This window comes from Stomoxys calcitrans, chromosome 4 (assembly GCF_963082655.1).
Source record: "Stomoxys calcitrans chromosome 4, idStoCalc2.1, whole genome shotgun sequence".
NCBI classification, from domain to species: Eukaryota; Metazoa; Arthropoda; class Insecta; order Diptera; family Muscidae; genus Stomoxys; species Stomoxys calcitrans.
Genome location: NC_081555.1, coordinates 178,843,840 through 178,988,018, shown reverse-complemented (window position 1 = coordinate 178,988,018; position 144,179 = coordinate 178,843,840). Strand labels below are relative to the sequence as shown.

The 144,179-nt window shown below is 37.5% G+C and overlaps 4 protein-coding genes across 7 annotated transcripts; 2 read left to right on the top strand and 2 right to left on the bottom strand.

Moving 5' to 3' along the window:
- Positions 1-54,728: 54,728 nt before the first annotated feature.
- On the top strand, positions 54,729-108,609 carry LOC106092906 (irregular chiasm C-roughest protein). Of its 3 annotated transcripts, none has more exons than XM_013259858.2 (5): positions 54,729-55,568; positions 103,267-104,357; positions 106,651-106,778; positions 107,148-107,568; positions 107,791-108,609. In XM_013259858.2, exons 2-5 carry the CDS (start codon positions 103,361-103,363, stop codon positions 108,468-108,470), a joined length of 2,226 nt encoding a protein of 741 aa, XP_013115312.1. In that variant the 5' UTR covers positions 54,729-55,568; positions 103,267-103,360; the 3' UTR covers positions 108,471-108,609. The 3 variants fall into 3 exon arrangements, with proteins under 3 accessions (XP_013115312.1, XP_059222966.1, XP_013115313.1); XM_059366983.1 differs by lacking the exon at positions 54,729-55,568 and adding an exon at positions 55,690-56,042; XM_013259859.2 differs by lacking the exon at positions 54,729-55,568 and adding an exon at positions 102,429-102,486.
- Positions 108,610-119,658: 11,049 nt separating this feature from the next.
- LOC106092905 (estradiol 17-beta-dehydrogenase 8) lies at positions 119,659-121,252 on the top strand. Of its 2 annotated transcripts, none has more exons than XM_013259856.2 (3): positions 119,659-119,774; positions 119,857-119,991; positions 120,364-121,252. In XM_013259856.2, the coding sequence occupies exons 1-3, from the start codon at positions 119,735-119,737 to the stop codon at positions 120,945-120,947; spliced, it is 759 nt and encodes a 252-aa protein (XP_013115310.2). In that variant the 5' UTR covers positions 119,659-119,734; the 3' UTR covers positions 120,948-121,252. The 2 variants fall into 2 exon arrangements, with proteins under 2 accessions (XP_013115310.2, XP_013115311.2); XM_013259857.2 differs by having other exon boundaries at positions 119,660-119,774; positions 119,857-119,979.
- A 3,587-nt stretch (positions 121,253-124,839) lies between these two features.
- Positions 124,840-125,801, bottom strand: LOC106092901 (protein CLEC16A homolog). The gene is made up of 2 exons (XM_059367391.1): positions 125,700-125,801; positions 124,840-125,649 (listed from the first exon to the last, which is right to left on the bottom strand). Exons 1-2 carry the CDS (start codon positions 125,799-125,801, stop codon positions 124,840-124,842), a joined length of 912 nt encoding a protein of 303 aa, XP_059223374.1.
- Positions 125,802-130,588: 4,787 nt separating this feature from the next.
- LOC106092902 (DNA ligase 1-like) lies at positions 130,589-131,446 on the bottom strand. Its single transcript, XM_013259853.2, has one exon. The coding sequence runs from the start codon at positions 131,444-131,446 to the stop codon at positions 130,589-130,591; it is 858 nt and encodes a 285-aa protein (XP_013115307.2).
- Between the last annotated feature and the right edge of the window lie 12,733 nt (positions 131,447-144,179).

The following is a 144,179-nucleotide window of genomic DNA, read 5'->3' as shown; positions in this document are numbered from 1 at the left end:
AGTTAGAACTCTATTAAACTACCATTTAAGATAATAAATTTTAATATGAAATAAAAAATCATTGACCCAAGGATATGTTTACTTAAAAAGTCGGAACATTTAAATTAAGTTCGTGATTTTTGGCTCAAATCTTTAAAATAAGAAAAAAAGATGATGAATATAAATATTTCTCTAGTTGTAGAGTACTACATGAATTTTTAAGGGGGTGTGGCGGATTTCCCTAAACTTAAACGCAAATATCGATGTCAGATTCATACTGGATTTCATATTCTATTGATTTAAGTTCCTTATTGTACTGATCTTTTCAAACTTCCTTAGGGGTAGGTTTCCCCTCTTCGGGGGCACCAAAACGGTTCGAGTGTAAAGCACTTCCGAGACTTGTTAAATATAATATATGTTTGCGGGCTTGTTAAATTAAAAAAACTGCAACATTTAACAGCTTAAAACCTTTGTTTGTATAATCCGAATTGCATTCCACTGTGTATGGTTTCGTGCAATTCGCAAAATAATTATTTTTAATAATTCATCATTAATAAATTAATGTGGCCTGTCAATGTTTCATTTTTCATTGCCTTCTCTTGCATGTTGCCAGTTGCGAGTTGTGAGCTGAGAGATTGTGGTCGTTAATTGTTTGATTGCGCTGATGCGGTTGTTTTACTGTTACTGTTACTTATGTGAGTATCCCGCCATAATTATGCCACACCATGTTGTATTGTGGCACTTGGACAATATAAATGGTCTCGGCGCGCATCCATAATCAACGCGTTGCCTAGGACAACTCGAATCGCTGCAGCAGAGTCCTGAATGTGGTTAGCACATGGTAAATATACCCATGTGGACACTCACATTCATATGCTGCAACCTGTGCTAATCAACCATTTCACACGCATATGGACATTCCCGTACGTTTAATCATAATGGCAATCGAGCAAGAATGTGTAGCCGAGATTGGGGTATAGAAATTTGCGAAACTTAAACATCAAATCTTTCACTAATTGTGGACATTTCTATAATTTTTCTTAGCTATGAATCCTAATCATAATTGGAACAATACTTGAAAACCCTGAGTTTATCTAAAAGTGATAAATATTTACTAATATTTCTGATTTTCTTTTTCAAATTAAGAGACAATTTAAAAAAAAAATTGAAACAATGTTTCAAATTAGTGAGGATTTTGGTAGAGATCACCTCAATGCCTTGCAATTAAAAGATTTTTACTAAAAGTTAAAGCACAATCTTGCCCATTGTAATGCACTAGAAATAAAACAACTAAGACCGTGCTAAGTTCGGGCGGGCCGAATCTTATATACCCTCCATCATGGATCGCATTTGTCGAGTTCTTTGCGCAGTATCTCTTTTTAGGCAAACAAAGAATAATGAATAAGGACTGTTATACTATTAGAGCTATATCAAGTTATAGGCCGATTCGAACCAGAAATGAATTGAATATATCACTTCATTCTTTTGTATAAAATTTGTGCTAAATCGGATGAGAATTGTTCTCTCTAGAGGCTCAAGAAGTCAAGATCCCAGTTCGGTTTATATGGCAGCTATAACAGGTTATGTACCGATTTGCGCCATACTGATCGCAGTTTTTGGAAGTTATACCAAAACACCTCACGCAAAATTTTAGCCAAATCTGATGATAATTGCGCCCTCTAGCTGCTAAAGAAGTTAAGATCCAAGATGGGTTTATATGGCACCTATACCACCAGGTTATGGCTCAAGAAGTCAAGATCGAAGATCGGTTTATATGGCACCTACACCAGGTTGTAAACCGATTTGGACCATACTTCGCACAAATGTTGGAAGTGATACCAAAATACCACGTGCAAAAAAGAATTGCGCCCCCTAAAAGCTGAAGAAGTCAAGACCCAAGACCGGCTTATATGGCGGCTTTATCGGGTTATGAACCGATTTTGACCATACTCAGCAAGGTTGTTGGAAGTCATAACAAAATACCTCATGCAAAATTTCAGCCAAATCGAATAAGAATTGCGCCCTCTAGAGGCTCTAGAAGTCAAGATCCAAGATCGGTTTATATGGCACCTATACTAGGTTGTGGACCAATTTGGACCATACTACAAATACAAATCGGATAAGAATTGCGCCTTCTAATAGCTCAAGAAGTCAAGACCCTAGGTTTTTATGACAACTATATAAGGTTATGGACCGATTTCAAGCATACTCAGCACAGTGGTTGGAAGTCATAATAAAACACCTCATGCAAAATTTCAGCAAAATCAGACAAGAATTGGCTCGTAGTCCACCGTAGCTCAGAGGTTAGCATGTCCGCCTATGACGCTGAACGCCTGGATTCGAAATTTCAGCGGTGGTTTTCCCCCCCTAATTCTGGTAACATTTGTGAGGTACTATGCCATGTAAAACTTCTCTCCAAAGAGGTGTCGCACTGCGGCACGCCGTCCTAACTCGGCTTTAAAAAGGACGCCCCGTATCATGGAGCTTAAACTTGAATCGGACTGCCCATGGAATGTTCATGGGCAAATTTGCATTTATTTTTTTGCTCGTAGTCCAATGTGTCTTGGTATGATATCGAAAGCTATACTGACCTACTTACCTTCTTTCAGTAATAGCCTCGTCTTCTCACAATCTGGATCTCCCCATAAGATTTTGTTGTGCTACCGACCGTTTCGCTGTTCCACAGTGTTACATGAGTTCATAGCCTACGTCCATAACTCAGACAGCGTCGACACGAAAGCCTTCGTCATAACCAAGTTTATTGGCCTTCACTGCCAATTCGTCGGCTTTTTTACTCCACCTTACTGCGCCAAGGCCCGGTACGCTCGTTGCGGATCGTGCTATCCCCAGAGAAGTCGAAAATCTCCTTCTTACACTCTAAGACATTTCGTGACCTTACCTTCCTGCTTTTTATTGCCCTGATGGCCAGTTTAATGTCCGTATAGATGTTCACACTTGACGTCCTCGCGTTAACACCATACCACCTCACGCATTTCGAGATCGCCCGGATCTCCGCCTGCAGGACCGTTTTATGGTCAGGCAGTCTAATACAAAACTCAGTCCCTAGGATCATAAGAAAGACCCCTTAGCCCACTCTATCCTCTAGCTTTGATCCATCCGATTAACATGATCTTCCAGTTGACGACACTAGGCGTCCGCTTACCCAAGAGTGTGCCGATGGGGCAGCAGTGTCTCTCACTCCACCTCAAATGTTGTCTCAGGTATCCGATCGGAAACCTTTCCCATTCCTTCCAGGTTTCCTATCGTCGCTTCGTTTATACAGCAATGGTATGACCTGCTCATATCCTCTATCCATTCTCCCATCGCATTAAGTCTCATGGCCACATTGGTTGTCTCACATTTAATCCGTATGTCTATGGGTCGGTTTTGTAGAATAGTCTCCAGTGGGCGTGGTCCTCATCGCTTCGTCTCTGCCATGACAACTTGTTTTCTGAACCTGTTGTATTATCCTTACGTTCCACTTTTTCCCCATTGCAGTTCACCAAACTACTGAGGCGTAAGTTAGTATTGGTCTTATCATGCTTCTGTAGAGTCTGTGCACTATCCACGGATTCAGGACCCATTTAGAAACTACGGCCCGTCTACATAGTGCCCAATACCTGTGAGCCCTCTCAGTACGCTCCTGAATGGGACACTTCCAATTCAGTTTCTTGTCCATGATCACTCCTAAGTATTTGAGTTTGGAATCATTCGAAATCGTTCTATTGAGAAAACGTGGTGCGTCAAAATGGCATTTCTTCATCTTCCTCGTAAACAGGCAGATTTCAGTCTTCTCTGGAAAACAGAGAATAGTCAGCAACACCGTCCTCCTTAAGTCGACGAGCAAAACCGTCCTCCTTAGGTCGAGGTCACAGAGTCCTGGAAGACCGGGATTATTGAACAGATTCCCATCTCCACACCGGAACAGCAGTGGTCATCCCTTCTACATACTACTTTCAGTAACTTAATAGTCGCAAGACCAGCGACTGCATCGGAGTAGACACCTTATCCCGCCCCTGACTACATCTTGGAACCATCAGTGAAGAAAGAGGTCTCAGCGTCCTCAAACGCAGCATTCGCCCTATCAGAAAACTGAATCCAGAAGATCCAATCTCCAATCGCTCTCGGCTCCTTTTAATTTTAGATCCTCCCCAACCTACCATTCATGCACAAAATGTCCAAAATTAAACTGTGACTGTACCCATCCTCCTACAGTATGCTGAGCTTCCACTGGCCAATATGAAATCTTGGCAGCACCGTTCCGAATATTCCTTCAGTATCGCTTTCAAACGTTTTCAAACTTCTTAGTGCGAATCCTATTATCCACAGCTTATCACCATACGAGTATTTATCACTGGTCTACTACTCAAATCTGGACTTGAATAAGTGACTTTACTAGAACCCATACAGCTCAGAGGTTAGGTTAGGTTAGGTAAGAGTGGCAGTCCTTTACAGACAATTTTAAGTCCATTGGATACCACAGTAGCGACAGACCAAGGCTTCTGGCGGGAATCGAACCCACAACCCCTGCACTGGAATCCAAGCACGCTACCAATTCGGCTACCGGTGCGCCCAAGCTCAGAGTTTAGCTTGTCCGCCTTTGATGTTAAACGCTTAGGTTCATTAACAATTTCAGCGTGTAAACTTCTCAACTAAAGTGGTGACTCTCAGAGGCAAGCCTTTCGTGATTTGCTGGAAAACGTGCCATGTATCGTGGCGGTGCTTATATCGAAGCGAGGAGCAGTCCTCCAAAGAAGGCCCTAAATGCTTGGCTTGGCTCAAACTCGGCTATCGGGGCGCCTATGCCCTTAGGGAGTCAGGAATATGGCGATCGTCGGATTTTAGACATTCATCTGTTCTGTTAAAGGCCATGGCACAGGCACGCAATGGACTGGAATTTGTGTCGAGCTGATCTTTCTTCGATGCTGACCTGGAGGTTGTCCTACGGTAAAGGGATCTTTAGGCTGAAGGCGTCCCGCCCTTTTCGGGTCCCTCTACTTACACAGATGTGTGTGAAAAGGGGCATAGGGGCAGGGGTTCTTGAAGAGTTCCTAGCAGTTAGGGTGTCACATAGACTTCTGGACATGGGCAATTTCTTTCAGGCTGAGGTTTTTACGATTCTTAGGGTCTTAAATGTGATCTTAGGTCAGGAGCGATTGCCCTGTCACATGATGGCGAAGGCTTTGTGCCTGATATTCTCGCGGACGAGGACAAAGCACGACCTCAGGCTGTTGGTGAGAGTTCTGACCAGCCACTGCGTTCTCAGGTAGCTGATATCACGATAGGCTCGAGACGAGCAGGACTTCTTCAAGATATTTGGGGTGGAGGAGGAGTTAAAGACGGGGAGGAGTTAAAGACGGTAGAACATCTACCAATGCCTCGCTGTTGTGGGGAGAAGGGGTAGGATTATAGTTGAACACCTCCTAGCAGTTAGGGTGTCACATAGACTTCTGAACATGTGAAATTTCTTTCAGGCTGAGGTTTTTCTCTACAGAAATTCGACCCTCTTGCCATCCAGGCCTTCTGTAAAGGCTTTGGGTGGCTGGGAGGCGGAACTAAATCGTTGTGGATTTTCATTTTTTTGTGCTGTGTACGCAGACGTTTCGACAAGATATTCATATTAGCTCAAGCAAGTGTCGAAAGTATTATGAGATGACTGAAGTCTACAACTGGATCTATGGTTTTAATCTCCAATTTTCAGATTTGACTTCTTGGGCTCTTCGAACGCTTGTGTTTCATTTTTTGTAATCGATGAACTACACTTTTTGATTTCCTATGAATAAATTCAGGAGGTGCTGCCTAATGAAACCACTCACCCAAGGATCGGTGTGTGAATGGGTGTGCGAGTATTAAATGTTGTGTCAAACGAGCATCAACATTCATACACTGCGAAATAATCATGCAATTGTTGTGTGTGTGTGTGTGTGTGTGCGAGCATGGTTTTTGCGCTTATTGTCGCATTATTTTTTTATGGTCGACTTTTTACCGACATTTTATCCGCGTGAACGTGTTTTTTTTCTTGGCTCGCACATTTGTTGCAACTTAATTCCGATGTGTGATAATTTGCAAGTGGAATAAAACAAAGGCAACAGCAAAAATGATGATAAACAAAGAAGGCAACAGCCAAAAAAAAACTCACATCAAGGCACAACAAATTGTTTAATGAAAACGAAGTTGTCATTCATGGCAAACGTTGTATTTTTCGTTTTCGCTGCTTTTTTATTTAATTTTTATTGCGTTTTTTTTTCATTTTCATTTGTTTTTTTTATTTTTGGGAAATTATGGGAGTTTAAGGCGAGTGACAACATGTGACCATGTGACACACACACACACACTCACTCACTGACTCAAACTCATAAAAGTCACAGCCCAAGTCCGGAAAAAAATCGCCCCTAACAGCAGCATTAAAATTTACATCGCAACATGCCACGAAATGCGGTTGTCGGTGATGGGCGATAAAAAGCCTAGACACTACAAGTCGCTTTGGCGGAAGGCGCAGCATTTGATGGTGGCTGTCAGACGACTAGTGCTGATGATGTTGAAAGCGACAATGAGACAAATGGCTTAAATTTTACAAGGAAATTAAAATGTTAAATGCGAGTTAAATTAATTAAACAAAAAGCTTTTTTTTTATTTTGTTTCTTGTTGCTATTTTTTATTTCGCTTGTCTTTTTTGTTAATTTGTGTTGTTTTTGATGTTTGTTTCTCTCCAATAATTTTATGTGGTGTTCCTGCGAGAATTATAGTTGCCCGAAACGGAAAATATAGTCGCTAATAGCATTATGACTCTTAAACTCTTGTGTTGAATGTAATTAATCAAAATAACAAAAACCATATAATAAAAAAGTGCATGAGCAAGTGTGCGTGTGTATGCGAATGAGCATACATAAGTACTTGTATACACGCATGCAGATTGGTATAGAGATACACGTGTATCTCTACACTCAAAAAATGTTTGTACTAATTTTAAAGATTCGAGCCAAAGAATAGCAAATTTAATTTAAAGATGATCAACTTTCCAACTCTTAAAGGGAACATACCCTTTGGAGAAAGTTGAAACAAGTAAAAAGGCGTTAAGTTCGGCCGAGCCGAACTTTGGATACCCACCACCTCGGGTATATATGTAAACCACCTTTCGTCAAAATCCGGTGAAAAATGCATACCTTATGCCCCAAAGCAGTTATATCGAAATATGTTCCGATTTGGACCAAATACTAATAAGTACAAGTCATTGTTAAATTGTGTATAACAAAATATTGGTCTTTTTAGTAGCTTTATCGAAAAATAAATCGTTCTGAACCATATACGACACGGATGTCGAAAAGCCTAACATCAGTCACTGTGTCAAATTTCAGTGAAATCGGATTATAAATGCGCCTTTTTTGAGGCCAAGATCTTAAATCGAGATATCGGTCTATATGGCAGCTATATCCAAATCTGGACCGATTTTGCCAAGTTACAGAAAAATGTCAATGCGACTTTTATGGCCCCAAAATCTTAAATCGAGAGATCGGTATGGACCGATCTGAGTCAAATTGAAGTAGAATATCAAAGAGCCTAACACAACTCACTGTCTCAAATTTCAACGACATCGGACAATAAAAACGCCTTTTATGGGCCCAAAACCTTAAATCGAGAGATCGGTCAATATGAAAGCTATATCCAAATCTGAACCGATCTGTTCCATATTCCAGAAGTATGTCGAGGAGCCTAACTTAAATCACTGTCCCAAATTTCGGCAACATCGGACAATAAATGCGCCTTTTATGGGGCCAAAACCTTATATCGAGAGACCGGTCAATATGAAAGCTATATCCAACTCTGAACCGATCTGTGCCAAATTGACAACGGATATGGAAGGGCCTAACCCAACTCACTGTCTCAGATTTCAGCAAATTCGGATAATAAATGTGGCTTTTATGGGTCTAAGACCCTAAATTGGAGGATCGGTCTATATAGCAGCTATATCCAAATCTGGACCGATCTGAGCCAAACTAACGAAGAATGTCGAAGGGTCTAATACAACTCACTGTCCCAAATTTCAGCAAAATCGGCTAATTAGTGTGGCTTTTATGAGCCTAAGACCCTAAATCGGAGGATCGGTCTATATGGCAGCTATATCCAAATCTGGACCGATCTGAGCCAAATTGACGAAGGATGTCGAAGGACCTAACACATCTCATTGACCCAAATTTCAGCAAAATCGGATAATAAATGCGGTTTTATGGGCCTAGGACCCTAATTCGGTGGATCGTTCTATATGGGGGCTATATCAAGATATAGTCCGATTTAGCCCATTTTCGAATTTAACATGCTTATGAAAAAAAAAAGAATCTGTGCATAGTTTCAACTCAATATCTCTATTTTTAAAGACTGTAGCGTGATTTCAACAGACAGACGGTCGGACAGACGGACGGTCGGACAGACGGACGGTCGGACAGACGGACGGTCGGACAGACGGACATGGCTAGATCGTCTTAGATTTTTACGCTGATCAAGAATATATATCTTTATAAGGTCGGAAATGGATATTTCGATGTGTTGCAAACCGAATGACAAAATGAATATACCCCCATCCTTCGGTGGTGGGTGTAAAAATGTTTGGATGAAAGTAAAATTTCAGAATTCATTCTCGATATGCCTTGACTATTGACGATTTCAAACTGCACGAATGTAATCTCCGGGTATTTTAGCCCATACCCGTATAAAGACTTTCTTCAGGGCATTCATTTGCAAATTTGCCTTTGGGAACTTGTTAGGCTTTACCTTGAGCTCGTTTGTCAATACATGTATGTTGCATCTTTTAACGCGATATTTTTAGATCTTCCGCCATTTTTCAAAACGGCGTGGAGTTTTTGGCCCAAGTATTTGTCCGATACCCAAGCATTTGGTTCATTTTGAGATGTTTGAGTTCGGTTGTGGCCCCATTTTTCCGTCACAAGTATATATATGCGTTTGGAGGTGGGGTTGGCCTCAAAACTGCCATAACCAAATTTGGTGTCTTACTTACATCATAAAAGCGTTTTTTTTTCAATTAATTCGATATAATTACAACCAACCAGTGTGCCAGTGTATAAAGGTAACTTATAACTGCCTTCCGTATTAAAAAGGTCGAAACTGGCCTTTGCAAAAATTCTACGATCATTAAGCTCGTCTCGGGAGAGAAATGGAATTGAGACTACCAAATAAGATGATCTTTTCCTTAACAGGCAAAAACAAATTGACACTCGTAGCAACTGGGAGAGCCGTTGCCGATGCAAAGAGTTCTTGGCTATTAACAAAACTTCCGATGCACCGAAAAATGTGTATCAGAGAACTGCATGAGACTTTAAATTAGGCACTCGATAGCCACTTTGGCCAAAGCAATTGTCTGTATCGCATGCTACATAAAAACAAAGTTTGAAAGAAACACACGCACAAATACAATAGAATGAGAGATGATAGAACGTTTTAGTGGATGTAATTTTCAATTTGGTAGACGGACGTGTGTGTGTGTGTGTTGTTTGCAACTGAACACCACTTAGATGAGTCCATATGAAGCCAAAGCAAGCAGAGGAATAAGACATGAGAATTTTGAGTGGCATAGATATACTCAGTTTTTTTATGTTTAGATCACTTGTTTTTTATGTTTAGATCAGAATTGCTTCTATCAGTGAAGTACGCCCTGCCGGTCTCCGTTTGCTCCAAATTGACAGATTTACTTCCATTTTTTTCTTAACCCAAACCATTACAAAGGCATGTCCGGCTTTGACGCTGAATGCCTGGGTTCGAATCCTGGCGAGACCAACAGAAAAAATTTTCATCGGTGGTTATCCTCTCCTAATGCTGGCAACATTTGTGAGGTTATGTGGTATGTAAAACTTCTCTCCAAAGAGGTGTCGCACTGCGGCACGCCATTCCGACTCGGCTATAAAAAGGAAGCCCCCTATCAGTGAGCTTAAAAACTTGAATCGGACTGCAATCATTGATATGTGAGAAGTTTGTCCCTGTTCATTAGTGGAATATTCATGGGCAATATTTGCATTTGCATAAGAACATTAGCCGATGGGCTTGGAAAATAGGGTGTTTTCTAAGCTAATATCCACTGTGGTAAACAGCTCACGCACATTTGTTGTTTGCTTTCACTGTCATACACTTTCAGTTTGGTCTATATTTTAAACATGGATCGTCTTACAAACGAACAGCGCTTGCAAATTATTGAATTTTATTATCAACATGCGTGCTCTGTTAAGAAAGTTCATTGCGCGCTTCTTCCATTGAGCGACGAAGCTCATTTTTGACTCAATGGGTACATAAATAAGCATAATTGTCAATTTTGGAGTGAAGAAAAGCTAGAAGCATTGCAAGAGCTACCAATGCATCCAGAAAAAGTTCCAGTTTGTTGCGGTTTATGGGCTGGTGGCATCATTGGACTGCACTTCTTCAAAGATGATGCGAATCGTAATTTAACTGTGAATGGTCTGCGCTACCGTGCAAAAATGCAAGAGCTTGACTTGCATGACATGTGGTTTTCTTGACATTCAAGGCGTTTTAGCCATGTTTTATTCCTTTCGAAGGAACATTCTTATTGGTGAAGATCGATTGGAATTGTATATGGGCAAAATCAGTCTCTGTTTTGATATCGCTGCCGTATTAACCGATGACGCGATTTGACTTTTTGAGCCTCTAGAGGACGCAAATATTATCCCAATTAGATTAAATTTTACAGATGGCGTTTTATTTCGACTTCCAATAACTGTGCCAATTATGGTGTAAATCGGTCTATAATCTAATTTAACTCTCATGTAAGCAGATCTTCCAATTGGAATTGGATTTGGGGGACTATAAAGATTAATTTCGAAAAGCACAGTTTTCACATTCGTTTTAGTTATTTAAATCCCTCTCAAACTTTTGCCGAACAAAAAATCCAGTACCATTTCACTCCCTCACTCACTCGCAAGAAATTTAAATAAAAAATTTTAAATACTCCAGCCAGCAATGCTGAAGTTCTCTTCTTTTAAATCACATGCAATTATTGCAATACTTTGATTTAATTCGAATTCCACCCAATTAGATGCACAACAAAGGATCGGAAATCGTTAATCTCCTCCGCCCTCTGACGGCGGGAAATTTGCAAATGTTTGCAGGCCATGCCATACTTATGGCAGACATTCGCAGCAATGCAACACCCGATTATGGTGAGTAATTAAAACATGGCCCAGCCACTTGAGAATCGTTTCAATGATTTCATATTTTCCGCTTGATATTGATGTTGCAATGAACTTGACACGACACTTGCTGCTACAAAGGCAACAATGGATAGAAGGATGCAGTCAGCCTAACAGCCAGCCAATGCAAATGGAACGGAAGCATTTCATTTGAAATTATTGATGGGCCAGAAGAGGCATCAATTAAACGAGAAACACGTTCCACACGTTGTTACAATGCCAATAAGGCCAACACCATCACAGCCATCCACCCCCTCCCAACCACCCTATGCCCAACCATACAACAGCACTCCGACTGTTAGGATGTGTGTTGGGTAGGTACTCCAACTCTTTGAGCCATTTCGCTTAAATGAAGAAGAAAGAAAAAATTATGGATGAATTCTTGCCATCAACTCTAACCTCGTCTCCTTCGATCTTCTCCGTTTACACATGGAAATGTGCCACGAGTTGTATTGGTGCGTCCGTTTGTCTGTCTGTATATTTGCCAATGATTCTTGATGCTTCTTGGGAAAACATTTGGTTAGAACAATAAACGTGCCATGAGCCCGTCTGCCTAATGTTTTGGAATAATAGGAACAATTATTGTCGACACTTACTTGAGAAGAATTGCTTGCAAGGAGAGAAAAAAAGGCATTCAACCCCCCCACACGTACACACTTTGACTCTCATATAGCCTCTCCCTCTCCCAACGCTTAACCACACAGCTGTGTATTCATTGCCAGCAAATACAGCAACAGTGCCCTCCTCGCCTAGAACGACAAGGAAATAAGAAACCAGGAGTCCAAGGATCCCTTCAAAGCCATGCATCAGCATGAGAGTTGGATGCAAGCATCTCTGATTTGTGCTGGCTGCACTTTTTGTCTTGTTCGCCTCGACAGTTCATCTTGAAATTGTTTATCTTTGAAATGTGTGCTGCGGGAACCACTGCTTTCGCTGGCAGACGAAAGTAAGAGCAGTCTTAAATATTTCCAAGAATCATTGAGAGACGATGATAGAACAGACAGTTGAAATACATAAATTTCACGCTTTGCTAAATGACTCCAATGTTGATTAGTTTTCTCAATGGTTTATTTATTTTTAAAATCGTTCTTTCTTTCTTTCATTCCCCAAATTCCATTCAAGTCCTAAATGGAAATGAGTGAATTACTGTGTGTGTGTGGGGTTTTTCTTTTTGCTTCTTCGACTTCGAAATGGATCTTAAGGACAAACGAAGCCGACTCTTCGAATACCCTTCAAAGCAATTGTAATTTGGTATGGCTGTCATTTGAAACGATGCTCAAAAGGAAATCCACATTGCAAGGGTTTCAGGAATTCCACCTAATGATAACAAGGTTTCATGAATGAAAATCTTCTGAAGATTTTAAAGAAATTGAGTTCTTAGAATTACCGAAATAAGACCAAAGGATAGTTTGGCAACTAATCATAAATATATCTGTCAAAGACAAAAATATGAATGTGATTGTGTCTACATTGACCACACAAATAAAATAAGATAAAATATTCACATATGTGTAAAAAGGAGGAAGCAAAAATCGCCTAAGAGACATACCTTAGAGATATAACAAATGAATGAAGAATTTCTGCAGAGTTGACACCTTGAGTAGGCGATCAATTAGCTCCTTTTGCGCTAACAAGGGCCAATGATCCTTGTGGACCATGTTTGCTAAAAGAATTTAAAAATAGAGAAAGAGGAACGCTATGTGGTTTTGTGGTTAATGGAAGAATTAACAAGTAAAAGCGCGCTAAGTTCGGCCGAATCTTATATACCTTCCACCATGGATCGCTTTTGTCGAGTTCAATGCGCGGTATCTCTTTCTAGGCAAATAAAGAATAATGAATGAGAACTGTTATGCTATTGGAGCTATATCAAGTTATAGTCCGAAGCAGTTGTACAAAATTTCTGCCAAATCGAATGACAATTGCGCCCTCTAGAGGCTCTAGAAGTCAAGACCCAAGATCGGTTTATATGGGAGCTATATGGGGTTATGTACCGACTTGCGCCAAACTAAGCACAGTTATTGGAAGTCATAATAAAACACCTCATGCAAAATTTCAGCCAAAAGGGATGAGAATTGCGCGCTCTATTGGCTCAAGAAGTCAAGATCCAAGATCGGTTTATATGACAGCTATACCAGATTATAAACCGATTTGTATCATACTAAACACAGCTTTTGGAAGTGATATCAAAACGCCACGTGCAAAATTGCAGTCAAATCGGATAAGAATTGCGTCCTCTAGATGCTCAAGAAGTCAAGACCCAAAATCGGTTCATATGGCAGCTATATCAAAACATGGACCGATTTGGCCCATTTACAATCCCAACCGACCTACACTACTAAAGAGTATTTGTGCAAAATTTCAAGCGCCTAGTTTACTCTTTCGAAAGTTAGCGCGCTTTCGACAGACAGACGGACGGACATGGCTAGATCGACTTAGCATGACATAACGATCAAGAAAATATATATATTGTGGAGTTTAAGACGTATATTTCAAGGTGTTACAAATAGAATGACGAAATTAGTATACCCCCATCCTATGGTGGAAGCTATAAAAAAATAGTGTTTAGTTTCATCATTGGTTCTAGGGGCGAACCTCGACTTAGATCAAAACCTTGTTACAGCAGAGGTTGACACCCATGCAAGTGCAATGAGAATTATATGATCATGTGATGATAGCTGGACGCTGGAGACATGCAAACGCAACACATGACATACTAAATACTTTCGACTGAACCAATTGCTTGAAGGAAGCACTGCTTATTCCGATGCTTTAGCGGCGCATTATCAAACTTTTGGGGAGGCCATCCAAGGAAAATGTCTTTAAATCGGTTCTTAAATACCATATCCTTCTCTAAGGAAACCATGGTATATGTAGAGTCTGCCGATATTAGCTACTCGTCTAGTTTTTACATCCATCAGTGAACCCAGAAAAAATTTGATTCAGATCAGTTGGCGCAGAACATTGAACATTAACATGGATCATGATGTGTACTGAAGCAACATTGTATGACAGAATGGCTTACTTTGGCTTAGAAAGCAATATTAGAGGGTTTCATTACCTGAAAAAAAAGAAGTGGAAGCCACACTGGTGATCTATAGTTCTGGATTTTGGGTACGAACTTCACTTAAACCTAGGATGTCTTGATTTTAGTTTGTCATTTCGTTCTGGACTTAGTAGGGTCTCGATGCTTTTGCTTTAGAGTATTTACGTTCCATGTTGCAATCATAAGTATGTATCTAGTATTGGGGCTACCAAGACTCTCTAGGCAGTGCTATTTGATGATAAATTTAATCAAGGTTTTCGAGAGGCACCAGGTCATTTCTGGTATTGCCTTTTTATTCGTGCATGTTTTATTTTTGCTGCACCCATTATATCTGATGAGTTTTCCACGATGCACAGTGGGCCAAATGGCAAAAAAATTGGAAATAAGTCTACAACTTTTTATCTGTTGATTTTAGCCATACAAAATGTTCTAGACATTTGTAGAGGAGGACATAGGCTTTCAGAAAGTGCTGTTGTTGGTCCATATCTTTAATACAGGGTGAGCTACAGGGTGTCAAAGTTGACCACTTTTGACTTCTCCAAGCTTCTGGGGGCCATAACTTTTGATCTACTCAACCGATTTACATGATTTAGGACTCTAGAGAAAGAGCTTGACAAGATCTAAAAAACTTATGCATAAAGTACCATGCCATCGTGTACTGTTAAGGAGTTATGAATTGTTTAATTTTAAAATATGAAAATTTGGCCTTGGTTTTTTTCAGTGTTTTTTAAATAACTCCGTCAATTTTAAAGCTATAAACTTCATACTTCACACAAATTATGCCAGCATATGTGTGCATAAAATACAAAAGGAATCACGTGAATATCTTTGGCGGTTTAAAAATGGCATCGTTTTCAATATGAAAAATATTTTTTTTGTCAAAAAATTGCAAAATTTTTCAAAAAAGATACTCCCATTTCCTTTAAGTTTTCGCAAACTTTGGCCGTCAAAGCATTATCATTTCTTTCCATTTTCACAAAGTCGAGGTATTAAGAAAAGTTTTAAGTGCTAATTTGGCTAATTTCGATATCAAACAACACCGTTATCTTAAGACCAAAATGGCCAATTTTTTTACTAAACTTCAAAAGTTTCTCACTGGAAAAAAAGTTCCACGGGGATTTTTTCGCTTTTTTTGAACTTAAATGAAAGCTTAAAATGTTCCCAACATTTTAAGGTATGTCTCGCCATATCCTAGCCATAAATGAGATCGTAGCGATCAAAATACTGAAAAAAGTCAATTTTCAAGTAGTGCTATATTCATTGCTAAAAAACAAGTATTACGTCACATTTTATTGCAAAGATGTTAAATAAACTTTTATTTGGTAACACTTCTTCTACAAAACACAAAAAGAATCATGGAAATATCTCTATTCTATTCCATTTTATGGAACCGGCAATAAAAAAGTCAATTTTTCAAAAAAGTCGAATTTCCCAAATTTTGTTTTTGTTGTCCTAATTGCACATGACACACTATAGCCATATTTACGCAACATACCTTATCGTAAAGGAAATTTTCATACCTTTCCAACGATGTATAAAACATTTCTCAACTCGGATTCTATCTACTCTAAAATTCATTTACACTTCATTAAACTCTATATAAAAATGTCTATTTGTGAAATGGAACCTTATATGGGGCCTACACTAAAACATTGATAGATTTGCCCAGGGTTTACAATACAAATGTGTTAGAATAAAAAAAGGTCTCCTGCCAAAGTTTAAAAAAATTGGAATAAAAATATGTGTTTTAGAGCGAAAACACTTCGCATCGGCGTGCGTTTATATGTATATTAGCTACTCCCAAAATAAAAAAGCATTTTAGTTTTGTATTATTTGATTTTATTCTCTACCAAATAATCTAAGGTATCAAAATTTAAAAGCTCTTTAATTTGAATGGCATCGGGATCGTCCTTATCTATATCGTCACATATTTTTGGTAGCCATTTAGTTCTGATGCTGTATAGTACCGGATCAGACGATAACAATAAATATTGAAGTAAATCATAATTTTGGTTAAATTTGGTGCTCTTTCGGGTATTGAAAAGCCGGAACTGTTTAACATCTCTATTACGGGATTCCTGAGCTTCTTCTGTAAGTTCTCCTAACGGAAGTATGTTGTATTCCACAATTTCCTTGCCATGATGTAAGACTTTATGTACTGTCGGTGTTAAAGCTTTCCACGAATATAAATCAGATAAAATGTTTTTTGTGTCATTACTATAAGCTTCAAATTTGGTTGAATTTATCATCTTTTTGCTATTGATTACAGCCAAAATCACTTTGAATCGTCTTAGCAAGTGTTCATCAAGACCGGTTATTTTAGATGTCGATACGGGGTCCTCAAAAAACCGCCTTGCCGAGTTGCCATCATTTGTGCTTCCGTATCCGTAAAGAGGTTTATCTATTATAAGTCCCTTTTGTTTAAACTCCAACTGGATTCGATTCTTCTCTTCCTGCCTCATTTTGTGAAGATCTTGGTTGTTTCTAGCAGAGACATCGCGGTTTCCAGGGCTAGTCCGATATTTAAGGTCATACGATAAATGCAAACAATACTCCATGAATCGAATTCTACAGTGCAGGGGCGAAATACCGAAATTGAGCGCATTTTCGTTTACTAAATTTTCATCAGACTTGTCCTCGAATTGCCCATTCTTCTTGCCACAAATATTGCATCTCCAATTGGACATAACGCCAGTTAATGCGTTTGCCACCTTTCCATCGATCATAGTGAGTTGTAGTTGAAACGAAACTTTTATATTTCTTCCCAATTGGTTTATAACAATCATGGGTAATGCAGCAATTTCTTCCTTTATTTCGTTCACCAAAGATCGTGTTGTGTTCCGGTCTTCCTTTGTATACTCAAACCGAATTGGGCGACATAAATATTTTGACCCAGGTGTTCTATTTATCCATATATCTTGAAATGCATTTTCTTTCGATGATGAAGATTGGTCCTTGTACAATCTCATTCTCAATGGTACTAATGATGCCATGAAAATTGATGCGAAGTTGGTATCTATTTCTGTTTGTTGCTTATATTCGGAAAATCCAGATGATCCATCACAACCCCATTTGCTGATCAAAACCACTTCGGAATTATTACATGTGTTCAACTGTTCTTCAGTAAAATTAGAAATAATTCTAACAGCTGTATTTTCAACAAGATCAGCAAGTTTCACTCTTGCTTTTAATTCGTCCACGTATATATTTGATGGCACCATTTTCGTCCTGGTGTTGTACAATTTATGTTTTGAGGGTAAACAACCCCATCCTTTTTCACGAAGAGCCTTCCTCATTGTTGAGTATTTGTTTCTTGAGAGGCCTAGGTTCAAAATCAGGGCCAGTGCATCTTCCTCCGTGAATTCTGTAGTCGATTTTGGAGTTGGAATACTTTCTACCATTCTCTTTACCCTTTTCGGAGATGCTAATGGTAAAACATCGACAATTCGTCCAACATTTTTTGGTTGTGTTTTTAACAATGCTGTTTTGAACGTATCTTTTATTAAATTTGGCGGATGTGCCGCCAATAGTTCCTCTTGTTTTTTCTTTTTGGTTTTCTCCGTAACTTCGTCGTATGCTTTGCTAGGCCGGCCGGGAATCAGCGGTTTAATTTCAATAAGTAGATCCGATTTCAGCCACTTCTCATACATTTTGAAAAACTTGATTTTTGCGAATGAACATTCTGGCAACCTTCTCTCAAATGATTTGTAGAATTTTTCAAGTTTGTCTAAAGCGTCTTTATTTAGCCTTATTCCATATATGTGGTCCAAAGTGTAAACAAGTTCCTTAAATGACTCCGTGTATGATTTGGAATCATTTTTGATGTCCCATACAATTTTCGAAAGAGTGGAATACTTCAGTATGACTTCCATAACTTATAAATGTCCTTTACGCCTCTACAAAATATAATGAAGAAAATTTGGATTTTGTTCAAATATTTATGCAATATATTCACAATTAATGACCCATTTCAGGTATCAGACGCAATCGTAAAAAGGGGTCCAAAGTGCCTCTTTTTACTTACTCTTCTATAATTATTTACCTGGACTCGAATTTGGTTAAAAAAAATGACAATGAATTTTTTATGGGTAGGTTTTTTCACATTCATTGATACGGTGGATTTCCTGGGAATTCGACATAGCGAAACAGGTAACATTTGTCTGCATCAAATCTTAACACAAATATATATATATATGCAGGTATATTTCTAGGTTACTTTTTATTCAAAAATCATCAGCTTACATTAAAAATAGATGTAGGTACTATACAAACGCACGCCGATGCGAAGTGTTTTCGCTCTAAAACACATATTTTTATTCCAATTTTTTTAAACTTTGGCAGGAGACCTTTTTTTATTCTAACACATTTGTATTGTAAACCCTGGGCAAATCTATCAATGTTTTAGTGTAGGCCCCATATAAGGTTCCATTTCACAAATAGACATTTTTATATAGAGTTTAATGAAGTGTAAATGAATTTTAGAGTAGATAGAATCCGAGTTGAGAAATGTTTTATACATCGTTGGAAAGGTATGAAAATTTCCTTTACGATAAGGTATGTTGCGTAAATATGGCTATAGTGTGTCATGTGCAATTAGGACAACAAAAACAAAATTTGGGAAATTCGACTTTTTTGAAAAATTGACTTTTTTATTGCCGGTTCCATAAAATGGAATAGAATAGAGATATTTCCATGATTCTTTTTGTGTTTTGTAGAAGAAGTGTTACCAAATAAAAGTTTATTTAACATCTTTGCAATAAAATGTGACGTAATACTTGTTTTTTAGCAATGAATATAGCACTACTTGAAAATTGACTTTTTTCAGTATTTTGATCGCTACGATCTCATTTATGGCTAGGATATGGCGAGACATACCTTAAAATGTTGGGAACATTTTAAGCTTTCATTTAAGTTCAAAAAAAGCGAAAAAATCCCCGTGGAACTTTTTTTCCAGTGAGAAACTTTTGAAGTTTAGTAAAAAAATTGGCCATTTTGGTCTTAAGATAACGGTGTTGTTTGATATCGAAATTAGCCAAATTAGCACTTAAAACTTTTCTTAATACCTCGACTTTGTGAAAATGGAAAGAAATGATAATGCTTTGACGGCCAAAGTTTGCGAAAACTTAAAGGAAATGGGAGTATCTTTTTTGAAAAATTTTGCAATTTTTTGACAAAAAAAATATTTTTCATATTGAAAACGATGCCATTTTTAAACCGCCAAAGATATTCACGTGATTCCTTTTGTATTTTATGCACACATATGCTGGCATAATTTGTGTGAAGTATGAAGTTTATAGCTTTAAAATTGACGGAGTTATTTAAAAAACACTGAAAAAAACCAAGGCCAAATTTTCATATTTTAAAATTAAACAATTCATAACTCCTTAACAGTACACGATGGCATGGTACTTTATGCATAAGTTTTTTAGATCTTGTCAAGCTCTTTCTCTAGAGTCCTAAATCATGTAAATCGGTTGAGTAGATCAAAAGTTATGGCCCCCAGAAGCTTGGAGAAGTCAAAAGTGGTCAACTTTGACACCCTGTAGCTCACCCTGTATTAAAGATATGGACCAACAACAGCACTTTTCTGAAAGCCTATGTCCTCCTCTACAAATGTCTAGAACATTTTGTATGGCTAAAATCAACAGATAAAAAGTTGTAGACTTATTTCCAATTTTTTTGCCATTTGGCCCACTGTGCGATGGGATAAAGAAGTAGCAAGCAAACTCCGCACGGAGACCATCCGTTAAGTCCAATTTTGTTTTAATTCGCTGACTACGACAAATGCTTTAAATTTTCTGGTGCTCAGTGTCGAAATTCTACTGAAGCCATGAATGCGGCCTACAGAGCTATACTGCAACCAGTAGCTACGCGCCAAGTTAACGGGACATGATCCTGCAAAGATAGATATTGAAATGTGGTTACAGTTACAGATAGCGAGCTTATGATATGAAGAGAAAATATTTCCCCGCTGCTAGTATCCGATAGTGGCGGTGACGAGGATGCGACAGAACTAATGTAGGTATAGAATGTATTCCATCAAAATGAGGTCAGAGACAATAAGGCAGCAGCCTCCTATGGGTTACCAGCAAAACTAATGCAACAGTATCTATGCTTAATGTTTAAAGAAGTTCCCAACGATTGGAACCTTAGCATACTATGTGCCATATACAAGATACAAGCCAATCACAGAGAATTAAATTTCCTTCCCATTGAGCATACTGAGTGAGAATTTAAATTCTACAGTCAATGAGATAATTAAGACTTAACAATGCTGCTTTAGGCCTGGTAAATCCAACAAAGAGCAGATATTTACATTTCGCCAAATTCTGGAAAAGATGGTGCTATGTGGCACACGTTCCTCTGTTAAAATAAGATAGTAACTATCCGAAACGTTCAGTAAAAACAGAGGTTTCAGACAGTTTCACTATTCCAAATTTCACTGAAATTGGTTTAAAAAATCGGTCTATGTTGGGGTTTTTTGTAGAATATAATCCAACAAAGCACATCTTCAAACTATGATAACTCTTTATCTAAGCAGACTCACGTGGCTTAATCGTCTTAGAACTTTAAAATGATTAATAATATATGCAAATATTACTTGCTTAATCCGGCACGCTTCGATGCGCCTTCATTTACAATACTACAAACAAACTTTACATTGCAGTACACTTCATCTTATTTCGCTCAAGTATCATATTGCATACAAATGTAAGTGAACAATTTTATAGGATTCAAGTGAAATTCTTGGGTATTTATTACAGAGCAGTTATTTATTCTCCTAAACCCATGGCTGTAGAAGGTTGAATAAAAGATGGGTTTGAATATCCAAAGGGTCCATTCCTGAGCTTTATATCGATCTAAATAGAATGACTTGCACGAAAATATAGATACTTACATAGTTCTAAAGTCCTACTCTACTCTTACACAAATTTCATATCGTATAACATGATGAAGTGGAATAGCAACCCCTCAACAGGCTGTCCTGAACCCATCGATGCAAATCATGATGACAAATCTATAGAAAACTTTATACCCACCACCGAAGGATGGGGGTATATTCATTTCGTCATTCCGTTTGCAACACATCGAAATATCCATTCCCGACCCTATAAAGTATATATATTCTTGATCAGCGTAAAAATCTAAGACGATCTAGCCATGTCCGTCCGTCTCTCCGCCTGTCTGTTGAAATCACGCTACAGTCTTCAAAAATAGAGATATTGAGCTGAAACCTTGCACAGATTCTTTTTTTGTTCATAAGCAGGTTAAGTTCGAAGATGGGCTATATCGGACTATATCTTGATATAGCTCCCATATTGAACGATCCTCCGATTTAGGGTCTTAAGCCCAAAAAAACCACATTTATTATCCGATTTTGCTAAAATTTATGACAGTGAGTTGTCTTAGGCCCTTCAACATCTTTCTTCAATTAGGTCTTAATAGGGCCAGGTTTCGATATAGCTGCCATATAGACCGATCCCTCGATTTAAGGTTTTGGGCCCATAAAAGGCGCATTTATTGTCCGATGTCGCCGAAATTTGAGACAGTGAGTTAAGTTAAGCCCCTTGACATACTTCTGCATTATGGCACAGATCGGTTAAGATTTGGATATAGCTGACATATAGACCGATCTCTCGATTTTAGGTTTTGGGGCCATACAAGGCGCATTTATTGTTCGATGTCGCCGAAATTTGAGGCAGTGAGTTGTGTTAGGCCCTTCGACATCGTTCTTCAATTTGGCTCAGATCGGTCCAGATTTGGATATAGCTGCCATATAGACCGATCTCTCGGTTTTAGGTTTTGGGGCCATACAAGGCGCATTGATTGTCCGATGTTGCCGAAATTTGGGACAGACAGTTAAGTTAAGCCCCTCCACATATTAATGCTATTTGGTCTAAATCGATCAAGATTTGCATATAGCTGCCATTTAGACCGTTATCTCGTTTTAAAGTTTTGGCTCCAAAAAATGGCGCATTTATAATCCGATTTAACTGAAATTTATACAGTGTCTTATGTTAGGCTTTTCGACATCCATGTTGTATATGGTTCAGATCGGTTTATTTTTGGATATAGCTACTAAAAAGACCAATATTTTGTTATACATAATTGAACAATGACTTGTACTTATTTGTATTTGGTCCAAATCGGAACATATTTCGTTATACCTGCTATGGGACAAAAGGTATGCAATTTTCACCGGGTTTTGATGAAAGGTGGATTACATATATACCCGAGGTAGTGGGTATCCAAAGTTCGGCCCGGCCGAACTTAACGCCTTTTTGCTTGCTTCCATTACGATCGTGATTGAAATGTAGGAAATTTTCAATCAAGAAATTAATTGATTCAATCATGTTTTTTAATTGAACCTAAACTTTTTTCAACTACGGTCGTGATTGAAATTTTTGTCTTTTTCAATTAAAAGATTAATTGACTCAATCATTTTTTATCTAAATCTGAACCTTTTTATACCCTCCACAATGGGATGGGGGTATACTATTTTCGTCATTCTGTTTGTAACACCTCGAAATATGCGTCTGCGACCCCATAAAGTATATATTCTTGATCGTCATGTCGTTTTAGGTCGATCTAGCCATATCCGTCCGTCCGTCTGTCTGTCCGTCCTAACACTAACATCCGAAGGAGTAAGGCTAGCCGCTTAAAATTTTATACAAATACTTTTTATTTGTATAGGTCGGTTGGGATTGTAAATGGGCCAAATCGGTCAATGTTTTGATATAGCTGCCATATAAACCGATCTTGGGTATTGACTTCTTGGGTCTCTAGAGGGCGTCCAATCACCTCGTCCGATTTGACTGAAATTTTGCACGTAGTGTTTTGGTATCATTTCCAACAACTGTGTAAAGTAAAGTTCAAATCGGTTCATCATCTGGTATAGCTGTCATATAAACCGATCTAGGATCTTGACTTCTTGAGCCCATAGAGCACGCAATTTTCATCCGATTGACTGAAAATTTTGTTATGATTTCCAATAACTGTGCTAAGTATGGCGTAAATTGTACATAACCTGATATAGCTGCCATATGAATCGATCTTGGGTCTTGACTTCTTGAGCCTCTAGACGGCGCAATTCTCATCCGATTTGTAAAAATTTTGTACGACGGCTTATCTCATGACCTTCAACATTCGTGTCCAATATGGTCTGAATCGATCAATAGCTTGATACAGCGCCCATATAAACCTATCTCCCTAATTTTGCTTCTTGAGCCCCTACAAGATCCAATTCTTATCTGAATGAACTGAAATATTACACAAAGACTTTTACAATGTTCAGCAATCAATTCATTTATGGTCCGAATCAGACTATATCTTGATATAGCTCAAATAGCATAAACTTCTTATTTATTATTCTTTGCTTGTCTGGAGATACCGCGCAAAGAACTCGACAAATGCGATCCATGGTGGAGGGTATATAAGAGTCGTTTGAATTGACCTACATGTCCGCTTGGGCGGTTTTTGGGTTAAAGCGTTCCGTTCAAGCGTTCAAACAAAATTTTGCTTAAATCGTTACAACCATCACCGACATCTGGAGTTTTTGAAGATAAGGATAAAGTGTAAGATCTATATCCTACTTATAAACCGATCCTTCAATTTGATCTCTTTGACCAAAATTTTTTTTTTTTTATAATTTTTAGTGATGGAATCTTCTTAAGTTTGCTAAGGCTGAGCCTTGTATTGATAAAACGCAATTAAAAGTGAAAAGAGTTGAGCCCAATTGTCTCAATGTAGGGCATACAGATAAATATTTAACAAAGATCCTCTCTTTTCTCTCCTATCTCAAGAGCGTTGAGGCGTTGACAATAAGTGTTGAAATACGAAATATAGCTTCAATACCAACTGAAAAACCTCAACTCTTGTTTGTACTATGGCATACATATGGGAGTAAACACACACACACGACACCATCTACCATATGTAAATATAAAGAATGTCGAATGAATGAGCCATAGTGCGTCCAAGTGTACGATGAGGGGGTGGTTGCTGGCAATGCCTCAACTTGGTTAAATAAACTCAGACAGGAGGTACAATGCTATTCATGAAGAAGGCAGCATCTTAAAAGTAAGCGGTGGCGAAAAATCCCCCATTCGTGGGTAATAAATTAAATAACAATTGTCTAATTTTTCTATGGTTGAGCTGTTGCTTCAATGATTGCAGCATCAGCGGCGACTGTTGCACCCCTCGCAACCCCCAGTGTTTACATGCCCCCGAATGACAACAACAACCAAGCCGCAACATCGTAAAAGATGATACAACATCAAACGACACATAGGGAAGGTGGCCACGCAGCAGCAGCGATGGCAGTGGCGGCGTCCTATGGATGCGTTTCACTTTTGGTTGCGGATAAGTTTCCTCTTTTGTTGTCTTATTGTATGATTCTTAGTGTTGTTGTTAACTTTGTTAGATTTTCTTTTTTACTCTGGATGGTAACAGTATTTTGTTTATTTTTAGTTAGTACAACAGACTGACAAAACAAAAAAAAAACAAACTCAAGAGAAAACAAACAGGTAATACCCTGTACCACAGTGGTGGTGTAGGGTATAAAAATGCCACAAGAATTTCAAATAATAACCCCTCTTAATTTTGTGCCATTGCTGCGCTGCGTCTTCTTCAACTTCTATTTCTTGCCCTTAGGCTTGAGGTGAATCTTCTCGTTGTTTGTTCACCTTCAAAGAGAATTCAACGCACAATGCTTAATTCCGAACACAGGCCATCTTATTCCCCCCTCCCCTCCCCCTTTTTTATTGAAAGACTCGTATTCGTATGTCTAAAATAACGCCCTATGGGACAATGGCCGTCGTCTGCTCCATTTTGTTGTAGCATTGCTCAGCCACAATGGGAGATTGGAAATTCCTTTTATGCTTCATTTTTATTTTTATTTCGTATAGTTCTCCGGGGGCTTGGGCATCAATTCAATTAAGGACAGTTTTTGTTTTCTATGAACACATAAAGAGGGGCTAATTTCTGGATCCTTTTTGTGTGGCGGCAAGTCACTAACCAACGCCACACAGCACAGTCACGGAAGAACATTAGCATTAACATGCTCAGTTTGGACATATGTCGAAGGTATTCCCCAATGATGCGGCATGTGCCTTCTTTTTCTTATGGAACAAATGAGTTACTATTTTACCCATGAAAGGTTCGACAGACCAGATTCTAAGAATCGTTATCACAATGTTAAGTTCATTGGCAGTTGATTCTAAATATCCACGACACCTGCATATTAGAGTGTCCCAAACAACCAAAGGTTCTCTTCTGAACCATCAATTCATCTACTGTGTCTGTTATGGTATCTTTATACTTGAACTAAAGGGGAGCTATATCAGGTTACGAACCGATTTGAACCGCACTTGTCACAGTTGTTGGAAGTCATAACAGAACACTACGTGCAAAATGTCAACAACATCAGACAAAAATTTCGGCTTGTATGGGCTCAAGAAGTCAAATTTGGAGGTCGGTCTATATGGGAGCCATATCCAAATCTGAACCAATATGGCCCATTTGCAATTCTCAACTACCTACATCAATGTTAAGTATCAGGGCAAAATTTCAAGTGGCTAGCATTACGCGTTCGACCGCTATCGTGATTTCGATAGACGATAGGACGGACGGATCGACAAGGCTATATCGACTCATAGTGTCCAGACAATCAAGAATATATACAATTTAAGGGGTCGAGGTGTTACAAATGGAATGCCTAGATTAGTATACCCCATCCTATGGTGGTTGGTATAAACACATAAGATTTTGCATTTCATAACCAATCGTAAGATCGGTATATATGGCAGCTATATCCAAATAAGATTCGATATTCAGCATATTTGGTTCAGATATTGGGAAGCCTAGTACAACGCACTGTTCCAAATTTCAGTTCAATGAGATATTAAACGCGGCTCTTATAGGCTTAAGATATGGGGAGGCTCTTTTCAGTTTAGATATGGGGAGGCCTAGTACAACTCACTGTCCCCAATTTGGGCAAAATGGCTTTAATGGACTCAAGACCCTTAATCGGCAAATAGATATGGGGGGTCCTAGTACAACTCACTTTCCCCAATTTGGGCGAAATGGCTTCAATGGACTAAAGACACTTAATTGACAGGTCGACTTATATGGTCTATATGACAGCTATATTCAAATATATCCCATTCAAGTGATTAACCAGCATATTGAAGAAATATGGTTCTATGCTTAACTACAAATTAGGGAAGGCCCGACGGACAGACACACGGAAATGGTTAAATCACCATAGAAGTTCGGACCATTTATTGTTAAAACTACGTGTAGCCCGTACAAAATCACTCCTTAAAAAGTTCATCGTAATCGGAGGAAAAATGATATTTCAATGGACCAAGTCCTAGAGCTGGCAAACTATCGATAATCGCTGTATTCCGATTCAGACCATATTTGACACGTATGCTGCATGTCATGTTGTACAAATTTCACCAAAAGACTTGCGTCTTATAGAGGCTTAAGAAGTCAAGATCCCAGATAGGCTTATATGGCAGCTATATCAGGTTATGAATTGATTTGAACCATGCATTGCATAGTTGTTGAAAGTCACAACGAAACACTTCAGGCAAAATTTCAACAAAATCGAATAGGATTTGCACCCTCAAAAGGCTTAAGAAATCAGGACGCCAGATCGGATAATATGACAGCTATGTCAAGTTTTGCACTGATTTCAGCCATACTTAGCTCAATTGTTGAAAATTACAACAAAACATCTCATGCAAAATTTTAGCCAAATCGGATAAGAATTGTCCTCTAGTGGCTCAGGAAGTCAAGATTCAAAATCGGTTTATATGACAGCTATAGTAGGTTATGGACCGATTTGAACTACACTTGGCACAGTTGTTGGAAGTTGTGACGACACACGTCATGCCAAATTTCAGCCAAATCGGATAGGAATGGCGCCCTCTAGAGGCTCAAGAAGTCAAGACCCCAGATCGGTTTATATGACAATTGTATTAGGTAATAGACCGATTTGAATCATACTTAGCATAGTTGTTGAAAGTGATACCAAAACACCACGTGCTCAAGAAGTCAAGACCCAAGATCGGTTTATATAGTAGCTATATCAAAACATGGAGCGATATGACCCATTTACAATTCCAACCGACTTACACTAATAAGAAGTATTTGAGCGGCTAGCTTTTATTCCTTCGAAAGTTAGCATGCTTTCGACAGACAGACGGACGGACAGATTGACATAAAATGTCATGACGATCAAGAATATACATACTTTATGGGGTCGATGACGGATATTTCGTGGAGTTACAAACAGAATAACGAAATAAATATACTCCTATCCTATGGTGGAGGGTATAAAAATCAGATGATCTATTTGTACAGAAGCATTCATGATAGTCATGAGAGAAATCATTGAAGAAAATTTTAGCCCAATCGGATGAAACTTGCGCCCTCTTTAGGCGCAATCAATCTTATAGGATACATTCAGTGTCGGAGCTCCTATTTTTGTTCAATTTTGCCAAAAATTTATCGATAAAAAAAAATATCAATCGATAATCAGACAAAAAACAAGTAATAAGGCGTTAAGTTCGGCCGGGCCGAACTTTGAATACCCACCACCTAGGGTATATATGTAAACCAAATTTCGTCATAATCAGGTGAAAAATGCCTAATTTATGCCCCCATAGATCCTTTTTCGAAATGTAGTCCGATTTGAACCAAATTCGGCACGAACATGCAGTGGTCTAATAAGTACAAGTCATTGCTCAATTTTGAAGCACAAAATATTGGTCTTATACAACACGGATGTCGAAAAGCCTAACGTAAGTCACTGTGTCAAATTTCAGCAAAGTCGGATTATAAATGCGCCCTTTATGGGGCCAAGACTTTAATTCGAGAGATCGTTCTATATGGCAGCTAAATCCAAATCTGAACCGATCTGGGCCAAATTGAAGAAAGATGTCGAAGGACCTAACAAAACTCACTGTTCCAAATTTCAGCAAAATCGGGCAATAAATGCGCCTTTTACGGGCCCAAAACCTTAAATCGAGAGATCGATCGCCATATCGAGCTATATCCAAATCTGGACCGATCTGGGCCAAATTAACGAAGAATGTCGAGTGGCCTAACACAACTGATCGTCCCAAATTTCAGCAAAATTTTATAATAAATGTGGCTTTTATTGGCCTAAGACTTTAAATCGGCGGATCGGTCTATATGGGGGCTATATCAAGATATAGTCCGATATAGCCCATCTTGGGGGTTTTTGTGGGGTGGGGTGACCCCCTATACTTCGACATGAATTTGTATGCCAGATAAGTTATCTACTCCCGCATACTTTTCATTTGATGCCGATATTGTCCTTATCGGTCCATTTTTGATTTCGCGTGGTGTTTTTGGGGTAACGGTGGAGGGTCCGCCCCTCCCGTTATCAATAATTATAAAGCCTATTCCTACTTCCTGACCATATTCGTAATCTACTGCCGAATACCTTTCATTTGAGTCCCATATTGTTATGATCGTCAAATAAACCTATTTGAAGGGGTTTTGGGGCTGGTGCAGCCCCCCTGGTACTTGAACCCAAATTTTTTTTATGAAATTCGTACTCTACTCTTGAATACCTTTCATTTGAATGCCATATTGTTCAGGTCCACTTTTATTTTTTGGTAGTACTTTTGGGTTAAGGGGGAGGGTCCGCCCACCTCCCGATATCAAAAAAATAATGTAGCCTATGTTTCCTTCCAGACGAACCTGCACTATCTAAACAAACACAAATTGAACTTTATATATGAGAAAGAATAGGGTCGGAAATGGATATTTCGATGTGTTGCAAACGGAATGGCAAATTCAATATACCCCCATCCTTTGGTGGTGGGTAAAATAAAATATCGGTAGTATCGATATTGCCATAGATTGTGACTTTGAAATTTGGTCAGCTCTACTAAGACCCGGAATCGGATAATTGATCTGTATGGCAGCTATATCCACATAAAGTCCAATCTCTATAATACTCCGTGGGAACGGTCGGTGCATAGGACAGAAAGAAAAACGATCAGACAGACAGACATAAGGACATCGTTAAAAAGTCTTAGGATATACATATGCATACACTTTGAATGGTCGGAAATCGATATTTCGACTAAACTAATAAAGCAGTGGGTTTGAAAAACGATCTGTAAAGTATATACAAATATTGTCGAAGAGGAATATCCTATCAACTTATTACTAAACCAAATATTGATTATGTTAGAACCTATGGGATTTCTAACTACTCGGTAAAGTTCTGCAACACTCTACATCAGTGGAGGTCAAAGTATTGGGTTGCCCAAAAAGTAATTGTGGATAATATAGTAGTAATATAGTCGGCGTTGACAAATTTTTTCAACGGCTTGTGACTCTGTAATTGCATTCTTTCTTCTGTCAGTTATCAGCTGTTACTTTTAGCTTGCTTTAGAAAAAAAGTGCGCGAAATTTTGTTTACATTTGTTTGTTTGGCGTCAATTTTAATATGGGTACCTCATGTATTGAAAGAAATTCATTTAACAAACCGAATCAACCAACGCTTGTGATATGCACCTTAATGGCAATGAATTCGATCCGTTTTTAAAACGAATCATAACTGGAGATGAAAAATAGATTGTTTACAACAACGTTAGTCGAAAACGATCATGGTCCAAGCATGGTGAACCAGCTCAAACCACTTCAAAGGCTGATATCCACCAAAAGAAGGTTATGCTGTCTATTTGGTGGGATTGGAAGGGTGTGGTATATTTTGAGCTGCTTCCAAGGAACCAAACGATTAATTCGGATGTTTACTGTCACCAATTGGACAAATTGAATACAGCCATCAAGGAGAAGCGACCAGATTTGGTCAATCGTAAAGGTGTCATATTCCACCAGGACAACGCTAGACCGCACACATCTTTGATCACTCGCCAAAAACTGAGTGACCATATAGCCCTGACCTTGCACCATCAGACTACCATTTATTTCGATCTTTGCAGAACTCCTTAAATGGTAAAACTTTCGGCAATGATGAGGCTATAAAATCGCACTTGGTTCAGTTTTTTGCAGATAAAGGCCAGAAGTTCTATGAGCGTGGAATACTAAATTTGCCAGGAAGATGGCAAAAGGTTATCGAACAAAATGGCAATTATATATTTGATTAAAGTCCATTCTAAGCTTTATTAAAAACGCATTTAATTTTTTTTTTAAAAATCCGCAATTACTTTTTGGGCAACCCAATAATACATTTGCGCACATTTTCAAAGCCCATGGACTGATGTTCTTGTGGACTTACACAACAATATGCAATAGTCTGTATGCTGTTGCCCACCACTGTTTAGCTATCAATAAATTAGTTTGTTTCTCTTTGTTACTTTCATGGACAATAGCATTGCCCCAGAGAAATCCTATGGAGAAACTCTGCTTACATCATTGAGGTTATTCCGATTAAAATGTTGGCTTGATGATAGAGGGCTTCCTTAATTCATTGGGCTCTGAAAGACATGTTATAAAACTATTTCATTTGTTTTCTTGATCAGCGTTAATATCACCAACTGCCTGTTAAATTTTGTGGCAAAAGTTTTACATCAGAAATTTTTAAGGCATTTAAAATTGGCATTAACGTATGTTTGTATCAATTAGTTTGGCCCATAAAAAAACGATCCATTCACTTTATCTCCCGTAAATGTTTAGCTACTCTCAAAAATTCTTATCAATTTAGTAGCTCTCTATTTGTGTAGATTCAAGACCAATTAGTATATTTTGTAAATGAACGTCTGTTGTTGTTTTTTTTTTGTTTGAGTTTCAAAAATTTATTTAAATAAATTCAAAAAAAGTTCTCTAGTCGAGCGTTAGGATAAAAATGCCGGCCTCATTGATGTCAACAACTTGGTGTGGTACTTGGTTATCATTCGTTATCAGTTTAACCGCCCCAAACAAACAGTAAACGTTTCCAGCTCGCCAAGTTTCGAATCTGTATGGCATCCACCAGGTGGCGAGCAAATGAGGTAGATAGGGGGGAAAATTGCGGCCACCTCAAATGGAAATGAAGAAAGTGGAATTAAAAGTATGCCGAGGCTGGGCCAGAGTCTATGGGTATTTGTCGGTGTTTTGACAACCAAAAACAGCCGCAAATTAATTTACACAAAATTTAATTTTATTTTTCTATTAAATCTGTAAATCTTAAATCTGCTTGGTACTATTTTCTGCCTTTGGTGGTGGTGGTGGTGTTGTTGGTGAGTTGGTTGGGCGACTCCATCGTCCCTTCGAAGGGTGTTGAATATTGTTTGTCTTTTCGTTGGGGGGGGGGGGAACAAGTCGTCTTGGCCCAACCCAACACAACCCTGCCCTCTGCAGAGTCATGGCCCTCTTAGTGTTTGGTGTAAGGGAGTTTGGTTGGTGTTGCTAAGGCGAAAGATTTCTTTGGGTTTTTTTTTCCAAAATGCTCATCTTAAGTAAATTTGCTTTGAAAGGAAATTTATGTGTGTTTTATTTTTATTTTACACATTTACCAACGGCATCTCACCGACATGGCTGAGGCCATCGCGTTTAAAGTCTCCCTTTCTCTATACTCTCTGCTCTAGAGTTCTGCAATGTTTTCAACGCCTTCTTCACAGCCATTCCCTTTAGGATGTTCCAAAAATAAACATTTTAAATGCGTTCTATTACAGAAATGTAAACGAATAGGAAAGAGACTATTGTGGAGATAGGGGAGAGTCGGGTGGTGAGAGGAAAAAATGCCTTCTTTTCTGCATCTTTTTTTCGGAATCTTGGTGGACTGCAGCCACATTTAAAACAAAAATCAAGGTCTGTCTATTTAAGCACAATTTAATACCATTCAAAGTCTGCTCCTTAAAAGGAAAGTGTCATCCATGTGGATTTGAAACTATTCCAGGAATGTTGATTTTTAAAAACACCTTCAGCGTAGTAAACCGCCCAAAAATTGAATGCAGCAGCAGAAGATATATCAGTCATTTGAATTGATGTCACAGGTAAAGTGGGCTTTTACTGTCAAATTGTTTAGAAAACTATACAAAAGAGGAGCAACTCCCAATAAGAACCTCATTTGTGGTGAGGAGATCAAAATCTAATCTTATCATGCAATTTTAAAGAAAATATTTTTCTCCAGAATTTTCTTTGGGGTTACATTGTAAACACATACCTCTACAGTCAAAACCAGAAAAGTGAAATGCTTAAATTGCTACCGTTTGTATCACATATCCGTTATTTTCAGTTAAGCGTGGTTCGGATAAGTGGAAATTCTTTGCAATTAAGCGGTAAGACAAAAATGGAAGGGAATTTTCACGTCACCGCATTAAATATGTATGAAAAAATTGGAATAGAAAGAAGTAGACGAGTGCTAAGTTCGGCCGGCCCGAATCTTATATACCCTCCACCATGTATCGCATTTGTCGAGTTCTTTTCCCGCCATCTATTCTTAGGCAAAAAAAGAATAAAAGAAAAGATTTGATCTGCTATTAAAGCGATATCAAGATATGGTCCGGTTCGGAACACAATTAAATTATATGTTGGAGACCTGTGTAAATGGTCAGCCCATTCGAATAAGAATTGCGCCCTCTAGAGGCTCAAGAAGTCAAGACCCAAGACCGGTTTATATGACCGGTTTATATAGCTGCTATGAGTCATAAGGGATGCATTTTTTCACCGGATTTTGACGAAATATGCTTTACATATATAGCCGTTTGCAACACATCGAAATATCAATTTCCGACACTACAAAGTAAATATATTTCGGATCGTCGTAAAATTCTAAGACAATTTTATGATGTCCGTGTGTCTGTCCGTCCCTCTGTTGTAATCACTCTAGAGCCTTCAAAAATTGAGATATTTAGCTATAATTTGGCACAGATACGATTTTTTGATGCACGCTGGTTAAGTTCTTGAACGGGTCTAATCGGACCATATTTGGATATAGCTGCTATATAGACCGATTTTCCGATAAAGGGTCTAACGCCTATAAAAATATTTTTCATCCGATGTTGCTGAAATTTGAAACAGTGAGTAGTTTAAGGCTTCCCGACCCAAATATGGTTCAGATTGGACTATATTTAGATGTATCTACCATATAGACCGATCTCCCGATAAAGGGTCTGAAGATCATAAAAGCTTTATTTAGAACGTGATTTCGCTGAAATGCGCAACAGTGGGTTATTTTAAACTTCCCGACATCTGACCCAAATATGGATTAGATCGGTCTATATATAGATGTAACTGCCATATATACCGATCTCCCGATAGAGGGTCTGAAGCCCATAAAAGCTTTATTTATTACCCAATTTCGCTGCAATTTAAAACAGTGGGTTATTTTAAGCCTTCCGACATCTGACCTAAATATGGATTAGATCGGTCCATATTTAGATATAGCTGCCATATAGATCGATCTCCAGATAAAGGGTCTGAAGCCCATAAAAGCTTAATTTTTTAACCGATTTTGCTGAAATTTGAAACATTGAGTAGTTTTACGCCTCCTAACATAGGACCCAAATGTGGTTCAGATCGGACAATATTTAGATATAGCTGCAATATAGACCGATCTGTCGGTAAAGGGTCTGAAGCCCATAAACGCTCTATTTATTACCCGATTTCGCTGAAACTTGAAACAGTGGGTAGTCTTAGTTTGACCGGGATCCGGATCGGACTATATTTAGGTATAGCTGCCATATAGATCGATATCCCGATAGAGGGTCTGAAGCTAATAAAAGCTTTATTTTTTAATCCGATTTCGCTGAAATTTGAAATTCAAAATTCAACATTGACTTCAATTCATACCCGTATCGAATTTGGATGCACAAACTAACGAATTTTCACCGGATTGTGCCGAAAGGGGGTTTTCATATATACCCGAGATGGCGGGTATCCAAAGTTCGGCCCGGCCGAACTTAAAGCCTTTTTACTTGTTTTTTTTTTTTTTTTGAAAATGTTATGAAGACAATTTTTTTTTAATTCTTTGAAGAATGTTATTTTGATGATTCTTGTTTTTAAAATTGAAATATTTTCAATATTTTCTTTGATAATTAAAAATTCAATGTTTTGTTGTAATCCATATTCCATATGCATCCTCAAACTGTGATTGCTTACTGCAGCACCACATGAAACTTTCCAATACGTCAATTCTTATCAAATTCGAAAACAAGCATAGAACTAATGGAAGTCTTCATTTGATCTTTTATCTCTGTATTACTTTCAATAACAAAAGATTTAAGCCCGGCTTGATTTTGTGTGGCTGCGCTAATTGAAAGTAGTTTTCGATTAAGTGTGAAATACCTTTGAGACCCTTCTAATCTCAATCGAATTGACATTATGCATTTATTATTACTCGGCAGCGCTTCATGAAATCAGAGACTTCATAAATAAACCGTCTCAATCAGGGGAAAATTCAAATGTTAGCCGCAGAAAGTTGAAAAGCTTTTTGAAGGGCCTTGCTTGCATTGGATTGTGGTGAGCAATCAAATGTGGTTTGACAGTTACTGCCGAAATCAAATTAATAAATTTTGAATTATACATGGAGGCACACACACTTTGCTAGATTCCCATATATTTTAATATGCTGGGGACCTGGCCCCAAGTCACTCAGTTAGTCAGTCACTCACTCATTCACTCGGGCAGCTAGCCAACGCACTCATACATAAATCTACTTAATTAGAACCCGGTTGGGGTCCACAATATATTTATGCATCTTAATGATCTTCATCTGCATAAATCTGATAATCATTTTAATTCAGAGACGACGTTCGTTTGTTATTAATTTACATAGCCCCGATGTTGATGCTCCAGACCCAGCCAAGCATTTGACCATCTCCCACTTTGTTTTGTTTAACTCACATCACATTGGACGATGATGATGCTGATGATGATGATTGGCGATAGTGTCTGGCGGCTGCTGGTGTTGCCCATTGCTGCCGGTGTTTGCTTCTAACTTTTCGATTGTCTCAGTTGTTGTCGTAGCTATTGCTGCTGCTGCTGCTGTTGTTGGCCAACAAGAAAGATATCACAAACGGAAATTTAATTTGAAAACAGTTCCCTCTACGCGCCGCAGACTACGAAGACGATATGCGTCAGTTGTAGTTCGCCGACAAACATAACCGCAATCCCTAACAGCCTTCATAATGACAGAAAATAAAGTTTGTCCCAAAGCCGGACCCACAGAGACAACGTCTGCTCTCAAAGGCCCCAATGCCAAATGCGAAATGGGATTAAACCAAACAAGTGTTGCCATTATTTGATATAAATAAATATGCAAAATAATGTACCAAGAAATTAATTCCCAATGGTAAAATTCGTGTGGAACACCATTTTCAAAGAAGAATTGAAAATAGCACCACTTAATACTTAAATTCAATGTGGGAGCATATGGGAACTGCTTTAAAACTTAAGGACATTTTTTTCACTCATTGGTTCCATAATTAAGGTTCAATTCTGCCCTCTTTCCAAAATAATTTTTTGCACTTAAAAATGAGAAATTGAAGTAAACATAGTTCAAAAATTGAGAATAAAAATTCTTAATATTAAGGAAAAATTCTTCACCAAAGATTTTTTTACTTAAACCAAAAAAAATATATAGAAAACTGTAAACTTTTCATCTTCGAGCTCAGTTTAATGAATCTCATGAAAGGAGACTCAAAAACTTAGTAATCACAATTCTAAAATTGAGAATAAAAATTCTTACTATTAAGGAAAAAATCCTTCACCAAAGATTTTTTTACTAAAACAAAAAAAAATTTACATAACTGGAAACTCTTCATCTTCAAGCTCAGTTTAATGAATTTCATGAAATGAGACTCAAAAACTTAGTAATCATAATTCTAAAATTGAGAATAAAAATTCTTACTATTAAGGAAAAAATCCTTCACCAAAGATTTTTTTACCAAAACAAAAAAAAAATTATAGAAAACTGGAAACTTTTCATCTTCAAGCTCAGTTTAAGGAATCTTTGAAGTTAGTACTGAATAGTACTATTAATATTATTAAAAAATCTACGCAACTCTAAACTTAATCTTCTAACAAAAGTGGCCTCCTTCAGCCAATGCCAAACAAACAGGCAAAAATGAGAGTCCATATTTGCAAGATAATGTTAACTATATAAAACAGTTTTTAGCTCGATTTTCACAACTTTGTGCGTGTATGTGTGAGAGTTTTTTATTCAGTAATATGATTCAGTTTTTTGCCTATGTTTCTACAAGAAACATCCTTTCAGTCCTGTCATAATGAAATTCTCGTTTAAAAGATGGTGTAGTTGTTGTCATAGCTGCTGCTGATGCTGCTTTCCTTGTCTCACAAACAAGCCATAGAAACAAACACACACACTATCTTTCAAAAGAATCAACGCACAGAACGACCCTGCATTATCCAAGTAACTTTGTCTGATGTAAATAAAGGGGGTCTCTTTTATTAACATTTTCAAAGTCATTTTCAAAGACAAGAAAAAAACAAACCATCGAAAAATAAGCGAAAACGAAAACTATCAAACAAAAACCGAACCATGGCAGATAGACCAAAATCCACAAAGACAAGGCTGAAGTAAGCCAAAAGCCATATTGTCTGCTATACAAACACTGTGACACTTTCACACACCGACAGTCTCAACAACAGACACATACATACACAGAGTAACAGCCCAGCGAAAAATTCACACATCCACCAGCTCGATTATAGCGAATGTACTTAACATTTTGCCCAGAATGACAGACAAGACAGCCATCCAGTCCGCTAAAACAACCAACGGAGCAAGCAACCCAACAATCACCCAACATAGATTCCTTTGCACCAACCAATCCAACAAACAAAGCACCCAGCCCGACACTATGAAGGAAGCTATGACAGCATAGTCTTCTGCATTCATTTTTTTCTCCCAACTCATACTGCAGCCTAACGCAACACAGCTTGCTAACAACCCAGGCTAAGTGCACATCATGGCTGAATGTAGAAAGGCAATGCCGGAGCAGCAGCAGCACTTGTCGCTAAAAATAACGATGCAAATTCCCGTTAGCGAAATTTCTTGCAATACCTCGAGGGGGGTATGAGAATTGCTTTGGTGCGAAAATATTGGGTAACTGCAAAATATGAGCTGGTAATTGTGTCATAATTGGAATATTCACTGTATGCTGAGGGAGTAGTGTAACATTTGCAGCATAAAGCGGGAAACCAAAATTGGGTTCGATATTTGCAAGGGCGATTTTTACGCACTTTACGAAAATGTGGCTACAAACTTCGAAGTACCTAAAATAGGGCGCTACTTTTCAAAGGGGGCCATAACGAAACATGGACCGATGTTGACAATTTTTTTGACAAGCAATAAAATAAAACGTTTGGGACATTTTTACAACAAACCAAATACTTTTACTACGAATTTTTATCTTTATTGTAACTGTATAACGTTTCGCTTCAACAACTCAAACGATTGCCATAAACGTATCATTATTGGTAGTAACTAACTATGCTTATTATAAATACTTTAGCAGCCTCACCTATGGTCAAAGGACCTTTCTTTTGTTGTAAAACCAAAAACTCGTTAATGGTCTAATAATTACTATCTTGTGTCTCTCCTTCTTGATAGAAGGAGAGAGCGTAAGAACTGTATTAAACAAAAACAAGTAAAAGCATACAAAGTTTGCCGGGCCGAATCTTGGAAACCCACCACCATGGATTTTGCTAAAAATTTAACTAAAAAAAATTTATTTGAAGGGCATAATTTTTTCTATTGGGTTGCCCAAAAAGTAATTGCGGATTTTTCATATAGTCGGCGTTGACAAATTTTTTCACAGCTTGTGACTCTGTAATTGCATTCTTTCTTCTGTCAGTTATCAGCTGTTACTTTTAGCTTGCTTTAGAAAAAAGTGTAAAAAAAGTATATTTGATTAAAGTTCATTCTAAGTTTTATTAAAAATGCATTTACTTTCTTCAAAAAAATCCGCAATTACTTTTTGGGCAACCCAATGCATTTCAAACTTCTGTCAAACCAACAAAAATTAAAGCCTCTTGGAACCGAACAAGCATGATCGAGAGACCGGTTTATATGGGAGCTATACCAGGTTTTGGGAGTCGTAACAGAACACTTTGTGCGAAATTTCAGCCAAATCGGATAAAAATTGCGGCTTCCAGAGGCTTAAGAAGTCAAATCGGGAGATCAGTTTATATTGGAGCAAAGTTTGGTTCTTGACCGATTTGGACCGTACTTAGCATAGATAACAAAACAATATGGGCAAAATTTCAGCTAAATCGGACAAAAATTGCGGCTTCCAGGGGCTTAAGGATTCATATCGCGAGATCAGTTTATATTGGATCGATGTCAGGTTCTTGACCGATTATATAAACACAAGTAGGCCCAAGAGCTTGCAAATAATTGCAATAGACACATTCACACATAACACGTTTTCTTTTTTATGCCCTCCACCATCGGATGGGGTATACTGATTTCGTCATTCCGTTTGTAAAACATAGAAATATTGATATTAGACCGAACGAGATATAAAACAGCTTAGTCGATTTAGCCGTGTTCGGAATAAAGTTCGCTGCTTGAAATTTTGCTAGAATACTTCTCATTAGTGTAGGTCGGTTGGGATTGTAAATGGGCTATATCGGTCCATATAGCCGATGGGTTAGGGGGTTAGGGTTAAGAAAGAGTGGCAGTCCTTTACAGACTCACTTAGACAATTCTAGGTCCATTGTGATACCACAGTAGTGACAGACCAAGGCTTCTGGCGGGAATCGAACCCACGACCCCTGCACTGGTAATCCACGCACGCTACCAATTCGGCTACCGGGGCGCCCATGGTTGCCAGTTGAACTATATAAAACCGGTGGTGACATGATGATAAGGCGTATGCTTCAGCTCGTCTGCGCGATCTGGTTAGAAGAACACATACCTAATGATTGGAACCTTAGCATAATATGTCCCGTATACGACAAAAAAGACAAGACCGAATGTACGAACTACAGGGGTATAAATCTGCTCCCCATCAATTAAACCTAGTAAATTAGATAATTTGGTCCTATCAATGCGGCTTCGGGCCTGATATTCAAACCATACAGCAGATATTCACACTGAGCCAAATTCTGGAAAAGACCCGAGAAGACCCTAGAAGGCGCAATTCTTATACGATATGGCTGAAATTGTGTTTTTATACCCACCACCGAAGGATGGGGTTATATTCATTTTTTCATTCCGTTTGCAACACATCGAAATATTCATTTCCGACCCTATAAAGTATATATATATTCATGATCAGCGTAAAAATCTAAGACGATCTAGACATGTCCGTCTATCTGTTGAAATCACGCTACAGTCCTTAAAAATAGAGATATTGAGCTGAAACTATGCACAGATTCTTTTTTTGTCCATAAGCAGGTTAAGTTCGAAGATAGGCTATATCGGACTATATCTTGATATAGCCCCCATGTAGACCGATCCGCCGATTTAAGGTCTTAGGCCCATAAAAGCTACATTTATTTTCCGATTTTGCTGAAATTTGCGACAGTAGGTTGTGTTAGGCCCTTCGATATCCTTCGTCAATTTGGCTCGGATCGGTTCAGATTTGGATATAGGTGCCATATAGACCGATCCTCCGATTTAGAGTCTTAGGCCCATAAAAGCCACATTTATTATCCGATTTTGCCGAAATTTGAGACAGTGAGTTGCGTTACTCTCTTCGAAGTGCTTCCTTAATTTGGCCCAGATCAGTGCAGATTTGAATATAGCTGCCATATAGACCGATCCCTCGATTTAAGGTTTTGGGCCCATAAAAGGCGCATTTGTTGTCCGATTTCGCCGAGATTTGGGACAGTTCGTTGTGTTAGGCTTTTCGACATCCGTGTCGCATATGGTTCAGATCGGTTTAGTTTTAGTTTTAGTTATAGCTTCTAAAAATACCAATATTTTGTTATACACAATTGAACAATGACTTGTACCGATTAGTATTTGATCCAAATCGGAACATATTTCGACATAGCTGCTATGGGACATAAGGTATGCAATTTACACCGGAGTTTGATGAAAGGTGGTTTACATATATACCCGAGGTGGTGGGTATCCAAAGTTCGGCCTGGCCTTTTTACTTCTTTTTCTTGAGCCACTACCTACAGGGAACATTTCTCATCCGATATGGCTGGAATTTTCCGGCCCGGTATATATGCAAACAAAGGTCAATTGATATGAATTACAATGCCATTGGAGCTATAACAAATTACGGAAGTAGAAGTCATTATGAAAAATCCGAATTAAACCATACTTGGCACACTTGTTTGAAGTCATAAGAAAACAGCTCGTTCAAAATCTCTGCCAAATCGGATGAAAATAGCGCTCAAGAATCAAGATCCAAGATTAGTATATAGGGCAGCTATATCAAAACGTGAACATATAGGGCAGCTATTGAAAAACATGAACACGATTAAATCGATTTAAAATGTTAAGACGGTCAAGAATATATATGCTTTGTTGGATCTCTGATCCACATTTCGATGTGTTACAAACGGAATGACGAAATATACTCCCATCCTATCCCGAAAAGACAGCTGTCTTTTCCATTAAAATGGAGTGATACTTCAGCATTCCTATACAGCTCCCTAATGAGCGTCACGATCTATTCTGGGATGCTCTTATTCAACAGCTTCCTCAACATAGAGCTTCTCGAATAAAAGGTACAGTTGCGTATTAAGTTCTGCAGACTATTCATTGATTGTACGCAAGGTGTTTATGTGGTCGGCTCAAGAACGTCCTGGCCCACCTGTTCCTTCCGCAAAATGCAGTCAAGTGCAGGCGATATACGCTTTAGCAGAAGGCTTGCCATTACCTTATTTATTGCGTTTAGCAATGCGGTCACCTTTTTTTTGGATCGTGGCCATGATTAGTTTCTTCCATTCTGAGGAAATCTATCCCAGGCCTCACTGATGATTGGGGTGGTTGATTGCGGGAGGAGGCCACCGTAGCGCAGAGGTTAGCATGTCCGCCTACGACGCTGAACGCCCAGGGTTCGAATCCTAGCGAGAACATCAAAAAACAATTTTTCAGCGGTGGTTTTCCCCTCCTTATGCTGGCAACATTTGTGAGGTACTATGCCATGTAAAACTTCTCTCCAAAGAGGTGTCGCACTGCGACACGCCTTTCGGAATCGTCTATTAAAAGGAGGCCCCTTATCATTGAGCTTCGATATGAATCGGACTGCACTCATTGATATGTGAGTAGTTTGCCCCTGATCCTTAGTGAAATTCTTCATGGGCAAAATTTGAATTTGATTGCGCAATTGAGTGTGCTGCATACCGCAACAGTTCGGCAGGTACGTCGTTAGGACCGGCTGAATTGCCTTTTTTTTAGACCAAAACTGCCCCAATTTCTTCGCAGGTTGGTGGGGCTATAGAATATACAGGGATATATCTTCAGTGGGGATACATCGTCGTCGGTTTCGGCGGGCGCACTGGAGGAATAAGAGGATCGGAGCTTACTTTGGTTCTTCGGAGTTGAAAAATCTGCTCCATCGCTCTAATTGCTGTCGGGGCGTAGTTAATTCCCATCCGTCCTCATATTTTATTATTGGCGATGGCCTTATATCATTGACGCTCATTTGTATTATTGACTCATAAACGTAACCCATGTTCCCAATATTAGCTGCATATTCGTCTTGCTCTGCTAGCATATTAAAATATATTTGCTTAAGTCTGCGTACTAGATGTTTGGCCACCTAGGCAGAGGCGCGATTTTGGCTGCGGTTGTTGTTACACTTGATTTTGCCCATAGCAGAGCATTGCGTAGACGTTTTTGGTGTCTTAGTTCCTCCATAGTTTCATTGCTTATCCATTATTTTTGGGATCATCTACCAGGGCCACTAATAGAATTGACTGTCTCCGTACAAGCTGTTCTTATGACCTGGTGATACTTTCTAGCTTCTTCTTTCTAGTTAATGCTGTCTTGTATTTGGGCGCGATTTCGGGGTTTTTTAGGTAAAAGAGGTTGAACTTTGTACTTTTTCTTTGAGTCCTTTTCACTACGGCTGGGCGTAAACATAGAGTGGAGCATGTCCATCAGCGAACCCAGGAAGAGTTGGCTGACTTGATTACCGGTGTTCCTTTCATCGGGTGATTCCCAAGTATATTTTGTGTATATTTTTATTGGGGAGTTTTGTGTCTCCAATAAACAGCTGGTTTCTTGGCCATTGTCATTCCTGAAATCGCCAAGTCCTTGCATTCCCATGACTGATTGTATATTTTTGTTGTTATTACCCTCCTTAGCATTGAAATCCCCCATAACAAGTTTAAAGTCTCCGTGTCACTGAATCGAATGGAGGATAGATTTGATCTTTTGTTTCGTCGTCATCAGGTTCGGTAGGCACGTAGTATTTTATAACAGATATTTTGAGGAAATATGAATTCATTCTTGACGTCATGATGAACCACCGTAGCTCAGAGGTTAGCATGTCCACCTATGACCTTGAATGCCTGGATTCGGAATCCTGGGGAGGACAGAGAGGTGGAGAATGTTCGAACTCAGCTGTAAAAAGGAGGCCCCTTATCTTAGAGCCTTAACTTAAACCGGACAGCACTCATTGATGTGAGAAGTTTCCCCCTGGTCCTTAATGGAATGTTCGTGGGCAAAGCAAATTCTCATTCTGCATGGTGAGCTCAGATATAAACTTGTATGATAGAAGAGCTTGTTTTGCTTTCGGCGACAAGAAGAGATCGAACCCATTTGTTCGGACCCTTGAAGATCCATTATTCCGGATTTCGGTCATAGTTCTTCACAAAACTGAGGATGTCTAAGTTGTAGTTTGACCTCCCATTCCCGAATTGGGTAAAGTCTCGATGATTTTGAGATAGTTCTGACGTGTTGCAATCATAAATCGTCATCATCGGGGGGATGTCAGTTACAAAACTCCTTGCTGATGTTTCTGTAATCGTGTTTCTAGGTGGATGGCGAGTTGGGCCATCGCATCGCCTTTATAAATGGTAAAATTTTCCAAAAGTTGAAAGATATAATCGGCGCCACTCAAGGTAACACGTAACCTTGAGATATCACAATAGACCTTGTTCCAGACCCAAAAACAACAAAATTTTAAACTTGCCCGATAAGCAACATAGTCCTTATCTTCCCAAATCCGACTTAACCCCACCTCGTTGCTCAAAATGTGTCTTTACTGTATGTTTGTTTATACAGCAGTTGATGTTGTTGTTTTTAGCCAACAATAATTACATGGCGTCTTAATAAACCAATAGACGACGGGCTCATGGACCTGTAGCCGGTTGCCAGCACACAGGGCTCCTAGAAATCAAAAAGGGATGGGCGCTACTGGATAACAAGTAGAGCTGGAGGCTGTCAACCCAAATGCATTAAGAATTAATAAAAAATGAAAAAAAAAACAAAAACAAAAATCTCCGGGAAGGCAAAGTCCATGTTGCACAGTCAAGCAAACAACCGTTTTAAATTTAGAATAGCATGAGGGCGACAATGGCAAACACAATGATGATGATGATGACGGAGGCAATGTGGTGTTAGCAACATAGCATGGCAACAACTAGCAACAGTTGCAACTGCATCGCCAACTAACCCCACAATATTCTCCATATTGTCGAGTTTATAATTTTTTCATTGCAGGGCGCTTTATTGTTGTTGCTGCTGTTGCGGCAGTTTCATATGCAAAATGTCGTTGCCTTGAACTCCAAATGTATGCACTGAGACGGCTGGCGGCAAAGGGCTTACGGAAAAGCAAAGAATTGCAAGAAAACGGGGAGGTTGCTTGTTGGCCATCATTGCCACCTCCATTGCATGCTGCAGTTCAGAGGGTACTCGTGCGTTCATGACTCCCAGTTGAAGACCCTAGCAGCAGACAGTTTAAGTTCTTACTTCCATCCTTCGAATTGCAAACATCCGCTTTTGAATGCACAAAACAGCATTACAAGCTCAACAGCACACAAAAAATATTGTTGTTGTTGTTGTTGTCTATTTTGCCTGTTTCGTTTTTTTTTCTTGCTTTCTCCTTAAAGAAAAGTGAATTTGAAAAGTTTTTAATTTGTTTTTTGGTGGAAATGACTGAACGAAAACCATAATGACTTCTGCGGCTGGCTCTGGGATGTGGTAGAATCTGTCAATGATCAGAGACATGACCGCATCCTCAAAAGCCTCAGTGTCATCAACAGCGTCAAAATCAACAACACCAATAGCATTCCCTCACCATCACCATCATCGTCGTAGATGATGTTGCCAGCGCCATAGATGCCTGTGTAGCCAGAATCGGTTTTGATGGCCTTTTTTGCTGTAACCCTTTGTTGACTCACTTGGTGTTGTTAAATGTCTTCTGATGAAATAAATGTTGGGGAAAATATTTTTTGAGTCAATATTATTTTTACATAATGTTACAAATCAAAGAAGAGAACAAGCCATAACCGCAAATGTCAATTTGTGACTTCAAAAATTGGTATATTTTTGGGCTGAGGCCAAGGATGGGACAAAAAAGGGTCGGAGAAGGTTTGAGTAGAGCAGGCGTTTTACAAAAATTAAGTTTAAAATTTATTTAATGGGTTGCTTCAAGCGATCTGGGTGGTTCAATGACAGGTATTAAAAGAAGCCGTTCTTGTGGAATCACAAGGAATGGAAACGTCTAAGTGATTTTAATGACAGACTGCCAGTTAAATCAAACCTAAACTACCTGAAAATATATTAACTGCGACCAGGTTGTATTTATGGATACTCACTATCTAGGATACATATAACCAAAGTTTAGGTTAGTTTAGGATGATGCCAAGACTTTAGTCGTCTAGACATCCACGTTGGTCAGATTAAGGCCCATTGTGCCACCTTCCGATGAATTCACTTCACAAAGCAATCCGCCCTGTAGCGTACTTTATGGAGCCTCCCATATGAAAAACAAACGCTTTGATTCTGCACGGATTTAGGCCTCTCAGTTCTTCTAGGACCTAAAAGAAAAAATAACCCAGGATCTTGTTTCTACTTTGAAATAAAGCAGGGCATTGACAAAGAAAGTGGAAAATTCTTCAAAATCTGGTGAAAAAATCTTCATTTATGAACCCCTAGCAGCTATATCGAATTGTAGACCTAATATGGTATGGACGTCGAGGAGTCTAAGACAACGCATGGTTGGAAAGTTTACCCTACTCAGTTTTTAAAAGAGCCTTACTTGGGTTCAAGTCCGAAAATTCGAAGATCGGTTTATTCTTAATCGTTCTCCATTCTAAACCTCTGTTGGTTCAAGTCTGGTATCAGATCCGCTTCTTAATGTCGAAGTCTGTTAGTCACGAAAGCTGGGCATTGTCATAGGAAATATTCCAAATGTCTCATCATGTCCTCACATAGCCTACACACTTGTCATTCTGTTCTGCAAAAGTGCGCCGTTAGTCCTATGTGTCCCGCAATGATACCCAAACAATACTGAGCTCCTTCCTACTTCCTCTCAGTACTAACCTTGTCTTTTCCCGATCCGGTTCGTCCCTTACGTTTTTCGTCGTTCTGCCAACCGTTTCACTGTTCAATAGTTCTGTAGGCGCGCTCGCCGCCAAGCCCTTAACTAAGACTTCGTCACCCTAAAGGGCTTCGGAATCATAAAGTTTATTTATGGCCGTCCTCTGTCCTTTACAGCCAAGCTGTCTGGCCTCACTCCGTTATGGCCCCGCACTCAAACGTGGTGGATGATGCCATCTTCAGAGAAGAAGTAAATCTCCTTCTTAAACTTCAAGTCCATTCGTGATCTTACCGCCCTGATTTTAACAGCTCTAATAGCTGAATTTTATCCGTAAAAAAATCCACACTAGAAGTCCTCACATTAGACCGTACCACCTCGCGCATTCTGTTATGGACCCGAGATCCGAACTCGGTCTTTGGGTCCTCAATGAAGCCGCCCGGGCCGATTCCGCCTTCTAGCTTTGATCCTTTTGATCCAATCAGCATAAACTACGACATGTCATCACGGTGGTCATCGTGGCGCACAAGTTAGCATGTACGACTTGGACGCCGAATGTTTGGGTTCAAATCTCGACTTGGACATCAAAAAATTCTTCAGCGGTGATTATCCCTGCCTTATACCTAATCTGTATGTCTATGGGTAGGACATGTGGAACTGCCTCCAGGGCCTTAGTAAGCGTGATTTTCATCGCTGCACCTATGCCAAAACAACATATTCTCTGAACCTGTTATAATGTCCTAAAGTTACACTTGCTCAGTATACTGGCCATCAGGGCAATAACAACCAAGACGATAAGGTCACGATCAGTCTTGGAGTGTAAGAAAAAGATTAACCCTTCTCTAAGGATGGCACGATCCGCATCGTTTGGGTGCCGGGCCATAGTGGAATAAGAGGAAATGAAAAAGCAGATTATTTGACAGGGAAGACCAGAGAACTGCCGTCAATGAACTTGATTAGGTTAGGTTAGATTAGGTTTAAATGGCTATCTACCATCAGACTCACTTTGGCAAATTCATCCATTTTGATACCACAGGAACAATGAAGGAAGATGCCATCTAGTTCCTACCGTTGAAACATCCAGATCACTTTAAAAAGCCCAACAACATGCGAATTTTCATATCCGCTTAATCAGACAGGTTCTCAAAGAAATGAGAACCTAAAGTGGAACTCCTTGGAACTTGTCTAATCCAAAGCCTTACGGGGCGATGCAGTCCGAGTAAAGGGCGAGGGCGACGAACGTTCATATAACACTGTTGACAACGAAACGACCGGTAGGGCGGCGAGAATCCTATGGGAAGATCCGCATCGTGAGAAGTTGAGGTTATACCTGAAAGGAAGTAAGAAGGAGGTCAGAATAGCTTTCGGTATCACAACGAGACACATAGGACTATGAGCTCACTTAAGATTGCATGTGTAGGGTATGTGGGGAAGATGATAAGAGGTTGGAAAATTCCCTATGTCATTGCCCGGCATTCGCGACTAACAGAGTTGGGACACAATACCAACTTGGGGCGTGGTATATATGTTCTTGATCGTCTCGACATTCTGAGTCGATTTAGCCATGTCCGTCCGTCCGTCTGGGGAAATCACGATAGTGATCCAAAGGCGTACAGCTAGCCGCTTGAAACTTTGCACATATACTTAATTTTAATGTAGGTCGTTGATGGTTGCAAATGGTCCATATAGGTTCAGATTTGGATATAGCTCCCATATAAACCGATCTCCCGATTTGACTTCTTGAGCCCCTGGAAGCCTAAATTTTTGTCCAATTTGGCTGAAATTTTGCATTTAGTTTTCTGTTACGACTTCTAACAACTGTGCCAAGTACGCTCCAAATAGGTGTAGAACCTGATATAGCTCCCATATAAACCGATCTCCCCATTTGATTTCTTGAGCCCCTGGAAGCTTCAATTTTTGTCCGATTTGGCTGAAATTTTACGCATAGTGTTCCTCTATGACTTTCAACAACTGTGCCAAGTACGCTCCAAATCGATCAAGAACCTGATATAGCTCCCATATAACCCGATCTCCCTATTTGAGTTCTTGGGCCCCTGGAAGCTGCAATTATTGTCAGATTTGGCTGAAATTTTGCGCATAGTGTTCCTCTATGACTTTCAACAACTGTGCCAAGTACGCTCCAAATCGGTCAAGAACGTGATATAGCTCCCATATAACCCGATCTCCCTATTTGACTTCTTGGGCCCCTGGAAGCCTCAGTTTCCATCCGATTTGGCTGAAATTTTGCACATAGTGTTCTGTTATGACTTCCAACAACGGTGCTCCCATATAATCCCATCTCCCAATTTGACTTCTAGAGCTCCTGGAAGCCGCAATTTTTGTCCGATTTGCCTGAAATTGTTCATGTAGTGTTCTGTAACGACTACAAGAATTGTACCACATACGCTCCAAATCGATCAACAACCTGATATAGCTCCCATGTAAGCCCGTCTCTCGATCATGCTTGTTCGGTTCCTAGATCTTTTATTTTTGCTAGTTTGACAGAATTTTGGTATGTAGAATAAGATTATGCCCTTCAACTAAATTTATTTTGTTTAAATTTTTAGCAGCATCCTTGGTGGTGGGTTCCCAAGATTCGGCCGGCCGAACTTAACACGCTTTTATTTGTAAGTATTTAGAATGCATAACAAGCCGATTACTAGCTTAGCTGTATGTCACCCTCTTTCCAACCTAACCTAAGTTGCACTTCTTATCCTTTACCGTCGATCAAACCACAGAGGAGTAAGTTAGTATTGGATCCTACTGCCTCTTCACATAGTGTGCAACATCTGTAAGCCTTCTCAGTACACTTCTGAATGTGTCACTTCCTGTTCAGTTCCTTGTCGAAGATCACCCCCAAATACTTGACTTTCGAGGATATCGAAATTGTTCTGTTGAGGAAAAGTGTAGCCTCAAAATTTCCTACATTCGTTTTCTTCGTAAACAGGCAATTACCTGTTTACTCTGGGTTAACATTCAAAGCCCTAGGTCTAGCCCTGTCTTATGCCATCTTCAATAACCTTTCGTCCTTATTCGGACTTCTACCATTCATTCTTCGCTTCTCAGTCGTGATCTGTAATAGGTTACTTATCATGTAAAGTCGACACGGTAATTCTGAATTAAGTTTCATCCAAATCGGATGAAAAATGTTCCAAATCGAGAGATCGGTCTATATATCCAAATATGGTCCGATCTGGACGATGTTCGACGCAAATGTGTAAAGGTCTATCAAAACGCACTGTTTCAAATTTCATCAAAATCGAATGAAAAATGGTCTCAATACTCTATATCGGGAGATCGGTCTATATTGCAGCTATATCCAAATATGGTTCGATCTGGACCATATTTGATAGAAATTTGTAGAGGTCAACCAGAACACACTATGCCAAATTTCTTCGAAATCGGGTAATAAATGGTCTCTTATGGCCTCAATGCCCTATATCGAGAGATCGGGCGATCGGTCTATAGGGTAGCTATATCCAAATATAGTCCGATCTGAACCACACTTCACAGGAATGGGTAGGGGTCTACCAGAACTCACTGTGCTAAGTTTCCAATGAACAATTTATTGGCTCAAGACTTTAAGTCTGAAGATCGCTCTATATAGCGGCTATATATAACTAAATTCCGATTATATGCGATCAGAAGATCAGGTTTATATATCAAAAATACAAAATCATCAAAAATTGTTTCCAGAATGTTTTATACTTAAGATACCTGTAAAAATATAAATACCCAGTTTTTGGGTAAATACCCGGGTATTTATCCAATGTACCGGGAAAATACATTTTGGGTATTTACCCATCGCCCATCTCTTCTCATGGCCCACCCGGTATTGGTCTAAACATTGAATCAGTATATAGGTCCTCACATTGTTAAAAAAATCAACTCTTCGATGTCAATACTTTTTGCCAAAATTCACATTTTGGCATTAAAAGATTGTTCTATTCTACACAAAACGTGGTGCAGGGCGGCCTCCTCCGATCTATTGGACACCTGCATGATGCTTGCATCTGAGCAATTTGCTGAGTTTCGTAGTCTTTGTCATGGTAGCCACTTACAAGTCTCTTTCGATATGAAGAGTAATGCAAAATTTTGTTCAATTATCACTCACCCATGAGATATGGCATGTGCCCCAAATCCACCAAACTTCACACTTAATCTTAATTTAAAAGTCGAATTAGGAACACAATACAATACAAATTTTATTTACATACATAAAAGTTTTTCACTGTTCAAATAAAAATGATTATTTAATTCTACCCCGTCGGGAAAAAATAAACCCCAACTCCCGTTTTATTTCTATCTCTCTCACACCCATTAATTAACGCAACCGAATAGTGAGCATCGCTGTTAAGAACTTTGCTGTTGGCATTCATGGCGAAGGCCAACGCACTGTGGTAACTGTCGTTGTTCATATGAAATTTCGTTGCCACCTCCCTCTCTCCGGTACGTGAGTGCAGTGGAGCAGAGTGTGTAAAAGCATTTATGGCGTAGGGTCTAATCAACGCAATCGTGATTGAGAAGAATTCAATTGCACTTGTTTCGGTAGTTGCGTCGGCTGTGGGTAGGTAACAACTGTTAACAGGTAGGTGCGTACGTACATCGACTACCATAATCAAATGCTTGAATGGAAAACCCAACCGCATGCAACACAGTAAAGGGCAAAAGTGAAGCGAAATGAAATTTTCTCTAAAACTAAATTTCATGGAAGTTGTTTTTTTGAAAACATTAAGAAATATTTTAGTTTCAAATATCGTTACGATTGTTTCTATTTTTCAACATTGCTAGGTTGACTTCTTTCAAGTACAGATATTATTACGATTATATTTCTTTCCATTAATTGTCAATCGCATATCACTTGTTTGTTTATTTTTTGGTCTATTTCACCAAGCCCACTTCAAAGTAAGTAATTTGAGTGTGTATTATTATCGTCGAAAATATTCTACAAGGATATCCAATGGCATGCAACCAAAAAATGCAAACAATTAATATTTATTTTTTGTTTTTTAGTTACATTTTTAAGTGATCCAAAGAAATCTTACAAAGTGTAACAAGAGTGCCATGAAATCAGAGACCATATGTAACAAAAGGATCTCTCATATCCTGATATTGTCAATGAGATGTCAAGTCGTTTACAGCACCTCATTGAGACACCCAAGACGACATTTATCTCACAATCAGTCAATTGAATGTTTTGATGCAAAAGAAGAAAAAAATATTCTTGTCGAAGCTGGTGTTTGAAGAACTTCAAAGGATTACAGTTTTGGTTTTGGAGAAGGATTTTTCTCCAAAATATGAAACTATACGATATTGTTTTTTTTTTTTTTTATTTCCTGTACAGACATTTGAAACTTAAAACCTAAAGTAATAAAAACATTTTCTTATTTGCTTGAGCTTATATATTAAATTTCTAAAACCAATGAAAGTCTAACAGAAAATATGAAAACGCTTTAGACAAAACATCTGTTTGAGTTGGCAATAAAATATATTCAATATTCCCTATTAATTCTTCAATTTTTCATCGCTATGTTTTATTGTCACGTTGCCACGTATAAGGAGGCCACCGTAGCGCAGAGGTTAGCATGTCCGCCTATGACGCTGAACGCCTGGGTTCGAATCGTGGCAGGAACATTAGAAAAGTTTTCAGCGGTGGTTATATCCTCCTAATTCTGGCGACATTTGTGAGATACTTTGCCATGTGAAAACTTCTCCCCAAAGAAGTGTCACTCTGCGGCACGCCATTCGGACTCGGCTACAAAAAGAAGTTCCCTTATTATTGAGCTTAAAGTTGAATCAGACAACACTCATTGATTTGTGAGAAGTTTGCTTCAGTTCCTTAATGGAATGTTCATGGGCAAATTTGCAGTTTACTGGACATTGCTTGTAATTCAACTGGTGATACATCATTAGAGTCTGACGACTTAAAGGAGTCGAAACTTTTTATCTCCTAAAGAATTTTTGACTCAGACACGATTTGCCCAACAACCTCCTACGAATGAATAACTGTGACAATCTCTTCTGACCCCATATTGTCCGTTCGAGGATTAAGGATTCGACTTAAAGGATTCCAAACTTTTTATCTCCTAAAGAATTTTTGACTCAGACACGATTTCCCCAACAACCTCCTACGAATGAATAACTGTGACAATCTCTTCTGACCCCATATTGTCCTTTCGGGAGTTTCCTTTGAAATATGTGTCAACGAGAAGTGTTTTCTCACTAGACACTATCCATATTTTCTCTGATTTCTGAATGTATCCTACCGTAATAGGTTTTTAGGATAGGATCGTTCTTAGCCTAGAAGTCTCAGATGTATCCCTTCAGCTCACTCTTGTATTTTCTTAGCTTTGCCCTATAGATTAGTAGTGTGGTGCCCTTGTGGCTTTAGCTCTGTCGGAGAGTTTTATTCAATTTCTCCTTAGAGCAACCAGTTCTGGAGTCCATCATTGCGATCGCAGTTTGCCCCTGGGTTTTGCTCTATGACAAGCTGGCATATGTGAGTTCTCCGCTGTCTTCACCTCCTTTTCTGGTCTAGAGAGGATAATCGTGCAGAATGTGTGCCAATACCAATCCGCCTTTCTTCTGTTTACACAAGGGCCCACTTCTGCAGTATTTTCTGCAAGGCTTAAACTATTGTAACATAACGATTATCAGAGAAGCGGGGTTAACCAACATTTCTCAATCACATTTCCGCCCGCTCATATGCTTATACGCTCTGCGTCCCCCATTCCCCGTGCCATTGAGTTGGTTAAATTCAGGAATACTTAGTTCACCAACCACACACACATAGTTGCTGGATAAAAATCACTTCAAATCCTCCTGCCATCAGAAGGACCTTTAGTGTCGCCGAAACGGCCTTACAATGGTGGAGATTTATTCGCAGAAAGCCGACCTTTAACAGGATTCCGAATTTTCACCACTGTCTTCTGAGTCCGCCAGGAGTTTCTCACAAGATTCGGTCGATCTTGTCATGAAGATTTCCCTTGTGCATCCAGGAGTAGTTGAGAAAGCGGTGGAACCACTCTTCCTCAGGACACTGGACACTTGCTGTGCGGACGATTCCTCCATAGATGCTTTACTAGCTGCTACTGTCAAAGTACCTTTTGAGTTGCGTCCTTCTTCGCTGGCGCACACCTTGAGCCTAATCCAACCCCATGACTCACACTCAAACAGGCCTTATATCGCCAAAATCCCGTAAAAAATTGACTATTTGCAAGGCCATAGTGATTTGGATCAAACTCGGCATGGAAGACGTTAAATGGTATAATCGGAAAGAATGTTAAGAGGTCTGATATAACTGATTGTAAAAAAATTCGACAAAATCGGCCCCTAGACTCCAAATTGGGACATCTGGCCCAAATATGTATCAGATCGGACTATAGCTGTCATATATACTGATCTCCCGATAAAAGGTCTGAAGCCCAAAAAACTTTATTTATTACTAGAATTCGCTGAAATTTGAAATAGAGGGTTATCTAAGGTCTCCTGATATCTGACCTAAACGTGGATCAAATCGGACTATATTTAGGTATAGCTGCCATATAGACCGATCTCCAGATAAAGGGTCTCAAGACCATAAAAGCTTTATCTTTTAATCGATTTCGCCGAAATTTAAAACAGTGGGTAGTCTTAGTTCTCCCGACATCCGTCCCAAATATTTAGCAATGTAAAACTTATGTACAGGAGATGTCGCATAGCGGTTCGACATTTGAACTCCTCTGTAAAAGGAAGCTATAAGCGGACTGCACTCATTGAAATGAGTACGTTTCCTAATTAAAAGCTCGATTTCTTTTTCCAACATGAGTTACACCCCCTGGGCCAGTTGAAATGGTGTTTAAGAAAAAAAAATCGATTGATGTTTACCCAGTTTCTCAAATTAAAAATGAAAAGATGAGCCAATATAACCCTTTTCTCCTTGTCCCCATACCCAAAAGCAATGCTTTAAGTGTCCCCATAACAAAAATGTTGAAACAATTTCATTAAAGAGCTTGTGCATCTCTTAATCGATTGTTTGTAATGGATTGAAAAACAAAATAAAATTCAACCGTTTCCATAAATAATTGCACATTGTCATGATTTCAAAATCTGTTCTCCACTGCCGGCCAATAATTCAACACAAAGCCATATGTTTCACAGATCAATTATGGAGGGGGCTGCCTCAAAATAAGAGGCAGTTGGTCTGGTGATTTTTCACAGATTTCGTGATGTTATTTAACAGCCAACACTGGTGGTCTGGTCATTATTAACATTTTCATTTGAGTCCATCCAAAAATTCAAATCAAACGAAAATGCTGCTGATGGGAGCATGGAGGCACGCCAACTGGCATGAAGATAAATGAAGAGGAAAAATTTAAAAGCAAAAAAAATCAAACAGAAAACAAAAACTCTCGAAACAGCTGTAAAGAAAATCATTAAAATAAACTCCAACTTGACCCATTCACATAGACAATTTATTTTGAATGAATATCATCGGAAAAGCAAAAATTAAAGAACTTAACAAAGGAAAAACTGAAGAATCATTTACGGAAGACAGCAATGAACGCCAATATTTGAAGTAAATTTAAAACACACAGCACAAAACCTAGAGAAAATGATTTAGTTGCTCTTTAAACTTGAAAGAGTATTAACTTTCTTATGAGAATATGGTGGTTAGTGCTCTTTCTCTTCTCCCTACACCTATGCAAAGAATAACTCTTTGGCAAAGAGAAAATCACGGCACTGTTATTCTGTAAATTCTCTTAAATTTACAGCCTTTAATTAACCACCATGGCGGCTTTTATTGCCTTGTGCAGCACAAGCACAAGCAAGCACCGTTAGGTTAAGTCTGCAATGTTTACAGATTTATTGTTTATGCGCTCTCTCTCTCTCTTTCGGCTCTCTTCCTTTAGTTGGGCTACTTCAAAGAGAGTTTGTTTATGCTACTTGTCTTTGGTTGTATTCTGCTTGCTGTTGTTTGGTGGTGTACTTGTGAGTTGGTGGGCTGCTTTACCACAATCGAGTGAGAGCCAAAACACCCAACAAAACACAACAGGCCTTCACCAGCCCATGGTTTGGGAATGAGCATTCATAACGTTTCGAACTGTCAAACTGAACTGTGTTGTGGGTATCGAAAGTTGGAAGAAAAAACGAAATAACCGTCGTGTGCCCTGGCAATACTCCTAACATTTGAACAGCCCCAAAAAAAAACGAGTTTTTAAAGCCTTAGTTTTGTTTCTTTCGGATTTTATGTCAACAAACTAAACAACAACGGCCTAAGATTTGTGCGATATCTGGCGTTATTAATAAATATAAAACGCTTTAATTTGCATAATAAAATAAAATTTGTGAATAAATGAATTTGAAATAAGTTTTGTTTTGAAAGAAAAAAACCAAATCCAATATTGAGAAAAATCAAACAAAACAAAACAAAAAGAAGAGGAATATTAAGTGTAACAAAATTAAAGCAAAACATAAATAAAAATTAGGAAAAATTTAATTGGTGACAGTTGTGGGATTATAAAAAATTCATAAGAAAAAAATTTGAAAAAAGGCCAAGTTGCCAAGTTTAAAAACTGAAAAAGAAAAAAGCTAATAAAAAAGAATAATAACGTAAATCATCTTACCTATGACATATTGAAAACGCATGAAATAACGAATAAAACAACCTATGAAATTCGTTATATTACAAAAACAACATACAGTGATAAGTGTTGAAATGTGTATGTGTTAGTGCATTTACCTTCAACATTCTATACATGGATTATCTCTTACTCTAACGGATACTTGACATTCATTTATCATCGCTATCAGCTGTCATATTAACTGCCAGCAGTTATTCTAGCTCCAGTTGCCTACAAGCTGCCCCTTTTCCACATAAATTTCCACTTAACTTTTGGGATCAACACAAAATGTTGCAGATTTACGGATAACAAATAATTCAATCAAAAGGTAAGTTTTGTTTTTGCAAAAAAAAAAAAAAAACGAACAAAAAACGCCGGTAGGTAAAAGGCGAAGGCAAACGTGGCGCGAAGGAAGCATGTCCACCTACAACACTGAACGCCTGAGTCGAATGCCGGCGTAAACATCAGAAAATTTTTCAACTGTGGTATAGCCTTTCTAACGCTGGCTACCTTTGATAGGCATTCAGCCATGTTAAAACTTCTCTACCAAGTGATGTCGCTGTTCGAACTCGGCATAAAAAAGGAGGCCACTTATCATTGAGCTTAAACTTCAATTGCACTGCATTCATTGATATGAGAGAAGTATCCCCTCTTCCTTGGAATGTTCATGGAAAATTTAGTAGTAGTTGGCTTATTTGAGTTTTTGCTGGAAAGTTTGGAAATTATCACTTGTCTTTTGTATAGAAAAAGAACAAAAAAAAACTAACAAAACTTTTAGGAAATTATCAACGAAACAATATGGGTGAGTTTCCCAGACAAAATACATATGAATTCACTACTTTCTACACGTGCTAGTATTTCTCCTTTGTCCCAATACTATAATGTGCCTTGTCATTTCTGTGTTTCAATTGGATAATTGATAGAATTAAACTTAAATATAAAAAAAAAACTTATTCCTCTTAGCTGTCATTAGAATTTGGTGAACTTTTGTATGCTTATCGCCTCAAATTAAGCCAGAAATTATTAATACTCTCCATTACAAAGGATACCAAAAAAAAACAAAAGGAACCACTGTAAACAATAGAAAACTGTACAATTACCTGTGATTATTCTATGTGAGTGTGTGTGTGTGTGTTTGCGTGTGGCACCATTGTTATTGGCTAGGCGCCTATGACGTTATCAATTTGTAATTGTCCAGTGATTAACTTACGATTAGTGCTACAATTATCGAATATTTCTACGCAGCATTCAATTTGCTAGTGTTGTCAGATTATTACTATTTTTTTTTTTTTTTTTTTGATATCAATCAGCTTAAAGAATTAAGAATTAAGGTTTAAAGATAAATAACTGGTTTAAATTATTTTTTCTTTAGATTTTTTCATTTGATTATCTCTTATTTCCGTTTGACTATGACATCCGGTAATTAATTTTGTTACAGTTTTCCTTTTTTTGTTCCTAGAGATTCAGGAATGCTATCGATAATGTTGAGACTTGTTGTTGTTGATCAATGAAAAGAAAATATCGTACCATTAACAGACAATCTTATATAGACATAATATCGCACATTGGTCCAAAAGGCGAAATGGAAATGTATTAAAATCTGTAAAATGACATCCACCAATCGAATTAGTTAAATTTTGTGAACAATTTAATGATAGCCAAATTAGACGGTTCACAAGGGAGTTTTATGAGGTTTTAGACTGGTTTGAACAATGCTTATGATAGATGTTGAAATTCGTAACAAAACATTACGAGCAGTTCTGTCAAATCAAATAATAATTTCGACAGCTATTTACTCAAGAGTCAAATCAAGGATCGGTTTATTTTGAATGTGGTAGAACGATGCCTGGTTATAAATTCATCGGTTTGGACCAAACTTGGCATTTTATTGGAAGTCATAACAGAAGTTATTGTGCAAAAGTTCAGTTTAATTGAATAAGAATTGCGTTTTCTAGGGGTTCAAGGAATAAAATCCAAAGATTGGTTTATATATGCGAGCTGTATCAGATTAGACATTGATTTTGATCATACCTTGCATAATTGTTGAAATTACGCAAACTTGACTTAATGTATCGTCCTCTACGTTCCCAAGAAGTAAAATTGTAAGATCAAATTAAATTGGATCTATATCTAAATACGGGATAACTTAGCCCATTTACAATTCGGAAAAAAATAAGAAAAAAAAAAACAAGTAAGAGCGTGCCGGGCCGAATCTTATATACCTTCCACCATGGATGTCATTTGTAGAGTTCTTTTCCCGGTGTCTATTTTTAGGCAAACAAAGGAAAGGGAAGGATAAAAGAAAAGAATTGCTATGCTATTGGAGCTATATCAAGTTCTGGACCGATTCGGACCATAACCGAATAAATGTTGGAGGCGATAATAGAAGTCATTGTGCAAAATTTCAGCCAATTCGAATAAAAACTGCGCCCTCTAGAGGCTCAAGAAGTAAAATAGGGAGATCGGTTTATAGAGGAGCTGTATTAGGCTATAAACCGATTCATGCCATATTCGACACGTATTTGAAAAGTCATGAGAGAAGTCGTTGTACAAAATTGCAGACAAATCGGATAATAATTGCACCTTATAGAGGCCCTAGAAGTCAAGATCTTAGATCGGTTTATATGGCAGCTATATCAGGTTATGGACCGATTTACACGATACTTAGCACAGTTATTGGAAGTCATAACAAAACATCTCATAAAAATTTCTGCCAAATCGGATGAGAATTGAGCGCTCTATGGGCTCAAGAAATCAAGATCCAACATCGGTTTATATGACAGCTATAACAAATTATGAACCGATTTAAATTATACTTAACACAGTTGTTGGAAGTGGTACAGAAACTCCACGTGCAAAATATCAGTCAAATCGGACCACCTTTGCGCCCTCTAGCGGCTCAAGAAATCAAGATCCCAGATCGGTTTTGTACGGCAACTATATAAAAACATGAACCGATTTGAACCATACTCAGGGCAGTTGTTGGAAGTGACACCAAAACACCACGTGCAAAATGTAAGTCAAATCGGACGAGAATTGCGCTCTCTAAAGGCTCAAGAAGTCAGGATCCCAGATCGGGTTATATGGCAGCTATATCAAAACATGGACCGATTTGGCCCATTTATAGTCCCAACCGACCTACACCAATATGAACTATTTGTGCAAAATTTCAAGCGGATAGCTGTACTTCTTCGAAAGTTAGCGTGCTTTTGATAGACAAATAGACGGACATGTCTAGATCGTCTTAGATTTTTACGCTGATCAAGAATATATATACTTTATAGGGTCAGAAATGGATATTTCGATGTGTTGCAAACGGAATGACAAAATGAATATACCCTCATCCTTCGGTGGTGTGTATAAAAATGTCCTTCATGGTAAAATTATGCCCTTAAACTCAGCTCAGTTTGTGAACATTTTTGGGTCGAATCTGGAACCACCATGGAATATGTTCCATGGTGGTTCCAGATTCGACCCAGCCCAATTTGGCACGTTTTACTTGTTTTTAATTTATTTAAGTCAATTTAACTTTATTTTATGTGATTTTATGTTTAATTCCTCGTAGCTAAAAAACAGAATTTTTTAAACATTTTTTTTTTTGATTTTTATGTATGTGTTAATATGGAATTCCCGGATAACTGTTTCTTAATTGTGTTAAATTTAAACGTTTTAATAATAAAATAATGTTTTAAATTGGAAAATCTTAAAATCTAAATATAAAACATTTTTGCCATTTTTTCCCTAGATCTTTAGAATGCTGCCTCACCAAACTTCAAAGTAAAATTTTAAATTCAATTAATTTTCTTCAATTAAATTCAATGTCTGCAAATTGACTTTAGATTTACAACTTACTCTGGATTTTTAAAGCGATCATAAAATATGATGTTCATACTCTACAGGCTGAAGGGCAAACAAACACAACTTTGAATTTCAAGAAACATGCAAAATTGCAAATAAATTCTTCAGAAATAAGATGGGAAATATTTTCTCTTTTCAATAAAAAAAATGCTTTCAGACAATCTTTGATTCATTGAAAGACATTTGTAAAAGCATTTGCTATAGACCTTTTTGGCTTCAAATTCCGTTTTTATATTTTAAGTCTTTTTGCATTCCTCCTGAGCTTTTTTTCACTTGAGGCAATTGTGGTAAATTTGATTATTGTAAAAATGTTTAAAAATTTTTCTGAGATTTAATTCATTTGCATGCGCTGCTTTAAAGCGCAATGTTAGGCAATTTTCATAGGAGTTCGCATATATTTTGCCATACATTCGTTATAAATTGAATTATGCGCAGTGCATCCATGGCAATTCAAATGCAAAAGAATTTTAACTCGTAGCCCTGGCTTGTTATGGCAATTTGTATATTGCTCTTCAAGCTTTGTCAATTTTATTGATTTCGAAATGGGGCCTAGTCACACAGCAGTCAGTATAAGGCCGAATGAATTTAAAGTGCTTGTGGTGAGCAACGAATAGATTTCAAAGGAAGAGAAATCCTTTGGGTCCCAACACAAATTGATGTGGCTGCCAAGTTTGCCAATAGCCTCGCCCCCACCCCATTACAATAAAATAAAATAAAAAAAAAAAACAATTTCTGTAGCTGGGAAATTAGCCGAACATTGATAAATGAACAGCAACATTTTTAAACCTAACGACCGATTTCAAACTGGCAACCAAATCCCAGGAGCATGTCCACCCTCCTCTGGCATAGCATAAGCACCTTTATTTTATGGTTGTTCAAAGGGAAAACTGATGAAAAGGGAAACAAAAACAAAAAAACAACAACAAACATTAAATAATAGTCGGAAATGTAGAAGTCTAAAAAAAAAGGGAATCATGCATATTCGGCAAAAAGAAGTCAAGAGCATTCACATGAAAATTGAAAGGAATATCGCTAAATTTATTCCTAAATACTCTGGAGATACATTTTGCCTTTGCCCCAGATATGGGTTGAAGCTTCGTTATCGCAATGCCAAAATGAAGCCACAGATGCACACACACACACACACATACAAAGTTACATACACGTGCACATACATAAGCAATCAATTTATGATTTACGTATGGCCTGAAGCTACATATACTGAAAGCTTAAACTTTGGGGATTTACCAAAGGGCCATAATGGAGTAATCTCCTAATAGTTGGGGAATATCCAATGTAAATAATAGATGTTAAGTAAAAAATTTAAGAAATTTCTTAATGCTGTGCTTACAAAAATCACAAAAGACTCGAATAACGAATTCAATGGGAAGGGCATTTGAAGACAAATGCGGTAAATTAGTTTAAAGAATAAAAGCCTATAGCGAATGTTAACAAAAAAAAAAAACAAGTAAAAAGGCATTAAGTTCGGCCCGGCCGACCCACTACTTCGGGTATATATGAAAACGCCCTTTCGTCATAATCCGGTGAAAATTGGATAGCTTAAGCACCCAAATTCGGCATGGACATTGAGTGGTCTAATATATATGTCACAATTCAATTTTGTAGAACAAAGTATTGGTCTTTTTGGCAGATATATCCAATTATAGACCGATCTGAACCATATTAAGGTGGGATATCTTGAGTCTCAGAAAAATTACTGTTTCAAATTTCAGCGAAATCTGCTAATAAATAAAGCTTTTATGGGCTTCAGTCCCCATATGGGCAGCTCGGTCTATATGGCAGCTATATCTAAATAGTCCGATCTGAAGCATATTTAGATCGAGTATCAGGAGGCTAAAAATGACACACATTTTCAAATTTAAACGATATCGATTAAAAAATAAAGCTTTAATGGGCTTCAGACCCTTTATCTGCAGATCGGTCTATATGGCAGCTATTTATATTTAAATATAGTCGGATCTGTACCATATTTGGATCGGATGTTGGGAGGCTCAAAACTGTGCGCTGTTCTAAATTTCAGCGAAATTGGATAAAAAATAAAGATTTCATGGCCTTCAGACCCTTTATCGGTAGATCGGTCTTATGTCTAAAGGACATAAGAAAAGATTTGCTCTGCTATTAGAGCGATATCAAGATATGGCCCGGTTTGGACCACAATTAAATTATATGTTGGAGACCTGTGTGAAATGTCAGCCAATTCGAATGAGAATTGCGCCCTTTGGGGGCTCAAGAAGTAAAATAGAGAGATCGATTTATATGGGAGATGTATCGGGATATAGACCGATTCAGACCATAATAAACACGTATGTTGATGGTCATGAGAGAATCCGTCGTACAAAATTTCATTCCAATCGGATAATAATTGCGACTTCTAGAGGCTCAAGAAGTCACGTCGCCAGATCTGTTTATATGATAGCTATATCAGGTTATGAACCGATTTGAACCTTATTTGGCACAGTTGTTGAAAGTAAGAATAAAATACGTTATGCAAAATTTCATTCCAATCGGATAAGAATTGCGCCCTCTAGAGGCTCAAGAAGTCAAGACATCAAGATCGGTTTATATGGCAGCTATATCAAAACATGGACCGATATGGCCCATTTACAATACCAGACCGTAATACAAAATTTCCGTCGGATCCGTCGTACAAAATTTCAGCCAAATCGGATAACAATTGCGCCCTCTAAAGGCTCAAGAAGTCAAGACCCAAGATCGGTTCACATGACAGCTAAATCAGGTTATGGACCGATTTGAAACATATTTGGCACAGTTGTTGGATATCATAACAAAACATGTCGTGTAAAATTTCATTCCAATCAGATAAGAATTGCTCACTCTAGAGGCTCAATAAGTCAAGACCCAAGATCGGTTTATATGGCAGCTATATCAGGCTATGGACCGATTTGTACCATATTTAGCACAGTTTTTGGTCGGTTTATTTGGCAGCTATATCAAAACATGGACCGATATGGCCTATTTACAATACCTACCGACCTACACTAATAAGAAGTATTTACTCCTTCGGAAGTTAGCGTGCTTTCGACAGACAGACAGACGGACGGACAGACATGGCTAGATCGACATAAAATGTGGCGACGATCAAGAATATATATACTTTATGGGATCTCAGACGAATATTTCGAGTAGTTACAAACAGAATGACGAAATAAGTATACCCCCTTATTTCGTCCATTCTCCATCCTATAGTGGAGGATATAATAAAGCATTTATGGGCATTAGACCCTTTATCGAAAAATCGGTCTATATAGCAGCTATATCCAAATATCGTACGATTTGGCCCAGTCAAGAACCTTATCAGCGTGCATCAATAAGACGTATCTGTGCCAAATTTCAGCTCAATATCTCAATTTTTGAAGGCTATAGAGTGATTGCAACAGACAGACGGGCAGTCGGACAGACACACGGACATCGTTAAATCGAAATATATGTACTTTGTAGGGTCGGGAATTGATATTTCGATGTGTTGCGAACGGAATGACTAAATGAATATACAGGGGGTACGGTGGTGGGTATAAAAAGCCTAGAGCGAATGTTAACAAGAAAAAATTTTAAATTTTGAGCGACTTGGATAACAAAAAACAAAAGCACAACACAATACTGGGGGTATCATTCTCTTTCACCCGTAATAAACACCATGACGATATATGACATTTAAGTTTTATTCGATTGTTAGTTGTTCTCCACTAACAGCCTTTAATTCCCACATAATATATGGGAATTAAAAGTGTTTACAAAGCGCTTTGTGCGCTTAAAGTCAAAGCAGTTTAGTAAAATATTTATTTAATTTTCATTTAATACATTTAAATATCAACAATCTGCTCATGCCTCTGTCTGGCTGTCTGTCTGTCCGGCCGCATGTCTGGCAACTCGAGTGGACTTCATTAATGTTCTACAACATTCAAAGTACTTTCTCATGTCAGGAGTGGAGTCTGAGAGTGGAAAAGGATGATTTAAATGTAAACATGAAACATATGTTTGTGTAAATATATGGCAATGATTTTAAAATATGTTGACAAAAGTCATCATAAGTCAGTAATTTGAGACATCATAACCAGAGGAGAGGAAATGAAAAAGTCACTTTAAACCTCACTTAGTGGCAGTTAAAAAACACATGGCCAGCATTTGGTTTTTCAAGCATCGTATTCTCTTTTTTCCCTCCGGAGAAATTAATTTCATTCCCAGCATGGCTACTATTTCCAAAAACAAAATAGTTATTTATTTTAGATTTACATAACAAAAAAATAAACCACCAAGTTTTCCCTTGTTATTACATTTAATTATGATAAACGCTTTCCAATTACATGTTAAAGCCCTCCTCAACAGCGCTTTACAAATCAGTCTCAAGTGACACTACTGACCTGGAAAATAGGAAACTAGTCAAAAAGGAAAAAAAACCTCCCAAAAAAACACAACAACACTAAACGTTTTGCCAACAAAGTGAATACTTAAAATAACCGACATCAATCAGAGCCAGAATAAAGAAGAAAAAAAACTTTTGCTTGTTTTTCTGTCAAAATGTTTAAGTAAATGCCTTCACAAAAAATGAATGAATGTCTGTCTGTCTGTATAGAATATGATCGAATACAATTTTTTTTCTCAACATTTCCATTTACATGTGTATAGCGTGGTCCTCGTAGGAGCTTTGTATGAATGTTACATGTTTACATCACCATACAACCATACAACCATAGTACGGATGAGAAGAAGAATGAGACTTGGAGAATGTGTGATAAATGATACCAGGTACTATAAATGGTACTTTTTAATATAAGTAGAGTAAAGATTAAGTGAGCTTTTATTTTTTGCGATATTGAATGGAAAAAAGACATTTTTATAAAATGTTGCATTTTTGTTACATTTGGAAATTGAATACATCAACTAGTCCCTCACATCATAAAATTTGTGTTTACAGAATAGAGGTTTAACAATTTTATGCTAAAAAATATATTACAGAACGCTTAAGACAAAGTCCTGGTAAAAAATCATAAAAAAAACCTTTCTGCGGCGCTCATATCGTCTTCTTCTTTCAAAATGTTCTCAATGTTCCCTAATCCATGTTACATCAATTTCCAATTATTAAATAATGCCTTCGGTTACAAAAAAATTATATGAACCTGTACAAGAATACGGAGCGTGTACCATTTTATAGCTCCGCTCCGGCAATTTGTTTTTCGTTCCACACCGCTCCCTCTCCTTTAAAATTAAATTGATTACTTATTTTTCACAGATTCATAGGGCAAGTGATATACATATTATTAAAACATCAAGCAATATTCAACTCCTATTATATATATTCTTAATCGCCGTCTATGTCGGCCTATATCTTTATAAAAACCCCCATACAAAACAGTCTCCCGTATAGACTTCTTGAGCCACTAGAAGGCGCGATTCTCATACGAATTGGCTAAAATTTTTCAAATCTGTTTCATTTATGACCCAAAATTCTTTTCAAGTATAACCTCAATCGGTCCATAACAGTATATAGCTCCCATATAAACCGATTTGCCGATTTTTCTTCTTGATCCCCGTGAGGGACAATTCTTATCCGATTTGGCTGAAATTTTACATAATTCCTCCTACGAGTTCCAATATTTTTGCAAGGTATAGTCAGAACCATTCTATAAACTGAAAAAACTCACATACAATCCGTCTTCCCAATTTGACATCCTAAGCCTCTAGAGGGCGCAATACCTATTAGATTTGGCTAATCCGTAATATTTTCTCCTATAACCTCCAATATACGTGCCAAGTATCGGTTGAATCAGACTCTAACCTGATATTGCTTCCATTTAAAAACGGATCATCCGGTTTTACTACTTAAGCATATACCGGATTCAATTCCTAACCAAATTTATAAAAAACAAGTAAGAGCGTGCAAAGTTCGGCCGAGCCGAATCTTATATATCCTCCACCATGGATCGCATCTGTCGAGTTCTTAGCGCAGTATCTATTTTTAGGCAAACAAAGAATAATTAATAAGTACGGAGGAGGAGGAGCTATATCAAGTTAAAATCCGATTCGGGGCTCAAGAAGCAAAAGCGGGAGATCGGTTTATATGGGAGCTGTATCCAGCTATAGATCGATTCAGACCATATTCCACACGTATGTTGTAGGCTATGGGAGAAGCGGTTGTACTAAACTTGTGCCAAATCGGATAAGAATTGAGCCTTTTAAAAGCCCAAGAAGTCAAGACCCAACACATGGCCGGCCGTAACAGGCAAACATAAATAATAATGGAACATTCCACAGTCTACCAGTGTTCTGCGACACAAAACAACATTCAAGTGATGATGTTGTTGTTGTGTTGCGAAGGAAAATAGCGAATAACAAACAACAACATCCACTAGAAGTGGATAGAAAGCAAGTTGTTGTTGTTGCAGCAGCATTGTAGACTGAGGCGGCAGCCCTTGCCGATGAAGTAATCCATCGAGTCAATGCGGTACGTACAACCGGCTGCGATGGGATTGCACACAAGTGATGTGATGCTGTTGTTGTTGTACTTACTATTAGGTGAAACTTTGCACAAATTCTTTGATTATCTATAGACAGCTCAAGTTTGAAGAAGGGCTATATAATGGCTTGTATCTTGATGCAGCCCCCTTATAGACAGATCTGCCGGTTTAAGATATTGGACCCATTAAAGCCACTCTTATTACCCGATTTCGCTGTAATTTTCCATGGCGAATTTCGTTTGGCCCACTTGATATTAGGACCCAATATGGTTCAGATCAGACTATATTTGGATAATGCTGCCGTATGTATATTTCTCTCTACATAATTTCCTGGGCCGATTTGGTTGAACTTTGGTACAATAAGTTGTGTAGTGCATCTCGACATCCGTAGCGAATATGGTCTTGACCGAAATATTTTTGGCATTTTGGGCCTTAAAAAGTGAAAGACCCTTCGAAATCCATACCAAGTATGGTCTAGATCGGACTATATTCAAATATAACCGGCATATATACCTAACATTTAGGGTGATTTAGGGTTTTGGGCCCAAAGAACGCACATTTATTAGCCGATTTCGCTCGAAATTTAGCAAAGTGGGCAGAGTTAGGCACTTTGAAATCCGTACTGACTGTGGTCTATATTCGGATATTTGTATCTGCCATACATACCAATCTCCCACTTTAGGGTCTTATTTCCATAAAGTCGCATTCATTATTCGATTTCACTGAAATTCAGCACAGCAAGTTGCGTTAGGCTCTTAAGTGCCATACCAAGTCCGATCTAGATAAGACTATATTGAAATATGACTGCCGTACATACCGATCACTCCATTAAAATCTTCGCTCCCTATAAAACGCAATTAGGTATCCGATTTCGCTGAAACTTAGCACAGGGGGTCATGTTACTCTAGAGGCCAATCCCTAGCGAGTATGGTTTATATCGGAATATATTTGGATATAGCTGTCATATAAAGGGTGATTTTTTTGAGGTTAGGATTTTCATGCATTAGTATTTGACAGATCACGTGGGATTTCAGACATGGTGTCAAAGAGAAAGATGCTCAGTATGCTTTGACATTTCATCATGAATAGGCTTACTAACGAGCAACGCTTGCAAATCATTTTCAGTGAATGGGCCCTAGAAAAGTTGGCAGAAAATCCGCTTTTTTATCGACAAATTTTGTTCAGCGATGAGGCTCATTTCTGGTTAAATGGCTACGTAAATAAGCAAAATTGCCGCATTTGGAGTGAAGAGCAACCAGAAGCCGTTCAAGAACTGCCCATGCATCCCGAAAAATGCACTGTTTGGTGTGGTTTGTACGCTGGTGGAATCTTTGGACCGTATTTTTTCAAAGATGCTGTTGGACGCAACGTTACGGTGAATGAACACATTTCGAACCGAACACTGATTTTGGTAATAAAATTCAATGATTTGCAAGCGTTGCTCGTTAGTAAGTCTATTCATGATGAAATGTCAAAGCATACTGAGCATCTTTCTCTTTGACACCATGTCTGAAATCCCACGTGATCTGTCAAATACTAATGCATGAAAATCCTAACCTCAAAAAAATCACCCTTTATAACGATGTCCCGATTTAAGTTCTTGGGACCGCAAAAGGGGCATTTATAATCCGATTTCGCAAGTTCGACGTCCGTACTGAGTGGTTAATATAAGTATACTCGTATACCAGGCGGTGGGTATACGAAGTTCGTCCCTTCGAACTTAAAGCATTGTTACTTGTTTTAATATAGTCTAGAAATGAATACCACAGAAATGAACCACAAAGCCGATTGCCCTGACAGTCCTGAAGACATTATTCAATTCAATTCAATTCAATTGTTCTTTATTTTCATGTAACGTTATAAAAGGTATAGAAATTTACAAATGTTAACTTATTAGCAATAAAGAATTATACAGCATGGTTTTATTCAAACCGTCTGCCGGAAAATTGAGTTTTTTTTTTTTTTTTTTTTTTTTTATTATTTCTAATGAATTTATTTTAAATAATTAGTAGTTGAACTCTTCTATAAGAACTTTTCTATATTTAAGTGCTTCTTTCAAGAATTTGTACAGGCTTAGCCAGCTAAAAACTTCCCCACCATTTAGGATATTAATAATTTCATTTCGGGACAAAAATATTTTATTGAAATATCGCTCGCGAATACTTTTAAGTATTGGGCAGCAACCCATGAAATGTTCCAATGTTTCTGCTTCTCCAAGGTTACACAGAGAGCATCTTTGTTCATCTGCAGTTCCGTTTTTATTAGAATTCAGCCAAAGAAGATCTCCTCTAGCTTTCATTATCAAGGTTATTTGCTCTTGACCGTAATTATCATTGCAGTAAAGTGGGCCAGCACTAAAGTCAAGGAATTTAAAAATTCGTCTCTCACTTCGCTCCGCATGTTGTATAAATTCAATATAAGCCTTGCTTTTTATTTCCGTCAAAAGTTTTTTAACTGCAGCCATCCAACAGTTCTTATTCAATTTTACATTACTGCTCTGGATATTATGCTCTGTTAGTTGGCAAGAAAACTCCTTAAAACAGCTTAAGTTTTTATCTGAAAGTCTCTTGGCAAGTATATGTGGTAGTCTGTGACTCTCCAGATCAAATAGTACTTTTGCCAGGTATTGTAGATGTAGAGAATACGTATACATATACCCCGGCTCGTATCCGGTATCCAAGGCAAGGACGTAATTTGGAGTAGACTCTGGTAGTTTCAGAATTCTTTTTATAAAATAACGATACAATTTTTCAACCTCACTAAAATGGGAATTCCCCCATATCTGTGCTCCGTAACTATGGATCGAACGACAAACAGCCAAAAACATCTTCCATTTCGCCGTCAGATTTACAGAGGGTTTAGAAATAAAATTTCTCCACGTTGAATTTATTGCCATTTTCGTAGCTTCTTCCTTTTTCAATAGGTGTTTAGTAAAAGATAATTTGGGTGTTAATATAATTCCCAAGTATTTATATTCGTTTACTATTCTTATGCTTTCTCCTTTAAATGTCCATTTTTCATTTGCAGATAACTTTCCTCCTCTTCTAAAAACCATTATTTCGGACTTGGTGTGGTTCACTTCCATCCCCCATCTGTCGCAATACGATTCTAGGTTGTCTATCATCCGCTGCAAAATCATTGGGCTATCAGCCATTATAACTATGTCATCCGCGTACATTAAAAGACGAATGTTTGTTTCCTCTACGAAAAGACCGCCCTCAAGATGGCTATGTAAATCATTTAGATATATAGCAAATAGAACTGGCGACAATAAGCAACCTTGTTTTACGCCAGTACAAGTATCAAAATACTCCGACATTTCGGTGCCTGACCATACTGCGGACTTTGTGTTTCCATAGATCTTCTCTACAAAACCGATGATTTTTGACGACAGTCCTATATCATGAAGCTTGTATATAAGGAGGTTTCTTGGCACTCTATCAAAAGCTGCTTTAAAGTCTACGAAGTACGCATAAACCTTTTTGTTTTCGTTTAATTTAAGATTGACTATTGCTGCTAGGTTAAAGATATTATCGACTGTAGAATAGCCTTTTCTGAAACCCGCCTGGTACTCATTTAATATTTGGTATCTGTTTACCCATTCTGTTATTCTACCATTGATCATTCCAATCATGAGTTTTCCAATACAATTCATGAACGTGATGCCCCGAAAGTTGTTTACATCGTTTGGGTCTCCTTTCTTGTGTATTGGAAATATTACGCCGACGCGAAATGTTTCGAAGTCGTCGAAGCCATCCAAAATCTTGTTAAAACCCTCGCATAATGTTCGCAAGTAGTCATCTGAAGCGTGGATAAAAAGCTCATAGGGTACTCGATCTTCCCCAGGCGCTTTATTTGATTTAACATTTTTTAGTTGCAGTTTAATTTCTCCGACTGTAAAATCTCTATCCAGAACGAAATCCGTTACATTGTTGGGTGCGAAATCCATCCTGAAGACATTAGCAGACCATTCTCAATGACGAGCGAGCGAAGCCACCTTTCGAAATATACAGCAATGTCTGCAATGTCTTTGTATGCAAGGAATCTGTTGATCAGGTAATTTGTTTTCAGCAATTAAAATCTTCTCTTCCGACATTATTTGTTATGGTATTTTTGACTTTCACTTTGTTACTTTTTTTTAATTCATTTTCAATTCCACTCTATTTGGTACCATTGCCCGAGACCTTTTTATCCCATCTCCAATGGATAGGTATGCATGTCATTATGTAAAAATATCCATACATGATATATAACAAGACCACATCAGCCATCTGTTGGCAAATTTTGAAATAAAAGACAATGTTTGAGGGCATGCAACAATTTTTGGCCCTGAAACCTCCCGGAATAAGTCAAACAAACCAAAATCCTCAACATAAGGGGTGATGGGAAGATTGCTTATATCCTTTAGATTTGCTCCTTTTTAGCCTCCAACAACATTGTAGGACATATTTTTAACAACAAAAATTGCTGTCATAGCAGCAGACATGAACTTTTTTCCTTAAGGCTATTCGTTTTTTTTCAGTTAAAGTTTTGTTCAACTGCTTCGATTGCTGGCTGGCTGGCTGACACTTTTGTTGCCGGCTTGTCACCTAGGCAACATGAGTGTAAGAAATATCGAACACGAAATGTGGAAGCTGACTCGACTTGAGTAGCAAGCAGCCAACTTGGGACAATTATATCTGATTTCTTTTATAAGACGTTTTTTTGGCAGTGAAGCAGTGAAGGCTATTTCTTGCTGGACTCCAAAAGCCAAAGCGAGAAATACAAATTGTTACCATTTAAAAAAAAAACAAAATTTTGCCTTGGGGGACAACAAATTCTTATAAATAATACTTCATCATATACCATATGCCTCATACATACATTCCCCTCCACCAGCTTCGGTTGTGTCATGCCTTTTTAATTTCAAAATCCTACAACGTTGACATTTAAATTCATGATTATAATTTGAATGATAATTTCCTAGTCGTTTTTCGTCTTTTTGTCAAGCGTAATTTGGCCTGGCATTTAAGTGAAGTGTCAATCATTACGCTCGCATTTTTAAGCGTTTTCCAGCCTTACGAATTAAACATTTAATACTTTGTCAAATTATTCAAAGACAAAAAGAGCATAACATGACACTAAGCTCCTATGTTCTTAAATCGCAGCATAAGGGAATGCAAAACGACAACGTTTTCGAAATCCACTTGACATTTTTCTATGTTCAGCATAAACTCCTTCCCCAACACATACACACCTAGTTGTAGCACTACACAGGCAGGCCGCCTCTTGAGAGTGTTAGGTTATAGAACACATGCAGAGAATGGCGGAGGAGAGTAGATTGAAAGGGGCCAATTGACAAGAGGTCTTGAGTAGTTTAGAAGGCCTTAAAGCAGGGAGTTTTGTTTTTGAAGAAATTTCACCTTTAGAGAATATTTGAAAATTTTGTCTTGAAAGAAAATTTCCTTTCTAATTTGGTCCTGAAAATAAATTTCCTTTGAAATGTGGCTTTAGAGCAAATTTTCTCCAAAATTTCCTTCCCGCGTTCAAAAAAAAGTTTCCCACTAAATTTTGTCTTAGAGAAAAATTCTTTCCTGTATTTAGAGAAAATTTCCTTAGCAATTTTTGCCTTGGAAGAAAATCTCTTTAGAGACAATTTATAATTGAAACTTTTTCTTAAGAGAAAATTTCTTCAAAACTTTGTCTTAAAAGAAAATTTCCTTCGAAATTTTGTCTTTAGAAAATACTTAACTCAAAAATTAAAATTCAAGAAAATTTCCGTTGAAATTTTATTATCACAGAAGTTTTCTTATGAAATTGGACCTTGGAGTAATTTTCTTGATGTCTTCATAAAAAAAAAAAAATTATGCCTTAAAAAAGATTTCCCTTGTAATTTTGACTTAAGAGAAAGTTTTCCTTGGAATTTTGTCTTTAGAGAATATCTCCCTCGAAATTTTGTCTTTAGAAAAAATTTCATCTAAAATTTGGAAAATATCCTTTAATATTTTGTCTTTAGACAAGAATTATCCCTGAAAATTTCCTTCAGAAAAAAACTCCAAAATTTTGTCTTTGGAGAAAAAAGAATTTTGTCAAAAGAAAAATTTTTGGAAAATTTCTGTTTTCTCTTTTAAGTTATTTTGACTGTAAAGGCAAAGATAATTTTTATTTTTTTTTTTTTTATTCTCTTTTCTCGTTTCAACTCTTGTTTAACGAATACTTTTACATGGGAAGGCTTAAAGGGTCGTACGTTCGTAGGTTGTACTTATATCGAATTTCATTGCGAAAACGCATTTATGATATAACTACGACGCTAACCATGCTCGGCGCCGTGTCTGCTAGCTGTTATTTTTTCAATCATTGTATTTGTGTGTTGTAGTGATAGATGTTTTGTTCACGCAACTACAGTGACTTCCATGGTATACACATCCCAGCTAACAAAATGGTCCGACTTTGTCTGACGTCCGACATGTCCGAAAAGAAATCGGTTCGACAATTCAGAGGGAATATATATTTTCTGTTTCGACATTTAAGAACGAAATCGTAACGATTTCTGTGCGGCGTGTCGGAGCAATATTTTGTTTGGTTTATTGTTATTTTTGCATAGCAACATTTCGTAACCACGTGCATAGAATGTATACAAGTGGTGGAGGCGGGAAATTTTGTTTTTATTTTTTTAGAATTGTGTGTGGTGCCGTTAACTGTTGCCTTGGAATTTTTGTTTTGTTTGATCAGTTATAAGATATTCGTCAAGAAATCGGTCCGAAATCGTCTACAATTTCAGTCCCAATTCGGTATGACTTTCGTAAATCCGAAATTTCCTGAAATTTTTCTGCGACATCGGTAAGTATATCAGATTTCCCCCAGCCGTGTCGTTCCGACAACAAGACAACCACTTCTCTCTTTTTTAGTTACGATGTCGGTAAGACATGGGATCCGATATCGGATGGTCCATCCGATTGTCGGGCCAAAATCCGAAAATTTTGTTAATTGGGATGTTTCAATGCAGCTTTTGGTCGGTTGTGTCTACAGCTTCGAGAGCTAGACAGCGGCAAAAGCTCTTGCTACTGCTCTAAGTACCCAGGTTCGAATCCCGACCGAGCTCCACCCAATTTTATTTTTCAATTTTTTTTTTTTTTTGTTCAATTTTTAGACAATTTAATAATTTTTTATTTCTCTTTCGAGAGGTTCCTAATGATCGTAGAATTTGTTTTGCAATGGGAAAAGTAGGACCAGAAGTTACCACAACACTAACCATAGTATGAGACGTTTCTACTCTTGGTTTAGGAAGTTTTATCGGATACTTTTATGTGTGAAGTCTTTTTCAGAGAAAATTTGCTGTAAAATTTAGTTTTATATGACTAGTTGGATAGTTTCGACTTTTTAGTTCAGGAAAAAATAATTCTTTTTGAAGGTTTGATTCAATTTATTTCCAATATTTCGGTTGAGCCCGTCTAAACGTTTACAGGGCTATTTATTAACAAATTACAAAGAAGAAAACACATTTTTTCCTGGCCAAAAAGCCGAAACTATCAGACTTGGCATATGATAAAAGACAAAGGTCAACTATACCCTCAAATTTAGTTTTCACCGAAAATTGAGCAAATTTTGTCTTAAGAGAAAATTATTTGAAATTTAGTATTTTGTGAATATTTTCTTCAATGTTATACCTTTTAGGCCGTAGAGCAGAGGTTAGCATGGCCACCTATCACGATGAACGCCTGGATTCGAATCCTGGCTGGAACATCAAACAAAATGTTCAGCGGTGATTATCCCCTCCTAATGCTGGCGACATTTGTGAGGTACTATGCCATGCATAGAAGCCATGTAAAAACTTCTCCCCAAAGAGTTGTCGCACTGCGGCACGCCTTATGGACTCGGCTATAGAAATTGAGGTCCCTAATCATTGAGCTTAAACCTTAAATCGGACAGCACAGCATATATGAGAAAGAAGTTTGCCCCTGCTTCTTAATGGAAAATTCATAGGCAAATTTGCATTTCTTATGCCTCAGAGAACTTTTGCCTTGAAATTTTGTCTTCAGAAGAAATTTCCTAGAAATTTTATGCTCCCTTGTTCCATCAAATTTTTGTCCTAATATAAAAATTCCTTGATATTTGATATGTTTGATTACGAGAAACCGATTTTTTTTCCTTTTTAGAAAAAAGATTTATTTTTTTAATTTCCTTCAAAATTATGTCTTAAGTTAAAAATTCCTTTGAAATTTTGTCTTTAGCTTTCGCTTATTTCACAGTGTTTACTGTTTCAAGGCCTGGGCCTTTCTTCCAGCAAATCCCTCCCTGTCGTATTGCTTCATCTTATTGTAAAATCATCATTCTTTTCATACTTTCCATGCATACCAAGATGTTGTTGATATGTACCATCTTCATATGTCTGTCTGTCTGTATTCTACTCGAATGCTCGTTCACTTGCCAATGAACGAACGCCCTTATCCTTTAGCTACCGCTCGACTGACAGAGTCAGTCAGCCCGTGATGAATCTCATTATGGAAGTCATGTGGCGTGTGACATGTGTTTGATTTAACTGAAAAATATGCATGTTTGGAGTTTGGGATTATACAAAGAAAAATCGATGGCAAGAAAAAAGAAAATATGAAACAAACTCTAAACCCTGAAGAAGCGAAAAGGAAGTAAAATGAAACGTTCGTGTAAGTATGTATTTTATTTTCACTCGTTTTCAATGCGTGTTCCCTTTTTTTTTTTTTGTAGCTTAGAATGTTTTACACACACACAAATCTAATAAAAAACATGCAAATCGTTTTGTTTCATTTTATTTGTAAACAGCAAATGTTAACCCTTTAGCCATCTTTGATTTGGCCTTACACACATAACATGTATGCTCCCTTAACAGGCTGGGCCTGGCCAGGACCATTAGGGAACAGCTGTTTGCTTGGTTGACTGGGTGAGTGGTATTTGTCCAGAACTTTGATAATTTTCATGTAAATGTGAAAATGCTTCGTGGTTATTATACTTAAGTAGGTGGCTCCCCCTTCAACAAGAAACATGTTAAGGATTCAAATGATGATGATTATGTTGCCGATGATGTTGATGATGACGTTGATAAATTTAAATAGTACGCGTAAACTGTCGATGTTCAAAGTTCTACATTCCTTTAGCATTCTCTTCGTTGTTGTTTAGGACATTGCCTTTATGTCAAGTGTTTTAAAGTCATAAAACCTTTCTAAGTAGTCTTGGGTAGAGCCTATTCAACAAGGAAAAACCCCAAAAGAGATTTTTTTATAGTTTATGAAGACTGTAATAAAATTGATGTTCCTTTTTTTTTTTGTTAATAAGCATAAAAAATAAGAGCATTTTGTCAACAAAAGAGCGCCCATTGGCAAAGAGCCCACAAATTAATTGATTTCCTTTGCAAGGCAGAAAAAATAGTAAAATATGTGCCATTGAAAATAGCACATCAATTTTTTATGTCTTTTCAATATTTTCAACTATAAAATGCAATGCAAACTCATCTTCATATTCAGGGAGCACAGTGGCATGGGTTTCACAAAAAAAGAAGAAGGAACTACAGGCATTGTTAAAATATCTTGGTAGCTTTTCTGGGTTTTCTGAAAGAAAAATGGCTTAATTTGCGAATCTGACCTTGGAATGTCCGAAGACAGTATGGAGTAGGTGCAGTATACGCTCTGGTGGATGACTTGTAAAAGTAAATGGTTGCGTAAACAGACGAGGTAGTACTTGGAGTGTTTGAGAGAAAAAAAATTCGCACCAAAGATTTGCATTAGACGAGTTTTGGCATTTTATTCCATAGAAGTATGGCTTTGGCATAGTACATTGTCTCCATGTTTTGTCAAACACTTTTATAGAGAGGTCTTTCTTCCGCTGAACAACTTGTTCCAAAGCACTACTATTCCTGGGTAAGGTTAAAGCACTTAGGTAACCTTACCTAAGAATAGTAGTGCTTTATAACGAGTTGTTCAGCGGAAGCAAGACCACTCTATGCAAGTGTTTCACAAAACATGAAGACTCTGTACTGTGCCAAAGCCATACATCTATGGAATAAAATGCCATAACTCGTCATGTGCAGATCTTTGACACGAAGCTTTTTTCCCTCAAGCACTCCAAGTACGACCTCGCGCGGATGTTGCAAGTCTTAACAGAACACTACGTGCCAAATTTAATTTCAAAATGGATTGCTATTGCGGCTTCCAGGGGCTCAATGTGGACCGGTTTGCAGACCGATTTGGTTTATATGGACCGGCTTGCAGGCCGATTTGGTTTATACTTGGCATGGTTGTTGTAAGTCACAACAAAACACCATGTGAGAAATTTCAGCCAAATCGAATATGAATTTCGCCCTCTAGAGGCTCAAGAAATCGAATTGGGAGATCGGTTTATACAATTTCAGATAAATCAGATAACAATCGCGGCTTCCAGAGTATCAAGATGTCAAATTGGAGGATGGTTTTATATGGGAGCTACCATCAGCCTCTAAACCGATTTGGATCGTACTTAACACGTTTTTTGGAAGTCATAACAGACAACCATGTGCGAAATTTCAGCAATGTGAAATAACAATAGCGTGTTCGACTTCCTTACCGAGTGTGGCTAAGATCGTACTAAACTAAATTTCTCATAAACATTCCATTTAGGAACAGGGGATACTTATCTCATATCAATGAGTGCAGAGCGTTTAAAGTGCAAGCTGAATGATAATTTGCAAATTTGCCAATTTTGCCCATGAACATTCCACTAAGGCACAGGCGCAAACTTCGCACATGTCAATGAGTGCAGTCCTTTTCAAGTTTTTTAAGCTCAATGATAAGGGGCCTCCTTTTTATAGCCGAGTCTGAAAGGCTTGCCGCAGAGCGACACCACTTTGCCAGCATTAGGAGGGGAAAACCACAGTTGAAAATTGTTTCGGATGGTCTCGCCAGGATTCGAACCCAGGCGTTCAGCGTCATAGGCGGACATGCTAACCTCTGTGCTACGATAGCCTCCGATAAGGGGCCTCCTTATTTAGGCCGAGTCCGAACGGAGTGCCGCATAGCGACACCACTTGGAAGAGTAGTTTTGACATGGCGGGATACCTCACAAATATAGCCATCATAAGTAAGGGAATAACCACCGCCGACAATTTTTACTACCCCATTTGTGTTAGACCACTCGACATCCATATCGAGTATGGCACCGATCGGTTCATATTTGAATATAGCTGCCATAGATAGCAACTTAAAATCCTGGACCCAAAAAAGGCCCGCCCGAATTTGCTGAAATTTGCCACAGTGAGTTGTGCTTAGTCCTTCAATATTTGTACCGAGAGTGATCTAGGTCGGTTCATTTTTAGATATACCTGTCATATATACCAATCTCCCTATTTAAGGTTTTGGATCCAAAAACGCCCGATTTCTCTGAAATCTGGTACAGTGAGTTGTGTTGGAACCCTCTCCATCAGCACCGAGTATCTTTCAAATATAGCCCTCATGTATACAGATTTTAGGTCTTGAGTCCATAATAGGCGTATTTATCGCCCTATTTCGCTAAAATCTGGCACAGTGAGTTGAGCTTGGGCCACTAGACTTTCAGCCCAGCCTGATCAAAATCGGACCATATTGCTATGTAGGTGCTATTGGATATTCAAAGCTCGCCCCGGCCTTGTTGGCCTTAAAACAAAAAACGAGACAACAAAGTTTTCATCTGAATAATTTAATCTATATTCCTTTGAAAGTTTGAATTGAAATCTTTCAATTGCCACATTCCATCTAATTATGTGTTGCTGCAAGATTGTGTGCGACAAAAGTCTAAAAAGTCATTTTAAATTTAATTTACTTATTTATTTTTCCATTTAAACGTTTTTAATTTAGTAAATTCTCCCCCAGGGGCCAACTAAGGGCTGTTTCAGTTTTTCCTCAAATTCAAATATTGTAAAATTTTATTTTATTTGCTCACCACCCTCACTCTCCCACTCACCTATCTATCTATGGGGCATTAACTTACCTGAGCTTTGAAGGTGTTGGAGTACGCGTGGGTGGGTGTGTATTTGGAAATGAAAAAGAAAAACTTTTACTAAATTGTTGTGTCTAAACATTTCCAAAAGGCTTTGCGTCCCCAGGCTCTTCACTTGTATGACTTTTTTGTTGTTGTTTGCTTGCCAAAAGAACCCAAAACTACTTCCTATACCAACAAACAGGCTAGCAAGCAAGCAAACAGGATAAATGACAAAGTCCCTACACACACACACACACACACACACAGACAGTGTGCTCTTTCGTCATGATGTATAATAACACTGGAAACTGCACCAGCCTGGGTGTGTTTGGACATTACTAAGTGTCTCCAAATTGTCCATCACTGTCTTTGAATTATTTATGCCTGGTCTAATGAAATTTCATACAATTTTCTTTAGCAGGAAAAAGTCATCTTTCGCTCGAAATATTTTAAACAATAATTTATCATTATGACCTGGACTGCCTGACTTTTGGGGCAAGGCCGCCTGCTATGTACCAACCTATTACGGGGTGTACGTACGTACGTTAGGTCATGTTGAGCATTTAATGGCAAAAAATGAGGACAAACGCTCATTACTTTTTAATATTTGAGACCATGGCAAAGATGTTCCACATATATGGAGCACATACTCGCCTACATCCTACATATTTTCTTTAATATCTTTTAAGGCACTTTCATTTTACGGTCCCTGCTGGTGAGAGTGGCAAGAAGGGCCAAAACGATGGATGAATGGATGGCGCATCTTCGCCAACATCCATACCACCAATAACAATAACAACAGAGATGAAATATTCCTAAGACATATTCTTTCCATAAATTGTTTGGAAAGTGGTTTGGATATATTTCACTTACAACAAAAACGGCCAGCCAGTCAGCCAGCCAGCCACCAGGGCCAGCATATAGTCCACAAAGACAAAGCGACCAAGATTTAGGACCAACGAGTAGCTGTGACCTAGTCAAGGCGAAGAGTTTTGTGGGAAGCGGGGAAGCCATCATAACTTTCCAATTTTTATTTGTATTTTTCGTTTTTTTTTTTTTTTTTTGGGAAATATTTTTGAGTTTGAAGGAAGATTTAACTATGCCGCATTGTCAGGCGGCAAGCGCAGTGGGGCAAATTGAAGGGGAGCTGGTGCTGGTGCATCATATACCGATATCCAACATTTGGCGGATGTGGGTGAATTCTGTGTCTTTGGCTAAAGATGCCTTTTGTTGTCAACATTGTCGTCTTTGTTGGCTACATCGCCATCGTCAGTCAGACGAAGATTTTCTTTTCTTCAATAGGTGGCTGCGATACTGAGCTGTGGAGTGGCAGTATGCCTGCAAGGTTGCTTGCTTGGCTGGGCTGGGTTGATTGTTTGGTTGACTGGCTGACTGGCTGGCTGTCTTCACCCATAGACATTGACATAGCTGGCGACAAGGACACACTTGTAATAACATTAAAAGGATATTGTAAAACATTTTCATAAGCAACTGTTTGTGTCATGTTATATAGACTTAAGCAACCAACCAACGAACCAAGGAAGCAAATAAATACAAGTAGAACTGCAAAGGCTATCAAATTGAAATGCGGATAAGGATAGCTGACTGTTAGTGGTGGTGGTGGTGGTAATGATGGTCTTTGCTTAAGGCAATAGTGTAAGTGTTATACAATCTTATCTAGAGGGCCTTCGCACGGAAGGCCTTTGAAAAGCTATGATAAATTAAGGCAAAGGCCACAAGTCATTCCTGTCTTATTGCTGATAGCTAACCTTCCAAAAAGCCATCTTTCAAAAGGTATGCCACTATACAATAACGTATATAATAATAACGATACAACTGTCGACTATTGATGACTTTATCTTAGATAAACATAAGACTAGGGAAAAGAACTCGACAAATGCGATCTATGGTGGAGGGTACATAAGATTCGGCCCGGCCGAACTTAGGACGCTTTTACATGTTTTTAGTTCATTTTTACTGGGGATATCTTCTATTTTCTGCATTCTGCAACATCAGAGACTCTGCAACCACTGTGAAAATGGAAAGTTCATCTTAAGTCAATAGCTTTCCACTTTCACAGGGGTTGCAGAGTCTCTGATGTTGCAGAATTCAGAAAATAGAAGATATCCCCAGTAAAAATAAACTAGAAATAAGTAAAAGCGTGCCAAGTTCGGCCGGACCGAATCTTATGTACCATCCACCATAGATCGCATTTGTCGAGTTCTTTTCCCCACATTTCCTTTAAGGCAAACAAAGGATAAAAGAAAATAATTGATTTATTATTGGAGCTATATCAAGTTTTAGTCCGATTCGGACCATAATTGAATTGAATATTGAAGACCATAGTAGAAGTCATTGTGTAAAATTTCAGCCAATTCGAGTAAGAATTGCGCCCTTGAAGGGCTCAGTAATTAAAATAGAGAGATCGGTTTATATGGGAGCTGTATCAGGCTATAGACCAATTCGGACCATATTTGAAAAGTATGTTGAAGATCATAAGCCGTTGTACAAAATTTCAACAAAATCAGATAATATTTACGCCCTCTGGAGGCTCAAGAAGTCAAGATCCCAGATCGATGTATATGGCAGCTATATCAGATTATGGATCGATTTGACCCATAGTTGATACAGTTGTTAGAAGTCATAACAAAACACCTCATGCAAAATTTCAGCCAAATCGGATAAGAATTGCGCCCTCTAGTGGCGCAAGAAGTCAAGATCCAAGCTTTGTTTATATGGCAGCTATATCAAAACATGGACCGATATAGCCCATTTACTATCCCAACCGACCTACTCTAATACCAAGTATTTGTGCAAAATTTCAAGCGGCTAGCTGTACTCCTTCGGAAGTAAGCGTGATTTCGTCAGACAGACGGACGGACGGACATGGCTAGATCGACTTAAAATGTCATGACGATCAAGAACATATATATTTTATGGGGTCTAAGACGTATATTTTGAGGAGTTACAAACAGAATGGCGAAATTAGTATACCCCATTCTATGGTGGGGGTATAAAAATAGTTTATTTCTAGTTGATCAAAAAAAAATCTGAAGACAAGACAATAGTGAAAAGAAGTTCTTTTTTTTACCAAAACTCAGAAGCTATCATGCATTTGCCAAGAGCCAAAAATCTAAGCCAAACTTCTTACTATATAACAGGCCTTTACCCCTGCCGCCATGGCATTTCGCCCCCAAAAAGCAAAATAACAAAACTATTTCTAGTCATTGAAAGGATGTTTGTCGATGTCAACGTCAGTTCAATGATGCTGCAACAGAAAATAACGACGATAACCAAATATTCAATAGTTAAGCGTTGCGTTGTGCCCAGCCCCCCCTCCAGGCGAGTTGCTTTGATGCGACAAAACATCAACATCATCATTGTCACTATCATTTCCAAATGGAAGAGGCGTTAAAGCCAAAGACTAAAAGGGAGGATTTGGTGTAGCAAAGGGGGATACAATATTTTGCGGAAATTCATGAATATAATTTATTTTGAAAACAAACGTCCTTCCCTTCGACCAATATTTAAATTATTCCCTATATAAAGCTTCAGTGTATATCCAACATTATCTCATTTTAAAGCATGGGGTGTATAGGAGCTGAAGCAGAACTAACACCCAAAGCCCTGTAGCATGCTGCTGGCCAGTTCTTGGGGTGTTAAGTAATACGTTTATCGCTAACACCCCTCGTTGAAAAATACTCTGGCAAGTCATGCCCCAGAATAGATTTTCTATTTACTTTTTTCCTATGGTGTTGTGTTGTTGTGTCTGTGTACGTCACAACGCAATCATTTTCCATTTTCTGGTGTTATTGAACTCCGTCGTCCATAGATGGTGTTCGATAAGAGGATACTATGTGGACGCTTATGACATTGGTGGCATGTCACACATAAATGATTGGAAAATCGTAATAATTATGGGCCAAAGGTTATTTTACAAAATGGAATAACGCTTTATGGACTACAGATTAGAAATTGGTGATCAAGGTTTTAATATTTTAGTGTTATTAATACAGCTGCCTATCGGTGATGGAGCTGAAGCACGAAGCATACAAATGACAAAACCAATGTCCATAAGAGAAATTGTTATGAACTTATTAAATTAAAAACAAATGCCTAATTAGTGGAAAATCGTTACGTTTGAAGCACAAAAATTAATTCATCATTTATTGCTACAGTCTAAAATGCGAAATCTCAGCTATTCAACAAAGTTTGTATGTCTAATTAGTGTAATAAAATGTAATGTAACTTGTAAATTTTACCAGAAGGGGTCGTTAGTCAAAATTAGTGGCCTGAAGTAACGTATGACACATTAAACTCAAGTTACATAATTATTAGCGATAACATTTGTCTCAAATACAACATAAATGCCTATAAGAATGCCTGTAACACAATGACAAATTATAAAAGACCAATTGATAGTCCAATTAGTGGCGTTGACGTAACGTTTTAAATATAGATTTTGTTTATAAAGGAAGAAATTGCCCAAAGAAATTAATTATTTTACAATACTACATATTTAAAGGATAGGAAAGCCAAATTTCAAATGTTTATAAACAACAAAATTAGTGGCGTAAACGTAACGTATTACATATTTAAGTATTCGCAGCTACTTTTAATCGTCATAATAAGCGATAAAAATTAGCTATACCTTTATTAAACAGTTCAGTCTATATAAATTTCAAATTAGTGGCGTAAAGCTACCATTATATGATTTTAAGTCTTGGCCATTAGTTTTAAAAGTGTTGGTAGACAAAATAAAGTTAAGTTAGTGTTGTAACATAACGCATTGTAAATTTAAGCCTTCCAATCCATTTAGAAAACTAATGGTAAACCAAAAAAAAAATTAATTTTTACAACATACTACGTTATTTGAAGGGTTCAAAGGTATTATACAAGGTTTTTCAATAAGAGCGCTACAAAAGTTTTTTTTTTAAATAAAACAAAAACGTTTTTGGATATCAATGAAATTCTTTTTTCCTGTGAAAGTATGTTCGATGCCGTAATGTATGGAAATCGATTTCTTTTGCATGGCCACCACGGGCACGCTTGCAGAGTTCTGCACGCTGAACTCAATTTTCGACTGTCTGCAAGGATAAGTCGGCCGATACTGCTGCAATATCGCGTTCGATATTCGTACGTAGTTCATTAATAGTCAAACTATTAGCGTAAATATAAGGTATTTTATATTTCAGTCTTCCTATATAGTTATCAATCTAATGGTTCAACAAAATCACGAATTTATGCGCAATATCGCATTATTAAATTAGTTTAAAGTTTAGTTATAAGTCAAATTAATTATGTAAACATAACGTATCATATGCTTAAGTCTTCGTTTTCATTTATAAAACTTGTGGTTGGCGAAAAAAACACAATCCACACAGTAGTTCATTACATAATGTGTTTAAAATGATGTTAAAATTCAAATTAGTGCCGTTAACGTAACGTTGTTTTGTTTTAAATTCTCGTAATTATTTATAAAAGTAAAGGAAGCCCATAAAGATGGATTTCTTCTTAGTATTATAGAATTTATAAAGTTCAAGGTCAAGTTACAAGGCAAATTAGTGATGTTAATCTCCAAAATCATGAATAACTACACAATATTGCACCATTAAATTATTTAAATTTCAGGTTATAAGTCAAATTAGTGATGTGAACGTAACGTCGTTTTAATTTTAATCTTTATATTTGTTTATAAAAGTTAAGGAAGCCCATAAAGATGGATTAATTCTTAGTATTATAAAATTTATGGAGTTCAAGGTCAAGTTTATTACAAGTATTCTTTTAAGAAACTAATGGTTTTCCAAAAAACTGCATTACTTAAACACTTAAAAGTTATTTGAGAAGTCAAATTAGTAGCGTAAACGTAACGTGGGTTTTTTTTTGAGGCTTGATTAATGTTTAAAGAAGTTTATGTTGACCATTAGTGGCGTGAATGTGACGTAACGGTTTTATTAAGTCTTGGTTAGTGTTCAAAGAAGTTTATGTTAACCATAAGAATGGATTTATACACAGGATTACGTAACGTTATGTACGTTTTAGTTTGTGTACTCTTTATATACGTTATTACTGACCATAAAAATTATTTAAAGTGTTCAATGTCATGTTCAAGTGCTGTAATCGTAGCGTATTGAACTTCATAGTGTTGGAAATTATTGATAAAATACTTCCTTCCTTTATTTCTTCTATTATTCTTATCATTAAACATTTATTGTAGAATCACCCATATATGTAGCTAAGCGTAAAATGTCCATCATTATAACTTAAAAATTCTGACATTTCATCATTTAGTCCTGTCCTACAGCAATGTCTTATCGCTATGGTATACAAACTTAATAACATATATGGAGACCTCAACATATTAATGACATCACACAATAGAATTGTGTGAATTCATTCACCTGTTTGGCCTGGACTAACCCTTGCCGGCAAAACATAACACCTAGACATGTAGAGGCTACACCAATTCGTTGCTGCTATACCACATCTTGTTGCTAAACTCAAAGTTTTCCTTTGATCTGCAAACCATTGGTATTGAATTTCCTATGGTATCTCTTTTTGGGTGAGCTTTTTCCTTGTTTTTTTTTTGGGGTATTTTGGTATAACAAATCATTTTTTAAGTATGAGTCATACGTCCATTTCGTTCTTGTTATTTTCACTTTTTTTTCTGCTGCCTTACATTGTGGGCCACCCCAAGTGCTACTATGACGCCACCACTACCATACTAAGAGTGCGGGGGAGTTTTGTGCTATTCACAACAACAACAACCACCACTACAGCAGACTCGTCTCCACCTAACAAACACCCTTCCGCCTCCTCCCTGCCTTGGTTAAATCATAAAAGTAGTTACAGTTATTCATTTTTTCCGCTTCTTGGTCTTACTTCCTTGACCCCCACCCTCTGGCCGAGGACTATAAACTCATGGCTGCAGGGGTAAGTAGATTCCTTTTTGCTGAATGTCTTTAATGAGTGTCTAGCCCCGACAAGTTAGCGGGCGGTGATGATGTGGTTTTCTAGACCACCCTCTATGGCGGGCAACTGTTGTCATATGACAAGTTTTGTTTCTAGACCATGTTTGTTTGTTTCGTTTGGCGTCTTGTGTGGGTGAGGGTGGTTATATGCGGCTTGTTGAGAGATTGAGAGTGAGAAAGAGCGAGAATGTGTGTTTATTGGAGAAGGCAGCAGACATTTATGGAAAACAAACAAGAGCATTTATATTGAATAAATACCATAAAGATACAGTGGAACCTATTTCCTACTATAATTGTAGGGAAATTGGTTAAGCCAAGTATCATAAAAGAGTATGGCGCTGATTTTGTGGAAGTGAACGCGGCTGATTTCCGTTAGTTATTTGCATGGGAATTGTGCTTGGGAAGTACTCAGAAAGCATACGAAGAATTGGAACCAAAATCAACTGCTCAATTGTTGCAAAGCCAATAAAAGATTATAACTTCAAAAAGAGCAATTAAGGAAAAATACGCATAATTTGTTACTTCTTTAGTAATAATATAGCTCGAGGTCTTACATACGAAAAATTCGCTTATGAAAAAAAATATTAGAAAAAAATAACTTTTTCTTTACCCTGTTGGTTGAGTGCGCAGTTAGCTTGCACGGGGTTCGAGTTTTCAGGGGTTCGATTACAGCCAGAGGCCTTGTTTGGTCTGTCCCAACTGTTGGTATGACCAAAAATTTTCAAGTGAGTTAAGGTTGATTTCATGTCATGTGACAGCAGTCCCATAGCCAGAGTGCAATTGGGCCCAGCCTCTATTGAATTTCCATATATGTATTTAAATTGTGTATTGCATACTCAGTACCCTCTGTCACAGGAATATACAAATACATAAATTGACGCTTAATTTCATTTTATTGCTGCATGGCATTTCAATTTTAAAAACGAACGAATTTTATGTTTCTGTTTTTCTCAAAAACCAACCACAAACCCCCCTACAAGAAATCGATAACCACACAACACGATACCACAAGACAAGCAATATCGAAGAATTCGTGGTGACTGTAGATCAATAAAAATATTGAAAGCACTTAAGCACTTAAATTCCATTTTGTGTGTTGGCATACAAGAGTATATCTGCATGCACTTCCCAAGAACTCATAAATTTTCATAATTTTAATTAAGAAAAGCATAACCAACAACACACACCATAACACCAATAATGATTACCTTTTTAAAAGTCAAGGAAATGAGATTACCTTTAATGAAAATAAATAGCATTTCTCGTTTACCTTCTCCTTCTGGTTGTTCTTCGTCAGCACCACCTGAAAGACATGGAACAGAAGTTTCTAAAATAAATCGTATCGGACAACAAATGCAAATTGGAAGACAATTTATTGGGCAACGTTTTTGAGTATTAAGAGTGGCAGTTTTTTTTTTGGTTTTGAAAGAAAATATACTTTATTTAAGGCTTCAGATTGTGTGATATGGAACTAGAAGACAGAGTTATAATTTGACTTCATACACTTAGTGCTTTGTAACTGGTATTGAAGAGATAATAATAACATAATGTTACACAAGGACCTTAAATGCGCTGATAGATAATTTTATTGAAAAACAAGTAAAAGCGTGCTAAGTTCGGCCGGGCCGAATTTTTAAACCCTCCACCATTGATCGAATTTGTCGAGTTCTATGCGCGGTATTTCTTTTTTTTGGCAAACAGAGAATATTGAATAAGAACTGTTATGCTATTGGAGCTACATCAAGTCCGATTCTGACCATAAATGAATGCTGAACATTGTAGAAGTCATTATGTAATATTTCAGTTCATTCCGATAAGAAATGCGTGTGTGTACACGAGCTGAGAATATGCGAGAGAGAAGATAACAATAAAGAGAATGCAAACAAAAATCTGACATCTTAATACCGTCAAACCTGGCCGGCTGTTAACAGTTGTTTGCGTGAGACCACCTTTTTAAATCCGACTTGGTCAATGAATGATATTTACGTTATTTCTCCCAAAGGGGGGCAAATGCGGTTTTTTTTCTTCAAAATTGCTGATTTTCTAACAAATTAATCGGGCAACCCTGCTCGTACAACAATCAAATTCTGTTTATTTCTCACTCAAAAAATAAGTAAGGTATTTTATTTGTTACCAATTTATTACAAATGTGTTATGTAGCTCCATATCGTCGACCTGATAAATTATCAATTTATTAAAAACCAAACAAGTTTCTTATCATCATTGTCTTAAACGATTCCCACTTTAAGTGTTTCTTTTGTGTTTGACAAAAACTAAGCTTTGTTCACATTGCCAATTTGTCATAATCGCTAGATGAAAAGTACCCTCCACCATAGGATGGTGCTATACTAATTTCGTCATTCTTTTTGTAACTCCTCGAAATATTCGTCTCAAACCCCATAAAGTATTTATATTCTTGATCGTCATGACATTTTAAGTCGATCTAGCCATATCCGTCCGTCCGCCTGTCTGTCGAAAGCACTCAAACTTTCGAAGGAGTAAAGCTGACGTATACTTTTTATTAGTTTAGGTCGGTTGGGATTGTAAATGGGCCAAATCGGTCCATGTTTTGATATAGCTGCCATATAAACCGATCTTGGGTCCTGACTGCTTGAGCCTCTAGAGGGCGCAATTCTTATCCGATTGGATTGAAATTTTGCACGACGTGTTTTGCTATGACTTCCAACAACTGTGTTAAGTTAGGTTCAAGTCGGTCGATAACCTGATATAGCTGCCGTATAAACCGATCTTGGGACTTGACTTTTTGAGCCTCTAGAATGCGCAATTCTTATCCGATTGGAATGCAATTTTGCACGACGTGTTTTTTTATGATATTCAACAAATGTGCCAAGTATGGTTCAAATTGGTTCATAACCTGATATAGGTGCCATATAAACCGGTCTTGGGACCTGACTTCTTGAGCCTCTAGAGGGCGCAATTCTCATCCAATTGGAATGAAATTTTGCACGACGTGTTTTGCTATGACTTCCAACAACTGTGCTAAGTTAGGTTCAAATCGGTAAATAACCGAATATAGCTGCCATATAAACCAATCTGAGGTCTTGATTTCTTGAGCCTCTAGAGGTCGCAATTATTATCACCATCAACATACGTGTTTTTTATGGTCTGAATCGGTCTATAGCCTGATACAGCTCACACATAAATCGATCTCTCTATTTACTTCTTGAGTCCCCAAAGGGCGCAAATCTTATTCGAATTGGCTGACATTTTACACAAGTCTCCAACATATAATTTAATTGTGGTCCGAACCGGACCATTCCTTGATATCGCTCTAATAGCAGAGCAAATCTTTCCTTTTATCCTTTTTTTGCCTAAATCCGATCCATGGTGGAGGGTATATAAGATTCGGCCCGACCGAACTTAGCACGCCTTTACTTGTTTACACCTTTTTTCTTCAATGCTGGGCATGATGTCTCAACTATGTATGCGCTAGTGTCCCACATACATACATTATGGTACCTTTAAATATCCCCCCACCCCCTCCCAAACTCACATGTGATTTCGTTGTGTATGTATGTAGGAATCACCAACAGGTGAGTGGGTCCATGTTCATATCATAATTAGTTATAATCGGATTTGGCACCACACAACTGTAAGACGAGAAGACAAGACAAAGTATCAGTGTTTTTTTTTTTTCTTTATCTCTTGGTTTGCTTCTTGTCATTGCGGGCAAAGAACAACTAAAAGTCTGTTCTTTTTGATGAATGTGTATTTAACCGCAGTCAAAGTGGGTGATTGGTTGAACTATGAAGGCAATGCATGAAGGAGAATCGTTGACGGACTGGCTCAATGCCTACATTGGAGGTGGCTTTAAAATTCATCTCCCAAAGGGATTAAACACCATTGCTGCAGTCATTGGCTGGCCACAGTAGCTGTTAGATGAACAAAACAAAAAGTGTCACTTTGTCATTCGTTTTTTTCTGTTTCAATTTTATTTATGTCCACCACAATTTGATTAATTTATTTCATACTATATTCACACATTGTTAGATAATGTTAATGCAAATAAAAGCTTTGTATTGTTTGATGGTAATTTATTTATGATTTTTTTTTTTTTGTTTTCTGTGAACATTTGAGTTCTCTGCAATAATGACGTCCATAAGGGAATTCATAGAAAAAAATTGACGACAACATTAATGTGGAATTTGATTAATGATAAGTTGGCGAGATTAGGATAATACATAGAGGCTAAAAGGACTAAATTGGATAAATGCTTTTATGGAACACATATTTATTTCGGAAGTAAAGGGGTATGCTTTAGGCCTTACTTTTCTCCCTAACATCAAAATGCATAGTTCTGTTGGCAAATATTTTACTTATCTTCTGCTGGAAGAGCATAAATTGAATTTATTTTATATTCGGAAAGATCCTGACATAAGGATCTAACTTCATATTGCATTTGAATTTGAACTCAACTCTTATGTCCAAATGTCCCAAATTAATGGGGCTTTTTAGATTTCACTCCGGTTTTCAAAAAAGCCAGTAAAATATTTAATCCTTCCAGGACAATATATTTTATGTATATATTATCCTCATCCAGAGTAATTATTGCAAGTACCTATTCACAAATAAAGTCTTTTATGAAGACATTTTTGCTTAATTATGCATTTAATCGCCCTTAGCAAGTCAACTTTGTTACATCGCAGCAAAGTAGTGGCCCTAATTACACGAATATGAGCCTTCCATTAAAATAACCGCAAATTATGGTTTTATACAAAATCCGGTATGGCTAAAACACCAATGCGCTACATCACTAGGCCTTTATTTATAGACCAAAATGGTAACAGTTTGTTGTAAGGAATACATTTTTATTAATATTACCACAAATTAGAGTTTCACGCTTTCCATCCCCTTTCAACGGCATAGGGGAAGGCTCCCCTTTTTAATTTAAAATGTTCTTCAAAGTAACCGTTGTCTGTTATAGAAAGCCAACAGCAACATTTGTCTTTAACTTCAAGTTGCCCTGTTTTGGTTAAATCTGATAGCAAGGGCATACATCAAACCAAAGACTGGGTATAGAAAGGCATCAAATTTTTTGTTGGCCTTAAACTTAAGATGGCAAAGAATGTAGTGGATAGGGGAGAATCACCTAAAGGGCTCCCCAATATTAGGGTAATTTTGTTATTGCTGTTGTTGTTAAGTTCCAGAGTGAGTGTTAAGTGAAAAAAGAGGAAGTTTTGCTTCTTTGTTGTTGTTATTATTGTTGCTGTAGCTGTTACGACCTTATTTTGTTACCGTAATTTAATACAAGTTGGTGTTCGTAACCCCTTTTTTTTTTCTTTGTTGGTGTTTCAAGCTGTAGTCGTTATTTTTTGTGTTGAGTTGCTTCTTCGGTCCTACTTGTTTTTAATCATCTTTGAGTGCGTGTGTGTTACACACGAAGAAAGGGTTGCCAATCTAAAAAAAAAAAATTTACCAGAAGCCAGAGTCATATTGGTCACATAAGTCGTATTTAATTAAATAAAAGAAAACCAACCATTACAGATTTTTTTTTTTAAATTTAAAGTTACATGGAAAACAAAAAACCCATTTTATTACAGAAACACAACTTTAACACAGTTTTATGTAGAAACAAGTAAAAAGGCGTTTAATTCAGCCGGGCCGAACCTTGGATACCCACCACCTCGGGTATATATGAAAACCACTTTTCATCAAAATCCGGTGATAATTGCATACCTATGTCCCATAGCAGTTATATCGAATTATGTTCCGATTTGGACCAAGTACCAATAAGTACAAGTCATTGTTCAATTGTGAATAACAAAATATAGGTCTTTTTAGTAGCTTTATCTAAAAATAAACCGATCCATATACGATACGGATGTCGAAAAGCCTAACATAGGCCACTGTGTCAATTTTCACCAAAATCGGATTATAAATGAGCCTTTTATAAGACCAAGACTTAAAATCGAGATATCGATCTATATGGCAGCTATATCCAAATCTGGACCGATCTGAGCCGAATTGAAGAAGAATGTCGAAGGGCCTAACTTAGCTCACTGTTCCAAATTTCGGCGACATCGGCCAATAAATGCGCCTCTTAAGGGCCCAAAACCTTAAATCAAGAGATCGGTCTATATGACAGCTATATCCAAATCTGAAGCGATCTGTGCCATATTGCAGAAGTATGTCGAGGGGCTTAACTTAGCTCACTGTCCCAAATTTCGGCGACATCGGACAATAAATGCGCCTTTTAAGGGGCCAAAACCTTAAATCGAGAGATCGGTCTATATGACAGCTATATCCAAATCTGAAGCGATCTGTGCCATATTGCGGAAGTATGTCGAGGGGCTTAACTTAGCCCACTGCCCCAACTTTCGGCGATATCTGCCAATAAATGCGCCTTTTATGGGCCCAAGACCCTATATAGAGTAATTGGTCTATATGGCATCTATATCCAAATCTGAACCGATCTGAGCCAAATTAAAGAAGTATGTCGAGGGGCTTAATTTAGCTCACTGTCCCAAATTTTGGCGAAATCGGACAAAAAATGCGCCTTTTATGGCCCCAAAACTTAGTATCGAGAGATCGGTCTATATGGCAGTTGTATCAAAACCTGGACCTATCTGAGCCAAATTGAAGAAGGATATCGAAGGGTCTAACTGAACTCACTGTCCCAAATTTCAGCAAAATCGGATAATAAGTGTGGCTTTTATGGGCCTAAGACCCTAAATCGGGGGATCCGTCTATATGGGGGCTATATCCAGATATAGTCCGATATAGTCTATTTTCGAACTTAACCTGCTTATGGACAAAAAACGAATCTGTGCAAAGTTTTAGCTTAATATCACTATTTCTAAAGACTGTAGCGTGATTCCAACAGACAGACGGACGGACAACGTCTTAGGTTTTTACGCTGAACAAGAATTTATATACTTTATGGGGTCGGAAATGGATATTTCGATGTGTTGCAAACGGAATGACAAAATGAATATACCCCCACTCCTTCGGTGGTGGGTATAAAAATAAAATTTTGACAAAGTTTCTATTATTTTGAACAAAATGTCAACATTTACCAAACTTTCGTTTGTTTCCAAACTTGAAAAATCTGTGCCAATAAAAATCCGTCTTTGGTGTGGGCAACCCTAGTTTTCGCCAATAACATGTTCAAGTACTTGAGGTGTGCTTTCTTCGAATTAATACTTGTTCGTTTTCTTGACTACTGAAGGGTCGCAAATGCGATGAATGCATAAAAAAAAGTTGCAGTCATTTTCATTTCATTGATTTTTTAGTTTTTTCCCCTTCATGCTTATAGCTGACTAAAAGATTTCTGGATTGTCTTTATTTTGCTGGTAGTCCACTTTACTGCGATCTTCTCCCTCCTTAAAAAATTTGAAAGAAATAAATTATCGAACATGAATTGCCATATAGCCGGTACGCACACATATGGTCAGCAGTAATGACACTTGAGTGTGTGTATGTGTGTGTGTGAGTAAGTGTGTAGACCTATAAAATGACAGAATGAAGTAAACACGCATACCTATCTACCTACCCATGTACATATCAATCAGTATGTCCGATCATTGTCCAAGGGAGCTGAGCTGAGCTGGGGCTGAGGTTAATGCTGTCGCGCTCAGGTGTTCCACAAACTTGATTTTTATTCACTTTAAAGAGATTTTTTTTCGTTGCTGTTAATTTGAGGTCTTCTTTGTTCTCCATGGCTGCTTGTCGCCGTTTTTTCCATCATCATCGTCGCCTTCATCGTCATTGTCATTTTCTTGTGGTTGTTTCTTGAAGTCATTAAGGATTTCTCCCCTACGTAGTTGGCATTTACGATAATAATAACAATAACGTATTTATTGGATTGGAGACGTTGAGGACAAACCTTGCTGGTGCTGGCGTTGGTGTTGGTAGTTATGATCTGTAGAAGCCTGGCATGGTATAACATTAAAGGATTAATTATTATGACTCTTAAGGCCAAGGGGATAACATCGAAATTCATATCCATGAAATAGGGGAGCAATATTAAGTTGCAAAGGCTTTTTAAAACGCAAAACAGGTCCTTTTTGTGGTGAGCAGGATTCCATTGCCTTTTAAAAAAGGTAACTGAAAGTGTTCTTATAACCCGTTGCTGGGAAGAAGAGGCACTTAAAAGAAACTACCGAAACAAGTTTCTGGAAAATCATCATCAAGATGCCTTATAATTTCTTATAATTGCAGCAACCCTCAGCCAATAAATGCCGAAGAAATGTGCCATATATGGCAATATTTTGGATTTAATAACAGTACCGAATCAGTACCGACATCAGAGGAGTTTCTGTTTTTATATCTTGGCGGCGGAGTTTTTTTGAAAATACTCATGCGTAGGTATCATTATGATCAACCCAACCATCAGGGGTTGTTAAGATTTAAGGGGATAACGTATTTTGGCATTTCTTCTTCTAACTTTTGTTTTTAAACGTTAAAGAGCTGTGCTGTCTTCAGTTCAGCGGTGCATTCTCAATTATAGGGACATTTTAAGATTTCTTTAAGGATAAAAACATCAATGCTAAAGCCGTATGTTAATTAAGGAGTTCTGGTTTACCCGGCTCAGCTCATTAATGATGTCCAGAGGAATTTTTGTTTTTTCTTTCCGCAAAGACTAATTGCATGATATGACTTTGTCTTCAAGAGGCATCTTAATGAGTTGTGTGTTGTTGTTGATAGACTATCACAAGATGATAACTATGAACAGGAGCTTTTAATGTTGTTTTGTATAAATCCAGATGTGGTTTCATGATTTTTATCATATTATATTTTATAACAATTGTTTATGGTAGCCGAAATACGGGTTTGAATTCGGCCCTTTAAACAAAATAAGTCCTTTGCCATATATACTTCAACTCCAATGTATGTATGACGTAAAATATTTGCCTTCTTTTACGTATCGAATAGAACAAATATTGTCAATATGCGGTGATGATTTCGTAAACGCACGTTGTTGATTTCATGCACCGACCGTTATGAACATCATCCCTACAAACCTTAAGTTTAAATGACTCTTAAGTTTAAATGATATGGAGTTTGTAAATTCACTGAATGGAACACAGGTTCGATTTTCAGCAGTATGCAAAGACTTTTGACAATCTTAAAAAAAAAAATACTGTGAAGCAGACGTTGTCAAAGTGTGAACGGCTGTGGATAGCTTTAAAAGTTTTGTTCACAAAAAACTATTGCTGATTCATGACTTCTTTACTTATACATACCAGTGGCGTCAAATTGACAACGCAGTGCCGATTTTTGTTTAGGCTTAGCTGTTTGCAGACCTATCTTTTGAATAAATGGTAAATGTTTCATCAAATTTAGACCAAGTTTAGTTTTTTTCACAAAATATGCCATAAAATTTGCTTCACCCTAATTGGCGTAGTTAGACATTTTACAAGGGTAGGGGCTCGACCCAACAAAAAAATATTAAAAACATTTTTTTTTGCATTCTCATACGAATGAAATAATTCGTATACTTTTGTTCCAGAAATTAAATCAATAAGGTCGCTTTTTGTCACATAAAGGGTCCCGTTTTACTTCTTCTTTGATTGTGGGCTTAATGCCATGGGCACCTTGGCAAAAATCGTCAAGTCGGTTCTAAACAATTTTTCACTTCAATAAAAAGTACTTTGGACAATATTTGGAGCTTCTAGCTGTACTTAATAAAAAGTTTGTGTGATTTCAACAGATATACGGAAACTTAGAATGTCATGGCGATTGAGAATTCATTAGGGTCGTCCACCAATATTTGAAGATGCAACAATCAGTTTATATGGGAGCTATATCAAGTTATTGATTGATTTCGACCGTACTTGGCACAGTTGTTGAAAGTCATAAAAGAACACCACACGCAAAGTTCCTGACAAATTGGACAGAAATTGAGGCTTGTAAAGGCTCAAGAAATCAAATCGTGAGATCGGTTTACATGGGAGCTATATTAGGTTCATGACCGATTTGGACGGTACTTGGCCCTGTTGTTGAAAGTCATAACGGAACACTATGTGCAAAATTTCAGCCAAATCGGATTAAAATTGAGACTTCCAGGGGCTCAAAAAAATCAAATCGGCAGATCGGTTTATATGGGAGCTATAACAGATTTTAGACAGATTTTAACCGTACTTGCCACAGTTGTTGAAAGTCATAACGGAACACTAAATGCAATATTTCAGCCAAATCGGATGCAAATTCAGGCTTCCAGGGGCTCAAGAAGTCAAATCGGGAGATCGGATTAAATGGAAGCTATATCAGGCTCTTGACCGATTTGGACGGTACTTGGCACAGTTGTTGGAAATCACAACATAACACTATACGTGAAATTTCAGCCAAATCGGATAAAAATTGTGGCCTTCAGGGGCTCAAAAGTTCAAATCGGGAGATAGGTTTATATGGGAGCTATATCCAAATTTGAACCGATCTGGCCCATTTGCAATCCCCAGCGACCAACATCAATACTTGGTATCTGTGCAAAATTTCAAGCGGCTAGCTTTACGCTTTCGACCTCTATCGTGATTTCGACGGACGGACATGGTTAGATCGATTCAGAACGACTAGACGATCAAAAATATATATATTTTATGGGGTCTTGGACGAATTTTTAGAGATTTCTGAATGACTACCCCCATCCGAGATACGGGATGATTAGATTAGTATACGCCCATTCTATAATGGTGGGTAAAACAAGTAAAAGCGTGCTAAATTCGGCCGAGCCGAATCTTGGAAACCCACCACCACGAAATGGGAGCTATATCTGGTTACAGACCAATTTAGACAGTAATTGGCGCTGTATTTGGAAGTCATTACAGAACACCACGTCCAAAATTTCAGCCAAATCTGACGACATTTGCTGTTTCTATGGGCATGGGAACGAACTAAATTAATAGTAAGTATCTCTGCAAAATTTCAAGCAGCTAGCTTTACGCGTTCGACCGCTATCGTGATTCCGACAGACGGACGGACATTGATAGATCGACTCAGTATGTCGGGAGGTGTTACAAACGGAATGACTAGATAAGTATATTCTATCGTGGTGGGTAGAAAAATATATGTTTTGGAAAATTCTATGGGGCTATGTAATTCTCTAGGGGTGGCTAAGCTCCCCCTAATCACCCCCCTAGCTACGCCTATGTTCATCCTCTAACATTAAATATTGTATTATTAAAATTCCTAAAAATTACAGCTTTTAGCTTTTAATAAAACCTTTTTTGAATGGTCTTGGATTGTTTATTTCGAATTTGGCCTTTCAACATTAAATGGGGTGTGTATTAAAAGTCAGTTATTGATTTTTTATTCAAATTGACATTTAAAAGACGTTCAAAATGAGATCACCATAAAATTCTTGTTTTTCGTGAATAAATATTAAGGTGATTAAAATTAGGAAAACAAAGTGGTGCAATTACTAGAAAACAGGCTTTTAATTTAGCTAAGATTGGGTTTTTTTTTCACAAATTTTGTATTAGTCAGAGATTAGAAAATAAAAGCCGCAAAATCTATGATTTAGATTATGATGACAGGAAGAATGGGTTTGTTAAGCCACAACTATAATAGAAAAGGGAATATTAAAGAAGTTGGTGGTGAATGTGATCAAGGAGAATTTAAGTTCAAAATAGAAAACTTAAAACTTTTTGAAAGATTTGACAATGGAACCAGCATCATCTTTGATTAAGATGATGATGAAAGGAAGAATGGTTTTGCTAAGCCTCAAAGAGCTTGAAATCAATGTACAATAATATAATTCTCTTCTTTGTAAACAATTCATTAACTTTGACTTAATGTTTAAAAATTTCTTATATACTTTGTTCTATTGATTTGTCAAATTTTACTAGGCTTGCCTATGAATCTTTGATTTTTGTTTTTGTGGTCTATCATGAATGTGTCATTTCAAGTTATTATGAATTTATTCATTTTCTTTCATTAGTTTTTTTTAAGCATAATTTTTGTTCTCCAAAATAAAAATAAACATAAATTATTGTCAGCACTCAATGCTAGTTTGTTGGGTTTCTTGTTTAAAACAACGCCCACACAGTTTCGATTTAAGATTGTCTTGTCAAAAGCAAAATATGTTAGGAGCACCACCAGCAGCAAAAGCCATTGCCAGCACCAACATATCTGGTGGCTGGCTAGCTGGCTGGCTGACTAGCTAGATAGCAATAATAATCCAGAGACAGGTCAAACAACATGTTACGGTGATCGCCAACCATTGACACATTCGAAACTTTCTTTTATATGTAGAGAAGAAATAAAAGCTGACGGAAATATGCGCGTACGTAGGTTGAAATAATCTCTTATCTTATGCGTTTATTATTATTACGTTTTTGTTTTTTTTTTTATGGCGCAACCCTCGGCCAAAGTGTGAATTTCATTTACATTTAAACAATTACAACAACAAAGATTTTAAAATTTATTTTGTTTCGAAAAAAAAAACTATATTTAAAGCTGCAGAAGAATGGTTAGATGAACTTGTTGAAGACAAGACCACCACAACAAGTGGAAGTAGTAAAATCCAGGGTGCTTACATTAATCTTCTTCATCGATGACTGCTGGAGCATTTGACAAAAGCCAGCGAAAAAAAAAACATATTTAACCGTTCTCCCCCTCCCCCCAAAAACAATCGATCTATTAGCTATGCCCTAGGGTATTTCGAAAACTCGTTTCACTTCTTGATCTTGGACTAATGTCAGCTTGAACCATCAACTGTCATAATGTTTTTTCGTTAATATGGCATAAATTATCAGATTACTGTGTAAAATGTAAATTGTTTTTCATAACTGCGAACGCCAATATCTGGCAAGTCAACACAAACTTATGCCCCAACTTCTCGATAAAATAAATTATTGAAAACATTTTTTTTTTTACCAAAATTTTTTGTGGCGCTTAATCTTTGCCTAAATGGGGATGGCTTAAACCATAACCAATTACACGATTGGTAAACAACGACATACAAGGCAATGGCTGCTGCGCATGCGCCCCCAACTACTTTTATGGCAGTGGTAAGACCAAAGACCAATATTTTTAAATGATCTGGAAAAACAAAAATCAATTTGATGTATTTCATATATGGCATTTTATGAGTTTGGCGAAGCGATTTTAAAAGCCGAAATTTATAGATTTAATTGTTTGGCTATGCATCATATTGACGCCATTTTTATGGGTCCATAATAATTAAAAAATAAATAAATTAGCATATTTAATAAAGTCATAAAAGTTCTGAAAAAGGAATCAAAACACATTCACTTGAATTGAAATTTATAGCAAACAGTAAATAAATTTAATGGCTATGGTGTTTTCGTCAACAATAGAAAACAATTAACATATATCTATCGCTCTCTGAGGGAGGGATTTTAACTTGGTTTCCTCAAAGTTTATAAGGAACATACATATTTATATATAACTGAGTTCCTTGTGGGCGAAAAACATGAAACACTTTTAAGCCATGTTTCAAAGTCGAAAGCATATTCAAAACTTTGCCACTTCTCACCACTAGTCGCCATTCCAAAACGAAAAAAATATTAAAACATTTAAAATATCTTGGAGACAAACAAATCCGTTTTTTTAGGCAAGTACTATTTTAATAGTAACTGTGCAACATTTCCCTCCATCGCTATGTTTTTTATGTTAAAGTCACTTCAGTTATGGTAAAACTTTTATATACTTCGTCTGTGATAAAAGATGGCTTTTTGACGCAAAAATTCAAAACTTTTTTTAAGTCAAAAATGCTTTGTTTACAGCAATTGACGACTTGTTACAAGAAACCAGTAAGAAAAGGCAAAAGTCAAGCGGTGCCGACTTTATAATACCCTACACCTACCCCATAGGTACAAAGTGGTAGCTATGTCTAATTCTGAACCAATTTTGATGGACCTCGCCAGATGTTTTCTGATGGCTTATTAAACAATCCGTATCACATTTCGAGCAAATATGTTCAAACTGTACTAACTATGGTTTACAAATGACAACATTATTGCAGATTACCCAAAATTTGATAATGTGGTACTTGTTGTGAAAAATTTTGGCAAGATTGGTCAAAAAATGCTTTGCAGTGGCTCTAGATGTGAAAATCGGGCGATATACATATATGACAGCTATATCTAAATCTGAACCGATTTCTATGAAATTCATCTGTAATTTCGAGAAGCAAAAGAAAATTCTTCCTGCCATATTTCGAGAGAATCGATTAACAAATGTCAATTTGATTGCAATATTACTGCAAATCGGACGAGAATATATATATGAGAGCTATGTCTAAATCTGAACCAATTTCGAGCAGACCTTATAGATATTGTGGAAGTCGTCGGGGAAAGCGTTGTACAAAATTTTGGGAAGATTGGTCAATAAATGCGCTTGCAGTTACTCTAGGAGTGAAAATCAGGTTATATATATATATATATATATATGAGAGCTATATCTAAATCGTAACCGAATTCCATGAAATTCACCAGTAATGTCGAGAGTCATAAGAAAATCCTTCTCGCAAAATTTCGAGAAAATCGGTTAACAAATGACCATTTTATTGCAGTATTACTGCAAATCGGACAAAAATATATATGAGAGCTATATCAAAATCTGAACCGATTTCTATGTAGTTCGCCTCTAATATAGATAGTCATAAGAAAATCCTTTCCGCTAAATTTCGAAAAAATCGGTTAACAAATGACCATTTTATTGCAGTATTACTACAAATCGGACGAACATATATATGGGGGCTATATCTAAATCTGAACCGATTTCTATGAAATTCGCCAGTAATATCAAGCGTCGTAAGAAAATCCTTTCTGCTAAATTTCGAAAAAATCGGTTAATAAATGAGCATTGTTTTGCATTAATACTGCAAATCGGACGAACATATATATAGGAGCTATATCGAAATCAGAACCGATTTTTTCCAATTTCAATAGGCTTCGTCTCTAGGCCGAAAAACATGCCCATATCAAATTTGAAAACGATCGCATAAAAATTGCGACCTGTAGTTTGTACACAAATTATCATGGACAGACAGACAGACGGACATAGCTAAATCGAATCAGAAAGTGATTCTAGGTCGATCGGTATCTATCTCTCTCTCTCTCTCTGCCCGTAGTATGATGGCGTAAGGGTGTTAAATCGGAAAGTAAAAATTTTTCAAATTCTATTTAGGTAAAAAAAATGCTCGTACCAAACAAAAAACCTCTAACAAAATGGCGCCAGGCTGGAGACAACAACAAAAATTTCTTCATTGCATATATTGTTTGCCAATATTTGGCTCACCAAAGAAATAACTAAACTTAGTATTGATCACAAATTCTTGCAAAATTTTATGGTAAATAATTTTTTTCATTAAAAAAGTTTACTTGTCAAAAAGTTCGTTTGTGGCTATTGAAAAAAGTTATATGGGATATAGGTCGTTTGCAAGTGACTAAAACATATTTAGACTAAGAGTAGGTCAGGCTAGAGTGGCAGTCTGAAATCAGACTCACTTAGAGATGTTTTGTCTATGTTGCATCCACAGTAGCTACAGACCAAATTGGGAGAGTACCTTTCGAACCCAACATCGCCGCCCTAGAGATCCGAGCTCGCTAACAACTCAGCTGGTGTGGCGTTCACATTTCATTTATTTCTGGCAAAAGAAATTAAGAAATATGAACTGTTATTTTGACCTCCACAACAAATATAGCCTCAAAAGTTGGCGAAATAGGTTAAGCCCTCGTTTATACTCTCATCTACCGATGGGAGTTTTTGAGCCCTGAGAAGCTTTATTTATTCGACGATTTCCTTTCTTCAAAATAAACTACTTTTTTAAACTAAGGTAAGTTGTGCACATATTTGACAAAATCAGTAATGGTGGCTATCCAAGGTTTGGCTGGGCTGAACCTCGAATAGCTTTTATAAGTAGCGCATTTCTGTTTATGTTGGTTGTCATATTAGCACAACTCTTAACTCTGGGATCTAATTTTTTTGTAATTAATTTTAGCCTGAGAAAATTCTTCTAAATTTGAGATTTTTTTCATATGATGGCCATGGCCATTAATTGGCTAATGCGACTGAAATTACTCCAGAGGAATTCAATACTTTGAGAATATCCAAAAGAATAGGGGTTTCAATTAAAAACCACCATTTTTCATTGGATACATACACCTGAGCGGAATCGCTTTTATGCGAAGGCCGGTCAGTTGGATGCTTGCCACTAGCTTCACTTGTCTCACTAAGCCAGTGGCCGAAGAAAAGGGGGGCTCTCTTTCCGTAACTTTATGGCATTTTCCTGGTATTAGACATGCAGACAACATAGCCAAGAAAACAATTAATTTTATGAATTGTTATTACAATTACGCGGCTTTGGTCACAAAACGAACCAAACCAGCAACAACAACAACAACAACAACAACAACAACAACAACAACAATAGCAGCAATCTCAACGGTAGCAATCAAGAAAAATTTTTGGTAGTTTTATAGGCAATGCCCATGCCCCATGGGGAAATATATGATTTAGAGGTTTTTTTTTTGTTGTAAAAGAGAAGGGTGGGGGGGGGGGGGCATAAAAGCAGAGCCATTTGTTACAAATCCGGTCATGGAGTGCGTGTACTTGTGTACTTTTCTTCTTGCTGGCTTTGTTGGCTTTGTTATTATTTTTCGTGGTATTTACCTGAAATTTATTTCGGTCTACAGGTGTTTCTTAGATATTTTTCTCACGCATAGCAGCGTTTATAAGCCGGCTGGCAGCGGTGAAGTAAAGGAATTTCTCTTCTCCATTTCCCCCCCCCCCCCCCCCCCCCCTCCCCCCCACCTTACAAATAAGAAACATTTTCCTAGCGGCTAGATAAACGCTTTACAGGCAACAACACTGTCTTGTAAATGCCTGACAGCAACCACAAAATAGATGGATTACTTACTTACGGCTACTCACTCCATGGATGATAGTTAAATGCTCCCCAGCCAGGGTAGTTAGGCGAGTGACTGTCAGTGCGAGTGAGTGAATGTGTCTGTGGCTAATGTATCAATCTAGCTAAACATCCTCATCACATACATCCATCCATCCATCCATCCATCTATACCACTATTCATTCATATGAGCCAGTCAGTCAGTCATTCATTCATTCATTGAGTGCTTCGATCGTAGTTGCTTTTCTTGCCGATACATGGCTACATTCCTGCACAACGACAATAACTTGGGCTCGATTAAAGCCACATTATTAGTGGGCTTCCGTTTCTAGCCAAGCAAAGACCCAAAGCCTGAAGAAATTAAAATTCAGACAAGTCCAAAGGAAACCAGCAATTCAGAAAGCAAAAGACGCACAAAAAACGACAACAACAATAAGAACAACAACCATAGCAGAGATAAAATCCCCCAGAAAAGTTAAAAGAAAAAAAAAAGTCCATAGCAACGCTACAATCTCAGAGATTGTCTTGAGGTAAGTCAGTAAGTGGAGGTGACTGTGGTGCGCAGCATTTTCAACAGAAAATTTGTTATTTCCGTTGGTGTGTTTGTCTAATTCCTACTCGTAATGGCTGGGAGAGGAGTTTTCTTGGATTCACTGCAGCAGTCAGCTTTTGTGGCTGATGCTGCTGGCTGGCTGGTTGGGGTCCCATGATAACGACCACGTTTACTTAGTTATTTCAGCAGTACGTATGCCTTTGTCCGTCCTTCCATGCGTCTGCTTGTCTATCTGCCCACCTGTCTTTTCCATTTCCATTCAGGTTTTTCTCTAAATTTTCACTCTGTACAAGCCAGCGAATTCCTTGACTTTTTTGTTTTTTAGGGTATCTGTTTTGCAGGGTATCTTCTGCCACAGAGCTCAAAGTTAAAAACATGGTGCGCGTTGAGATAATTATGTCTTAATGTTGAATCTTTTGTGGTGTTTGTTTAAAATTTGTTACGAAAATAATACCGAAGTTCCTAAAACAACTTTTATTTTATTTTTGTCTGGATTGTCATTGTCGAACTTGCCATTGTAGTTGTTGCTGTTGGGTTTCTTTCTCTTTACAAATCTACCAAAGTTTGTGTCATTAACAGCAATTCTATACAAATGGTATATCTAATGTCGTCTAATTCCCCAACAATACTTAGCTGCCACCCTAACCTGCAGAGCTTAAGCGTTGGCCCAGACATCTATCTCTCCATTCTGGGTTCTACATCCCACATGTGAGGTGTTGTTACCTTTTCAAAAACAAAAAACAAAAAACCAAAACAAAAACAAACAACGAAAAGGGCAGCTAATGAAAAGTGCTGTCAAGAATTTGGGTGTAGCGTTAAATCGCTGAAGAAAGAAACGAACTTTCAACTGCTAATTTAAGGCGAATTATAGAAATTACCCCTTGATATGGCAATTATTTCAATGGAATGCTAACAAAATTTAAATAGATCTGAGGCACGCAGGTTTTTGGCCACTTTCATCATCATTTGGGGGGAAAGCTGTAACGTTTTCTGTGTGTGTGTGGGCTGAGACAAGTTTAAGTTTCACACTTTAAATGGATTTGTTATTAAACTCATCATGGCTTTTGTCACCTCTTTAAAAATCGTAGATTAGCTTAGAAATAGAAAAACGAAAACAAAAGAAATGAAATGAAAATGAAAAGGCTTTTGTACAAAGTTCAGCTGAGAGCATCTATTTCCGTTGAAATGTATGCCCAATTTCAAAAAAATTAAACTCAAAGAGTTTCCGGTGTTTAGGCGATGAAAAGTTTTCACTTCATCATTATACCAGAATTATAATTTATTGTCATCATATACACAACTCGATTTGATTTTGTTTTCTTTTTTGTTATTTTTTATATTAACTCTCTCTCTCTTTCATCTCTTCTCATTGCAGATTTTCTTCAGTTTCAACTAGACTCCTCTTTAAGGCTACGTCTAGTACTCTTAACATCCATCTAAACGGAGCGAAACAAACACTTCAACTCAAAATGAATTCCGCTTTGCTCTCTTGGCCGCTGCTACTCTCTTTGCTCCTGCTGATGTGTGGTGTAAAGGGTAAAACTTCCAACCTTTTTACCCATTTCCAAAATCAACGTTTTGCCATGGAACCCCAGGATCAAACGGCGGTGGTGGGTGCCCGTGTTACCTTACCCTGTAGGGTGATCAACAAACAGGGTGTCTTGCAATGGACCAAAGACGATTTTGGCCTGGGCACCTCCCGAGATTTGGCGGGTTTTGAGCGCTACGGCATGATAGGCAGCGATGAAGAGGGAGACTACTCTCTGGAGATCTATCCCGTCATGTTGGATGACGATGCCCGCTATCAGTGCCAAGTTAGTCCCGGCCCTGAGGGACAACCTGCAGTGCGTTCCTCATTTGCCAAAATCACAGTTCTGGTGCCACCCGAGGCACCCAAAATCTCCCAAGGTGAAGTTATTCACACCACCGAAGATCGTAAGGTGGACATTGAATGTTTGTCGGTGGGTGGCAAGCCCGCAGCTGAGATCACCTGGATTGATGGTTTCGGCAATGTACTAACCGATAACATTGAATACACCATTATACCCATGCCTGATTTAAGGAGATTTACTGCCAAATCAGTTTTGAGACTCACCCCCAAGAAAGAGCATCATAACACCACTTTCACCTGCCAGGCACAAAATACCGCTGATCGCACATATCGTTCGGCTAAGATACGCATCGATGTTAAGTACGCTCCCAAAGTCACAGTTAATGTCATTGGCGGTGCTGTGGGCAATGGTCGCATACTCGAGCATTCCCAAGTGCGTTTGGAGTGTAAATCGGAGGCCAACCCCAGTGATGTGCGTTACAAATGGTACATCAATGATGAGCCGATTAGTGGCGGCCAAAAGACCGAAATGGTGATAAGAAATGTAACCAGAAAATTTCATGATGCCATTGTCAAGTGTGAGGTGCAGAACTCCATAGGCAAGAGTGAGGACAGTGAAACGCTGGACATAAGCTGTAAGTATAGCAATATTAACAATTAAAACAAGTAAAAGTGTGCCAAGTTCGGCCGGGTCGAATCTTATATATCGTCCCCCATGGATTTGTCAATTTCTTTGAACGACTTTTTCAATTATATATGAGCTACATCAAGTTATTGAACGATATGGACCGAACTTGTTATGGCTGTTAGTAGTTATAGAAGAATACCACCTCCAAACTTTCAGGCAAATCGGGTAATAATTGCGCCCCTTAGAGGTCCAGAAAGTCAAATTGGAAGATTGTTTTCTACGTTTACAACTTTTTGGTAGTTAAAAACCTGTAAGACCAACAAACAGACCATCTCTGTTTTTGGGCTGTTGACCTTAGATTGGAAGATTGGGCCATATCTGGGCCATATAAGGCATCAATGTCGAGGATCTTAACACAGCTTTTGAGGTCGGTAATAGTTGCTCGATGGAAGGCCACCGTAGCGCAGAGGTTAGCATGTCCGCCCATGAAGCTGAACGCCTGAGTTCGAATCCTGGCGAGACCATCAGAAAAAATTTGCTGCGGTGGTTTTCCGTCCTAATGCTGGCCACATTTGAGAGGTACTATGCCATGTAAAACTTCTCTCTAAAAAGGTGTCGCACTGCGTCACGCCGTTCGGACTCGGCTTTAAAAGGGAGGCACCTTGTCATTGAGCTTTAACTTTAATCGGACTGCACTCATTGATGTGTGAGAAGTTTGCCCCTTTTCCCTTGGAATGTACATGGGCAAAATTTGGAATTTCCAATAGCTGCTCAATTCAAAACGAGCTTTCTGGAGGAAAGCACTATACGAGTTGTTGTAGCTCGGTTCTTACCCGATGAATAGGCTTTCTACCTCTCATTTTCTTATTTCCACTGACGATCTCTTAGATTAGACTGGGAAACCGATCTACTCGTGTGCGATTGACTGAAATCTATGTCATTTAGAAGTCAGGTAGAAGACAAGAGGCGGATTATGAATGAGTCACTGTGCCAGGACATGCTAGCCATTTCTGAGTGCGGTCGAATAAATAGACCAGATTTTAATGCAAGCAAGACACCGTGTTTGCTATCACACAAACGATTCGCTGTTCCATTGCGATCCTGTCTGTCTATAGATGGTGTGGATATTGAGCAATCAGAAGCTCTTTATGTTCTGGGCATGAAGATAGAATGTAATGTCCGAGGTTCAAACGTGTATTTGAAGTGTTGAAAGAAGCATCCAGTGCTTGGGCTTTTAGAAGCGGTGTATAGAAGTATTTCACACTTTCTGATCTTCTTAATATCTATACTACGTAGATGGAATATAAGATATTCAACAAACAGGTGTAGAGCTCTATCAAAACTCACTGTTGCAAATTTCATCAATCTCGCATGAAAAATGTTCCTTTTATGGGCTCAATACTCTATATCGGGAGATCGGTCTATATAGCTGCTATATCCAAATATGGTCCGATCTGGACGTTATTCAACAAAAAGGTTTAGAGGGGTACGGGAACAACTCGCTGTGCCAAATGTCATTGAAATAGGATGAAAAAAGCTCCTTTTATAGGCTCATTACACTACATCGGGAGATCGGTATATATGGCAGATATATCGAAATATGGTCCGATCTGTACCACAATCGACAGCAATGGGTAAGGATCTACCAGAACACACTGTGCTTAATTTCATCGCATTCGGGTAATAAATGGACCTTTTATGGCTTCAATACCCGATATCGGGATATCAGGTGGTCAGTCTAAGGGCAGCTATATCGAAATATAGCCCGATATGTACCTCACTTCACAGATCTGTACCTCACTCCACCAGAACCCACTCGAAATCGGATGCAAAATTACCAATTTTTTGCCTCAAGACTTTAAGTCTGGAGATCGGTCTATATAGCGGCTACATAAAACTAAAATCCGACTTTATGAGGTCAGAAGGACAGGTTTATTCTGTGCAAAAATCTTTATTTTCAAAGACTGCAGTGTGATTTCGACAGACAGATGGACGGACAGACGGGCGGACATGGCAAGATCGTCTTAGATTTTTAATCTAAGGAACGTTTACTCTTAAATATAAAATATTAGAAGATTTTTATTGTTCTGTGTAATGCCACGTAACCAGCTGTTCTTCTTTACTAAAATATAAGCTGGATATAAGCCATATATTCAATATTTGCAGACCTTGTAAGTTTGAAATATATTCAGATGTTAAAATATGCGAATAGAGCAAATGTTTTGCCTTCTTATTAGTAGAAAATGCCCTCTGGTATGAATTTAATGAACTAATTTAAATTTTTTTTATTTTACTTTCAGATGGTCCTTCTTTCAAAGAAAAACCTCGTTCCATTGAGTCCGACATAGGCAGCATTGTTACTTTAAATTGTGAAGTTGATGGCAATCCTACTCCTGATATTGTATGGATTCAACATCCCATTGATAGGGTGAGTCCCCAGTGTTCTTATTACAGCCTAATAAATGTGTAATTTAAACTTTACTTCCATAACTGATTTTGACTTTGAAATCAGCTGATTTTTATGTGTAACAAACGCTTGGACCCACTCTATGTAGGGACTGGTATTTTGTTGCAGTAAAATCTTTATTAATAATCTTTTTCTGTAAGACAAACGAACGCATTTGTTCGCTTGGTTTTTTGCAATCAGCTGTTTCCCCTTTATAAAATCAGCTGATTTCTCTATACAGAGTTGCCCTCTTTTGCCATCCCTCTCTCTCTTTCTCTCTTGCACATTTTTTCTCACAAGTGCCATTAGTACTAAAAATATTTTTCCACTTTTGCTTACCCTTATTTCCAGGTTGTTGGTTCAAGTTCAAATCTTACCTTCAGTGTTACCAATGAAACTGCCGGCCGTTATTATTGCAAAGCAAATGTCCCTGGTTATCCTGAAATTTCAGCAGATGCCTATGTTTATTTGAAAGGTTCACCCATTATCTCCTCGGCTCGAACGCAATACGGTCTAATGGGAGATACGGCACGCATTGAATGTTTTGCCACCTCAGTGCCCAGGGCAAGACATGTTTCGTGGACATTCAATGGTCATGAGATTAGTTCGGAAATGGGCCATGACTATTCCATACTTGTCGATGCCGTTCCTGGGGGTGTAAAATCCACTCTGATAATACGTGACAGCCAATCGTACCATTATGGCAAATATAATTGTACTGTAGTCAATGACTATGGCAATGATGTGGCGGAAATTAATCTGCAGGCTCAAAGTAAGTTGAATAAAATTCTTTAAGAGTTTTTCTATTGTACAATAGCTATGTTTTATTAAAGTACTATATAGTGAAAATCACGATTATCGATTATTATTATCCTTAATCGAACATCTAACTTGCACTGGATATGTCTAAAATAAGGCACAGCAAATATGCTCGAAGAATTTTTGACTTTCAATTACCTAATTCGCCTTTGTGCTTGTTTTTCCTTCTTTGCAGAAAGTGTCCCTCTGCTAATGACCATTGTTGGTGGCATTTCGGCGGTGGCTCTACTCATGATCATAACCATTCTGGTCATTGTGTATTTTAAGTGTAAAAAACGTTCCAAACTACCCCCCGCCGATGTCATCAGTGAACACCAAATAACCAAAAATGGTGGTGTGGGATCGTGCAAAATGGAAGCTGGTGATCGCACCTCAAACTATAGTGATCTCAAGGTGGATATCTCAGGTGGCTATGTACCCTATGGTGATTATACCACTCATTATAGTCCACCACCCCAATACTTAACCACCTGCTCAACCAAATCGAATGGTAGTTCGACAATAATACAAAATAATCATCAAAACCATTTGCAACAGCAGATTCAGCAGCAACAACAGCAGCAAACACTGCCGATGACATTCCTTACGAATGTCACCGGTAGCAGTCTGGCTGGCAGCATTATAGGTTCGCGAGATATACGCCAGGACAATGGTCTTCCCAGTTTACAGTCGACCACCGCATCGGTGGTGAGTTCATCGCCCAATGGCAGCTGTAGCAATCAGAGTACATCTACGCATGTGGTGACGGCACCAGCGACGGCATCTGCAGTGGATCCCCGATTTAGTGCCATCTATGGTAATCCCTATTTGCGGACATCGAATGCGTCTCTCTTGCCACCACCCACAGCAGTGTAAAGAGCGCAGTGGATGGCATAGGCTTTATTAAGATTAAAGATGAAATTGATAAGATAGAAGAACAAAGACTGAAATTGTACATAGTAAATCAACGATAATTAATGGCAATTTGAAAGGTAATTTCACCATATGGTGGGTTTGGCAAAATGCAATGGTAAACCAAAAAAAAAAAAAAATAAAATGGCTAAAGACTTAGGAAAGCTCTGAAAAACGAGCCAAGTGAGTGTCATGGGGAAAAATTGGGACAAGTAAAAACAATTGAAATGGCTTAACACTTAGGAAAGCTATGAAAAACGAGCCTCATGAGTATTGGGATAAGTGAATCACTTGCACATTGAAAGATTTATGCCCTCATGTTAAAAAAAAAAAGTTTGCCAATATTAAAATTTAGATTTTTGATGCTTGAAAAGGTATTAATCGATAAAACTTCGACAGAGATTCTAACTTGAAGTTCAAAATTGTCTTCATATGATTTTTGAACAATGAACAAACCGCGAAAGATTTCCACTTTATACTTTTCTTTAGTTCATTGACTATTTTCTTCGAAAAAAAGAACTTCTAAAACTAAAAAGAATTCCGGATGTGAAAGCTCTTTGGGAGTAGTCCCTTATCTTTCAGAACTGTTTCACTCTTATATCCAGTTTTTCTCAACAATGCAAAATGTCCTCTTGAGCTTTTTTATAAAACGCAAACATTCAATATGACCAGAAAAAATTAAAAAAAACTTTAATTGAGCTTTTGCTTAAAAAATTTTGCAATTGTGGTTTTTTTCTGCAAATAAAATTTATTTTCTAGAAAGCTAGATAAGCTTTTTCTTCCATGCAATGAGCTTTTTTTGATGCAAGTTATCCTTGAGCTTTCTTTTGAAGCAGAAATAGCTGAAAAGAAGACAAATAAAGCTTTAAAAGTACAAGACATTTGTTATTTAATTGATTTTTTGTTTTTCTTTGTTACAAAGTATGCGGCATTAAATTTTGAATCTGAAACTTACAGAAAACATCGACCTAAGGTTTAAAGTTATAGATTTTAAACATGTTTTTAAGCATTTTGACCAAGAGGGGAAAACAATTGAAGCTTAGTAAGAACTGCATAGATTTTTATTTGCTGCACTTGTTTATGGTTAATCGTTGAGCTTTTTTTAGCGTAAAGCTTTTTTGATTCAAATCTTTTATTATAAAGCTATAGGCTTAAATCTTTTGTAATAAAGCTTTCAGCATAGAATTTTGTCCTATGGCTATTATTATGAAGTTTGAAGCATAACGTGTTTTAGCATAAAGTTTTGCGTTTAAATGGTTTGGCATTAAGCTTCACGCTAATAGGAAGCTTTTAGTATTAATGTTTCGACTTTAACCTATTAGCATGAAGCTTTTAGCATGGAGCTTTAGCATAAAGCTTTTAGTGTGAAGCTTTTTCCATACAGCTCTCATGATTTATCTGTTTGCATACAGCTCTAACCAGAACTTACTATAAAGCTTTTAACATAAAGCTTTTAACACAAAGTTTTTTAACATACAGCTTTTGGCATAAAGATGGTCTAAAAAGAAAGCTGATGTGGGGAATCGTAATAATTCTTACTTAGCTCTTATATTGCTGAGTCATCTGCAAGAAAAAGCCAGATTAACGAAGCTTAACCTAAACTTTTAACGAAATTTTATAACGCTAAAAAAGCTCTTAAGAAATCATTGAAATATTTCATTTATTCAAAATATGAATGAAAATTACATAGTTTTTGTGAAAAATAAGCTCAATAAAACTTTTGATGAAAAGGTTGACAATTCCTTGAAGCTTGATTCTTGACATCGTTAACTCAAAATTCGGAAAATGAATCTAAAATCTGCAAAACTGAAATCTACCCAGGAAACGGAAAGCTCGCATTTGGATAAATAAGATTTAATAAACTTTTTGAGAAATTTGTATGTCACGTAACAATTGTTTATCAAAAGCTTTTATAAAATCTTTAAATTAAAATAAAGCTGAATTAAAAGCTTCATTAAGCTTGTTAACTATGGAAAAACATCGAAGAAGCAGCTCCTATATATCAAAATAAATGTAACTCAAAAGCTCATAATGCTAATAAAAAAGCTTATATAAAAGCTCGAGAAGCTTAGAGCAAAGTTGATTGGATCAATGTTTCACAAACATTTGAGGAATTTAGTTTTTCTCACAGCCAAATGTACTCCTTTGACCATTTACATGTTTACATAGAAATTTTGCTCAAAAGCTCATAGTCTACACATTCTTTTTTTTCCTTAAGCAGTTTAAGTTCGAAGATGGGCCATATTGGACTATATCTTGATATAGCCCCCATATAAACCGATCCTCCGATTTAGGATCTTAGGCCCATAAAAGCCACATTTATTGTCCGATGTCGCCGAAATTTGGGACAGTAAGTTGTGTTGGGCCCTTCAACATCCTTCGTCAATTTGGACCAGATCGGTCCAGATTTGGATATAGCTGCTATATAGACCGATCCTCCGATTTAGGGTCTTAGGCCCACACAAGTCACATATATTATCCGATTTTGCTGAAATTTGAGACACTGAGTTGCGTTAGGCTCTTCGACGTTCTTCTTCAATTTGGCCCAGATCGAATACAGCCAGATTTGAATACAGCTGCCATATAGACCGATCTCTCGATTTAAGGTTTTGGGTCCATAAAAGGCGCATTTATTGTCCGAATTCGACGAAATTTGGGACAGTGCTTTGTGTTTGGTTCTCCGAAGTTTTTCTGCAACTTGGCCCAAATCGGTCCAGATTTGGATGTAGCTGCCATTTAGACCAATATCTCGATTTTAAGTCTTGGCCTAATAAAAGGCGTATTTATAATCCGATTTCACTGAAATTGGCACAGAGACTTATGTTAGGCTTTTCGACAACCGTGTCGTATATGGTTCAGAATGGTTTATTTTTTAATTCAGCTACTGTACTTATTAGTATTTGGTCCAAATGGGAACACATTTCTTTATAACTGCTATGGGACATAAGGTATGCAATTTTCACCGGATTTTGATAAAAGGTGCTTTACATGTATACCCGAGGTGGTGGGCATCCAAAGTTCTGCTCGGCAGAACTAAACACATTTTTAATTGTTTTTCGCTCTGACAAAAGCAAAGGCTTCTACTCTCCCAGTTTCATCAATTTTTTTGTTGTTACAGCAAAAATTTTTGTTGGTTTTACTACTAACTTATTTTTTCCCTGGGTGTAATAATTTTAGTTTTGCCTCAAGTGTTACAGCTTTTCAGAATATTGTCTGCGAAGTTTTTATACTAATTTAGCCTTGGAAAATCATTTATCTTTAGTATATTGGGTAATTTTCTTTTCCTCAAGCTTAACCCACCATGGTGTGGTGAATTTGATTACCACCCACAATTGCCATTAGCAAAACAGATCAAAGACTTTTACTTAAGTATTGTACAACTATCTCTCCATTGAAGTTAAGGCAAAGTTCTTTCAATGCGTCTACTACTACTACAACTACTACCACTACTTACATAACTACTTACTTAACTGCCGACAAAGACGATGATGACATGCAAACTAGAATAAGACTTAAATTTGAAGTTTTATTTTAGAAGCAGCCAAGGCATTAGAGTTTTCAATTAGCCACTGAAAAAAATGTCTATTTCTTGTATAAGTGAAAAAAAAATTAATATGAGGAGCCAGAATAAAATCGGAGCTTTCATAAAAGCATTTTTACTTTGTATTTTACTTCTTTAGTACTAATGTTAGTAAACAATAATAAGCCAAAGTACCTGATAGACCTAAGAGCCCTTGTTTTAGAATGTCTAAAGAAAACCAAACTCAATCGAATCGAATCGAATATAATTATAATTCGTTAAGCCTAGTTTAGCCTTATGGAAAGTGAAGTTGAAAAAAGAAAAAATGATGTAACAGTTACAGTTCTAACTGCCGAGGCATGTATAAATGTTTGTGTATATATACTGATAATAGTTATAGAGAAACCCTAACCCCATTACCTTTAGCCTGTATGTGTAAGTACTTACTTAGTAGCATGTAAGTGATAGCCAAAACGAATCAATCCCCAAAACCTAGAGCATAGAACCTAGAACACATAACTTGTAAGTATCTATATATGGGCTTTACCTTTTTGGGGCTATAACAGTTAACGGGGGGGGGTATGGCTCCCCCATCTGTTATGCCCTTGCTTTAGTTTCTGATCAAACGCATGTCTGCAATTACCTTGAATGTAGTGTCTTAAAATTTGTTGAAAAAAAGAAAATTATTGTGAAACAAAGTCATCATCAGAATTAAAAAAACTAAAAAAAAAATTTAAATACTTGTGCTTTTGTGTACAAAATTTTTTTGAAAAAAAAAAAACAGAAAACAAAAATATTTTGCTTACTATCTAATAGTATTTTATGCGAGAATGGAAACCAACCAACTAATTGCTACTATTTACACTCAAGAAAAACAAAACAACAACATACTCCATCAGCACCTTAAACATTATCATCAATCAAAGAAAACCCCAAGTCCATTTTAGAAAAACAAAACACAAACTCTGTTTTGAAACAAGTTTTCTTCAAAATATTATTTCTTCAGGCATTAACTTTATATTGTAAATTATTTTCTTTTCCTTATCATAATAGTTTATACCTACATATGCATCATATTATTATTATTATAGTTATTATTATCATTAACTTAGGTTTATAGTTTCTTTTTTAAACGACAAAAAACAATGCCACTGCAAGTAAACAGCCAAACATAAAACACAAACATGCATACAGTCCCATTCTGATCTTCACTTTCACTGCATTATACCAATGTACACACACACACACACACACACACAAGCATCATATTTATACACACACATACATATACATATAATATATTTTTATAATATTTTGCATCTTGGTCGACACCATTCGTTATTTCGCAGCTAATTTTGCGATCCAGTGTTGAAAATTTGAAATTAATGAAAAATTTATAAAAACAAATTCAGAAAACCAAAAATTAATCGAAAATTGTATGTTTGCTTACAAAAAACAAAACAAAAAAAAAAAACAAAAATAAATCGTAAATAAGTACATAGATGCTGGCAAATTTTGTTAATACGTATATATGTAAACGAATTCTTATATATATATATATATACATATACTAAATATAATGATTTTTTATTATTAATAAATATGACAAATATTTGAGAAAACTTCAAAATTCTTTTCATTTTGTGTTACACTCGAGCAAAATTGCAAGTACGAGCAATGAGTTGGGGTAAGTAAAAATAAAGTTGAAAATCTTACTATATGCAAATTTGTTAGATTTAACAATTAAGTTCGGCCGGACCAAATCTTATATACCCTCCACCAGGGACGTAGCCAGGGGGACTCGTCCACAGACCATAACACCATCCACCAGACCACAACACCATATAGCATTATAGGTCTGACAACTGCAGTATATACCCAATGCATGACACGCGGTCGAAACCCCCAACTTTTGCCAATGGCCCTCTTGCAGGTGTTCAGGACAAGAGTGGCCTTTCTCGCCCTTTCCATAATGTTGGATTTGAAGTTCAATTTCCTGTCCAGCAAAACAACCAGGTATTTTGAGCTTTCTGTAGATGACACATTCTCTCCACCCAAGGAGGCTGGCTCCACTGTAGGCAACTTGTATCTCCTGATGAGAAGAACGACTTCTGTCTTGCACAGATTTATACCCAGACCACTTTCGGTACCCCACTTTGCTGTTGCACGTAGAGCTTTCTGAAGTTTATCTCTAAGAGAGCTGGAAAACTTTCCCCTAAGCGCAATTGCCACGTCATGAGCATCCTCCAGAGACAATAATATATTGTTAATGGCTATATTCCAAAGTAGAGGAGACAGTACACCTCCTAGAGGAGTTCCTCTGCTGACCCCTCTTTAAAGATCCACAGATCCCAAGCCTGCCGTAATGCACCTTTTAGTAAGTAAGTTATTAATAAACTTTCTTACGGTAAAGGTGATGCCTAGAAACTCCAACTCCTAAATGATTGACGTCGGTTTTACATTATTGAAAGCACCTTCAATGTCAAGAAATTCTACCATTGTATAATCCTTGACAGCGAGAGAACCCTCTATATAGCCTACTAGGTCGTGAAGGGCTGTTTCAGCGGATTTGCCTTTACTATATGCATGCTGCTGCCGCGACAAGCGATCTCCAGGGATCTTTGCCCAAAGATGTGTTTCTATCAAACTCTCAAGAATCTTCAGCATAATGGATGACAGACTAATAGGACGAAATTTTTCACCTTCGTGTGGTAGGGTTTTGCTGCTTTCGGAATGAAAATGACCTTCGTGTCCCTCCATCCCACAGTTATATATGACATTCTGATGCAAACAAGACACAGCTTGTAATTCATCCGTTGATACATCATCCGGGCCTGGCGACTTAAAGGAGTCGAAACTTCTTATCGCCCAAAGTATTTTTCGGCTCAGACACATTTTCCCTAAAGGCCTCCGACGAATGCATAACAGTGACAACCTCTGTTGGCGCCACGAATTTCCCGGGAAAAGTGTATCAACGAGTAGTTCTAGTGTTTCCTCACTAGACATTGTCCTTACATTCTCTGACTTCTGGATATACCCCACCGTAATAGGTCTCGAGAACAGAATCATCCTTAGCCTAGATGCCTCAGATGTATCCTTCACGGATCTGCAGAATTCTACCCAGGATTTGTTCTGAGCCTTTCTAAGCTCGCCCTTAAATTTTCTTAGCTCAGCCTTATAGATGTCCCAATCGTGTGGTGCTCTTGTGGCTTTTGCTCTGTTGAAGTGTTTTCTGCAATCCTTCCTTAGACCAACCAGCTCTGGGGTCTACCCTACAGAAGCAGCTTCAACCAGCGACTTAAGGTTTGAAGGCGGCATCTCTGAATCGTGTGCCATATATAGGGAAGCCAGCTTGTTTATTTCAAGACTGGCTACCACAAAATCTTCAGTGCTTAGCGACGGAAGAAGAAAAACATTTAGACTACCCTTTGCGTGAATACAGGCTCTGTGTCTCCCATTCCCTGTACCCTTGAGAAGTTTAAATCCCGGAATTCTTAGTCCACGTACCATTCCTCCACACACCCATGGTTCCTGGATAAGAACCACAAACATAACAAAACATTTCATGTCAAATTTTAGCCAAATCGGATGAGAATTGCGCCCTCTAGTGGCTCAAGATGTCAATATCCAAGATCAGTTTATATGGCAGCTATATCAGGTTACGGACCGATTTGAACCATATTTCGCACGATTGTTGGAAGTCATAACAAACAACTTGATGCAAAATTTCAACCAAATCGGATGAGAATTGCGCTCCTATTGGCTTAAGAGGTCGAAGTCCAAGATCGGTTTATTGGCAGCTATATCATGTAATCGACCGATTTGAGCCATACTTATCACACTTGTTGAAAGACATATCAATACACTTCATGTACAATTTTAGAAAAATTAGATGAGAGTTGCGCCCTCTAGTGGCTCAAGATGTCAATATCGGTTTCTATGGCAACTAAATCAGGTTCATATCAAAGCATTAGTTTTCTTAAAATGAAAACAAAAAAATATTATGCAATGCTTTCAATGTCACCCTGTAAAATCAAACTAACTGAAATTTCCTGGCTATGGTATGCTAATGCATTTTTTTCTGAAACGAAAATTTTATTTGAGGTGCATAAATAAAATTAATTAATAGCAGCGCTAGCCAGCGGCTGATAGAAATACTTTCATTGGAAAGCAATTACAAAACAAAAAATTGTAGCATGCTTTTAGGCATTGAAAAATGCTTCAAATCAACTTTGTCCATCATCAAGGCTTGTTTTATTTGTCCAATAAGTAGATTTTCTCGTATTGTGAAATATTCTTACTTAATAAAGGCGCCATTAGACGACAAAGTATAGTGGAATTCCTTAAGAATTCGAATTCATCTTCTGACTCGTCGAATCAAATTCTGACCGAATTTCAGAATAAACATTTGCAGAATTCGGATGTATTTTTCGACTTGTCTTATCGAATTCTAAACAATTCTGAAATAATTCTTACAGTATTCGAATGTGTTTTCAGACGGTTCAAATTGCAAAGGTGCTGTTGAACATGAAATAGTTCCTCACAAATGACGAACATGGAATTACTACGACTGAAGATTTTTCCAATGGAATTACTACGACTGAAAATTTTTCCTGATGTTCTCGCCAGGATTCGAACACAGGCACGCAGCGTCATAGGCGAGCATGCTAACCTCTCAATTACGGTGGTATTTAATGGTTTACAAACAAAAAATATATAAACAATCAATTACAAAGAAAAAGACAAAAACATTCGACAACGAGTTCAGACATCGTTCAGAACGTCTTCCGAATAGTCGGGACAAATTTCTACCGGTAAAAAAGCAAACACAAAAAACGCCAGAAAGAAAGCCGAATTGCATCAGAACTGTCGGAAGAAAAGGGTACAAACCAACAAATATGTGAACAAGCAAGCACAAAAAGACAAAGACATAACGCACAGAGTTCACACATCGTTCAGAATTCTTACCGAACTGTCGAAAGACAAATAAAAAAAAACTAAACCATTCCTACAAACAAACAGTCCATAAATCGATTAGAAGTGTTTACGAAGCGTCGGAAAAAGTAATTTACGACATGACGATCAGATATCGTTCAGAATTCTTGAAGAACTATCGGAAAAAATTTTCTACAAGCACTCCGCAATTCGTTCAGAATTCGTTTCGAACTGACGGACGAAAAATTAAAAAAACTCCTACGACAAGAGCAAGGGCATAATTTTATTCTACATACCAAACTTCTGTCAAACCAGCAAAAGTTGAAGCTCTAGGAACCGAACAAGGATGATCGAGAAAGCGGTTTATATGGGAGCTATATTAGGTTACAGACTTATTTGGACCGTATTTGGCACAGATGTTGCAAGAAACAGAACACCGAATGCAAAATTTCAGCCAAATCGGATAAAAATTGCGGCTTGTAAGGGCTCAAGAAGTCAAAACGGGCAATCGGTTTATATGATAGCTATATCAGGTTATTGTTTGATTTGGACCATACTTGGCACAGAATTTAAAAGTCATAACAGAACACTACATACAAAATACAGTAACTACTAGTCAATATTATTGAAAAACCGACGAGCAACCACGATTGTTGACCAAATATGTAGATGGCATATTTTGCATAATCGACAAGAATGAGGTAGAAAACACACTCCGAATATTGAATTCATTCAATAAACAGATCCAATTTATATGGCAGCTATACCAGGTATGAACCGATTTGTGTAATACTTAGCCAAATCGGAAAAGAATTGCGTTCCCTAAAAGCTGAAGAAGTCAAGGCCCAGATCGGTTTATATGGCAGCTATATGAAGTTATGAACAGATTTGAATAATACCTAGCACAGTTGTTGGAAGTGATACCAAAACACAACGTGCAAAATTACAGCCAAATCGGATAAGAATTGCGGCCTCTAAAAACTGAAAAAGCTAAGCCCCAAATCGGTTTATATAGCAGTTATATCAGGTTATGTACCAATTTGAACCATACTTAGCACAGTTGTTGGAAGTGGAAGAATACCAAAACACCACGCGCTAAATTTCAGTCAAATCGGACGAGAATTGTGGCGTCTAGAGGCCCAAGAAGTCAACACGCAAGATCGGTTTATATGGCAGCTATAGGACTATACCACAATTAAAGATGGTATAATTTGTACAACAACCACAAATCCTACGGGGCATCCGCCATGTTGTCATCAAGCTGATCGACGCTTTGCCAACACACACAAAGAAATTTGTGATGAGTTATTAGCTCTATGGACTTTGATGAAACTGTTTATACATCGAAATTCTCCCCCTTTTGCTCGAAATGCAGTTCTAACCAACTTTTGAGTGACGCGAAAAATTCGTTTCGAGATAGACAAGAATATCATGTAAATTTTGTAGTGCCCAAATCAAAGGATTAAAATTTGTAGCACGTTTACATTGAAATTGGTGTTTTTATGATAAGAAGGTTGAAAGTCGTATGTGAAGTGCCGAATGAAGTAACTCCCTTTTTGGGGATTAAAGTGACATGAAACTCCGATTATACTGCTCAATAAATCTGGATTTAAGGCTCTCGTCAGCTGATTTTATTAAAAAAAAAACAGATTATGGAGCCATTAAATCCGGATTTAAAAAGCAGTGTAAACGGGGTTACACACTAGCGTATACATGAATGTATACTAGCCTTATTACTGAACTGGTATTGGTTTTAATACCAATCTGTTATTGGTTTTAGCACCAGACCGTTGTTGGTTTTAGTACCAAACCATTATTGGTTATACCACCCACTAATGAACCAAAAAAAAAAAAACCATTGAAAATAATTTTAATCTAATTTTATTTGGATTATTTATGTTAATATTAACTAAAAGTAATGTTACACCGTTACCAACCTCAATTCCTTTGAGTATTTCAACAGGTTTTAATGCACTCAAATTGTATTGAAACATTTTATTTATTTGTTTTTCAAATATTGTATTAAGGCTTCAATATTTTAAGTTCAACCTTTGTCTATTATTGAATTGATACCAAAAGGTATTAAAAATCTTTGCTAATGATGCGAACAAAATAATACCAGGCGGTAAAGTACCGTCATTTTTCTATCAGTCTACACATTCATACACAATTCTTGAAAACAGTTGCATATTTTGATACTTTTATCGATTATTTAGTCATGAAATCGTGTTTATTTGGGATTTAAAAATAAATCCTGGAAAAATGGGATTTATTTTTTCTATGGTAAAACCTGCAAAAAACAGGAGTTAGCACTTAAATCTTGAAAAGGCAATCAATTCGGATTTGGTGGCCAATGTAAACGTACTTTTTAGTTAATTTTTTTACTTATTGAGTTTTGGATTGTTGTGTGTCTTGTTGCAAAAACAAATTTATTATTCGCTTTAATCGAAAGAATTGCATAATTATTCCAAAATCCATTCCTCATATTAAATTTTCACGATGCGTTCAACTTTCAGTTGTCACATTTGAAAAAAAACCTATGAGAATACACATCGTGTAATAGCACCTTCAGCATTGCTAATGTTTGAATAAATTACCAGCAGAAAAGCTGCCCACGAATTCATTGTGCTCTAGCGTCATGGAAATGTCTCTGGCAGTAAATAGCCGCTATGGCAACTCTTTTTTTAAGCTGTCATCTTTGGCCTTGTGAGTTTGATAACAACATAACAACAATTGGGCAGGGGTAGATAGGTAGTTCTTTAGTTAAACAAATATGGCACAGCAACTGGTGGGAAAATTAGCTCTAGTCACAGGTAAGCAAACGCCAAGTGTTGTCGTGATTTGTGTTTTTGTGTAAATAATGAAAAAAATTTGCTTAACCATAAATTAATTCAGGCGCTGGCAGCGGTATAGGTCGTAGTACATGTCGTGTTTTAAGAGATTATGGTGCGCGTGTCATAGCAGGCGATCGCAATTTGAAAGCAGCAGAAGAGACAGCGAAAGAATTGGGAGATCGTGGTGAGTATTATGGTGAGCTATAAAGGTCATGCCTAAAAATATGCACTATTTTTGGCCGTATGTAGTGAAGCTCAATACTAGTTATTCGCACAGGGTTACACAAGTAAATTAATTTTTCAGTTTTCACTTAGATCGATATCGTTATAATTAAAAGTGTATGATCAAAGATAAAAATTTTTTAAGAGTTACATAAGCTAATTTCAAAAGTTTATGCCAATTAAAAAAAAAAAAAACAAAACGTTTTATAAAGCATTAATACCTAACCTTATCAATCCCATGGCAGCCGGACGCGGTGGAATCCTGCTGCCTCGGTGTGCAACACACTGCTATAACATCAACAACCTTACCCTATTATAACACTTTATTATTTGACATTTTTTTCAGATGTTTTCCCCTTGGAAATCGATGTCTCATCTATGGAAAGTGTAACAAATGCTGTTGCAAAAACCTGCAAGCAATTTAATACTGCTCCATCAATTGTGGTCAATTCGGCTGGTATTACTCGAGATGGCTATTTGTTGAAAATGCCGGAGCGCGATTATGATGATGTCTACAGTGTTAATTTGAAGGGAACATTTATGGTGACACAACAATTCGCCAAGGCTATGATTGAGCATCAAACTAAGGGCGGCAGCATTATTAACCTCTCGAGCATAGTGGCCAAAATGAATAACATTGGCCAAGCTAATTATGCTGCCACCAAGGCAGGTGTAATTTCCTTCACTGAAGTGGCTTCAAAGGAATTTGGAAAGTTTGGCATACGTGTGAATGCCACTTTGCCTGGATACATTAATACACCAATGGTGGCAGTAGTTCCCGACAAAATCAAAGAACAAGTTGTAATGCGTTGTCCACTGGGTCGTTTGGGAGATCCCAGCGAAATTGCAGAAGTGATAGCCTTTTTGGCTTCTGACAAGTCATCGTATGTTAATGGTGCCTCAATTGAAGTTACTGGTGGCCTCAAGTAATTGAACATCACAAAGAGACTGGTCTCGATCAACGCATTTATTAGTTTAATAAAATACTAAGCATAATATAAAAAGAAATGAGACCTTGTTTTGTTGTTTTATAAAATTTGTTATTAATAAAATATGGCTTCAAAGCTAACGGCATTATATACAAAAAAATTTGTAGAATTAAAATAGGTTCATTTGATGTATATATTTCCTCTAAAGAACTGTCAGATAAACCTTTTTTAGCCATCACAAAGTTTTGTAAATAAGGCTGTAAATTTTTACAAAAAAATTAATAAAAATTTTAATTTTTTAATGAATTTTGGCGTATTTTTCTACCCACAACTGGAAGCTAAACTACACTACAGTGGAGAATTTTATCCAAAGCCAGCTTAGGTTCAAAGATTACAGGGTAGCTGTCATACTATAAAGAAAGCAAAAACAATTTTTTTGGGTTGTAGCCCCCCTCATTGAAAAAGTCTAGCTACGCCAATGGTAGAAGGGTACATGTGTACTTTACTTACACAATTACTGCCAATTCATTCTAAAAATTTAGCTTCTTGGGGATGTAGAAGACTTATCGGGAGATTGTTTTATATCGGAGCTATAGCAGTTATAGACCAATTTGGACCATACTTACCACTGCTGTTGCACTAGGCCAGCTAGTTAATATTAAAGAAAGGAGAACAGCTGAACCCTTGTGCTTGGTCACACTTTAAAGTGACTTTTTTGAAACTGATGTCCGGACGATCATAGCCATGGCTATCCCCAGACATTTGGTCCCGAACTGGAAGTAAGAGTGGTACTCTACCTAAAAATATAATTTACTAGCCGAACCAGGCCCGCTCCGCTGCGCCTTCTTTAACTCTCTAATATCTTTTTAGATTTGGGATACTTCGCCTTGAATGTGTATATCGAATTCGTGCTGTACTGTAGCCTATGTCCGTCTGTAACGCTGAACGCCTGCGTTCAAATCCTGGCAATAATATCAGACAAAATTTAAAGCGCTGGTGATATGCTCTTAATGCTAGCGAATATTGCAATGCATGGCCATGTAAAAAATTCTCCCCAAAGAGATGTCGCACTGCGGCACGCCTTTTGGGCTCGTCTTTAAAAAAGTCCGTTATCATTGAGTTTAAATTTGAATCGAAAAGTTTTCTCACACGTCAATAGTGTGAGAAGTGTGCCCCTTCTCGGTTCCTGGGTAAATTTTAACACCACTCCCAAATACCTTTCTTTTGATTCCTATATTTTCGTATTGGTAAATATTTCCGGTGTCCTTAATGTAAACATACGCTTGGTGCTCTATTTTCAAATACATTTTATATGAGCCCCATAGTGGCATGATCAGTAAATAAATTCTATTTGAGGGTGGGATGAACCCCAGGGACTTTGTCCCGAAAATGAGTATCAATTTCCCGAGGTGTTTTCGGGTGGAGCAGTTCCCCAAACACATGGATCTTAATTTGGATATCAAATTCTTTTTTTCTCTCAAGCACCTTTCGTTTGAGTTCTATATTGTCGTGAAAAAAAATTTCGAACGAATCGCATTACCAATCTCCGAGATCTGGTCGTTTTGATAATAGGGTAATGAGTTTTGATAATAGGGTAATGATTAATTCGTGCTGCACTCCCAAATCCACTTAATGTGAGCCCCATATTGCCATGGTCAGTAAATATAAAATGTTTGGAGGGTGTTTTGGGGCTGGGGCGACCACCGGCACTTTGCCCTGAAAATAGATATAAAATTCGTTCTTTACTCCCAAATACCGTTGATTTGAGATCCATATTGCCATAATCGGAAATGAAATTCAGTTCAGGGGCTCCAAAATTGGATATCAAATTCGTTTTCTACTCTCAAATACCTTTCATTTGAGTCCCATATTGTCATAATGAGTCAATCAACCTTTTTGACTTATTTTTGGAAGGAAAAGGGCCACAGAGACTTGAACACACATTTTAATCTTATATTCGTTATCTACTCCCAAATACCCTTCATTTGAGTCCCATATAGACATGGTCGGCTAATATGCCCATTTGGGGGTTCTTTCTTTGGGTGGGGTGACCTCCCATTACCTGGACCTAATTTTTTATGCCATATTTGTAATCTACTGTCGTATATTTTCATTTGAGGCCCATATTGACATGAACGTCCAATATATCTGTTTAGAGGAGTTTTTAGGTTAGGGAGGCCTGCTGGGTATTTGAACCTAAATTTTAATACGATATTCTTTTTCTAGTTTCCAATACCTTTCATTTAATACCCATATTGTGCCTATCGGACCACTTTTGGTGTTGGATGGCGTTGTTGGGAAAGGGGGGAGGGACTGCCTCCATTCGATATCTAAAAATCGTATAGCCTATATTTCCTTCCAAGAAAACTTACACAATCTGTAAGAAAATCGGTTCAGACGTTTTTGATTCTACGGAACAAACAAAAAAACCGAATCCCATGTAGACATGATGGGCCATTTAAGGCGATTTTGGGGGCTTGGGTAACCCCCCATACTTCGATCTGATTTTGTGTGCCTGGTTCGTAATCTTCTCCCGAATAAATTTCATTTGAGGCCCATATTGACGAGAACGCCCGTTTGGGTAAATTTTAGAGTATGGGCGGCCCAATGGGTACTTAGGCCAAAATTTTAATACCATATTCGTATTATATTTTCCAATACCTTTCATTTGATACCCATATTGTTCCGATCGGACAATATGGTGTTTTTGGGTAAAGGGGGAAGATCCGCCCCCTTCCGGAATCAACAAATTATAAAGCCTATTTCTCCTTCCTGATCATATTCGCAATCTACTCCCGAATACCTCTCATTTGAGTCCGATATTGTCATGATCGTCCAAAAAACCTATTTTAGGAGATTTTGGGGTTGGGGCGGCCCCCCAGTTACTTGAACCCAATTTGTAGGATGAAATTTGTACTCTACTCCTGAATACTTTTCATTTGAGTCCCATATTGTCTCGATCGGTCCACTTTTATTTTTGGGTAGTACTTTTAGAGTAAGAGGGAGGGTCCGCCCTCCTTGGGATATCAAAAAAATGTATATCCTATGTTTCCTTTCAGACCAACCTACACAATCTGTGAACATTTCAAGGTAATCGGTTCAGCCGTTTTTGAGTCTATTCGGAACAAACCGACAAAGAAACACAAATTCAATTTTATATATAAGAAAATTTATTTTCCAAGCTACTGCGAATTTTGCCCATGAACATTCCACTAAGTAACAGCGGCAAACTTCTCACATATCAATGAGTGCAGTCCGATTCAAGTTTAAGCTCAAAGATAAGGGGCCTCCTTTTTATAGCCGTGTCCGAACGGCGTGCAGCATGGCCACACCTCTTTGGCCAGAAGTTTTACATGGCTAATTACCTCACAAATGTTGCCAGCACTAGGAGGGGAAAACCATCGCTGAAAAATTTTCTGATGGTCTTGCCAGGATTCGAACCCAGGCGTTCAGCGTCATAGGCTGACATGCTAACGTCTGCGCTACGGAGACCTCCGAGCTATTACATCCCAATTTTCCAGTTACTACATCCCAAGCCCAAGAATTGCCATAAAAACACTCAGTCTAATTGAATTAATTCGATTTTGATTAAGGGGAAGGTACGATGCAGTTAAAATTTCAAAGAACAAAATTCCATTTCAAATTTAAATTTTTGTGAAAAGTTTCGTAGTAAATTTTGATTTGTTTTGGTTTTGCTCTTACAAAATGGAATAATTAAATAAAAACAAAATCATTTACGTTTTTCTCAAATTCACTTAAGATTGCTATGCAACAAAGCTTAAAGTTCGGTTTATTGGTTTGCCATAAAAGAAAATCAAAAAATCTTTTTCAGTTTTGTTTTGTTTTTTTTTTTCACTAGAAATTCCTTCAATCAGCACGACGTTTGCGATAGTTTAGTGCTTGCCCCTGACGCGACGACGCTTGTTCCTGTTCTTGTTCTTCTTGCCGCGTTTGATAATGCGCTTCTTGATGACGCGTTTTTTGCCACCGACACGTTTGACGCCGCCATTGTTGTTGAGCATGACGCGTTGGCCATTCTTAAAGTAGCCACGGTATTTGGCTGGCACACGCACGCTGACAACTTTGCCTCTCTGTGAGCCATTACGTCTGAGATTGATTTTCGCAGCAGCGTTATTGCCTGTGCCATCGGAAGTTCCACCAATCTCTTGATCGGTGACCACGTACTCCTCGGCATTAGCAGCTAAAGCAGCGGCCAACGCCTCATTATCGACCACAGGAGTTTCTTCTTCCATCTCTTCTTGTTCTTGTTCGTCTTCTTCTTCATTATCATTTTCGTAGGAACCACGTGCGGCTAATTGAATGCGTTGAGCTGGCTTCTTCTTTTCAACTCGAGCAGCGGCTGTAAGCGGCGTTGTGGTGATGGTACCGGTGGCCGTGGGTATCGTACCGGTGGTTGTAACAGTCGTGGTAGTGGGAGTATTGGCGGTTGGATTGGTAACAGTGGCAGTACCAGTGTTAGTACCTCCCGTTATGATGATGGGAATGACGGGTTGTTGGGTGTTACCAAACATATTTCTGAACAAGAGGAACTTCTTCATGAAGAGACGGCCACTGGAAGCATCGCCCTTCTTGTCGCTGACATCGGCATCTTTCTCGTCGACGCCATCGTTGTCGCCAATATCCTCATCAGTGGCGTCATCGTTGATTATCTGGGCTGCACGGAATCTGGAAGCTGCAGAAGAAATGGGTGAATATCATTGGTGTACATTTCCTGGGCGAGTGTCAGCCACAACTTACCTTTGGCTGGCGCAGGTTCGGGTTCGGGCTCGGGGGCGGCAAAGGCCACGGCCAGTAGGGCAGTCACAAGGACCAGCATTAGGGTGAGAGACCTCATAATTGAAACTACTTTTCGACGTCAAAAAGAACTTTCCAATAACTGTGCCACAACCAGCGATGGCTATGATTGCAAATCAATCTTTGATGCTGGTCCATGGGCAGTCCATGGCCTTTTATATGTTTCCTACAATTACATATGGGCCAAAGGCATGAGACAGCAAAGCAAATATCATTTTTAAATTTGGCTTCGCTGAAGCAAAAAACCTCAAGTACCTTGGTAATAGGCCACAAGAACTTGAAAGAAAACAAAAACGCTCTAAGCCATTTCCACAAAGGCGTCGAGAAATTTCACCCTAGTCATGGTGGTCAATCCAAGTCATCGGAGCACAGCATTCTTTACTTTTCTCCACAGCCATTGACCGTCGCGCTCGTCCATCATCCCCATGAACAATTCAATAATCGCATATCATTTACATACGAGTTCAATATGAAATTGAACTACGGCATCTATGTACAGCACACGCATGCGCGAATTTCTGTATGTTTGTATGTCGTGCTGTTTCACTTCAATGGTTTGCCAACATTCTACCATTCATAGATTCGTTAGAGCCACAATGTGGATAAGAGCCTAAATACCCAGCAAATGTCAATGGGCCTTTTTTGGCCTATATTTTGTGGGCTAGTAAATCAACTGATAAGTGGTTGGATTGCCTTCGTAAGATCACTTGGGGGTTATTTAATAAATTTAGAATGTGGAAATTAACTCATTAAAGATGGGCTAAACAACTTTGGTCGTTTTCTATGTAGTGGCCGGAACCTGTCGTACACACCCCAGAATCTCACAAAAATGAATATTCGGGGAAAATAGAATTTAGAAGCTCTCTGTATTTTGCTGACTATGTGTTAACTACAAAGCCGCTTTCGATAGCCCTACACGTTCAAAGGTATTTCAAGCCATGCCTGAGTTTGGTGCCCCTGCAAAATTAACAAGTAAATGCTTGCCAAGTTCGGCCGGGTCGAATCTTATATACCCTCCACCATGGATTGCATTTGTCGAGTTCTTTTCCCGGCATCTCTTCTTGGGCAAAACAAGTAAACGCGTGCTAGGTTCGGCCGGGCCGAATCTTATATATCCTCCACCATGGATCGCATTTGTCGAGTTCTTTTCCCGCCATCTCTTCTTAGGCAAAATAGGATATAAGAAAAGATTTGCTCTGCTATTAGAGTGATATCAAGATATGGTCCGGTTTGGACCACAATTAAATTATATGTTGGAGACCTGTGTAAAATGTCAGCCAATTCGAATAAGAATTGCTCCCATTGGGGGCTCAAGAAGTAAAATAGAGAGATCGATTTTTATGGGAGCTGTATCGGGCTATAGACCGACTCAGACCATAATAAACACGTATGTTGATGGTCATGAGAAAATCCGTCGTACAAAATTTCAGGCAAATCGGATAATAATTGCGACCTCTACAGGCTCAAGAAGTCAAGATCCCAGATCGGTTTTCATTCTAATCGGATAAGAATTGCGCACTCTAGAGGCTCAAGAAGTCAAAATCCAAGATTGGTATATATGGCAGCTATATCAAAACATGGACCGATTTGAACCATACTTAGCGCAGTTGTTGAAAATGATACCAAATACGAGTCGTGATACCACGAGCAAAAATACAGTCAAATCGGACAAGAATTGCGCCCTCTAGAAGCTTAAGAACTCAAGACACAAGATCGGTTTATATGGAAGCTATATCAAAACATGGACCGAGTTCGCCCATTTACAATCCCAACCGACCTAATACAGTAATAAAAAGTATTTGTGAAAACTTTCAAGCTTTACTGCTTCGAAAGTTAGCGTGTTTTCGACAGACAGACGGACGGACGAATGGACATGGATAGATCGACTTAAAATAATGACATGACGAACAAGAATATATTGGGTTGCCCAAAAAGTAATTGCGGATTTTTCATATAGTCGGCATTGAGAAATTTTTTCACAGCTTGTGACTCTGTAATTGCATTCTTTTTTCTGTCGGTTATCAGCTGTTACTTTTAGCTTGCTTTAGAAAAAAAGTGTAAGAAAGTATATTTGATTAAAGTTCATTCTAAGTTTTAATAAAAATGAATTTACTTTCTTTTAAAAAATCCGCAGTTACTTTTTGGGCAACCCAATATATACATTATGGGGTTCTAGATCAATATTTCGAGGTGTTACAAACAGAATGACCAGATTAGTACACCTCCATCCTATCTGGGTGGGTATAAAAATCAACCACCAACTGAATAACTGATGCGGAGAGTATACTGAAAGGCCATTGTTGGTAGATATCGAATCTGATGCCCAAATTTGAAGTGGTTGTTGTTGTTGCTGCTGCAGTGTGTTTTTGGATCTGGGTCTGAGTAGACGAGTCTGGCTGGGTAGTTAAACAGGTGACGTATGTGCCCAGGTCACAATCGTAACGCACATCCTGCAAGAGGGCATCAATCCTTGTTCTATAGGAGCTGAGGCGCCTATATCTATCAGATCTTAATTGAACCAGAACTACTCTGATTTGCCGGGGGAAGTAATTTTCTTCAGGTGCAATGGGTGGCGGTCGTTTTCCAAGCACTACATTCACCTGGTGGCAGGTATATTCACGTGTCTGCATGAGTGTTGCCCAGACCCGCTTGAACATTGAACCTTCCGCTCAAGATCATGAAGATCCACCTTGAGGCTTCTGGGCGGTGGATACTTGTCCACAAGATGGCGATTTAGATGGTCTCTGCGATATCAGCTCAGATTGTATTGCTTGGATATTATTTAGATATGTCTTCGCACGGTTAGTGTATTTGTCTGCTGATGGAAGAGATTCACGTGAGAATTGAGGAGATAGTCCGACGGAGTTCGAAGTGCGTTATTATGACAGATCTGAATGTTATTCCACTGCGTGTCACACATCTGACGAGACCACAATGGCGCTGCTTAACATATCACTGAACCGCCAATTGCTTTGTACGTGGTCAACAAGGTTTCTTTGCACTTGGGGTGCTGTCGGCAAGTGACTTTAGGATCTTGTTTCTACTTTTGACCTTTTCGCAAATTGCTGTGGCATGTGAGGAGAAAGCGTGAGAGCTGTCAAATGTAACACCCAGTATTTTCGAACAATAGGTGGTCGGAATTGTTACCCCATCGACTATCACATTCATCTCATTACTCACCTCATGCGTGTATGTATTGAACAATGTGGCTGAAGATTTTGTGGCAGATATCTTCAGATCACTTGCAAAGAAATAAGCGGCAAGTTCGTCGAGGTAGACGTTAAACCTATCGCAGATCTCAATAATGGCTTGGACGATTGATGTCAGGACTGTACAGTCTTCCGCATATGATATGATTTCTAGGGCGTTTGGAGGCGTGGAATAGAGGATAGCTAAATGTTAAACAGTGAGATATCACTCCGCCTTGGGGAACTCCCTGTTTCACACTACGGTGTTTTGACTTCATTTCCTTAATTATACAAATAACTGGCAACAACATATATATTTCACGACCCATCGTTTCCGGCTTGCCTGGAGGAACGTGTAGTTTGGTATGGCTGACCGTTTGAAATGCTTTCGTTAGGTCCAGTGGCACGAGGACCATCCTGTAATATGGCCTGGGCTGATTGAAGCATGCAAACCAATATTGCGCTATGCAGTCTTCGAAATCCATGCTAATGCTTGGTGAAAGAAAATTGTCCAACGAGATTCGAAATTTCCCAGCGAAACCGTCAAACCGAAACCGTAATTGACGGTTGATCACCATCTAGCCCATTTCTTCGTGTCAGTCACAGTAATGTCGCCAAAAGTGACTGAGGTTCTGTCAGCATGGAGTGATGTGACTGAGTAACCGTTTTTTAAAAAAAGGTATTTACAAAATGTGCAATTACCAAGCTTGTATATTCAATTAAAACAAGTAAAAAGGCATAAAGTTCGACCGGGCCGAACTTTGGATTCACAATCCGGTGAATATTGGATAACTTATGCACCTAAATTCGGCACGGACATTGAATGGTCTAATAAATATAAGTCACTGTTAAATTTTTTAGAGCAAAATATTGGTCTTTTTGACAGCTATATCCAAATATAAACCGATCTGAACCATAAAAGGCAGGGATGTCGAAAAGCATAACATAACTCACTGCGTCAAATTTAACCCTCTGTTTAAAATTTCAGCGAAATCGGATAAAAAATAAAGCTTTAATGGGCTTCAGACCGTTTATCAACAGATCGGCATGTATGACAGCTATATCTTCATATAGTCCGATCGGAACCATATTAAGGTCGGATATCGGGAGACTCAAAACAACTCACTGTTTCAAATTGTAGCTAAATCGAGTAATAAATAAAGCTTTTATGGGCTTCATATCCTTTATCGGCAGATCGGTATATATGGCAGCTATATATAAATATAGTCCGATCTGAACCATATTTGGGTCAGATGTCGGGAGGCTTATAATAACTCACTGTTGCAAATTTCAGCGGTTAATAAATAAAGTTTTTATGGGCCCTTTATCGACAAATCGGTCTATATAGCAGCTATATCCAAATATGGTCCGATTTGGCCCGTTCAAGAACTTAACCATCGTGCATCAAAAAGACGTATCTGTATCAAATTTTAGCTCAATATCTCTATTTTTGAAGGCTGTAGAGTGATTAAAACAGACGGACGGCCCGATTTGGCCCAAATTTTATGTGCAAACAACCTTTTCGGCACTAAACCCCAGATTAAAAACCTTCCAAATGAAAATTTTAATTTTTTTCAAACATATTTTTATTAATAACTTTTAATTTGAACATAATATTAGTAGATGGGTGGGTGTCTTTTTAAAGGCCGAAGAATCTTCTCCTACGTCTCCGTTGACGTCGCCGTTTACGTCTGTTACGACGTCGGTGATTAAGTCTACGACGGCGTTTAGAGCCACGATTTGTTTTTTTGCGGCGTCTGAATCGGCGATTGGATTTTTTGCCCTTACGAAGATGGCGCCTTCTTAGTAGACGTTTATGATTACGACGACGGCGTGAAGCCTTGCGACGGCGACGTTTCAGCGATTTTCTGCCTTTTCTGGATTTTCGTTTGAGTTTACGTTTCGAACGTCTGCGACGTCCAGAGCGCAAACGACGTCGGAATTTTCGCATACGACGTCGTTTTCTACGCCTTAGAGCTTTTCGTGCTTTCTTTATGATATCTTTTTTTTGTTCTTCACGTTCTTTTTCTTTGCGGCGTTTTTCTTCCAAAGGACGACGTACCTTTTTTGGTTTTTTCGTTGTGGGAGATTTACTAGGTTTAGGCTCTTCTTTGTCTTTATTCGCTTTATTGCGATCATATTGAACAAGTGAAAATTTGTCTTTGTTCTCATTATCATCTTCGTCATCTTGGTAGTCATCATCGTCATCATCATCTTCCTCATCATCATCGTCTGGCTCGCTACCGTCATCATCCTCAAAATCATTATCTTCATCTTCAAAATGAACGAATTGCGTTTCATCCTTATCATCCTTAAGGAGGTCAAGTTTATCTTCGAAGTCATCTTCGTCGTCTTCGTCATCTTCCTCATCGTGGTCATCTCTGTTTCGGTGATCATCGCCTTTGGGGTCATCTTCGTCTTCAAGGTCATCTTCTTCTTCGTGGTCAACTTCATCATCAAAGTCGTTTTGGTTATTCTTCCGACCAAGTAAATCCATTTCATTATTTGGCTTTCTACTGACTTCACCGACATATTCCTGAAGAGATCGTGACGCTGGTGGCGGTGGTGGTGGAGGAGGTGGCGGAGGCGGTGGTGGTGGAGGAGGTGGTGGAGGAGGTGGCGGAGGCGGTGGTGGCGGAGGAGGTGGTGGCGGCGGTGGAGGTGGAGGCGGTGGTGGCGGCGGTGGTGGCGGTGGTGGAGGTGGAGGCGGTGGTGGTGGAGGAGGCGGTGGTGGTGGAGGCACCGGACATGGGGTTGTTGTAGTTGTTGTAGCCTTACCAATTTTTTCCAAGTAAGCTTGATCCAATCTTGGCTGAACATGTTCCTCACTACTGTGTTCACTAGCTTGATGCTCACTGCTCTCTTGATTTGCAGTACGACCTTGTTCTCTGTGCAACCTGTATTGATTTATTGTGCCTCGCTTCAAGTCCCGACCAGCTAAACGTGACAGAAAAGGATGCAGTGTTCTGTTAGTCTCTACTATTTTTAAATTCCATCGTCAGACTTACTCGCTGAATGAATTATCAGCGCTGCCAGAACCATCAAAAGGAGGTTGGTGCGCATTTTGAAATGGTGTGCCCAATAATGGACTTATTTGCTTCTCTTCGCAGCCCTTGTTAGAATGAAACTGATACTAATTTGGCGAATGGCTTTTACGTTATATATGCTTCTGAAAAAATTTCTACGAAAATGACCATTTCACCATGGCTTATTGCTAAGTATTTTAAATTCGCATAAATTTTTGCAACATTTCATCTGTCCCCTCTGCGAACTATTGTTACTTACCACTGTCCCTGAACTTTTATATCGGTGACCCATAAAGTTCTATGTAAGAATTCGAAGTCAATTTGCAAATTTTGGAGTGCGTACCATCTAAATTTGCATACCCATGCTAATGTATCCATTTTCAGCTTCAGTTTATAGAATAATTTAATAATTTGGATGGTGGAGGAGTTTGTCGCCATAAATACCAGCTCGAAATAAATAAGTTGGTTTTGAATTAATTAAAGAAATATCGAAAAGTTATGTTAAAAAGGAAATACAATAAAATACAATCAACTATAAAAAATTAAAAAAAAAAAAAAAAAAAAATTAAATAAAATTAAATTAAATAAAATAAAATAAAATAAAATAAAATAAAATAAAATAAAATAAAATAAAATAAAATAAAATAAAATAAAATAAAATAAAATAAAATAAAATAAAATAAAATAAAATAAAATAAAATAAAATAAAATAAAATAAAATAAAATAAAATAAAATAAAATAAAATAAAATAAAATAAAATAAAATAAAATAAAATAAAATAAAATAAAATAAAATAAAATAAAATAAAATAAAATAAAATAAAATAAAATAAAATAAAATAAAATAAAATAAAATAAAATAAAATAAAATAAAATAAAATAAAATAAAATAAAATAAAATAAAATAAAATAAAATAAAATAAAATAAAATAAAATGAAATAAAATAAAATGAAATAAAATAAAATAAAATAAAATAAAATAAAATAAAAAAAAAATAAAATAAAATTAAATTAAATTAAATTAAATTAAATAAAATAAAATAAAATAAAATAAAATAAAATAAAATAAAATAAAATAAAATAAAATAAAATAAAATAAAATAAAATAAAATAAAATAAAATAAAATAAAATAAAATAAAATAAAATAAAATAAAATAAAATAAAATAAAATAAAATAAAATAAAATAAAATAAAATAAAATAAAATAAAATAAAATAAAATAAAATAAAATAAAATAAAATAAAATAAAATAAAATAAAATAAAATAAAATAAAAAAAAATAAAATAAAATAAAATAAAAATAAAATAAAATAATATAAAATAAAATTAAATTAAATTAAATAAAATAAAATAAAATAAAATAAAATAAAATAAAATAAAATAAAATAAAATAAAATAAAATAAAATAAAATAAAATAAAATAAAATAAAATAAAATAAAATAAAATAAAATAAAATAAAATAAAATAAAATAAAATAAAATAAAATAAAATAAAATAAAATAAAATAAAATAAAATAAAATAAAATAAAATAAAATAAAATAAAATAAAATAAAATAAAATAAAATAAAATAAAATAAAATAAAAATAAAATAAAATAAAAGAAAATAAAATAAAATAAAATAAAATAAAATAAAATAAAATAAAATAAAATAAAATAGTACTATGCCCGTTATGGCATAGCATGACCATCCCATAACTTTTAACGTAAGAGGTGGGCTGTCGGAGAGATTGTGATTTTCTGTTGGTCCCCAATATATGGTCTATTGGATTTGGTTTGTGCTTTCCTTTGTATTTGCAAAGTAAAACCGGGAAATCAGCCAGTATAGAGCTATGGTGGCTAATTTTGAGACATAATGACAAACACAAACTTAAAAGTCATTGCAATATTTTATATGATTTATAAATTTGTTTGTGATTAGCACGAAAGCACAAAAAATAGTAAACGATTCATTGGCATCGAAGCTACTTTGTTTACAAATAACTTAAATGGGGGCTGCCGTGACAATTCGAAAATGAAATCCCATAGATCGCTTGGCATTTAATTAACATTTTAAATTTTATTAATCAATTGACATCAAAAAGGTAAAATGTTAGTGTGTTTTTTAAGCTTCTGTATTGGCTAGAAGACCATTTCTTTCAAATGGGGACAAAGATATAAGAGTATATACAGAAAATTACGCAATACAAATGACTTATCAATCTTGTATTTACGAAATTTCCAAACGTAAAATTTTATACCCTACTAGCCGAACCGGGACCGCTCCGCAGCGCCTTCTTAAACTCTCTAATATCATTTAGGGTTGGAACACTTCGCTCTGAATGTGCATATCGAATTCGTACCAATGGAGGAGTTTTTGGATTGGGGAGGCCCGCTGAGTACTTGGATCCAATACCTTTCATTTAAAACGTATATTGTGCCTTTCGGTCCACTTTTAGTTTGGACGGCGTTGTTGGGGTAAGGGGGAGGGACCGCTTCCATCCGATATCTAAAAAATATATAGCCTATGTTTCCTTCCACACAAACTTACACAATCTGTGAAAATTTTAAGAAAATCGGTTCAGCCATTTTTGATTCTACGGAACAAACAAAAAAAACCGATTGCCATTTAGTCATGATGGGTCATATGCCCATTTAAAGCGTTTTTGGAGGGAAGGGGGACCCCTTATACTTCGATGTGATTTTGTATACCAGATTCGTAATCTACTCCCGAATACCTTTCATTTGAGACCCATATTGACATGAACGCCCAATATGTCTGTTTGGGGGAATTTTAGGGTTGGGGCGGCCCGATTTTAGACCCAAATTTTAATACCATATTCGTATTATATTTTCCAATACCTTTCATTTGATACCCATATTGTCCCGATCGGTCCACTTTTAATTTTGGGTAAAGGGGAGGGTCCGCCCCTTCCCAAATCAAGAAACTATAAAGCCTATTTCTCGTTCCTGACCGTCTACGCAATCTACTCGCGAATACCTTTCATTTGAGTCCCATATTGTAATGATCGTCCAAAAAAACTATTTTATGGAGTTTTGGGGTTGGGGCGGCCCCCCAGTTAATGGGACCCAATTTTTAATATGAAATTCGTGTCTACTCCTAAATACCTATCATTTGAGTCCCATATTGTCGCGATCGGTCCATTTTTATTTTTGGGTAATATTTTTGGGGTAAAGGGGGACCCTCCCCCGTCCCCCGTCCGATATCTAAAAATGATAAAGCCTATGTTTCTTTCCAGACCAACCTACACAATCTGTGAAAATTTCAAGGTAATCGGTTCAGCCGTTTTTGAGTCTATACGGAACAGACAAACAAACCGACACACAAACAAACAAACACAAATTCAATTTTATATATAAGATATCACTTCTGTAGCACAGGGTAATACGACTTTGTAACACCTAGAAGGAAGAGTGGTAGACGCATTGAGTATAATTTTCATCCGATCGTCCTTAAATTTGGTGCAGGCTTGTTTATTGACGAGAGACAATCCTATTGAATTTGGAAAAAACGGTTCAGATTTGGATATAGCTAATAATGTGGTCATTAAATAACCGATTGTACCGAAATTTGGCAGTAAGGATTTTCATTTGATTCTCGACATTACAGGTGAATTTCATACAATAGAAATTGGTTCAGATTTAGATGAAGCTGCCATATATAGCGCATTTATTGACCAATCTGAGAAGTTTGTCCGAAATCGGTTCAGATTTAGATATAGCTTTGGATTGGACTAATATTGCAAAAAAATATTAATTTCTTAACCGATTTTCACGAAATTCGGCAGGAAGAATTTTTTTACTCTGACACTTTATATTACTGGTGAATTTCATAGAAATCGCTTCGAATTTAAATAAAGCTTATATATATGTATATCGCCTATTTTCACTTTTAGAGCCAATGCGAGCGGATTTAGTGAAAAATCTTGCTGAAATTTTGCACAACGCTTTCCTCGACGACTAACATAATATCTAAGAAGTTTGGATGAAATCGGTTCAAATTAAATATAGCTTCCATATATACGAGGGTTGCCTTTTATACTTCGCAATTGGACAACACTTGTGTTGTAATCTGCCAACTAATAATTCTATCGTAAAGTTTGACATTTTTGAGGTTATAAGTACTTTGAACGTTTTGACATTCGAGCGCTATTTGTGTTGTTTACAGTAATTTAAAACATTCATCTCGCCCAAAAAATGACATTAAATCGGGAACATTTTCGTGCGATTTTTTTATAACTTTTGACGTGAATTAACTAAACAACAGTGCATCGATGAACTTAATTCAATTCTTGGCGATGAAGCTCCGTCAAGGACCAGTGTTTATCGATGGTATGGTAAATTCAATCGAGGTCGTAGTTCACTCCAAGTTGAATTTCATGAAGGTCGTCCAAAATCAGTTGTTGTTCCAAAAACCATTGATGCTAAGCGCCAACTGATATTGCAAGATCGTCATGTGACCTATCGTGCAATAATCTCATAAATAATGTGTTAATTTGATTATCTGCCACTATGTCGAATATATTTCAATTCTGTCCAAATGTAGGATATTCAATGTAGTACATATTGTCCCGATTGAGCTCTCTTCATTCGTTGTAGTCGAAGATGTTTTGTAGTACTTTTTGGTACCAAGTTGTGGGAATTATGAAAAAAAAATGAAAAAAAATCATTTATTCACCCAACATACATATATTCTCCAGATGCAAAAATATGAGAAATTTCAGAACTCTAGCTCTAGATGAATGGGCAGGGGTTTACCTAAGTCTATCGATATTTTTTTGCATGTGTACCCAATGAACCCATGTATAAACTTCTCCACCAAGAGGTGTTGCATTGCGGCAACCCGTTCTGTCTCGGCTATAAAAAGGAGGCCCCTTGTCATTGAGCTCAAACTTGAATCAGACAGCACTCATTGATATGTTAGGAGTTTGCCCTGTTCTTTTATGGAATGTTCAAAATTTTCAATTATTATGCTCTCCTTTTGTCCATAAGCAGGCTAAGTTCGAAGATGGGCTGTATTGGACTATATCTTGATATAGCCCCCATATAGACCGATCCGCCGATTTAGGGTCATAGGCCCATAAAAGCCACATTTATTATCCGATTTTGCTGAAAATTGGGTTGTGTTAGGCCCTTCGACATCCTTCTTCAATTTGGCCCAGATCGGTCCAGATTTGGATATAGCTGTCATATAGACCGATCCGCCGATTTAGGGTCTTATGCCTATAAAAGCCACATTTATTATCCGATTTTCCTGAAAATTAGGCCCTTTGACATCTTTCTTCGATTTGGCTTAGATAGGTCGAAATTTGGATATAGCTGTCATATAGATCGATCTCTTGATTTAAGGTTTTGAGCCCATAAAAGGCTCACTTTTTGTCCGATTTCGCCGAAATTTGGGACAGTGAGGCTCTTCGAAATTTTTGGGCATCATATCGGTTCAGATTTGGATATAGGTCCCATATAAACCGATCTCCTGATTTGATTTCTTAAGCCCCTGAAAGCCTCAATTTTCATCCGATTTGGCTGAAATTTTGCACATAGTATTCTGTTCTGACTCCCAATATCGGAGCCAAGTACGGTCCAAATTGGTCTACAACCTGATATAGTTAATTTTAAAATAGATAGTGCAATTAAATGTTGTAACACAATTTTTACTAAAATTTTTACCAAATATAAGCTGATCTAAGTTGGTTATTCAAACTCTTTCAGAATATACATATTTGGATATATTTCGATGTTATGATACACAATTATATTAACCTTCCATGTTTCTCTAACAAATTTTGTCATTGGACGTACCTATGTCGAAACTTTAAAAAGTGCCAACTCCCAAGTTTACCAACCGACCATTGCTTAAATACCCACCCTCTTTCTCTAGTAGGAAAGACACAAGAGAATAATTACTGGTCCAGTAAAATAAAAACCGCTTGCGGCTATCGAAACACTTTTGCAATCGGTGCAGACTAACATATACCACCCAGATATGTGTATTGGTCGATTTTCTGTTAAAAAGCCATTTTCAGCTATAAAACCACAAAAAAGTTTGAAGCCTTATTCAACATGGTGAAGGCTACCAAAACGGTCGTTATATATGATTTTTTTTTTATTTAATTCTAAGATATATACATTGACTAATAAAGGAAACCATATCTATTTCTTCCAGAGCGCCTTGAGCATCTTCTATTGCTAAATCCAGGGCGTCTGCGATGTCGTCGCTGCCTTCTGGGTCCTCGTCGCGAAGCTTGCGGGAATATCGGTGATAGCAGGGGTGGTAAAAATTGTGCGGCAGTTGTAGCCGTTGTACCAGTGGGAGATGGCGGAGTTGTTGGGGCGGCAGTGGTTGTAGTTGTAGTTGTAGATTTACCTATTTGAGTGAAAAAATCCTGATTGAAACGTCCTTCGGCCAAAGCATAACCCATTCGTCCAGCCGAACGTTGCGGTCTACCATAGAGTCTGTACTGCTGTCGCAGTCGATTGCGCCCATCTGCAGCTTAAAAGGGACAAAAAAATACAACAAATATTAAAACTTGCTTTGCTGAGACATGGATAGTCCCAACTCGTTCTCACCTGCACAATGCAGAAGCATAACTATTGCAAAAACTAAAATCCATAATAGCCGTCTTCCTTTCATATCAAGTTTTGCGATTCCTTCTAAACAATTTTAAGTCCAACATCGACTGATGCTAGAAATCTTCTTTTGCCAAACTATATATACAAGTGCATGCCTCATCCAGTCATGTAGGAAACTCTGCTCTTTTCTCCAGCAATTAATACCCGCAATGTGTACCGCAGCAGGTCAATGTGCTTCATTATCCCTAGTCCATCATTAATCAGTTGAAATAATTGGCTGCTCTAAAATTAGGTGAATTCTAACGGCCACTTGTCAAAAACCCTCTCACAGATGATGGTATTTTTTGCAATGTATTTGCAACCACACGCAAAGTGTCCAGAATAAGAGAATACAAATTAAAAGTATTGAGAAAAAATCTTTGGATTTTTAAGCTACAAGACCGATTTAAGCTTCTGCAAGATTTGCATATTATAATTCGCGCTTTTGGGCTTTTTGTGTCAAGCAGAAGATGAGTGAGGCAAATCGGTAAAAATGACGGCTGATTCTAAATCCAAAGGAGGGGAGTTTATTTGTTTCGCCATTCCTTTTGGCGCATTTCGAACTATCAGCTACAATTGTGAGGTGATCTAGACATGTTCGTTCGTTATGACAATGGACATTTTGAGCCGAAAACGTAAGAAGTCAGGGTCATTTGTTAAAATGCCAGAGATGCAACATACTAAAATGGCATACGGGCATATCAGTTAACCATCCAAACAATTTTCAAATTAATCCAATTGCATTTTTTGGTAAATGCAATGTTAGATTAGATATTGAATATTATGAATCAATAAAAAAACCAGTAAGTAAAGACATAAGTCGGGCGGTGCCGACTATGTAATACACTACACCTACGCTTTAAGTGCCAATTGGGAGCTATATCAAATTCTGAACCAATTTTGATGGATCTCTGTGAAGGTTTTTGATCTCCAATCCGTACCAAATTTCGAGTAAATATGTTTAAATTGTAATAACTACAGCTCTATAAGTGCAAATAAGGCGATGTGCATATATATATATATATATGACAAATTAAAATCAATCTGATCCGATTTTTTTTAAATTTAGCAAAAACGCCTACAGTTACTACGAGTGTATATGCCAATTTTGGTGACAATCGGTTGATAAATGGCAACGTTATTGCAATATTGCTCGAAATCGGACAAACATATATATGGGAGCTACATCCAAATCTGAACCCATTTTTTCCAGTTTCGTTTCTTGGCTAGAAAAACATGCCGTGCCAAATTTGAAGATGATTGGATGAAAATTGCGATCTATACTTTGTTCACAAATTAACATGGAGAGACGGACATAGAATCAGAAAGTGATTCTGAGTCGATACTTATTAATGGGTCAAGCTCTCTTCTTTCTGGTTGTTACAAACAAATGCATTAAGTTATAGTACTCTGTACCGTAGTAGTGGTGTAGGGTATAAAAAATTGGACTTCGATGATATTTAATATAGAAATCATGTCCCAATTCTATCCTACCTTAGGTCCAATAATATTTATTTCAAAATATATATTTTTGTAAGTATTCCTATATTTAAGTAAACAAGTAAAAGCGTGCTAAGTTCGACCGGGCCGAATCTTATACCCTCCACCATGGATCGCGTTTGTCGAGCTCTTGCCACGGTATCTCTTTTTAGGCAAACAAAGGATAAAAGAAAGTAATTGCTATGTTATTGGAACAATATCAAGTTATGTTAATTTCGGATCATATTTGAACTGAATATTGGAGACTATAGTAGAAGTCACTGTGTAAAATTTCAGCCAAATCTAGTAAAAATTGCGCACTTTAGGAGCTGAAGAAGTAAAATAGGGAAATTGGTTTATAGGGGAGCTGCATTAGGCTATGAACCGATTCATGCCATTTTCGACACGTATGTTAAAGGTCTTGGGAGAAGCCGTTGTACAAAATTTTCTCTTTGGCTCAAGAAGTCAAAACCCCAGATCGGTTAATATGGCAGCTATATCAGGTTATGGTCCGATTTGAACTATTCTTAGCACAGTTGTTGAAAGTCATAACAGAACATCTCATGCAAATTTTCAGCCAAATCGGATATTAATTGCGTCCTCTAGAGGCTCAAGAAGTCAAGACCCCAGTTCGGTTTATATGGCAGCTATATCAGGTTATGGACCGATTTGATCCATTCTTAATACAGTTGTTGGAAGTCATTACAAGGCACGTGATGCAATATTTTAGCCAAATCGGATAGGAATTGCGCACTCTAGACGCTCAAGAAGTCAATACCCGATCTGGGGTCTTAACTTCTTGAGCATCGGTTTATATGGAAGCTATATTAGATTATGGATCAATTTGACCCATATTCAGCACAATTGTTGTGGCTCAAGTGGCTCAAGAAGTCAAGAGCCCAGATCGGTTTATATGGCAGCTATATCAAAACCGACCTACACTAATAAGAAGTATTTTTGCGAAATTTCAAGCGGCTAGCTTTACTTCGTCGACAGACGGACGGACGGACGGTCATGGGTAGTTGAACTTAAAATGTCATAACGTTCAAGAATATATATACTTTATGGGGTCTTAGACGAATATTTCCAGGAGTTACAAATAGAATGACGAAATAAGTATTTAAATTTTGTTTTAAATATGAAAATTTTAAATTTTATGAAAATTTATGAAAATTTTAAATTTATTTAAATTTTATTTTAAATATGAAAATTTCAGCCAAATTGGACAAATATTGCGGCTTGCAAGAACCTTAGAAGTCAAATTGGGAGATCGGTTTATATGGGAGCTATATCAGGTTACAGACCGATTGGACCGTACCTGACACAGCTGTTGGAAGTCATAAAAAAATACATGCTCAATTTCAGCCAAATTTGACAAAAATTGCGGCTTGTAAGGGCTCAAGAAGTCAAATGGGGAGATAGGTTTATATGGGAGCTATATCAGGTTATAAACCGATATGGACCGTTACGGCGTTCAATCGCTATCGTGATTTTGACATACGGACGGACGGGCCGACATGGCTAGATCGACTCAGAACGTCGAGACGATCAGGAATATATGTACTTTATGGGGTCCTGGAGGAATATTTCAAGGTGTTACAAACGGAATGTTGGGTATAAAAATGTTGGTGTCGAGTCCATATAAATCAACCCGGCCATATATTGGGTTGCCCAAAAAGTAATTGCGGATTTTTTAAAAGAAAGTTAATGCATTTTTAATAAAACTTGGAATGAACTTTAATCAAATATACTTTGTTTACACTTTTTTTCTAAAGCAAGCTAAAAGTAACAGCTGATAACTGACAGAAGAAGGAATGCAATTACAGAGTCACAAGCTGTGAAAAAATTTGTCAACGCCGACTATATGAAAAATCCTCAATTACTTTTTGGGCAACCCAATATATAAATATATGGTTTGTTAGCTCTCATATAAATATTTTGATGTGTTACAAACGGAATGACGAAATTAGTATACCCCTATGCTATGGAGGAGGGTTTAAAAATGAAGCGTTCGTCACGTAGGGTGCGACACATAATGTTCACGGCTTTAGACAAGATACAAATTTTAAATTCTCGTTTGCCAATTTTTAAATTATAGAATAACATTTTTGAGATTTAATTTAGAAAATTCGTTTGAAGTTACCAAAATATACACTAACTTCAATTTGAGCTTGCGTTTCACACACATTAGTGACCTTTTTGTTTGTTAGTATATAGAAAAAAATGTTTTTATGCCCTCCTTCATAGAAAGGGGATATATTAACATCGTCATTTCGTTTGTAACACATCGAAATAATGGTCTAAAACCCCATAAAGTATATATAAAGGGTGATCTTTTGGCTATCATCTTTCTGACAATACTGCTGTAAACAGCTCACGCACCTTTCGTGTTTTGTTGCACTGTCAAACACCTTCAGTTTGGTTTATAATTTAACTATGAATCGTCTTACAAACGAACAACGCTTGTAAATTATTGAATTTAATTATCAAAATGCGTGCTCTGTTAAGCAGTTTCATTGCGCGCTTCTTCCATTTCCTTGACGAAGTTAATTTTTGGTTCAAAGGGTACATAAATAAGCAGAATGATCGATTTTGGAGTGCAGAACAGCCAGAAGCCTTGCAAGAGCTACCAATGCCCAAAATTCAAGAGCTTGACTGGCATGGCATGTGGTTTCAACAAAACGGTGCCACATGCCACACAGCACGCGTAACAATGGCTTATTGAGAGACGAGTTCGGTGAACATTTGATTTCACGTTCGGGATGCTATTTAACAGATAATGCTATTTAACACTATTTTAGACTATTTTTTGCGGGGCTATGTTAAAGCTCATGTCTATATAGACAGCCCGCTTCAATTGACCATTGGAAGACAACAATGAAACATTTATTCGTGAGATACCGGCCGAAATATTGGAAAGAGTATGCCAAAATTGGACTAAGCGGATGGATCATATGAGGCGCTGTCAGGGTCAACATTTGCATGCAATAATCTTCAAACATTAAATTGTATGGGCCTTACTATCGATTGAAATAAAGATTTCATGCATTTTTATACCCTCCAACATAAGATGGGGGTATACTAATTTCGTCATTCTGATTGTAACTACTCGAAATATTCGTCTGAGACCCCATAAAGTATATATATTCTTGATCGTCGAGAAATTTTATGTCGATCTAGCCATGTCCGTTCGTCTGTCCGTCCGTCTGTCTGTCGAAAGCACGCTAACTTCCGAAGGAGTAAAGCTAGCCGCTTGAAATTTTGCACAAATACTTCTTATTAGTGTAGGTCGGTTGGTATATATCGGTTCATGTTTTAATATAGCTGCCATAAACCGATCTTGGGTCTTGACTTCTTGAGCCTCTAGAGAGCGCAATTCTTATCCGATTGGGATGAAATTTTGACGACGTGTTTTGTTATGATATCCAACAATTGTGCCAAGTATGGTTTAAATCGCTCCATAACCTGATATAGCCGCCATATAAACCGATCTTAGGTCTTGACTTCTTGAGCCTCTAGAGTGCGCAATTCCTATCCGATTTGGCCGAAATTTCGCAAGACGTTTTTTATTGTTACTTTCAACAACTATGTCAAATAAAGTACAAGTCGGTTCATAACCAGATTTAGCTGCCATATAAACCGATCTTGGGTCTTGACTTCTTGAGCCTCTAGAGGGCGCAATTATTATCCGATTTGCCTGAAATTTTGTACGACGGATTCTCTTATGACCATTAACATACGTGTTTATTATGGTCTGAATCGGTCTATAGCCCGATACAGCTCCCATATAAATCGATCTCTCTATTTTACTTCTTGGGCCTCTAGAGAGCGCAATTCTTATTCGAATTGGCTGACATTTTACACAGGTCTCCAACATAAATATAATTTAATTGTGGTCCAAACCGGACCATATCTTAATATCGCTCTAATTGCAGAGCAAATCTTTTCTTATATCCTTTTTTTTTGCCTAAGAAGAGATGCCGGGAAAAGAAATCGACAAATGCGATCAATGGTGGAGATTCGACCCGGCCGAAGTTAGCACACTTTTACTTGTTTTTTTATACCAACACCATAGGATGGGGGTATTCTTATCGAGTCATTCCGATTATAAC

What these genes read in the sequence shown, in the direction of transcription:
- LOC106092902 (XM_013259853.2), bottom strand. Translation starts at nt 131,446, where the DNA reads ATGGATTTACTTGGTCGGAAGAATAACCAAAACGACTTTGATGATGAA.
- LOC106092901 (XM_059367391.1), bottom strand. Translation starts at nt 125,801, where the DNA reads ATGAGGTCTCTCACCCTAATGCTGGTCCTTGTGACTGCCCTACTGGCC. An exon ending in CTGCGCCAGCCAAAGGTAAG is followed by an intron (nt 125,650 to 125,699) that starts TTGTGGCTGACA and finishes TATTCACCCATT; the next exon opens with TCTTCTGCAGCTTCCAGATT.
- LOC106092905 (XM_013259856.2), top strand. Translation starts at nt 119,735, where the DNA reads ATGGCACAGCAACTGGTGGGAAAATTAGCTCTAGTCACAG. An exon ending in AAAATTAGCTCTAGTCACAG is followed by an intron (nt 119,775 to 119,856) that starts GTAAGCAAACGC and finishes AAATTAATTCAG; the next exon opens with GCGCTGGCAGCGGTATAGGT. An exon ending in AGATCGTGGTGAGTATTATG is followed by an intron (nt 119,992 to 120,363) that starts GTGAGCTATAAA and finishes CATTTTTTTCAG; the next exon opens with ATGTTTTCCCCTTGGAAATC.
- LOC106092906 (XM_013259858.2), top strand. Translation starts at nt 103,361, where the DNA reads ATGAATTCCGCTTTGCTCTCTTGGCCGCTGCTACTCTCTTTGCTCCTG. An exon ending in TTCAACATCCCATTGATAGG is followed by an intron (nt 106,779 to 107,147) that starts GTGAGTCCCCAG and finishes CCTTATTTCCAG; the next exon opens with GTTGTTGGTTCAAGTTCAAA. An exon ending in AATTAATCTGCAGGCTCAAA is followed by an intron (nt 107,569 to 107,790) that starts GTAAGTTGAATA and finishes CCTTCTTTGCAG; the next exon opens with AAAGTGTCCCTCTGCTAATG.